We start from the raw sequence: 144179 nt of genomic DNA, 5'->3' as shown, positions 1-144179 counted from the left end.
TTTCAATTACTCCCTGATATTCCAATTGTTCAAGGATAGTCGCGATGTGAGATCTAGCCTCGCGACGCATGGGATATTGGGGTTGAGGCTGGGGATCGGACCGCAACGGAATCGTATGATCGGGAGAAATTTTGTCCCAGCCCACTTGATTGCGATACAACGCAGGCGCATGCGCCTGCGCCCACTCTCCGGCCAACCTGTTAGCATGTTCCAAAGGCACTGTGTGCCCAAAGGCGGGGAGGATCACTACCTCCCCTCTGGGAACATTTAAAATGAAAGCCGGAGGTCAATCTTCCTCCGCTAACAGAATGTCATAAGTGGAGGACAAATTATCCCAAAAGACTACTCTAATTCTACGATGCATGTCACCCTCTATCTTAAGGATTATGTCAAACATCTGTTCAGGGGCAGCTACGCGAGTATCAGCAGTTTCAACACTCACATATGTATCAGTTGCTGTCACCTCCGGATACGGACGCAGTGCTTGCCGCACTACTGTAACTTCCGCTGCGCTGTCTAATACCGTTAGAGCCCATGTCCGGTTCTGAAGCAGTGTCCGTACCATCTGAGGCATATCTCGCAGTTAGAGCAGCAACCTTCTTTTTCTGAAACGGAGGTCTTTGACGTGCAGCGTCGTTCTGCTTGCCTTTTACGTCAGTCTGGCGGGGTTCTTCACGACCTTGAGCACCCCTTCCTTTTCCACGGTCTCCTCCAACGGATTGTGAAGCCGATGTTTCCTGTGAAGAACGAGGAGAGCGTTCAGAAACCTGAAATCTATCAGGTGACTTAATATTAGCACGATCGCGCAAATCATATTTACGTTCAGTAGACGACTGAACTGGCGAAGCAGAACGCGACCTACGTTTCTGTTGCTGTTTTCCCTGTTTTTTGGTTTGCCAACTTTCCTTCGGAAACTTGGGCTTTTCATCTTTTGTAGACGAACTCACCTTAGTCTGCTGTACTACATCAGGAATCCTAACGGTGGGTTTCACGCCTAAGGCGCTACGTCCCACCATTCTGTAGGCCTTAGCAATAATTTTTGCAAATTCCCTGGGTTTGTCGGCAGGAGCCACAAGTTCCAGCATATTGCCTACTTGGAACTGCAGAGCATCTCCTTTTAGGTTCCTCATCACCATGGAAAAAACCACATCGAAGCTGTCGACAAGCCTCATTCCCAATTCAATGGCCGCCTCTGCACCATGATTTTCCTGAACCTTCTTGATGACAGAGGGTAGTACAGACATAGACGGAGTGCCGTAGCACTTTGAATAGGTCGCAGCAAAGACCGTGCCCCAATTGTTACAATCCACAATATCAGGTACCAGATCTTTCGGCAAAGTAATGGTGAGTATCCTGTGTTTATCCACAGGAGAAGTGTTTGGAAACACGGCTTCTAGTTGATCAAACTTTTCAGCAAGCCAGTAAGGAAATTCATCCTTACTTTGGGGGCGCTTGCCAACAACCGCATTAACCATCACTGGACTAATGACCACAGCTCGGTGTTCATTCGTCTGACCCGCAACAGCAGGTACCCCCACCTGCACGTTGCGCGACACGTACTGCACCAAAGCCCTATGGACCGTAATCAGGGCAGTGAGCAGTACCTGTAAGTCTGCCACCCCAACTGTCATGTAGTTGGGATGGGGTGTAAAACCGGCTAGCACCGGCCAATCAGCCCCTGCAATTGACAAAGGACCAAGCCTTGGCGGTGCCACCATAAGGGGAAGGGCTCCATTAAACCAAATGGTATGCTGCCAGGCATATATAGGTATTTCTAGTGTCCTATACGGAGCATAAGCTGCAGGTACTTGTGTGGCAGTGTAGGTGTGGAACGTATCATCGTCCGCATTCACCTCTGGAAAAGTTACCCAAGAGTAAAACAACTCATATGGGTGTGCTGCGTCAGCAGCTACCACAAAGACCACAGCCAGCCCGTCATCAGGCACCCCATACGTCCGCAAATGCTGACGTAGAGGAGCCCGACTATGTGCGGCTATATCGACCAACATTAGGACACACTAAAGAATCACGACAAGTTCTACAGTAGCACTTGGGTTCAGTAAAAACGAATCTTTTTAATTGTCAAGCTTGAACGAACCTTTAGTCGAAACTCAGGTAGATTAAGCCGTCACTCTTGTTATCCAGAAACCAGAGTGAGGGCGTTGTGGACTAATAAAAGTACTAGTAAGGCGTATCAGAACTTAACCATGTTGGGCGCCATGTTGCAGGGATTCTGCGTATGCACAGAACTATGCACAGGAAACCAGGACCTCAGAGAATTGTGGTGTACCAGAAACTCCCCTCAGAACCAAGAACCCCATATCCGGCTAGCTTAGTGTCCCATTCGTTAGCCTAGATCTAGCTAGGCGGTCCCAATGTATAGACAACCCAGAACATGCGACTTAGATATTTCTCAGGAGTGGTGGGAATCCGAAATACCTGTTTGTACTTATTTAGCAGTCCACAACAGAATAATACAGACACGGTAAAGTTTAAAGAGTTTATTTTATAAACCTCGTGTCCTAAGATGCAGTACTTTGGCTAACACTAGCAGACAAATGGTTAAGATCAGAACCATCAGCATTGTTACAATACCATACACAATGAAAGGAGCAATCATAATAATAATGACAGTGGTAAACAGCCACACTCCTTTCTCTAGTAACTAATAGGTTTATTATACTAATAGAAGGTCTCTTAGGCTAACAGGGGGAACCCCATACCGTATAGATCAGCTTAGTAGAATCACATCACACGATCAGCTAGGCTCTCTCATGCATCAGCTCTTCGTTTCGAATGAATCTAAAACATTCTGTCTTGTAATATTAAAGGCACTTGTCCTTCAGATATTGGCAGCTGCATGTATGATATGTCTAAAAAGTGGTACGATCAATCTGAACACAACACTCTGCACCGTCTAGTGTCCTAGACTTGTTCTTTACATGATGTACAGACGAAGGTCGCAGCACACTGTTAAGAATGTTAAACAATAAACTGTTATCCTGTAAGGCTAAGTCGAGTAAGCATTTCTAAAATGAATAACATATAACAACAGTGTCGCGTGCAAAGCAGCAGAAACGGCAAGCTGGCTTTCCTAACAGTTGTCCCGGTTATGCTAACTTAGTGTTGTAAATAGGGAGTGGCCAACCCACACTACAGTTTTTGTACAGGAATTCTGGTTCACGCTCATGTCACTCACTGCACAGCACACTCTAATGCTGGTTTTCCAAATAGCGGGGCAGGATTTCCTACACAAATCCTGGTGCGCGCTTGTGTCGCATGCTGCACAGCACACTCTAATGCTACTTTTCCACATGTCTGGTTTTTATGCACAGATGGTGCATGCTCATGTCTCATGCTGCACAGGACACACTAATGCTGGTTTTCCACAGGGGTATTTTTCATGCACTTATCCTGGTGCACGCTTGTGTCTCACGTAGCACTGCACACGGTTTGATGCTGGTTTTCATACACGGATCCTGGTGCACGCTTGTGTCTCATGCATCACAGCACATTCTAATGCTGGTTTCCCACATGGCTGGCTTTCGCGCACAGATCCTGGTGCAAGATCGTGTCTCAAGTTGCACAGCACACACTAAGACTGGTTTTTCACAGGGTTGGTTTTAATGCATGGGTCCTGGTGCACGCTCATGTCTCGTGCAGCACAGCAAACTCTAATGATAGTTACCCACATGGCTGGTTTTTCACACACGGACACTGTTGCACGCTCATGCCTCACGCTGCACAGCACACTCTAATGCTGATTTCCCACACGACTGTTTTTCGCACACGGATCCTGGCGCACTCTCATGCCTTACGCTGCAAAGCACACACTAATGATAGTTTTCCTTCATGGACCCTGGTGCACGCTTGTGTCTCATGCAGCACAGCACACTCTAATGCTGGTTTTCCATAATGCTGTTTTTAAGGCATGGGTCCTTGTGCACACTTGTGTCTCACGCCGCACAACACACTTTAATGATGGTTTCCCACATGGCTGGTTTACACGCACAGAACCTGGTGCACGCATTTGCCTCATGCTGCACATCACAATCTAATGCTGGTTTTCAAATGGGTTTCTCCTACTAAAGGCAGAACAGGCTTTCCTGCAACATTCAGCACACCATGGGTGCTTTCACTTTCCAAGCAGCCCGGGACAATGGTGGCTGCTTATTTGCAAGGAAATAGGTCTCGTATTCACAAGAGTTTGAGCTATTAGCATTGTAAATTACAATGTTTTTATTTATGTGTTAATTACAAAACAGATAAATAAAAGGCATTGTCATTTACAATGCCGATATATTAAACTCTCACAAATGCGAGATCTATTACATTGCAAATGCTTGTTTTTGTTTGCAGTGGAGTGATCAGTTAGAAAACGAGAGTTAGAGCTATTGGTGTTGTACATGTAAATATTTATGTGTTATAGAGTAGAGTCTGTGTATGTGGTATGTAGTGGAATTATGTGGCTACCAGATAATGTGTGCATTTAAGAAGCAGAGGTGCAGTTAGGATGGATGGGTTGGTGGAATGATAGCTATTTGTATGAATGCTTGAATGGATGGATAGCTGTATAAGTACATGCATGGATGTCTGGGCGATCAGTTGAATGAGAAGATGGTAGGTGATGCATGGGTAGGAAAGTTAAAGATGGTTGGTATGGAAAGAAAAATATGGATACATAGAGAAAATATTTATAAAAAGGAAAGTTTTGTACTTTATTGGACCTTTGGTCAAGACTGGATGATATATCAGGCTACATTGTGGCTCAGATCTCAATAAAAATAACATCCCATTTACAATTCAGAAGTTGGTGGTGGTTTTGTGCCCTTACCCCGAAACTATGCTTCGTTGTCAGCTGCTTGGATATCTGCCTAATCTGCAGTCTTCCAACACAGTATTACACTTGGACGCTGTTTTAACCCATTCAAACATTTTTTTTTAAACTCAATTTATCATTTTGTCACAAAGGTAGCATCATATGCAGTACAGTCATCATCAGTAGTTAATAAAAAGGCCAGTAAGGTCATATAGATGCATGTTTTGGATACAAACTACAGAAAGGTCCAGCCCAGCGTCAATACAGTGGTTATTACATTGCAGTTCATACAATCAGTGGAGTGCAACACCTCATCATAATGTGGAATTGTCACAGCCAAGAACATAGTACACAAAAGCTATAACCTTGGTATAGGATACGCTCTGGGAGGGCTGGGAATCAAACATTACAGTGGTTAGATTGTGAGCTAGAACCCAGCTACCCAACCCTGGGGAGAACTATGCCTTGCTCCAGCTGTGAAGCAGAGCCTCGCTGTCGAGATGTGAGGTATGTTCTGAAAGTACCCCATATGTCTCTGGGAAATGATGAAGAGGGCACTGTGGTGGAATATACCTCGCTCTTCGTGTTGTAAGAAGCCAAGCTACTCTGAACTGTAGGCACTGTCTTGTGGCCCCACTGTATAGCCACTTCTCGCTTGGCCAACAAAAAAACGAAGGGCCACAAATTTCTGAATATTTTTGGGAAAGTTCGCCACGTAGCCAGTAGCACAATTTTGGGTAGAGGGTTGAGTGGCAAGTTAATCATGTCGCCCAATGTCTTGTGTACAGTCTCCCAGTATGGTTGCAAGTGAGGGCATGTCCACGCTAGGTGTGCAAAGTCAGCCTGGGGGGGCGCGCATTTGGAGCGCGAGTGGGGTCTGGACAGGTCTAGTTTGAGGGCTCTGGCCGGTGTGATGTAAATTCTGTGTAGAATCTTGAAGTGTAGTAATTTGTGTCGGCTGTGGAGGGAGACATATTTCGTGACTGTGCAGTAGGTAGCCAAATGGTCATCTGTTATCGGGTGACCCAAATTCCCCTCCCAGTCCCCACGGGTCTTGTCATCGTCGACGGTGATGAGCCTTGTACATACTTTGTACAGTTTGGAGATAAGGTGGACAACCAGCTCACTTTCAATGACCAGCGATAAGGGGGCAAACAATTCTGGTTCAAGGGAAAAGCCAGGCAGCGTGGCGCGCATAGCAGATTGAATCCAACCCAGCACAAACCTGTCCATAAATGTGGCGTTAGGGAAGCGGGTGTCGTCACTCACCATAAATGCATGGCCGTCCGGGAAGAAGTCCCCAGTTTTTGTAATAGCAAATTTGGTTAAGGTGCGTTGCACTACCAGCTCACCCGTAATTGGATGCCAGCGGGCGTTGAGGAGTGGTAAGGCTGTTGAGTACAGAGTGGCCATGTTGGTGACTCGCCAAAGCTCTCCCAGGCCCAACTAGTTGTGGAGACTGTCTGAATGTTTGGGTCTCTGGGGAGGCCTTTGGGTAGGACCATGGATAATTGTTCGGGGAGGACTAGGTCAGACTCTGGGAGAAGGAAAAGGATCCTGGAACCAAGCATATGCATAGCTGCACTGAGCTACTAAATAATACAAATGGAGGTCCGGCACTCCGTATCTGCCTCTGTTGTACAGGGGAGTGAGCACTTGCCAGCGGACAGTGGCCCGTTTGTCACCCCATACCAATCATATCAAGTGTGATCTGAGCGTCGACAAAACGCTGTTTGGAAGGGGTATAGGAATATTGTTGAAAAGGTATACAAATTTGGGGATGACAACCATCTTGATGATGGCTACCCTGCCAGCAATAGACAGAGGTAACCTGAGCCATCTGTCAATTTGTTAACCCATTAAAATCTTAAATGCTGTGTTCCATTAAACCTGACAAGAGACAGTTACTAATTATAACTGATGAAGGAAAAATCTGCTGACTGGTCCCATTTATAGCACTTGCATGTGGTGGTCTACACGTTGCAAGTACAAGTTGACAATGCCCTGTTGATGAACACACTTATGCCACTTTGTGGCATTGAGACTGCCAAATATAGGCCTATTTGTAAACTCTCTGCTGCATGTCATGCACACAAAAGGCATGCTACATGTTTCCTGAGCCTTACAACGTGTAACCATGTGAGGGCAAGGAAGGGATGGCATGACTGGCACAGCAGGGGCAGGATTACCGTATTTTTGTTCTGAGGACTTCAACATTTTTGAGTGAGCCTTCACAGCAGCACCTTCCCAGTATCTCTGTTGCTTACTCGATTGGAAGACCAAACAAAATAAATCATATTCTTGGGCCGTATTACAGATGACTGCGCCAGCGCTAATTGTCACTGTGCGCCAGATTATGCGCCCAATGACATTACAGAGGATCAGTATGTAATGCGCCGTGATGTTAGTGAAGACTTCGAACTCTGTGTAAATAAGCGTTTGCGTCTGTGCGCATATTGTATTAGCGTACAGACGCAAATGCACATAAGCACAGACATACTCTGGCGCACAGCGACAATTAATACTGGCGCACTCATCTGTAGTACGGCCCCAGAATATTTAATGTACTGCATTAGTTGATGGGGTAGGTGAAAGTCCTTATTCTCTCACCAAACACCTGACCTATACATTCACTGAAGCACTAGGAAGAAGAATTAAGGCTACACTGCGCTCTGAAATAACAATAGTCTAGCCTCACAAATCAGGAGTATAACTATACCCAAAGCACGCACCAGAAACATTTTGTATGCCTTGCAAAGATGCAGATAACAGTTTCAGGTGTTCAGCATGTATTGTATTAAAAAGCACTCCTGCCGAACTTGTGATGCTGTACCTGCCCGGACAGGAAACCACCTCTGCCCTACCTGAACAAATGGAGCTCCAAGGCCATGCGCGTTGCCTGCTCCAGATTCACCAGGCCCAGTTTCACCTGCTGCTGCTGCAGCAGCGTGGACCCCACGGGCTTGTTGCTGCCTTCCAGGGCCTCCAGCAGCTCAGCCAGCACCAGAGGCAGAAGGAAGGCAAAAACTGGATTATTTTGACCAGCGCAGCACCCGTACATTGTCACCCTAAGGGCGCCATATTAGTTAAGATATTATCAACGCTGAAGGTAATCAGCTTTGGATGTGCCATCTTGGTTAAGGGATCGCAAACTGCATAATAATGGTTGAGGGCTCGCTAACCTAATACAGCGGCAGCGACACAAAACAAGTACTAGCGAAATAAGCGAGACGGCTCTTAGCAGAGGCACTGTCGCACGGACGGCAGACTTCATGCATTTAAGTTCACAGCATCCAGGTGAGCCTCCACTATTTTATTCTCACCACTGGCTGATGATAGAAATGGGGGGTTGTGGGCTGGGAATGAGAGAAATGCAGGGGTGGGCGGCTGTTCATACGAGCTGGGATTTACATTTGTTGCAGTGATAAAGCATGGTGTGCCACACTGCAACAATAAGAAAAAATAGTTCTCCCCAACAACAGATGAAGAATGCAAGCAGAAAGAAACTGTATTTAGGTGGTGCTCCTCTGCGAAAAACTGAACTGAGGTTTAGCTGCATGAACCACTTAGGAAGCAACAAAGAAGAGCGACACACGACTGAACCAATGGTAAGCAGCATTTTATTTAGCCTGGATTTTGAACCGTTTTTTCTCCCACGTGCTATTCTAGAAATGATGTCTAGTTGAAATCAATAATGTAATATAATTGTGATTGATTTGTGGCCGGGCTACCTAAGGACGGTGAATCAAACCAGTCCCACTTTTTTGCTCTGACATAATTAACTGTTATAAGTCATTTCCTTGAATTTCCTTCTTTTTCACTTCACACTTGAGCACCTTCTTTCATGCACGTTCCCCTTGGAGCAACTCTTAATTTACAAACGTATAGAATATTGTCTGGTTTTTCACCAATTGCTCTAAATAAAATATATGGTGATCCAGTTTTTGGTCATTTGCACTTTTATGTTGTATAAAAATGTAACTTAGGCATATGAGTCAACAGCTCATATAATCATTGGTTGATTTATAAATGAAGGTCTAGGACCATTGTTTTTTGTATCCAATGGTAAGCAGCAGGCATGAGCAAACTCCTTTATCAATATAATAGGTCATCCAGACAGCACATGTACGTTCCCTAGGTTCAACCTAAAAAGCAATACAACTATGTTTTTTTTCTCCTTTTGAGATTTACACCTAAAACAAGAAGCACACAAAGCAGTCCTTTAAAAATATGCATTTCTTCTATGATTGCAAGAAATTGGATTCATATTTGGAGTGGACAACTATACATCTCAAGAAATAATCACAACTCGAGACAGCGTGGTCCTTCAAAGTCACTAATTAACTTAAGCTCCACCCGCTGATAGGAATGGTGTAGATAAGACAGGCTTAATTTAGGGCAAAGTCTGACTTATTTACCCACTGTCAGAACAGTAATAAAGTTAAAAAACACCAAGCAATAAAAATACCAAACCGAATTATAAAATTAGAGTAAAATGTATTAAGCAAAATGACACCAAAACAAGATTAAAGTGATAAAAGCACTGAAAAGGATTACACACCATTGATAGTCAATGGCCACAGTAGAGTGTTTCCTTGAGACTCAGTCTCTGAAATTGAAGTCAAAATCCTACAGTGGGTCAAGATGCCAGGCTGTATCCAACAGTGAGCTCCATGAGGCTGGGTACCTTATCGACCAGGGCCCACTGATTTGCTACTGCGGAGAAGCTCCAAGTGGGAGAAACCACTTTCTTCAAACCAGCGTGGCTATACCTTGGGTGGATAGAATGGGTTTGTGTGTTCTGGTCCTCCTGAGAACTGGAAATCTAAAACCTTGTAGGTCACAACTTTTCAGAGGTTGTATGACAAGTGCAGTTAGACACAGCTCAGGTTTCCAGGACCTGAGAAACAACAGTTGGGAGTCAAGACTCACTCCAGGAATGTTGGATGGCTTAGCACAGTATTCATTTGCCAATAAGCACCCTTCCTTTTGCTTAACAACATCATTTACTATGGGGATCCCAAATATTTGGGCTCACGCATTGCTGTAACATCTCGTATCTCCTACGTTCCATGGGTTACCCTTTAGCCATTGACCACTTGAAGTTGCCTTTTATTTGATAGCAGATTACAGTATCTTTTCACATTTTGTACATCATTCCATAGGAATTTACATCCAGTACGCTTAGGGGATACCAAATATAATAATAATATGGCCCATAATATTTGGTATCCCCTTTGTTTTTCGAGTTGGAAATTACAAGGGTTTAATTAGATATAGTCTTATGTTGGATGGGTGAGCACAGTGTTGCTATGCCAAGTAGCACTCTTTTTTTTGCTTTAAAACATTGTTTACTATAGGGATACCAAATATTATGACCCACGTATTGCTGTAATATCTTGTATCCCCTATGTTTCATGGGTTACCCTTTACCCATTGACGAGTTGAAGTTGCCTTTTGTTTGATAACAGACTACAATACCTTCTCCCATTTTTACATCATTCCACAAGATTTTACATCTGGTTCCCTTAGGGGATACCAAATATAATGGCATTTACAGGCTACAATATTTGGTATCCCCAGTGTATCTCGGGTTACAAGTTACCAGGATTCAATATGACATCACCTTATGTTGCAGAGGGGAGCACTGTATTTCTATACCAAATATCACCCTTCCTTTTGCTTTCCAACATCATTTAATATGAGGATACCAAATATTATGGCTCACTCATTGCTATAATATCTCGTATCCCCTATATTTCATGGGTTACTCTTGAACCATTGAAAAGTTGAAATTGCCTTTTGTTTGATTGCAGACTACAGTATCTTTTCACATTTTGTACATCATTCCACAAGATTTTGCCTCCGTATCTTTAGGGGATACCACTTATAATAGCCTATATGGTCTATAATATTTGGTATCCCCAGTGTTTCTCTGGTTAGAAGTTACCAGGATTCAATTTGACTTCGCCTTATGTTGGATGGGGGAGAACAGTATTCCTATACCAAAGAGCACCCTTCCTTTTACTTTCCAACATCATTTACTATGGGGATACCAAATCTTATGGCTCAACCATTGCTGTAATATCTTGTATCCCCTATGGTTCGTGGGTTACCCTTGAGACATTGAATACTTGAAATTGCCTTTTGTTTGACTACAGTACCTTATACATCATTCCACAAGATTTTGCATCCGTACCCCTAGGGGATAACAACTATAATAGCCTATACGGCCTATAATATTTGGTATCCCCAGTGTTTCCCGGGTTAGAAGTTAACAGTATTCAATTTGAATTTTCCTTATGTTGGATACGGGAGCAAGGTATTCCTATAGCAAATAGCACCCTTCTTTTTGCTTTCCAACATCATTTACTAAGGGGATACCAAATATTATGGCTCACACATTGCTATATATCTTGTATCCCCTGTGTTTCATGGGTTACCCTTGAGACATTGAATAGTTGAAATTGCCTTTTGTTTGATAGCAGACTACAGTATCTTGTACATCATTCCACAAAATTTTGCATCCGTACCCCTAGGGGATATCAACTATAATAGCCTATACGGCCTATAATATTTGGTATCCCCAGTGTTTCTCGGGTTAGAAGTTACCAGGATTCCACTTTGCATTGCCTTATGTTGGATGGAAGAGGACAGTATTTCTATACCAAATAGCACCCTTCCTTTTGCTTTCCAACATCATTTACTAAGGGCATACGAAGTATTATGGCTCACGCATTGTCATAATATCTTGTATCCCCTATGTTTCATGGGTTACCCTTTAGCCATTGACTAATTGAATTTGCCTTTTCTTTGATAGCAGACTACAGTATATTTTCACCTTTTGTACATCATTCCACAAGATTTTGCATCCGTACCCTTAGGGGAAACCAAATTTAATAGCCTATGTGGCCTATAGTATTTGGTATCCCCAGTATTTCTCGGGTTAGAAGTTACCAGGATTAAATTTGACTTCACCTTATGTTGGATTGGAGAGCACAGTATTTCTATAGCAAATAGTTCCCTTCCTTTTGCTTTCCGACATCATTTACTAAGGGCATACGAAGTATTATGGCTCACGCATTGTCATAATATCTCGTATCCCCTATGTTTCATGGGTTACCCTTTAGCCATTGACTAATTGAATTTGACTTTTATTCGATTGCAGACTACAGTATATTTTCACCTTTTGTACATCATTCCACAAGATTTTGCATCCGTACCCTTGGGGGATACCAAATTTAATACCCTATACGGCCTATAGTATTTGGTATCCCCAATGTTTCTCAGGTTAGAAGTTACCAGGATTCAAATTGACTTTGCCTTATGTTGGATGGAAGAGCACAGTATTTCTACACCAAATAGCCCCCTATCTTTTGCATTCCAACATCATTTACTGCGGGGATACCAAATATTATGGCTCACGAATTGCTGTAATATCTCGTATCTCCTATGTTTCATGGGTTACCCTTTACCATTGACTAGTTGAGTTTAAATTTTGTTTAATAGCAGACTACAGTATCTTTTCACATTTTGTACATAATTCCACAAGATTTTGCAACCGTACCCTTAAGGGAATACCAACTATAATAGTTTATACGGCCTAAAATAGTTGGTATCCCCAGTGTTTCTCTGATTAGAAGTTACCGGGATTCAATTTGACTTCGCCTTATGTTGGATGCGGGAGAACAGTATTCCTATATCAAGAGCACCCTTCCTTTTGCTTTCCAACATCATTTACCATGGGGATACCAAATATAATGGCTCACACATTGCTGTATATATCGTATCCCCTATGGTTCGTGGGTTACCCTTGAGACATTGAATACTTGAAATTGCCTTTTGTTTGACTACAGTACCTTATACATCATTCCTCAAGATTTTGCATCCGTACCCCTAGGGGATAACAACTATAATAGCCTATACGGCCTATAATATTTGCTATCCCCAGTGTTTCTCGGGTTAGAAGTTACCAGGATTCAATCTCACATTGCCTTATGTTGGAGGGAAGAGCACTGTATTTCTATACCAAATAGTACCCTTCCTTTTGCTTTCCAACATAATTTACTGTAGGGATACCAAATAGTATGTCTCACGTATTGCCGTAATATCTCGTATCCCCTATGTTTGATGGGTTACCCTTTAGCCATTGACTAATTGAATTTGCCTTTTCTTTGATAGCAGACTACAGTATATTTTCACCTTTTGTACATCATTCCACAAGATTTTGCATCTGTACCCTTAGGGGATACCAAATTTAATAGCCTATACGGCCTATAATATTTGCTATCCCCATTGTTTCTCGGGTTAGAAGTTACCAGGATTCAATTTGACTTCGCCTTATGTTGGATTGGGGAGCACAGTATTTCTATAACAAATAGCTCCCTTCTTTTTGCTTTCCGACTTCATTTACTAAGGGCATATGAAATATTATGGCTCACGCATTGTCATAATATCTCGTATCCCCTACGTGTCATGGGTTACACTTTAGCCATTGACTAATTGAATTTGCCTTTTTTTGTTATAGCAGACTACAGTATATTTTTACCTTTTGTACAGCATTCCACAAGATTTTGCATCCGTACCCTTAGGGGATACCAAATTTAATAGCCTATACGGCCTAATCAATCTATCAATCAGAGAACTTGTAAAGCGCGCTATTTACCCGTGAGGGTCTCAAGGCGCTGGGGAGGGGGCGCTACTGCTCGAATAGCCAGGTCATGAGGATTCTTCTTAAGGCGAGTAGGTCTTGGGTCTGCCGTAGGTGGGTAGGAAGGGTGTTCCAGATCTTGGTGGCGAGGTAGGAGAAGGATCTGCCGCCAGAGGTTGTTCGTTGGATGTGGGGGACAGCGGCGAGGGCGAGGTTGGCGGAGCGGAGCTGGCGGGTGGGCGTGTAGAAGTTGAGTCTGCTGTTCAGGTAGGCTGGTCCGGCATTGTGGAGTGCTTTGTGTGCGTGGGTGAGGATCTTGAAGGTGATCCTCTTGTCGACTGGGAGCCAGTGCAGGTTTCTCAAGTGGGGAGTGATGTGGCTGCGGCGGGGCACGTTCACGGTCAGACGTGCGGAGGCATTTTGGATGCGTTGTAGTCGTCGCAGGAGTTTGGCTGGGATTCCTGCATAGAGTGCGTTGCCATAGTCCAGTCTGCTGCTGACGAGGGCCTGTGTCACCGTTCTTCTTGTTTCGGTCTGGATCCACTTGTAGATCCTGCGGAGCATGCAGAGGGTGTTTTAGCAGGAGGAGTAGACGGTGTTGACCTGTTTGGAGATGGAGAGGGATGATTCGAGGATGAATCCTAGGTTGCGTGCGAGGTCAGTGGGTGTCGGTGCTGTTCCCAGTGTGGTCAGCCACCAGGAGTAGTCCCAGGCTGAGGGGGTGGGTCCGAGGATGAGGGCCTCTGTCTTGGCCGAGTTCAGCTTCAGACGGCTGCTCCTCATCCAGTCGGCGACGGCCTTCATTCCCTCGTGGAGGTTGGTTTTGGCAGTGTGTGTGTCCTTGGTGAGGGAGAGGATGAGCTGGGTATCGTCGGCATAGGAGATGATGTTGAGGTCGTGGTGGCGGGCCACTCGTGCGAGGGGAGCCATGTAGACATTGACCACCATCGGGCTGAGCCCTGGGGGACGCCGCAGATGATGTCGGTGGCTTCGGATCGGAAGGGTGGGAGGCGGACGCTCTGGGTTCTGCCGGAGAGGAAGGACGTGGTCCAGTCAAGGGCCTTCTCTTTGATTCCGGCTTCTTGGAGGCGTGTCTTTAGAGCGCGGTGGCAGACCGTGTTGAAGGCAGCTAACAGGTCCAGGAGGATGAGGGCTGATGTTTCGCCTTTGTCTAGTTGGCGCCTGATGTCGTCTGTGGCGGCGATGAGGGCTGTCTCGGTGCTGTGGTTTCGTCTGAATCCGGACTGGGACGGTTCCAAGATGTTGTTGTCTTCGAGGTGGCGGGCCAGTTGCATGTTGCTGATTTTATCGATGACCTTTGCTGGAAACGGGAGCAGGGAGATGGGCTGGAGGTTCTTGAGGTCGGTGGGGTCCGCCTTGGGCTTCTTGAGGAGGGTGTTGATTTCGGCGTGCTTCCAGTCCTCCGGGAATGTTGCTGTATCGAAGGAGATGTTGATGTCCTTCCGTAGTTGGGGTGCGATGGCTGCGTCTGCTTTGTTGAATATGTGGTGTGGGCACGGGTCTGACGGGGATCCTGAGTAGATGGAGTTCATGACCTTGCGTGTCTCGTCGCCATTGACGTTGATCCAGGAGGTCAGGCGGTTGGTGCTGGAGGCGTTTGTAGGGGGGGTGGAGTCTGGCGTAGTCAGGGCGGTCGTGGTGTTGAAGCTGTCGTGGATGTCAGTGATCTTGCGGTGGAAGTAGATTGCCAGTGAGTTGCACAGTTCTTGTGAAGGCGGGATGTCATTGACGCTGGCGCTGGAGAGTTCCTTTACGATGCTGAAGAGTTCTTTGCTGTTGTGTGCGTTGTTATCCAGGCGGTCTTTGAAGGAGGATCTCTTGGCTAGTCTGATGAGGTGGTGATGTCTGTGGATGGCGTCCTTGTGGGCTGCGTGGTTGTCTGGTGTGCGCTGGCGGAGCCATATCTTCTCTAGTTTCTGGCATGTGCGTTTGGAGGTCTGGAGTTCGTCGGTGAACCAGGTGGCTCTCTTGATGGCGTGGTTGTTGGAGGGTTTCTTGAGTGGGGTGAGGGTGTTGGCGCAGTCATCGATCCACTCTCTGAGGATGCGAGCTACGGCGTCTGGGCTGGTTGGGTCAGTGGGTGGGTTCTGGGCGAGAGTGGTGATCAGCCGGTCTTTGGTGACTTTGCTCCAGCTGCGGCGAGGCAGCTGTTGGGTGCGGTGGTGCGTGGTTGGTTTCTTGAAGGTGAAATGGATGCAGCAGTGGTCGGTCCAGTGGAGTTTGGTGGTGTGGTCGAAGGCGACGTGGGTGCCCACGGAGAAGACGGGGTCCAGTGTGTGGCCTGCGGCATGGGTGGGCGCGGTGACGAGTTGTCTGAGGCCGAGGTTGCTGATCAGGGTGGCAGAGTTGGCGTTGTTGTTGTTCTCGAGGTGGAGGTTCAGGTCCCCGAGGAGGATATAGTCCGTGGATGCGAGTGCGTGGGTGCTGGCGAGGTCTGCGATGGAGTCGCAGAACTGAGCCCGAGGTCCGGGGGGTCTGTAGATGAGTGTTCCTCTGAGGGTGGTGTTGGGGTCAGTGTGGATCCGGAAGTTCAGGTGTTCGGCAGTGTTGAGGGTGTCGTCTGCGTGGGTGGCGACCTTGCGGGTGAACTTGTTGATGATGGCTATTCCTCCTCCAATTCCGTCGGCGCGATCCCTGCGTGTGATCTTGTAGCCTTCCGGGATGGCTATGGCGATGTTGGGTGCCGAGGAGTCGTTCCACCAGGTCTCGGTCAGGAAGGCTACGTCTGGGGCGGAGGTGTCGAGCAGATCCCAGAGCTCGATGGCGTGTTTGCGTGCGGAGCGGGTGTTGAGTAGTATGCAGCGGAGGTAGTTGGGTCCAGTCCTTGTAGGTTTGGTGGCTCTGTCGCAGGTGAAGCTGCAGGTGCAGCAAGAGAAGGGTCCATGGGTCCGTTTCGGGGTGGCCTGGAAGCAGGTGTGGTTTCAGCCAGCATTGAGTGCGTGGAGGGTGCTGGTGTCGGTGCGGAGTCTGGTGTTGTGGCGTTTGCGGGGTCCAGGGGTTCTGGCGCTGGGCGCGGTCCAGGCCGGACGGCGCAGACGGTCTTGCGCAGCAGCCTCCATGATAAGGCGGGGAGGGAGGGAGGAGCAGCTGGGAGGCGGGAGCGGGGCGGCGAATGGGCGACGAGGGGGGCGGGGCTGCCGGGGAGCAGCGGCAGGAAACAGGCAGGGGTGACAGAAGCAAAAAGGGGGGGAGGGGGTGGAGAGGCAGCGGGAGAAGGGGGAAAAAGGCAAAGGGAAAAAAAGAGAAAAAAACAGGGCTCAAAGGCACAAAACAGTGGTTATACAAAACCAAACAGTAAGTTATGCAAAACGGGGAAAACACTGGGCAGCAAGGAGCAACACAAAGGTGGGTGGCAGTCAGGCACTGAGGGATCTAACCCGCGCCTCACAGCGTCACGTTCCTGCAGCGGGAGCACTGGCGCAGGTGGAGGAGCTGTGCGACAGAGGGGGAGCGACCTGGCCTGCGAGCAGGATCAGGGTCACTCTTCCTGTCGAGCAGCGGCCTCCATGATAAGGCGGGGAGGGAGAGAGGAGCAGCTGGGAGGCGGGAGCGGGGCAGCGAATGGGCGACGAGGGGGGCGGGGCCGCCGGGGAGCAGCGGCGAGAAACGGGCAGGGGGTACAGAAGCAAAAAGGGGGGGAGAGGCAGCGGGAGAAGGGGGAAAAAGGCAAAGGGAAAAAAAGAGAAAAAAACAGGGCACAAAGGCACAAAACAGTGGTTATACAAAACCAAACAGTAAGTTAAGCAAAACGGGGCAAACACTGGGCAGCAAGGAGCAACAGAAAGGCGGGCGGCAGTCAGGCACCGAGGGATCCAACCTGCGCCTCACAGCGCCACAGAACAGCAGCGGGAGCACTGGCGCAGCAGGAGGAGCTGTGCGACAGAGGGGGAGCGACCTTTCCTGCGAGCATTTGGTATCCCCAGTCGTTCTCGGGTTAGAAGTTACCAGGATTCAATTCGACACCGCCTTACGTTGTATGGAAGAGCACAGTATTTCTGTACCAAGTAGCCCCCTATCTTTTGCATTCCAACATCATTTACTGTGGGGATACCAAATATTATGGCTCACACATTGCTGTAATATCTTGTATCCCCCATGTTTCATGGGTTACCCTTTAGCCATTGACCAATTGAGTTTGCCTTTTATTTGATAGCAGGCTACAGTATCTTTTCACATTTTGTATATCATTTCACAAGATTTTGCATCTGTACCCTTAGGGGATACCAACTATAATAGCCTATACGACCTATAATATTTGGTATCCCCAGTGTTTCTCGGGTTAGAAGTTACCGGGATTCAATTTGACTTCGCCTTATGTTGGATGTGGGAGCACAGTATTTCTATAGCAAATAGCTCCCTTTGTTTTGCTTTCCAACATAATTTACTAAGGGGATACCAAATATTATGGCTCACGCATTGTCATATCTCGTATCCCCTATGTTTCATGGGTTACCCTCTACCATTGACCAATTGAGTTTGCCTTTTATTTGATAGCAGGCTACAGTACCTTTTCACATTTTTTACATCATGCTACATGATTATATGTCCTGTTCCCTTAGGGATACCATATATAATGGCCTATACCGGCTTTAATATTTGGTATCCCCTCTGTTTCTTGGGTTAGAACTTACCAGGATTCAACTTGACATCGTCTTCTGTTGGATGGGTGAGCACAGTATTTCTATGGCAAATAGCACACTTCCTTTTGCTTTCGAACATCGTTTACAATGGGGATACCAAATATTATAGCTCACGCCTTGCTGCAATATCTCGAATCCCCTACGTTTCATGGGTTACCCTCTAGCCATTACCGACTGGAAGTTGTCTTTTATTTGATAACAGACTACAGAAACTTTTCAAATTGTTTACGTCATTACACAAGATTTTACATCCGGTTCCCTTAAGGGATACCAAATATATTGGAATACATCGGCTATAATATCAGGTATCCCCTGTGTTTCTGGGATTAGAAGTTACCAGTATTCAATTAGACATGGTCTTATGTTGGATGGGTGAGCACATGTCTCTATGCCAAATAGCACCCTTCCTTTTGCTTTCCAAAGTCGTTTCCTATGGGGATACCAAATAATATGGCTCACGGATTGCTGTAATATCTCGTGTCCCCTATGTTTGTTGGTTACCCTTTTGCCATTCGCCACTAGAAGTTGCCTTGTACTTGATAGCAGGCTACAGTACCTTTTCACATTTTTTACATCATGCTACATGATTATATGTCCTGTTCCCTTAGGGATACCATATATAATGGCCTATACCGGCTATAATATTTGGTATCCCCTCTGTTTCTTGGGTTAGAACTTACCAGGATTCAACTTGACATCGTCTTATGTTGGATGGGTGAGCACAGTATTTCTATGGCAAATAGGACACTTCCTTTTGCTTTCGAACATTGTTTACAATGGGGATACCAAATATTATAGCTCACGCCTTGCTGCAATATCTCGAATCCCCTACGTTTCATGGGTTACCCTCTAGCCATTACCGACTGGAAGTTGTCTTTTATTTGATAACAGACTACAGATACTTTTCAAATTTTTTACGTCATTACACAAGATTTTACATCCGGTTCCCTTAAGGGATACCAAATATATTGGAATACATCGGCTATAATATCAGGTATCCCCTGTGGTTCTGGGATTAGAAGTTACCAGTATTCAATTAGACATGGTCTTATGTTGGATGGGTGAGCACATGTCTCTATGCCAAATAGCACCCTTCCTTTTGCTTTCCAAAGTCGTTTCCTATGGGGATACCAAATAATATGGCTCACGGATTGCTGTAATATCTCTTGTCCCCTATGTTTGTTGGTTACCCTTTTGCCATCCGCCACTAGAAGTTGCCTTGTACTTGATAGCAGGCTACAGTATCTTTTCACATTTTTTATGTCATGCTAAAAGATTATACACCCTGTTCCCTTAGAGATACCATATATAATGGCCTATACCGGCTATCATATTTGGTATCCCCTCTGTTTCTTGGGTTAGAACTTACCAGGATTCAACGTGACATCGTCTTATGTTGGATGTGTGAGCACCCTATTTCTATGCCAAATAGCGACCTTCCTTTTGCTCTTCAACATCTTTTACTATAGGGATACCAAATATTATGGCTCATGCATTGCTGTAATATCTTGTATCCCCTACGTTTCATAGGTTACCCTTTAGCCATTCACCAGTTGAAGTTGCCTTTTACTTGATAGCAGACTTCAGTAACTTTTCACATTTTTTACTTCATTCCTCAAGATTTTACATCTGATTCCCTTAGGGGATATCATATATAATGGCCTGTACCGGATATAATATCTGGTATCCCCTGTGTTTCTCGGGTTAGAACTTACCAGAGTTTAACTTGACGTGGTCTTATGTTGGCTGGATGAGCACAGTATTTCTATGGCACATAGCGACCTTCCTTTTACTTTCCAACATACTTTACTATGGGGATACCATATATTATGGCTCACACATTGCAGTAATATCTTGTATCCCTTACATTTCATGGGTTACTCTTTAATCATTAATCCACTTGAAATTGCCTTTCATTTGATAGCAGACTAAGGTATCTTTCCACAAGATTGTATGTCCGGTTCCCTTGGGGGATACCATATATAATGGCCTATACCGGCTAAAATATTTGATATCCCCTGTAAATCTTGGGTTAAAACTTTCCAGGATTTAATTTGACATTGTTTTATGTTGAATGGCTGAGCACAGTATTTCTATGCTGATTATAACCCTTCCTTTTGCTTTCCAACATCATTTACTGTGGGGATACCAAATATTCTGGCTCTTGCATTGCTGTAATATCTCGTATGCCCTATGTTTCATAGGTTACCCTTTAGCCATTCACCAGTTAAAGTTGTCTTTTACTTGATAGCAGACTACAGTAACTTTTCACATTTTTTACATGATTCCTCAAGATTTTACATCTGGTTCCCTTACGGGATACCATATATAATGGCCTACACTGAATATAATATCTGGTGCCCCCTGTGTTTCTGGGGTTAGAATTTACCAGCTTTCAATTTGACATGGTCTTATGTTGGATGGATGAGCACAGTATTCCTATGGCAAATACCACTCTTCCTTTTGCTTTCCAACCAAATATTATGGCTTGAGCCTTACTGTAATATCTTTTATCCCCTACATTTCATGGGTTACCCTTTAATCATTGACCACTTGAAATTGCCTTTTATTTGAAAGTAGACTACAGTAAATTTTCAAATTTTTACATCATTCCACAACATTTTACTTTCAAGGGGATACCACATATATTGGCCGATATGGCCTATAATATTTGGTATCCCCTGTGTTTCTCGGGTTGGAACTTATCAGGATTCAATTTGACATGGTATTATGTTGAATGGGTGAGCACAGTATTTCTATGCCAAACAGCATCATTCCCTTAGCTTTCCAACATCATTTACTATGGGATACCAAACATTATGGCTAACGCATTGCTGTAATATCTCGTATCGCCTACGTTTTATGGGTTACCCTTTATCCATTGACCAGTTGAAGTTACATTTTATTTGATAGCAGACTACAGTATCGTTTTACATTTTTCTATCATTCCTAAAGGTTTTACATCCGATTCCTTTAGGGGGATAACAAATATAATATCCTATATGGCCTATAATATTTGGTATCCCCTGTGTTGCTCAGTTTGGAACTTACTAGGATTCAATTTGACATGGTCTTATGTTGGATGGGTGAGCACAGTATTTCTATACCAAATGGCACCCTTTCTTATGCTTTCCAACATCATTTACTATGGGGATACCAAATATTATGGCTCACACATTGCTGTAATATCTCTTATCCCCTACGTTTCATGGGTTACCCTTTAGCCATTGACCACTTGAAGCAGCCCTTTATTTGATAGCAGACTGCAGTATCTTTTCACATTTTTCATATCATTCCTCAAGATTTTACATCCGGTTCCATTCGGGGATACCAAATATAATGGCTTATGCGGCCTATATTATTTAGTATCCCTTGTGTTTCTCAGTTTAGAACTTACCAGAATTCAATTTGACATGGTCCTATCGTAGATTTGTGAGAACAGTATTTCTATGCCAAATAGCACCCTGCCTTTTTCCAACATTGTTTTCTATGGGGGCCAATTATAATGGTGTAATCGGACTATAATATTTGGTATCTCCCATGAGCTCCCATGTGTGTCTTGGTTTGGAACTTAACAAGATTGAATTTAACATGGTATTTTCTTGTGTGGGTAAGCACCATATTTAGATGCTAAAAAGCAACATTCCTTTTGCTTTCCAACACCATTTACTACGGGGATAACAAATATTATCACTCATGCATTGATGGAATATCTCATATCCCCTACATTTCATGGGTTATCCTTTTGCCATTGACCAACTGAAGTTGCCATATATTTGACAACAAACTTCAGTATCTTTTCACAGTTTTAAATCATTCCACAAGATTTTACATCCAATTTCTTTTGGGTTAAATCAATTAGAGAGGCCCATTGGGCTATAATGTTTAGCATCCCCTATGTTTCTCCAGTTAGAACTTACCAGGAATGCATTTGATATGGTCTTATGTTGATTGGGTAAGCACAGTATTATTCTGCCACCTGTCATCCTTTCTTGAGTTTTCCAATACCGTTTACTATGGGGATAATATTACGTCTCATGCGTTGCTGTAATATCACGTATCCCCTATGTTTCTTGGGTTACCCTTTACCCATTGACCAGTTAAAATTGCCATTTATTTGATAGCAGGCTACAGTATCTTTTCATATTTTTTACATCATTCCACAAGATTTCACAGGGGATACCATATATAAATGGTCTTCACCGCCTATAATATTTGGTATCCTCTGTGTTTCTCGAGTTAGAAGTTACCAGGATTCAATTTGACATACTCTGATGTTGGATGGGTGAGCACAGTATTGTTCTGCCATCTGGCATCCTTTTGTTGAGTTTTCCAACACCTTTTACTATGGGAATACCACATATTACAGCTCATGCGTTACTGTAATATCTTGTATCCTCTACTTTTCAAGGGATAGCTTTTAGCGATTAAGCAACTGGAGTTGCCTTCTATTTGATACCAGATTGCAGTCTCTTTTTGCAATTTTGATTTCATTCCACAATCTTTCACATCCACTTCCTTTGGAGGATACCAAATATAGTGGCCCATAGGGACTATAATATTTGGTTTCCCCTATGTTTCTCTTGTCTGAGCTTATCAGGATTCTATTTGACACGGTCTTCTGTTGGCTGGGTGAGCACAGTATTTTTCTGCCAACTGTCACCCTTCCCTTACTATGGGGACACCAAATATTAAGGCTTATACAAGGCTATAATATCTTGTTTCCCCTACTTTTCCTGGCTTACCCTTTAACTATTGAGCAACAGAAATTGCCTTGTAATTGATAGCCAATTACAATATCCTTTCGTATTTTTGTTTCTTTCCACAAATTTTCACATAAGGTTCTTTGGGGGATAGCAAATATAATGGCCCATATAGGCTATAATATTTAGTATCCCCTATGTTTCACGGGTGCAAACTTACCGGGATTCAATTTTACATGGACTTATGTTGACTGGGGGAGCACAGTATTGTTCTGACAACTGGCACCCTTTCTTGAGTTTTCCAATACCTTTTAATATCGAGATACCACATATTATGGCTCATGCATTGCTGTGATATCTCGTATCTCCTACTTTTCATGGGTTACTCTTTAGCCATTGACCAACTAAAGTTGTCTTTTATTTGTTAGCAGGATATAGTATTTTTTGCAAATTTTTGATAACATTCCACAAGCGTTCACATTCAGGCGCATATTCTCAAGGATCTATCGCCGAGTTATTGGCACTTTAGCATAGCCAAAGTCGCAATAAATGTATCGCCCCATTTACAAGCTGGTGCTAACAGCCCATATCACCAGTTTACCTGCGATAGCAGCCGCAAAAAACATCACCACAGATGACCCCGGCAACTAACGCTTATGAGATGCAGAACAGGCGTTCCCGAGCAAAAACCTGCGACAACACCACTTTGCAACATTCTCAACGACCAGCCAGATCAGCGATAAGATCACAAAACATGCGTTAAGGCACGTTAGCAGCAGGAAACTAACACCTGCTCCTACCTGATGTAAAGTCCGACGACAATCGGCACCAGACAAGAGAGCACAGCCCAGAGCCACACCTGAAGAACAACAGATGCCCAGGAGCAACTGAACATGCAGCCCGGAGCCCCAACAGGGCAACAACACCCCCCCTCCCCTCCCAGACCCTACCACCCACCCCACCCCCTCCCATTGGACAAAGAGAATGCACATCAACTCCACGAAACCATGAACCAAACAAATTGCCTGAAGTCGCACAATCACAACAACTTACATACAGGTGTGGCCAGAAAAAAGGAAACCATACATTCATATCACATAATCCAAATAAAACGTTTATTACAGAAAAAATAAAACAACAATCTTGAAGAGGCACGGCGGGTTTTCTCTGGGCATTCTGTAAGTCACAGCCTGCAAGACAGAAATACAGATAAGAAGGTGTGTCATGCGCCCATCAAAGTACAGAGAGAGAGAGAGGGAGGGGAGAGAGAAGGAGAGGGAGAGAGAAAGAGAGAGAGAGAGAAAGAGGGAGAGAGAAAGAGAGGGAGAGAGAGAGAAAGAGAGGGAGAGAGAACGAGGGAGAGAGAAAGAGAGGGAGAGAAAAAGGGAGAGAGAAAAAGAGGGAGAGAGAGAAAGAGGGAGAGAGAAAGAGGGATCGAGAAAGAGGGAAAGAGAAAGAGGGAGAGATCAAGAAAGGGAGAGAGGGAGAGAGAGAGGGAGAGAGAGAGAAAGAGGGAAAGAGAAAGAGGGAGAAAGAGGGAGAGAGAAAGAGAGGGAGAAAGAGGGAGAGAGAAAGAGAGGGAGAGAGAGACAAAGAGGGAGAGAGAGTGCGACACTGCAGACCCAGGCCACACTGCTCACCTGCAGACACCGGTGTGTCTCCAACCAAGTGCCGGTACACACTGCAGTCCCCAGGTCCCTCATCTGAAACAGTTGCCAGAGACATGAAAGGCAGAGTCCATACAGTAGCAGACGCCATCAGCGTTTGCCCGCCCCTGTGCACACAGGCCGATGCACCCCAGCCCCTCCCGCCGCCCAGCGGAGATTGCCCGCTCCTGCGCAACCAGGCCTCACTGCTCACCTTCCGCCACCGGTGTGTCTCCAAGAGAGCCCACCACGTGCCGGTGGGAACCCCAAGCCCAGGGCCCGAGACCATGGCACACTCCACATCATGGAGCCCCGCACCGCAGGCCACCAGGTCTCACATTTGATTCTGGGTCTTGATTTCGCTATGCCAGAGAACATATCAGTGCACCTGGCCTCATCGCAGGCTGCATACCCGCTCAGCCCTCGAGGTGCCACTAACTCTGTGAACCGCGAGGCGACACCACGTGGCGGTAGTGATGGAGCAGGGTTTTTTACTTTAAACCCAAATACCTGTTTCATTTTCGTATGTTATAATTAAAAGTACTACTGATTAATTATTAATTATTAAAGGTTTGTCGAGTCTTGTCTAATCAACCTTATTAACAGAAGAATTACACGTGGGAATGCTATTGCATGGCTAAAATAATAAGTGAACTAAGTTGGTGAGCAATCTGACCGAATAGATGTTGCTTATGTGATGATATGTTGTTTTGCGCTTATAATTAATACGCATTAATGGCTTTTGATGTCGCAAATGGCTAGATAAATGCATACACATAGGGGTATTAGCAGGGGAATAACACTGTATAATCATTTCTATGCAGTAATTATGTTTTGTGTTTCTTTTTACTTAAGTTAACCATTGTGGCCTGTTAGAAAATGGCTACCACCCACAGCCTGCACTTGAGTAGATGAATAATTGAAAGGAGACTTCGCACTGACTGCGACCTTGCCCTCCTGATGAACTGAAAAGCCATGAACATGATGACAAATCTGGGAGAGATGCCAAATGCCCCTGAACGTGGAGATTTGTTACAAATCCAAATACCGACATGATGAACTTATAGTGGTCCCAAGGATGGGATACAATTTACCCTAAAGAGACATCTGTAGAAGTAACGAATTAGTTATGGACTCCTAATTTCTATTCATTATTTGAGACTATCAATGCGTGAGAGAAACTACTGTTGTATCCCAATGTACCAAGACGACATAATTTCCACCATTCGACTGTTTTGTAAGATATGATTGCAACATTTGGAATGTAAATTTAGTATAAATATTTGTAGACTAGAGAGGTCTAGCGCCACTTCTTCCCGAACTGATGATCAGAGGTCCCGATGCTGACGGAGAGGACGGTGACTCTACATGACGGCTAGAAACTCTAACTATTTTGCTGAGGACCGGTTCTGACTTAGGATCTGACTTTTAGCCAGAATAGGTAAATATGAGAGAAATGAACTTGCATTTAATTGGCTTTTCTTACAATTTTAGATAAACAAAATTCTGTTTGAATTACTGTGTCGGGTGGTTATTTTATTGTCATGTTATTTGAATATTGAGTGTAATATGATGTTTTTCACCAAATCTATAGCAACTAGTTGATGCCATTGACCTCAAGGTATATGCAGATTGGTACTAATAGAGAAAAGGTGTTTCTCCTTATACATGGCACGGATAGAGTGGTAGGATGAATGTTGGTGTTATGGGCCCCACCAGCGTGTGATGTGTGTGTGCGTGTGTGACTGTGAGATCACTCCGTCCGTGGAAGTAGAGGGGATTCGGAAGCTCTGATCTGCACCAGTTTCTTGGTAGCAGAGGATGGTTTCGATTCATCGACCGCTGGGTTATGGGCCCAGCACGCTTCCGCTATGCCACTCTGCCACTGCGCAAAGCCAATTAATTTCTGTGAATGTACTACATTTTCTGGTGTGAAAGTGCGTGAATAAGAAGGCATTCTGGTTAATTGTGAAACTCTTAGGAGCCTTCCGGAGAAAACAGTTAATTGGTGCTTGTTAGAAGGGTAGAGTAGAGGCATGTGCTACTTTATCAACGGAAGTAATGATTCTGTAGTAGGGCAGAGGTAAGCGCTGCTCTCGGGAAAGGCAGAATTCTCGTGGGAAAGGTCTTTTGCTGTTCTGTGGTTAGCGAAGCAGACAATGGAGATGTTTATATGTTGTAACTAACAGACTCGTAGAAGTTGAAACAAAGTCTACCGAGTAGTTTTGTAAAGGAGGGGTAGACGAGAGAGACAGGAGACAGGAGCAGAAGCTGCTCCAGCGACTACTGACGTCAGGAAGACCGCGCTGTGATTGGACGGAGGCTTAGAACGGGGGAAGCACTGTGATTGGTGTGCTAGTGTACGCCGCGCAAGGATTGGGAGACATACAGGGTGACGTAGACGCTCCAGGATTGGTGCGTTGGTGTAAGTCGCGCTGCAATTGGACAGGAGATTGTACAGTTGTAGAAAGACAAAAGGTTTGTGGAAAATAACAAAATGTATTACCACGCTGAGGAAAAGAAAAATAAATCCTTGTTTAGTAAGGTTAAGAACTGGTTTGACAAGGATAAGGATATTGTGACTAGGGAAGGACAGTTACTTCCTCCGATAAGAACCCCCGCATCCTTCATGGATGCGAAATATGGGTATCATACCTGTATTTGGTTAGACAACTGGGTAAAGTATACTAAAGATGATGGGGTTTTAGCGTTCCCAGAGCATGGCTCATTTAATCTGGCCATAATGAGGAACTTACGGGAGAGGATGATGGGCCTAGAGCCTCGGCCTAGGCCAACGCAGTTCGAGGCATTGACTGAATGGGAAGATGAAGTGCATGAGCGAGAAAAGCAGAGGAGTGGAGGAAATTACAGGTACATGTTTGGGCGGAAGTATGATCGTGAAACTCATCATGATCGGATGAGAAGATGGCGAGATGCCAGCATGACTGAGGGATTATATCCTGTGAGAACTGCAGAGGAGACAGAAGGGAGAAAGTGTACAGAAAAAGAACATCTTGTAGAGACAAGGAGGTATGGGGCGAATGAGTCTGATGATGATGTCTTGGATGACATGTTCTACAAAAGGCCACCCCCGTATAGACGAGAACCAGAGGTAGGAACAGCAGTTACCCCAATGAGAGACACCCTGCGGATTATAAAAACAGAGGTTATGACCCCTGAGTTGAAAAGCAGTAATTCCCTTGTAGAGAGAGAGAGAGAGAGAGAGAGAGAGAGAAAGAGAGAGAAAGAGAAAGGGAGAATGAAATTGAGGATGAGAAGACCAGAGAACTAGCAAGGACCACATTTGAATTGACAGAGAAAATCAGAGAACTGACGAAAAATCTTGAAGCAGTTACGGTGCCTGTGACAATAGGTCCGGTTATGCCGATTTTCGACAAGCAGAGGGTTGGCGAAAGTGGTTTGACGGTTCCATATGTAGCCAACAGATTGATTGTTCCTCCAGAGCAGGCAGAAATGAGAACGGGAGAAAATCAGTGGAGAACAGGAGAAAATCAGTGGAGACATACCATATGTGGAGGAGAGTTGAATGTGCAGACTAACCCAGGTTTGAATTCCGGTTGTGTGGAAGGGAACAGAATGATTGGAGGATAGATCTTAGAACCACAAAGAGTGACAGAACTAGGGGGTGCAGAAAAATCCGCAGGGATAACTGCGGAAGATTTGAATGATTGGCTGAAAGCTTTGCAGAGGAAAGAAAAGGAATCTCAGGGAATTGATGTAGCTAGAATACGTATGGAAATGGAGGAGCTGATTGTAGGAACAATTTCTACAGAAACGCTGAAAAATTATCAGGAAGGGGAGATTTTATTCCTATGTAAGAGTATCACATGGAGAGCAAAGAACATACATGACAGGTTGAAAGGAATAGCCAGTGAAATGGGAATCGACATGGACAAGGTAAAAGCTTTACAAAAGCCTTACCGAGTGGATTTTACAGATAAAGACATTGAGAATCTGAACAATGCAGGCCGAACAGGACAAATTAAGGAGATGATTGCTTTGCTGAGAAAATGGGGAGATGTGGAAAGATGGAAAGATAGATGGTATAGAAAATGAGAGGATGCAGCAGACAGAACTTACTCAACATTCCCCCTAAAAGAAAAGGAGAAAGCAGTGACAGCTTATCCCATGAGGGAGATTCCAGGAGGAGGGTACGTACATGTCCCATGGACCAGACAAGATATTTTGTCATTTACAAATGATTTCCCTCGACTAAGAGAGAAGCCCGTCGAGTGGTATAGACAGGTAGACAGATTTGTGAAGTTGTCCAAAGTGCTGTGGATCGACCTGAATAGTCTGTTTGATATAATTGTACCAGCAGACCTGTGGGCTGAATGTAAAATAGTCATAGACTGGCCCACTAAAGAATATCCGAGAGATCCAAAAACAGGAGCTCCAGACCCGGAGGTTATGAAAAAGTATGAGCAGGTTATGGCTTTCCTGAAAAATAAGATACCCCCCAAGGAAACAGACTGTGTTAAAATAGATCGAACACATCAGGAAGTGAAAGAATCAGTCCATGCTTACTATGAAAGGCTAATACTGGCTTTCAAACAGTTCAGTGGAGAAGAACATCTGGGTGACAAGGATCTGAGCCATTTTGTATATAGATTTGTGTATGGCTTGCGACCTGAAATCAGTGAAATGATAAGGCAGCATACCGTAGACTGGCAGAGCAATAAGATTGATGAGATCCTGAGACATGCAAAATACTTCAGTGATGAGATTGAGGCAAAGCAAAGGAAACTGAAGGAAAAGGCAATGTGGGCACAGGTGAAAGTTGCAGAAAGACAGGAAGCTCAGTTGGCGGAACAAGCAAATAATCCAGGAAATAAACCTAGATTTGGCCCAGGAAAAGGGAAAGGTAATATTGAGGAAGCAAAGAAAAGGTTTCCCTGCCACAACTGTGGAAAATTAGGGCACTGGAAATCCGAGTGTAAGAATCCACCGTCTACTAATGATGACAATCCATCATTGAATTCACAGGTGCAGAGTGAGGGGTGTGGTCAGCATCAGCAACAGCAGAAGGCTGTTAAGCAGCAGAATCAGGTGCCAAAACCACCCTTGCCACAAAGAAGAGGATCCCAGAAGTACAGCCAAGATTCGGGGTTCTACGATGAAGAGCAGGTAAACAAGCCAAAACGCGCAAGCGCTGTGTCACAATATTGGCTAAGGAATGAGGGAAGTGATTCTGAGGGAGAATTCTGACGGTGCCGAAGAGAGGAGGAGGAGTGTGTACTTGGCGCAACTCTAGAAATAGACCAGGCAGGACCATTTGTAGATGGAAAAATCAATGGTGAAAGTGTTACTTTTCTAGTTGACACAGGAGCTACAAGATCAACTGTCAGGTCAGCTGATATAAAGAATCTTCCTCTCTCGGATGAAGGAATCCAAGTAGTTGGTGTGTCCAACACACAGATAAAAACTCATCTTACTGAACCAGTAAGAGTTAGAATAGGGAAATTTTCAGAAATGCACCGATTTGTGGTGTGTGACACTAGTCCTGTGAACTTGCTAGGCAGGGACCTGCTGTGCAAGATGAATTGCACTATTTTCTGTACTCCAGATGGAATAACCTTTGAAACACCAGACGAGGATGTCCTATACAGAATGACCATGGATAACAGGGAATGTGAGGCTTTGGGAACATATGCTGTGTTTAATCCAGATGCATTACCCCCAGAACTAAAACAGACAGTAAAAGCAGCAGTTTGGGATTTTACTGGAGAAGATGTGGGCTTGATGAGAAATGTAGATCCAGTAAAAATTACCGTAAAAGAGGGAGTGGTTTACCCAAACATTCCACAATACAGACTGACACCTGAAATAATTGAAGGAATAACACCCATAATTGAGAAAATGGTCCAGCAGGGGGTGTTAAGAGAAATATTGAGCAGCCCATGTAATTCACCAATAATGGGACTGAAGAAACCTAATGGAAAGTTAAGAATAGTACAGGATTTGAGAAAAATTAACAAGATGGTTGTGTCATGCTGTCCCATTGTGCCAAATCCATCAGTGATTTTGTATCAGATTCCCCATGATGCAGAATGGTATATAATAATAATAATAATAGGGGAATTTTGTAAAGCGCTTGGTTACGCTCGGAAGCGTGTCCCCGCGCTGAAACTGAAAAACTCAGAAACAGAAGTGAGGAGTGGGCCCGGTTATCTAGAGAAAAGATGTGTTTTTAGTTTCTTCCGGAAGCTAGATTCAGATGGATCCAGGCGAAGGTTAAGAGGTAGAGCATTCCAGCTCTTCGCCACCAAGTAGCGAAAGGATCTTCCTCCCATGCGGGCCCTTCTCACCCTAGGGACCTTTAATAGGCCTCCATGTGAGGAGCGCAAAGCGCGTGATGGTACATACCTGGTGACTAGGTTATGGAGTGGTGCTGGCGCCTTCCCAGTAAGGATGCGATAACAAGTACAGAGGGCTTTAAATTCAACTCTGCTCCTTACTGGCAGCCAATGGATGGTCTGAAGGGCAGCTTTGGAGGCCGAACTTTTGGGGAATTTTAAAATGAGGCGGGCTGCCGCATTCTGTAACACCTGAAGGCGATTTATTGCCTTACAGGTTGCTCCCAAGTACAATAGGTTGTCATAGTCTAGACGCAATGTGACGAGGGTGTGCACCAGCGTTCTACGGGCGGACGTAGGGAGGAGAACTAGGACCTTCCGTAGGCTTTTTAAAACGCTAAAACAGACACCCGCCACCCGGTCTATCTGGGGTCCAAAAGAGAGGTCAGCATCAAGCCAGACCCCAAGGTTTCTGACTTCCTGACGAGGTGTTGGGACCTCACCTAAGCATGGGGGCCACCACGCCGACGACCAAACAGATGGGTTCCTCCCCACCATGAGCACCTCGGTCTTGTTGCCATTTAATTTAAGGCAATTAGTGGACATCCAGGTTGTGAGATCTTACATGCAAGCCCTGAAACTGTCCATGGCAAGGCCGGGCGCGCGTGAAAGGGAGATAACCAGCTGTGTGTCATCTGCGTAGGACACTATTTGCAGCCCATGGCCCACAGCAATTGGTGCCACTGGGGAGACATAAAGATTAAAAAGGGTGGGGCTCAGGGACGAACCCTGGGGAACGCCCTGGCCCAATCCTATGTCCCTGGAGTAGTGATCACCCTGGCGGACCTGGAAGCTTCTCCCAGTCAGGAACGATTGGATCCATTGGAGTGCAGCTCCAGATTTTCCTCCACTGTTCAGACACTGTATCAAGGTGGTATGAGCTACAGTGTCGAATGCTGCACTCAGATCCAATAGGATGAGGGCCATAGTATGACCCTCATCCACCCCCTGACGTAGGGTCTCCACAGCCATCAGGAGCGCAGATTCCGTTGAATGGCGGAGACGGAAGCCAAATTGGGTATCGTGTAGTAAGGCAGCCTTTTCCACGAAATCCATCAATTGCAGATTGACCGTTTTTTCAGCCACTTTGGCCAGGTAGGGTAGAAGGGAAATTGGCCGGAGGTTCTCTAGTTTATCAAAACTGATATTAGGTTTCTTCCTAAGGGGTAGAACCACCGCCTTTTTCCAGTCTTTGGGCACGGTCTTGGTGCTGAAGGACACATCTAATAGATGTCTATTGTAAGGTTCCAATACCACTAGGCTATCCGCTAGACGTTTTGGTGTAGTAGGGTCCCGCGGAGATCCCGACTTCACAGATCTGCAGATTTTTAAGAGATCTTCTGGAGGCGGGGTGACAAAGTTGGTCAATCTATGTCTATCCCCCCATTCCCTAGGGCTTTCCACAAATTCTGTCCCATTAATGGGTTGAAGCGGAAATGCCGAATAAATTTTGGATATTTTTTCAGCAAAAAAATCTACGATCCTATCGCAGGATTCAGGCGAGCAGTCATCTGGGGCAGTAGCTGGTTTTCCACTCGAGAGAGTTTTATAGAACGAAAAAAGCTCTTTCATCGAGTTACCAGCTTCGCTAATTCTAGTTGTGTAATATGCTGTTTTAGACTTCCTAATTAGCCCATGGTAAAGTCGCCTCTCAATCAAGTAGGCATCTATAGTTTCTTTGGAAAGAGCCCCGCGCCATTGTCTTTCAACTCTCTTCAGTGCGGCTTTCATGACTCGTAGTTCATCGTTGAACCATGGGGCAGTTTTTTTAACCCGGCCACCTAATTTGGCTTTTGAGAGAGGAGCTGTGCAATCTAGCGCCTCGTTGATGTGCTCACAAAGATTAGTGTTAGCCGTGTGTACATCATCCCCCCCAGGGCTCCCCCCTTTAGTCAACGCCTCGCAAAATTTAAACTGGGAGAAGGTGGCCCAGTACAATGGTACAATGCCATTGGCTGCGGAGATCTTCCTCCAGGAATTCGTATAGAGAAAGGTACTATGTGATGATCCGACCAGGGGATAGGGATAGGGGTCATGGCTTCTACTTCCCCCCAATTAACAAATATAGGATCGAGCAAGTGTCCTAACTGATGAGTGGGACCATTTACAATTTGATTCAATTGGAGGGCTCCTAATGCCTGACAGAAATTCTTGCTAACATTGTCTAAGGGGTTGTTAAGGTGTAAATTAAGATCTCCAAGCACCAGAAATTTGTCTTTACATAGCGCAGTCTCCATAATGCCCTCAACCAGGCTCTCCTCAAACCTGGCTATAGGGCCTGGGGGTCTATAGATTAACATGCCCTTCAGCGTGTAGCCGTTATTCACTTTAATAGTGAAACTCCCTGCCTCGCTGTCCAGGATGGGGGAATAGTCTAGTTGGCATCGTAGACTTTCCTGGACTACAATTGCAATACCCCCTCCTCTACCTGTGGGTCTATCCAGTCTATGTATTGTATATCCCTCTGGGAGCGCCTCCAGGGCGTAAGGTGTAGATCCTTCATCTAGCCATGTCTCAGTTAGAAACACAAGATCCCACTGTTTCTCAGTGAGTAGATCATATAAGTCCAACTTGTGTTTCCGTAGCGAGCGTACATTAAGCAGTCCACAATGCATGATGTAGTCTGTAGTGGCCATATTCCTACCAGGATCATAGGAGAAGTGACAATATTCGCAGCCTATGTTATCCTCCACTCGCAAGTTATGCTTACAAGACTTAGCAATGTTGCAGCGGAAGGTTAGTAGTTCCTGCTTGCTCCATCGTATGGGGTCCTCCCAAGGGGCGTAGGGTATGGCCCTGGACCGCGTATGATCGCGGACGGGTGCAGACGGGCTTGCCTTAGGCGCTCCTTCGGCGCGCTGACGGCGCGCCCGCTGCGCTTACGTGAGAAGCACATTTGTAGGTGGTAGTGAATGGGCGTGGCCTCAAGAGTGGCGTGTCCCAGCGTTCGAGCCGCGATGGCGGCAGTGGAATCCTTCCCTGTAACAGCGCTCAAATCCGCTGTAACAGGGTTAATAACTGGCGTTTTTTCAGGGAAAAGTGCTCAGGGTAAGTGGACAAAAGGATTTAAAAGCACAGAAATACACTTCAATTTTTTAAAAGTTCGAGCAGTCTCTCCCGGCATCCGCCTCAGGAGTCGATCAGTTACGTGTTTGGCCTGCTAGCAGATCAGCGCTTTTGAAGGGAGTTGAGGAGAGTGGGCGTGGGCGTGGCCTCAAGAGTGGGCGTGTCCCAGCGTTCGAGCCGCGATGGCAGCAGTGGAATCCTTCCCTGTAACAGCGCTCAAATCCGCTGTAACAGGGTTAATAACTGGCGTTTTTTCAGGGAAAAGTGCTCAGGGTAAGTGGACAAAAGGATTTAAAAGCACAGAAATACACTTCAATTTTTAAAAAGTTCGAGCAGTCTCTCCCGGCATCCGCCTCAGGAGTCGATCAGTTACAGTAATTGATTTGTGCCATGCTTTCTTTTCAATCCCGTTGCATCATGACAGCCAGCCGATTTTTTCGTTTAGATTTGGAGAGCGAATTTTGGCATGGTGCCGAATTCCACAAGGGTATACAGAGAGCCCTTCGATATTTAATCAATTGCTGAAGAAATCTCTGGAGAGTCTAACAATGCCTGAAAATTCAGATTTGGTCCAATACATTGATGACCTGCTTGTGGCATCAAAAACACGTGAAGCTTGTGAAGTAGACACCATTGCTTTACTGAATCATTTGGCAGATGGATGATTAAAGGTATCTCCAGCCAAATTGCAATTCTGCAAGAAAGAAGTCCAGTATTTGGGACATAATATTGAGAAAGGCCTGAGGAAAGTGACCATTGACAGGATTAAAATCATCAGGGGAATGAGAGCCCCAATGACAGAGAAGTAAGAATGTTCCTGGGAATGGTAGGTTACTGTCGTCAGTGGATAAGTAATTTTTCCCTGATTGCCAAGCCATTGATTAAATCGACAAAAATCGAGGTGAAAGACCCATTGGAATTAAACCCAGAAGAAATGGCAGCATTTAAAGAGTTAAAGAACAGGCTATGTGAAGCTCCTGCCCTAGGAATGCCAGATTATGAAAAAGAATTTGAGCTGTACTGTAGTGAGAGAAATGGATGTGCACTTTCAGTGTTAATCCAGAAACATGGACGTCTGAGGAGGCCAATTGCATACTTCTCATCAACACTTGACCCAGTAGCTGTGGGTTTACCAGGTTGCCTGAAAGCAGTAGCTGCTACATGCAGAAGTCTGGAACAAAGTGTGGGAATCATAATGGGATATCCTGTACGGGTATTCGTACCTCATGATGTGGCAATCCTTTTAACAAGGAGCCGGACACAGTTCATGTCTCATAGTCGGCTGACTAAATATGAGAAAGTCATTCTTGGTGCAACAAATGTGAGCCTTGAGAGATGTGTGAATGTGAATCCAGTGACACTGTTGCCTGATGTTGAATGTGTGGGAGTGAGGAATGAAGTTGATCATGACTGCTTGGATGTGCTTGATTACTGTACAAAACCAAGACCAGACATAAGAGATCTGCCACTGCCTGAGAGTGATCATGTGTTGTTTGTGGATGGATCTTGCTTGAGAACGGATGAAGGAACACTGAGTGCTGCATATGCTGTGTGTACAGTTTCAGGAGTTGTGGAAGCATCACCTTTGAAAGGAGTTAAATCCGCTCAGGTGGCAGAATTGGTAGCCCTAACGAAAGCTTGCAAAATTGGAAGAAATGTGAGAGTGACTGTGATGACTGACAGCCAGTATGGCTTCGGAGTTGTCCATGATTTTGGCCAGCTATGGCTACAAAGAGGTTTCCTGACCTCAAGTGGAACTCCCATAAAGAATGCTGAAGTGGTTGGAAAATTGCTAGAGGCGATACAGCTGCCTAAAGAACTAGCAGTTGTAAAATGTGCTGCTCATGGTCAAGGTGATGAGTTTTTTTACCGTTGGGAACAAATTTGCCAATGACATAGCGCAATACTGTGCAAGGAATAATCATTCCATTAATCGGAGTAAAGAAATTGGACAGGTTCCACCTGAGATAATTCTTGAAGAAGAAGGGACAGAAAAAGAAAGAGAGGGACAGATTGCGGAAAAACCCCGAGGAGGTGTGGGAACATCAACAACAAGCTAGGTGAAGGGACAAGTAGACAGCAAGAAGATTGCGTGTCGGAGACCCGAGGAGGGACAGAAGTAGGGAAATCTCAAGTGGTGGAAAAAGAGACTGTTGGAGAAAAAGAAGCTGTTGGAGAAAAGAAAACTGTTGATGAACAAGAGGCAACTGTGACAGAATCTGATGAAAGTGACAATGAGATACATGGAGGACGAGTTCTGAGAAAGAGAACTTGGATTGGAGAAAGAAACAATAAAGAAGGAAGACAAAAGAGAAATGCTAAAGGAGATCTTTGGCCTAACAAGATAAAGAGACTGAGGTATCGACTGACACGAGTTAACTCTTCGAAAGCTGAACAAGTAAACGAAGTGTCAAGTCAAAACCCAACAAAAGAAGAGGAAACAAAGATATCTGAAGGAACTAAAAGAATCAGAAAACACAACCAGAAGTATAAGTCACCAGAATGGACGTGTGTGGCACTGCCTGAACAAGGAGAAGAGGCAGACAGTCAAGGAAGTCCAGAGGAGGCTTTACTGAAAGTGGTTGATGAAGAAGAAGCAGTGGGAATCCTGAGAGTTATCTTGTCCGACATTGGAGAAGAGACGGATGTTCAGGACCTAATACAGTTTGATGATGATGAAGAAACAGTGAAAAGTGATGTAAATCCAAATTGAATAAATCCAAAAGAAAACCTTTGGAGAAGAAAGGAAAAGAAGTAAAATTTAAAATAGTAGATTGTAATAATCTGTTGGGTACTTGCTGCCCTCAAGTTCGGTAGTGGAGTAGAAGAGGCTAAGTCAAAAGACACGGTCAAATTAACAAGATGGCTAACACTGAGAATAATCAAAGTAGATGTACCTTCTTGAAAAGATGGTGCAAGATGTGCTGCTGCTGTACAGGATTATTAATGCTGCTTTGGAGCGTGCTTGCTCTACTGATCTCTTTTAGAGTAACAATAGACACTTTAGAAGGACATACAGAGAACAGGACTAACATAGGGAAGAGTTCACAGAAGATAGTTCCAACTAGAACTAGCAATGTATATATACATAAGGATAGGTCAATTAATGATTTTTCTAGCAATGTATTTTCAAAATTGCTGAATACGTAAAGACAATGGATGTAAGGGATTGCTACGTCTGTATGCAATTACCTGCTTCTGTTTCGGAAGGAGTGACTTATCATCATCTTCCGGCTACGTATGGAATTTCATGTAGTGTGTTGATTAGTATATTTTATCAATTAGGGAAATTAGATTATAATATGTCTAACATAGATAATATTCTTGGGCAACTGCCTATGAATAAAGAACTGAATCCTGCCAAAGAAGCTAACACTTTAGGTGAGATTTTTTTAGAAACAAGAGAATTAACATTAGAATATGTTTTTAGAAATAATTTAACTTGCAGTTTGAAAGAAGAAGAGAAAACTTTTCTAGACATGGTTGAGAGAAGAAGGTTAAACATGCACAAAAAAGCAGAAGGGCATAAAATGAGTGAAACAATGTGGGATATTGAGAAAGAAAAAGAGTTGAAAAATGGAGCCAGTCCAACTATGGCTATAGATGCACCACAGAAAGGCAAATTATGCATTACCAGGAAGAGATCCCAGTATGATTATTATTTCATAGGGACTAGTGAGTGCCATGATACATACTTTATTGCAACCGGATGGGGATTTAGAGGAGGAGAAGATCCAGTTTTTCCGGGAGTGTATTATATTTGAGGGAATGAGGCTTATTACCGTTTGCCTGACCATTGGTTTGGCACATGTTATGTTGGCCTGGTCTTTCCAAAGATTTTTCACATGGATAGAGTAGACAATGCTGAACATACTAATCCCTTAACCCGCTATAGAAGAGAAACATGGACAGAAATTGTAGGAGATATTTTTGGAGCTTTAATTCCAGCAGTGGGAATTTCATTGAATGCATTTGGCATTCGGAAGCTGTCAACAGTGGTAGATCGCTTGTCAACAAGCACCGCTGGAGGCTTTCTTTTGGTAAATACTGAAATGGTTGCTTTACGTGCTATGGCGATGCAAAATCGACTTGCCCTCGACATTCTTTTGGCAAAAGAGGGTGGAGTCTGTGGAATGCTGAAAGTTCAACATTGTTGCACTTACATTCCTGACGAAAGCAAAGATCTAAAGGTCTATATCAAAAATATTACTGATTTGCATGAAGAATTAGTACCACTGGAAGCTGAAAGTATCTGGACTAAAATGGCTAATAAGATGATTGCTATTAAGAATTTTGTAGCTAAAATAGGTAGTACCATTTTTGGTAAGATATTATTTCCATTAACGTGTGTAATTGTTGCTTTATTGATTCTTAGATGTGTTGTAGATATAGAAGAAATAAAAAGAAAATAACAAGAGAAAATATTAAAAAGAGACAAAAGAAACCAGAAAGAGATCCACAAGAAATAGATTTAGAAGAATTGAGGGAAAGCATGTATATAGAAACTAAGAGAGAAGATGATATGGAAACAAGGGTTTAAAATTAAACAAGAAGACATTTTTAATTTCTTCAAAAGGGGAAATTAAATAGATTTTTGGGGTTTTTGATTTTTGTGGTGATAAGATATCACCAAAGGGGGGATTGATGGAGCAGGGTTTTTACTTTAAACCCAAATACCTGTTTCATTTTCGTATGTTATAATTAAAAGTACTACTGATTAATTATTAATTATTAAAGGTTTGTCGAGTCTTGTCTAATCAACAGAAGAATTACATGTGGGAATGCTATTGCATGGCTAAAATAATAAGTGAACTAAGTTGGTGAGCAATCTGACCGAATAGATGTTGCTTATGTGATGATATGTTGTTTTGCGCTTATGATTAATACGCATTAATGGCTTTTGATGTCGCAAATGGCTAGATAAATGCATACACATAAGGGTATTAGCAGGGGAATAACACTGTATAATCATTTCTATGCAATAATTATGTTTTGTGTTTCTTTTTACTTAAGTTAACCATTGTGGCCTGTTAGAAAATGGCTACCACCCACAGCCTGCACTTGAGTAGATGAATAATTGAAAGGAGACTTCGCACTGACTGCGACCTTGCCCTCCTGATGAACTGAAAAGCCATGAACATGATGACAAATCTGGGAGAGATGCCAAATGCCCCTGAACGTGGAGATTTGTTACAAATCCAAATACCGACATGATGAACTTATAGTGGTCCCAAGGATGGGATACAATTTACCCTAAAGAGACATCTGTAGAAGTAACGAATTAGTTATGGACTCCTAATTTCTATTCATTATTTGAGACTATCAATGCGTGAGAGAAACTACTGTTGTATCCCAATGTACCAAGACAACATAATTTCCACCATTCGACTGTTTTGTAAGATATGATTGCAACATTTGGAATGTAAATTTAGTATAAATATTTGTAGACTAGAGAGGTCTAGCGCCACTTCTTCCCGAACTGATGATCAGAGGTCCCGATGCTGACGGAGAGGACGGTGACTCTACATGACGGCTAGAAACTCTAACTATTTTGCTGAGGACCGGTTCTGACTTAGGATCTGACTTTTAGCCAGAATAGGTAAATATGAGAGAAATGAACTTGCATTTAATTGGCTTTTCTTACAATTTTAGATAAACAAAATTCTGTTTGAATTACTGTGTCGGGTGGTTATTTTATTGTCATGTTATTTGAATATTGAGTGTAATATGATGTTTTCCACCAAATCTATAGCAACTAGTTGATGCCATTGACCTCAAGGTATATGCAGATTGGTACTAATAGAGAAAAGGTGTTTCTCCTTATACATGGCACGGATAGAGTGGTAGGATGAATGTTGGTGTTATGGGCCCCACCAGCGTGTGATGTGTGTGTGCGTGTGTGACTGTGAGATCACTCCGTCCGTGGAAGTAGAGGGGATTCGGAAGCTCTGATCTGCACCAGTAGGCCCGCACTGCCTGCTGGTTCAGGCCTACACTGCGGTCCAGCAGGGCTCACCAATAATGCCACCATTCCGGACCCCCTGGATGGCATATCATAGCAGGCTGCATACCCGCTCAGCACTTAAGGTGCCCCTACCTCAGTGCACCAAAAGACACCGTGCCGTGGCGGTGTGCCTGTGCCTGCCACAGTGTATCCGGTGCCACCAAGTCTGTGCCCTGCATGACATGGACCCTTTATGGTTGATTCCCATGGTGTGGACGCCATCATGTCACCCCCGGCACCGGGCAATGTGCTGTGCCTGGGCCCTCAGGCAGAAATGATAACCACAGGAAGACACCCAGTTGCAGACTGGAAATGGAAGTAACTAGTGCATGTGTCTTCGTTCTAGTGTTGGCACCACCCAACACGCATTCGGCAATGTGTCACCTTGTGACCCAAGTCCCATAACATGAGCAACATGGACATAAGGGGAAGTCATTGATCCTACATGCATCCATACCTCCACACTTAAGTATTAGATTGCTCTCTAACTAATGATCTTTTGGTTATTGTGCATAATGTATTACTTATTTGTTTTTTGATGATCAAATGAAAATTGGTAATTTATGTTTGGAATATATGTACAGGTAAACACTGCTGCTCTTACACAGCTTTCTTTATACAAAAAAAAGATAGTGAGCTTGGGTAAATCTAGGTGAGGGAAAGAGTTCAAATAGAGTGAAAACTGTGATAGGTACATAATGTAGAGTTTGGTAGAGAGGTAAAGAGAGAGTGATAAGATAGAAGAGGTGATGTGATGATGGCAAGAGAGACATAAGACAGAAAGTTTATTCTTTAACTCGATTACCACAAAATCCCTGAGAGCTTGAGGGTTAAGGTGGGGTAGGTGGTTATGCGGTTTAAGATTCTCTGAAGTGTGCATGCCCATCAGACAAACAAAATCTGTTCTTCTGGCTATCTTGATCACTTTACCAAGGGACCCTTTGGATACTGGAAGTCTTGAGCAATCGCCCAATTTGCCCATGCCTTACAACAGCACTGCAACAAGCACCAGAAATCCAAGAAAGATCAGAACTGGTGCAATTTCTCACATAAAGATATGGAAGAGCATGAGTGAACCCAAGAGCAAGGGGCAAAGGCTATGTGTCTCAGGGAAGCATAGTGTAGTGTGCAACAACGGCTCAAAGATTATGTGTAGCAAGGGACTACCTTGTATTCTGCAAGATGGAAGGGCAGGATAACTTGCTTCAGTTCTGGGAAGTGCAAGCTGATGTACTTTGGGAGCAATGAATGTCGTGCATCTGGAAGGACAGGGTGATTGGCAGTAAGGGGCACAGACGGGTATACATTGGAGGACATAGTGTGATGTGGAGCAGTGAGCACATGCTGATGTGCACATGCTTAACGTCCACTGGCAGATGAGTACGTGGTGATATCAGAGGCTTCTGCCGAACAAAATAGCATGCATAGGTTTTGGTCTGTGCACATGGAGCCTGTGTGCACGCTTGTGTGCATGAGTATCTATATATTTGTTGATCAGCAGCATGCATAATAACTTTCTCTCATTGACAGGAAAGACTCCCCCCCCCATCCATGACATTTATTAGATTTGAACAGAGAAGAGATTGCAGCTCTAGGTGTTTGTAAGATCTAAATTCATAGATGGACAGAGGGACCTCTAACTTTAAACCAACTCTCCCCTTTACCAGTATTTCATTCTTTCAAAACAACAGCTCTATCCTTTAGAAAAAATGACTATTGAAGGTTCTTAAATACCAGTTCCAGCTTCAGAAGAAACTGCTACCAGAGGGAGTCTACATACAGTCACATGGGCACACATTGATTAGACTGTTGGCAGGTGTGCATAGGGCCTGTATCTGTTAGTCTGTAAGGGGGTATACATGACTATACATACTGCATGTTGGTCTGGGTGCATGGATACATTTATGTTTGTGGTTCTGCCAATACAGGGGTCTTTATATCTGTGTGCATGGTTGTCTATTTTTTATGTGTGTAAGTGTCTATATCTGGAGTCTGTAGAGATAGTTGTACAGAGGTTTCTGCCGAGAGAGGAAAGTAAAATTAAAAGATGTCAGGCGTGGCTCTTGCTCAAGCTGGCATAACATATTGAGCTAAGGCCCAGACCCCAACCCACCAGCCTGACTGGGATCCTACCGCTGTTTAAGATGCCTGCCTGACTGTTTTATGGCAGAGCTGGTTGAAGTATACTATTTACATGAGATCAGTGGAGTGAGTGAGGGTTTCATAGGGCCTGTGTACATATACGCTGTCCTTCCATCATTGTCTTGTAGTTCTGGCTCTTTAATGAGCCTGTCTACAGGCTGAAATGCGATGTGCACATGTCTTGCACCTTTAATAGAAACAATGTGCACATACACAGCCCAACTTAAACATGCCAACACTTTCAATGGTTTCACAACAGAAGATCAGTGACAGCATTTTCTTTTATTTGTTTTGTTTCAGATGTGCTACTTAAAAGCAAAAAACACAGCTGTTACATAGAAAACTGATGCAGTGGGACTGTCCTGACCACATATCAGGTGGCCCCCCTGTGTGGGCTCTTGTCAATTGCCCATTTTGACTATGCTTTAAAACATGATTGACACCTCTACTATCCCAGTCTTTGCTGGACAGATAAGAGAGGCCCTGCATGCATTGCCCTCACCAATGGTAGTGAGGCTCCAAGAGAGGTCGTTTTTATGATTCATAAGTCATATTACTATTGTTCAGTGCACACGGGTGTGCACGACAGCCTCAGCCCAGCCCCCCCCTTGGTTCTGTCTGTCCCTCTGCCTCAGTGTCTTACTCTGGAGACAGATATGGTTCTTTCAGTTTCAGTATTGGTAATGCAGGCAGAGTTGATGCCGAATATCACGTGCACTGTCTCAAATGTCAAGCTTATCAATATATTTATTAAATACCAGAAACTGAAAGGTCGGAGCTTTCATTTGGAGGGCCAGAGCACATTATGGCCCTGGCAGGGCCCCACTCACCCCTCCACCCCCCATGGCCACGGCCCTGCCTGAGTCCCTCTGCAGTGGGCTTGCTCTGCCAAGTGGTGCCAAATCCAGTCCTGGGACCTTAGAAGTGAGATTTGTGCCGCAACCAGGAAACCGACGTGACGACTCCAAAGTGTCATTATGGAACCGGTGCACCCCTGCAAAACTGACTCATCACCACTGCCTGCACCAAAGCGAAGGACACAGTTCACCAAGTGCACGACGTCACAACCTCAACTTTCAACTAAACCCCGACTATGCCGCAGCACCTCTGAAGAACCGCTGCTGCATGAGCCTCGGACACCACATAACGACATCCGCAGTGTACCATCCTGACTCCAACCCATTCCAAGCTCTGCAAGTCTTTCGACCAATGCATCACCTTCACTTCAGCCCAGAGGATCGACTACGACACTATGAAATCGACGCACCGCCCTCTTGACATTGACATAACCAAAGCCTCCACATCTAACCGACGCATCACCTTCTTTGCGCAACACATCGTTCCCGGATGCCAATGCCTCAACGACCTTGCACTGCCTCCAGGCTCCGACATATCACAAACCGTAGTAAAATAACACCAAAACAAATTAAATCCTATCACTAAACCCAGATTCGTTTTAAGTGTTTAGTGAAATCTAGCACCTAAAAAACCCAAAATGCCAACTGTGTGTATCTGGTTGCGTGAGACCGTGAATGAGTCACAAGTTAAGGTTGACCTCGATGGAGCACAAGTCAGATACACAAGGTGGTTTGGGCCTGGTCTTGGCTGAACTTCGTACTGAGATACATTTTTGAGGAAAAAGTCCAGGAGAAGGTAGAGTGCAGCGAGGCAAGGCATTAGGCTGAATCCAAAGAGTAGTCATCACCACCGGGGAGCACTGGATGAAGTCTCAATGAAGACATTGACAACAGCATGAAAAAGCTCTGAGCAGAAGAAGCAGGATTTCCAGACTGAGGAGTTTGTCGTTATCAATGGGGAGCTGGTCACCATCGAGCCCGGTAAAGTTTTTTACCTTCAAACTTAAGCAACTTTTTGAAAGCCAAAAACCTCCAGCGGGACAGAGCTCCAAGCTGTAGCAGAAGAGGGCTCCATGAAGCCAGACACTGTCACTGAGAGATCTTGGTGAACAGGATTTGCTGCTGCGTAGAATAATGTAGCAGGAGCTACTGCAATGGCACACCAACTGGCAATGCACCTTGGGTGGATCAACTGTCAGGCAGCTCTTTGTCTTCTTCAGTTCTTCTAGTAAATTCTGTGAAACTTGTTTGAAGTCCCATGATGTTGGGCTAGGCAGGAGCTGGATCTCTAACCACTTCCAAGAGTGCAGGACATGGAAGGCACCACTTGGTGAGGGGGGGGGGGGTTAAAACTCACGCCAGCAAAGAAGAGGTGCTGAGTTCAAGGTCTCTGCAGCTTGTTATGCCCCTGTAGTTCACACAGAAGGCCAGCCAACTATCCCTTGGACTCACATCTGGTGGTCCTGTGTTCATGAAGATGGTCCAGTTCTCCTTCAAGCATCAAGGCAGGCCTCTAGAAGCAGGGAAGTCCTCTAGTGAGCAAGGCATTCCTCAAGCAGCAGGGCTGTCCTCTGGTAGCAGCAGAACAGACCTCTAGGAGCCGGAGAGAGGATGTGGCCTAATGGCTAGATCGGTTGACCTCAGAGCAGGGGAACCGGGTTCGAGTCTCGGCAGGGATGCTCAACATCCTGTGATTCTGGGCAAATCATTTAATCTCCCTGTGCCTAACAAAAATGAATGTGTCCTGTAAGGCAACTGGTGCTCATGTAAGTCACTCTGATACCTGTTCATGCGATATAAAACAAAAAAAATTAAAAAGGCAGGCCTCGCAGCAGGGCGGTCTTCTAGGGGTCCAGGAAGTCATTCTGAAGTCTTCCACAAGTTCAGAAGTATACAGAAGAGGTGTTCTGGAGGTGCAATATGTATACCTAGTGCCAGCCTTTGAAGCTGGGGAATTTCCCATGCTACCCTCACATTTGCTTCTGGAAAGTTCTTCCCTTAACCTACCAAGGTTCCAAGAAGTCTGGGGTGGAAAAACCTCAGTGCCAGGTTCCCTAGTTTGTGTGCTGGAGGCAGCCCTTTAAACTGTAGGTGGGCAGGAAACAGCCAAGTCTGCCAACATCTAATCCCTTTTTGTCTCACTGGGAGGAATATACAAAGCCCAACAGCTAAGCTAATCGCAGTCACATGACCAGCCCATCGAAGTACCATGCTTCAGGCGTTAGACTAACGCATTTCAGAGTGGTGGCCCGCATCACCACACTGAAATGCATTGTCACACATTTATAGCGCCTCCATAGCAAGCTGGAGCCGAGCGCTGCTAATTACACCACACTGACAAAGTAAAGCCTGTTAGCTGGCACCAGCACATCTGCACTGCTTGCAGCAGGCTTGTAGGCTGATTCAACTCGCTCAGCTGCCTACAAAGTATAACATGATATTTACCCGACACTCTGGCGCAGCACCTCTGATTAACTCAGGACGTCACAAGTACAGTTGCCCAATCTCTGCTGCCGAGACAGCCTGCTGAGACAGCTTTGCAGGGAACACTGTGTGAGAAGCACACCTATAGGCTGCAGGCGAGCTATAGTTAATCTTTGGAAGCCTGCCTCACAGCTGGGAGCCTACCGCCACTGCTGAAACTTTCACCGCATTGTGCCTCTCAAGCCAGATGGGACCTAGAAGCGTAATGATCACCCGGACCGACTCCCAGCAGACTTGTGGCTGCCACCGGAGAGGTGGCCTGGTGCCTTAGCACTGCAGCCTGGCCCCCAGGTAAGTGACTTTCACAGCTTCAAAGCCTGGCAGCTTTCTGTAATGTAATTCCTTTTGGAATTCACATCTCTTTCTCTGATATCAAGGTATGAGGTCCTGTGTCTTTAATAAAGCTACCTTTTCTTTTGGGCAAGGCTCCCTGATGTGATGGGCTCTGCCTCCCAGCACGCAGCTCGCCTCAGCTCTACCTGCTAGTGCCCCTGCCTCTCATGCAGCAAAGCACGGTTCGAGCCCCCAGGACTCTAGTTTCTACCTTTGCCTTTGTCGTCCGGCATCTCACCTTGCTCTTGCCTACTTTCTTTTTACTTCTTATTGTACTTTTATCGTGCCTTTGCCTTCTTTCTTTGTTATTTCTTTTCACTGTGCCTATTTTTGCTGCTCCTGCAGCTTTCCTTTCCATTTTTTTCCCACTTCCTGTGGCCCCTCCCCCTCCTGCCTCCCAGCTGTTCCTGCCCTTCCCCTATCCCTACTTAATGGCGGCCACCGTGCGGCTGTGCAGCGGCCACACTGCTAGCGCACCGAAGGCATGCCAAAGGCAAGCCCGTCTGAGCCTGTCCACGACCAGCGTCAGGAACCCTGGTCCTCCGGCCCGCCAGTGCTATGACTCAGGAACACTCCGCGCACTCAACTGCCAGCTGTCAACATCGAACACCGCCCAAGACTAGTTCTCCTGCCAACACTGCCGCTGCTCGTTCACCCACCTCCAGATGCCCACCGCTACCACCAACCCACAGGATGCCAGCACACCCAAACCCCTGAGCTGCATTCTCCTCAATGTTTGCTGCCTGCACAGACACGCAGTAGAAATTTGGGACCCTCCTCAGCACCCTCTCGACCGTCGTCGCCTTCCTCACAGAAGCCTGGACCAATGCCAGCTCCACACCCGACATCACAACAGCAGTCCCCAACGGATACAAGATCCAGAGAAAGGACCGCCCCAACCACCCTGGAGGCATATACAAAAACTTCCTCGGACTCACCACATCCAGCAAAAATTACTCCACGTCCCCCATGGAACACATGCATTTCCAGATTCAGATCAACCCCAGAATGACTCTATACGGCACCCTCACCTACAGACCTCCCGGACCACGCTCCATGTTCACCACTACCATCGCAGATCTCATCGCACCCCACGCCATCGCATCCACGGACTACGTATTCCCAACCTCAGTGGCCCCAACTCCACCACCCTCCTGGACAACCTCGCCAACATCAGACTGAGACAGCTTGTCACCACCCACACCCACAAGGCAAGACATACCCTTTGACCCCATTTTCGCTGGAGGACACAACTCTCACTTCAGCCACACCACGAAACCCATCTGGAGGGACCACCATTGCATATACTTCTCCTTCTCCAAGCCCACCACACACAGGTCTACACCTCGCTCCCCGTCTAGGAACTGGAGCAAGATCACCGAGGAGCAACTCAACTCTGCCCTTCAACCACGCTCCTCCCCCACCACAACCAATGCCAGCTCTGCAGCCAATGCACTCCACAGCTGAATCACAGAACTGCGCAGAATCTCTCGCCTCCATCCAGAAACTCACGCAGACAATGCACCACGAAAGCCACCTGGTTCACCACTGACCTCCGAGAATCCAAGCGCATGTGCCGACGACTTGAGAAAGCTTGGAGGAGCAGCAAAACCCCCAAAGCACACTCCGCCTATGAAACCGCTATGACAGAACACCACCAACTCATCAGAACCACGAAGAGGAACTTCATCCAGAACAGAATACTCACCAACTACCCCAACACTAATAAACTCTTCAGCATCAACCAAGAATTCAAACCCCACAGCAAATCCTCTGACGTACCTCTCTCCCTGGACCTTTGCAACAAACGCCGCTCCTACTTTCATCTGATGATCAGAACTCTCCACAGCAACTTCGAAAGCAGAACCTAGACCCTGACCCTACTCCTCCAACCGACACCGCAACCCAGCCCACCATCACCGCCTGGACCCCGGTCACCACAGAAGACACAGCAAAGACCATGAGAGGTATACACTCTGGAGCACCCACCAACCCCTGCCCGCCCCACATCTTCCACAGAGCTGCCTCCACCATTGCACCAGAACTATGACGTACCATCAACTGCTCTCTCGAAACAGGCACTTTCCCTGATGACAGGAAACATGCAGAGGTCATGTGCCCATCGCAGACCCGACAGACCTCAAGAATCTCTCTCTTCCCCATTACAGCCAAAGTTACCGAGAAAATCGTCAACAACCACTTCACTAACTTCATAGAAGCCAACTCGATCCTTGATTCTTCCTAATCCAGAGTCCACAGCAACAACAGCAAAGAGACCGCCCTCCTAGCCACCACAGACGACATCTGCACCCTTCTCGACCAGGGCCACACAGCAGCCCACATCCTATTAGACCTCTCAGCAGCCTTCAACACAGTCTCCCACTGCACACTAACCGCCAGACTCCATGACACCGGCATCCGAGGATCTGCCCTCAACTGGATTTGCTCCTTCCTCACTGGCCGAACCCAAAGAATCAGACCCCCACCCTTTCACTCCGAACCCACAGAGATCAGCTGTGGAGTAAACCAAGGACTCTCACTCAGCCCCACACTCTTCAATATCTACATGGCCCCCCTCTTCACCATCATCAGAAAACACAGACTCAGCAAAGTCTCCTACCCTGACACCCAGCTCATCTTCTCCCTCACAAACGAACCCAACATCACCAGACACAGATTCCAGGACTGCATAAAAGACCTCGCTTCCTGAATGAGAAACAGCTGACTAAAGCTCAACTCAGAGAAAACAGAAGTCCTCATCCTCGGTTCCACCCCCTCAGCATGAGACAACACCTTGTGGCCCACTACTCTTGGCGAACCCCCCACACCCACAGACCACACTCGCAACCTCAGCATCATACTCGACTCCTTCCTCACCATGCACTGACAGATCAACGCCGTATCCTCCACATGTTTCAACACCCTCTGCATCCTCCGCAAGACCTTCAAATGGATCCCACCTGAATCCAGAAGGATCGTCACCCACGCACTCATAACCAGCAGACCTGACTATGGGAATGCCCTCTATGCCGGAATAAACAAATCTCTACTCCTCGAACTCCAGACAATCCAGAACGCCACAGCTAGACTTGTCCTCTGCATCCAACGACAATATGACACCACCCAAAACCTATGAGAACTTCACTGGCTCCATATCCAAAAAGAGAGTGACCTTCAAGCTTCTCACTCATGCCTACAAATCCCTCCTCAACATTGGACTCCAATACCTCAATGAAAGAATCTCCTTCTACGCACCCAAGAGAAGCCTCCGATCCGCCGATCTTGCCTTAGCTGAAATACCACGCATTCGCAGAGCCAGAGTGGGGGAGGGCAATCCTTCTCCTACATCGCAGCCAAGACCTGGAACAAACTTCCACTCAGCATCAGACAAGCCCCCACACTGCAAGCTTTCAGGAAGAGCCTCAAGACCTGTATCTTTGGATGAGACAAAGCTGCGTGAATACCCACCCCCCAGCGCCTTGAGACCCTTGCGGGTGAGTAGTGTGCTTCACAAACCCCTGATTGGTTGATTGATTGATTTTGATCACTGTGGTGTCACAATAAACTGAGGAGGCCTTGTGGGTGATTCAAATAGAAGAAGAAGGGGTAGTCAGTGACAAGAGATCCTTGGGAGGGGGCACAGTGTGTGCAACCTCTGCTTCCAAATCTCTGGTGTAATATAGCACCTCTTCATTCCGTCAGAGTAGGTGCTGTGAGGGTAGAGTGCATGATCTTGAACCTAGTCTGGTGCCCATTGGTGGTCTAGAGGAACCATTGCTCACCTCCGAGTGGCGAGAATCGCCACTTTGGAAGACTGGATTCCCCGCGGCCTGGCACCCCCTTACTGAAGCTGTCAGCAGAACTCGGGGCCGGTCCATGCGTATCTTTATGCCCCCAACACCAGAATCCCTGTGCAACCCCTAGAAAGGTGAGAGATGCCACAGCTGTAGCAAGGGTTGCAAGCAGTAGCACCCACATGAAAAATCTGTGATGTTATATGTGCAGAAGGGAGAACGGCGTACTCCAATTAATAACATGGAGACCTAGCAGGAGATAAGTGGGTAATAAGGGTCCATGCACGAGCAACAACAACATGCTGAGTGTTAAGGAATCAAAGATTTAGCTCGATTCCATGTCTTCTTGTCTTTAAAGCAACTTTTATTTATCACTGCTCAATCTGTAGTATCAAACATCTTCAGTAAGGTCTGGCTTTTTAGTCAAAAGTGAACAGAAAAGTTACACTACGTGTCCCTGAATGCAACTTTATATTGGATAAGAAAATTGGATAAGAAATGTCATAAATGGCTGAAAATGTAACACATTATAAGGCCACTTTTGGAAAGCAGTTCACCTGTCTTGGTATAACTGAATGTTGCTCTACAGCCATCAGCTCAGGCCACACTCCCTGACCTTCACATGCGTGCACCCGGCTCCCGAACCCGCAATTGAAACCATCTAGTTAATCGAATTCAGCAATGCGGCTTTTGTTTATACTTTTTTTGCAGCAGTGTCAAGTGACAGTATTTCTTTTCAAAGTATTTTTACCATATCTTTAGTGCATTTATTTGGAGCTGGAGTCTGTCCACAATTCAAAGTGAAATGGTCAGTGGATGTAGTGGGAGAGGGCAAGGAATCCCACTTCTTGTCTATAATTGTGCCTCCTACATGTGCGGGACCTGGCTGCCCCTCGTTTCCGGGTGTGGCTGAGGGTGATTGGGCTGTGTCGTCTGTGAGTCGTCTGAGTTGGGCTCTGTGGGGATGTTAGGTCTTTGCAACCCCTCCAGCATGTACCCCCAGTCTTCAATAGCTTGTTCTGCATTCTCGTCTGTGTGCACTGTTTTTAAACGGTGTTCTTCCGCTACACCCTGCTCTCGCATGTCCGATAACCGTTTGTCCAATCTTGGGGGGAGAGTTTGAGTCCAATGTATTGCAATATGCTGCTTTGCTAAAACTAGGCCTAGCAGTCATCCCACTCACTGCTGCCGCTCCTGCCTGCCTTTGCCGCCTCCTGCCTGCAGATTCCTTCGCTCGCTGCCCGCTGCTCCTGGGAATTTCCCGCTGCTCCTGGGAATTTCCCGCTGCCCGCTGCTTCTTGGAATTTCCCGCCACTGCCTCCCTGCGGCCCCGCCCCCCTGTGATTCCATTCGCTGCCAGGCTCCCGCCACCCAGCTACTCCTCCCTCCCGGCTCCTTACTTAAGGGGACCACAGAGTGTGACCGCTCAGCCCTCCACAGGGCTTGGTCGCCCCACTCACTGCTGCCGCTCCTGCCTGCCTTTGCCGCCTCCTGCCTGCAGATTCCTTCGCTCGCTGCCCGCTGCTCCTGGGAATTTCCCACTGCCTGCTGCGTCTTGGAATTTCCCGCCGCTGCCTCCCTGCGGCCCCGCCCCCCTGTGATTCCATTCGCCGCCCCGCTCCCGCCACCCAGCTGCTCCTCCCTCCCGGCTCCTTACTTATGACGCCCCCAGAGCGGCCGCGCAGCGGACGCGTGCAGCGGGAGCGCCGATTGAATGCCGAAGGTGCGCCAAAGGTAAGCCCGTCTGCGCCCTTCCGTGCCTGGACCGCGCCCAGCGCCAGACCCCCTGGTCCTCGCCCTCGCCAGCACACCCTGCACATCTACGACGCCAAAACCCTCCACGCACTCAATGTCGGCCGAAACACCGCCTGCTACGGAGCCACCCCGAGACGCACCCACGGACCCTTCACCTGCCTGACCTGCCGCTTCACCGGCCTCCGACCCAACACCGCACCTGCTAAACTGAGCCCCAGCAACAAACACCTGATGTGCATCCTGCTCAACACCCGCTCCGTTCACAGGCATGCCGTCGAACTCTGGAACCTCCTCGACTCGACAGCACCAGACATCGCCTTCCTGACGGAAACCTGGATGAACGCCTCCTCAGAGCCCGACGTCGCCATCGCCGTCCCAGAAGGCTACAAAATCACCAGGAAGGACCGCGTCAACCAGACAGGAGGAGGCATCGCCATCATCCACAAGAACACCATCCGCATCACGACCAACTCCGATGACACCTTCACCTCTGCCGAACACCTCCACTTCCAGATACACACCGACCCCAAGACCACGCTCAGAGGCACCCTCGTCTACAGACCACCGGGACCACGCACACAGTTCAGGGAAGACATCACAGACTTCGTCAGCCCGCACGCCATCAATTCTACCGACTACATCCTCCTGGGGCACCTCAACTTCCACCTGGAGGACAACAAGGACTGCAACACCACTGTTCTGCTGGACAACCTGGCCAACCTCGGACTCAAGCAACTGGTAACCACCCCCACCCACTACGCCGGCCACACGCTTGACCCAGTCTTCTCATCCAGCAAATACGTCACCTTCAGCCACTCCACCAATCTCCAGTGGACTGACCACAGCTGCGTCCACTTCAGCTTCAGTAAAATGACGACCCACCACCACCCTCAACAAGCCCCCCGCAGGAGCTGGAACAAGATCAGCGGCGACCAGCTCACCACCTTCCTCAGCCAGAACCCCCCCACCAGCTCAACGGACCCCAACGAAGCCACCAACAACCTCACACAGTGGATCACCAACTGCGCAGACGCCCTCGCACCACTGAAGAAGACCCCCCCAGCAGACGCGGCAGCAAGAAAGCCTCCTGGTTCACCGACGAGCTCATCACCTCCAAGAAGAACTGCCGCTCCCTGGAGAACACCTGGCCCACCAACCAGACCACAGACAACATGACGGTCCTCAAACACGCCACCCGCCAACACCACCAACTGATCCGCGCCACAAAGAAGACAGCCTTCAAGGAACGACTGGACAACAACACCCACAACAGCAAGGAACTCTTCAGCATTGTCAAAGAGCTCTGCAACCCCGACGCCGGAAACAATGACATCACTCCCTCGCAAGACCTCTGCGACTCCCTCGCAGCCTTCTTCCACGACAAGATCGCCAACATTCACAACAGCTTCGGCCCACCAACCACGAACTCCACCACCGAACCGATGCCCCCCACCGCCACCCTCCGCACCTGGACCCCAGTCAGCACCGAAGACACAACACGCACAATGAACACCATCCACTCCGGATCCCCTACGGACCCCTGCCCACACCACATCTTCAACACGGCCGACCACATCATCGCACCCCACCTCCGCGACATCATCAACGCCTCCTTCAACTCTGCCACCTTCCCGGAGTGCTGGAAACACGCCGAAATCAGTGCCCTAAACCAACTGCAGACTCCTCCGACCTCAAGAACTACCGCCCCATCTCGCTCCTCCCGTTTCCTGCCAAAGTCATCGAGAAGACCGTCAACAGACAGCTAGCCGCCTTCCTCGAGACCAACGGATCCCTCGACCACTCGCAATCCGGCTTCCGAGCCAACCACAGCACGGAGACCGCCCTCATCGCAGCCACAGACGACATCAGATCCCTAATGGACAACGGGGAAACTGCGGCCCTCATCCTCCTGGACCTCTCCGCAGCGTTCGACTCTGTCTGCCACCGCACCCTGGCACAGCGCCTGAACAACACCGGCATCCAGGAGAAGGCCCTGGAGTGGATCACCTCATTCATCGCCGGAAGAACCCAGAGAGTCCGCCTCCCCCCGTTCCGGTCAGCGGCCACCGAAGTCATCTGCGGCGTTCCACAAGGGTCATCGCTCAGCCCCACCCTCTTCAACGTCTACATGAGCCCCCTCGCAACCATCGCACGTCAACACAACCTCAAGGTCATCACCTACGCCGACGACACCCAGCTGATCCTCTCCCTCACCAGCAACCCGGACGCCGCCAGAGCCAGCCTACACAAAGGGATGAAAGACGTCGCCGAATGGATGAAGAACAGCCGCCTGAAACTGAACTCAGACAAGACGGAGGTCCTCATCCTGGGATCATCACCCTCTGCCTGGGACGACTCCTGGTGGCCCCCGCCCTGGGAGCCACCCCCAAGCCAACGGACCACGCACACAACCTAGGCTTCATCCTGGACTCCTCCCTCTCGATGACCAGACAAGTCAACGCCGTCTCGTCTTCATGCTTCAACACCCTGCGCATGCTTCGAAAGATCTTCCGGTGGATCCCCACCGAGACCAGGAAGACGGTCACCCAGGCCCTCGTCACCAGTCGGCTGGACTACGGGAACGCCCTCTACGCCGGCACCGCCGCCAAACTCCAGAAGAAACTCCAACGGATCCAGAACGCCTCAGCACGACTCATCCTGGACATCCCCCGACACAGCCACATCTCCGGACACCTGAGAGACCTGCACTGGCTCCCCGTCAACAAAAGAATCACGTTCCGACTCCTCACCCACGCACACAAGGCCCTCCACGACCTGGGCCCCAAGTTCCTCAACAGCCGTCTGACCTTCCACAAGCCCACCCGCCAGCTCCGCTCCGCCAGCCTCGCTCTCGCCACCGTCCCCCGCATCCGCAGAGCCACTGCCGGAGGAAGATCCTTCTCCTACCTGGCAGCCAAGACATGGAACTCCCTCCCCATCCACCTCCGGACAACGCAAGACCATCTCGCCTTCAGGAAGCAACTCAAGACCTGGCTGTTCGAGCAGTAGCGTTCCCCCCCCCCAGCGCCTTGAGACCCTCCGGGTGAGCAGTGCGCTATACAAATGCCTATGATTGATTGATTGAGCAGTGCGAATTTATATCTTGTACGCGTTCTTTTCTTTGGGGTCAGGCGTACCCCCAACAGGCAATGCTTAATGGATTCTTCTATATTAATGGCTGTGAAAGTGCGTAATATCTGGATTACCTAATGCCAATACCCCTGCAGACGAATACACAACCAGGTCAAATGTAGGACAGTTGCTGGGTCTATACTACATATGGGGCGGTGGGAGTGGCGTTCCAGATTAAAACTGGCAAGTCTCTGAGGAGTCAAGTAAGTGCGATGTATATAGTGAAATTGAATACGTTTAAATTTGGTATTACTGGATATCTCCCGCACATGGGCAAATACTCTTTACCATTCTCCTTCCATAAAGGGGACTGGAAGGTCTTCTCACCATCTGCCTTTTATTAATGTGTCAACCATGCGGTCTTCTTTGAGGGCCTTGTAGCAACGGGAGATTAGGCCTTTAGTGGATCCTGGGTTGAGCATCAATGCCAGTGTATGTGACTCTATTGGCTCCTTTGGGAAAAAAGGCCATATTTTGTGAACTGTGCGAGATATTTTGGTATATTGAAGAAACTGACACTCAGGGATTTGATACCATTATCTTGCTTCATCAAATGTCAGAAATGTCCCATTTGCAGATAAGTCTCCAGCCGAGGTGCATCCCCCTCGTACCGTTTGGATATATTCATGACAGATTGGATTTGAGAGAATCCCTGCAACCATTGTAGAGGGTGCGAGTTTGGGTATGGTGCTCTGCGAATAACCCGAGTGACCACGCGCTCCCAGACCGCCGCCACCCGCCTGATTATAAATGGACATTTATTAGGAACCTTCATGCCCATCATTATTAGGTACCACGGGAGGTCTGAGCCTCTATGTTGGTCTGCTTGGAGCGCTTTTTCTATATTGTGCGGCGTACTGTAATAGTCCACCGAAATAGTAGAGCCTAAGATCAGGGTGTCCCAAAGCCCCCAACTGCATGTCCAGTTTAAGCACATCTAATTTCACACTGCTCCATCCGTCAGCCCATACTAGCGATACCAGTAATTTTTTTAATGTAGCAAATGTAGAGGTCGGGATATGGCAGAATGTATTTTGTAGTGCATTTAGACACTGAGGTAGCATGACCATTCTGGCAAGTGCAACTCGTACCATAATTGAAATGGGGAGTCTGTTCCAAAAGCAGATTGACTCTTTCAGATTTGCAATAACTGCACCAATATTTAGTGCATATTGGTCTCGGGGACTATGTGCCACCTGCATGCCAAGGTATCGGAAATGGTTTGTTTCCCAGCTGAACTCTACCTTAGGGAGGCCTTGCATTTCTTCCCGTACTAAGGCGGCTAATGGAAAGATGACGGTCTTATAGTAGGGCCGGTATAGCTTCTTCTTGATTACAGATATACAGAAGCGCATCGTCCGCGTACAGTGAGATCATATCTGTTCACCCGTCAACAGTGATACCCCACCCCTCCATATCTCGCCGCAATCTAATGGCCAGAGGTTCCATAGCCAAAGTAAATAGCAACAGGGAGAGAGGACACCCCTGCCGTGTGCCTCTCTCTATTGTCACGCTCTCTGATATTTGGTTACCTGTACACACATGGGCACTCGGGCTCCGATAGAGTAGCTGGACCCATGCAATAATATCACAGCCAAGACCCATATTTTTAGAACCTCCCACATGTATTCCCATCGTATCTAATGCTTTTTCGATATCTACGGCGACCACTGCCGCTCTATCATCGCTAGCAGTTGTCGATTGCAACACATGCGAGAGGCAGCGAATATTCATGTGCGTTCCCCTTCCCGGTATAAACCCACACTGATCTTCATTAAGCAGTTGGGATACCACTCTGCTAAAACGGGTCACGAGGATCTTGGCAAGTATCTTTATATCAACTCTAAGCATTGAGAGAGGCCTGTGCGAACCCGGATCCCATGTGTCTCTACCTGGTACGGGAGCATAACAATCTGAGCCTCCCTCATGGAATGAGGAAGGACATCCTTGTCTTTAGCCTCACTAAGGGTCTCTAGCAGCCTAGGGAGCAGTATGTCACTGTACATTTGATACATTTCCACTGGTAGGCCATCTAGGCCAGGGGTTTTGCATCTGGCTATGCTCTGCACAGCCTCGTGTAGTTCATCTAGTTGGATTTCTGTGCCTAAGGCCTGTGCTTGTTCAGCTGTGATGTGAGGAATAGGTATATCTTGTAGAAAGTTGAGGTTAGAGGGCTGTGGAATCCCTGGGGCTTAGTGATATGTTGCAGCTAGGTGGTCATAGAGACATTTGTTGATTCCTGCCTGCGTATTTATTAAAGTCCCATCTACGTGTGTTAGCATTAGGATTAGTGGGGCGGTCGCTCTCTTTTTAGTAACCATGCTATGAGTCCTCCTGCTTTGTCACCTTCTCTATGCAGGAGTTAACGGTAATCCCGCCTTGTAAGCCAGTCAAGTCTTTCCCATATTTCGCTAACTTGTCTATGGACTCGTAGTAGCGAATCATTGTGTATTGCCGTGGGTTGCGGTTCGTGTTGCGGTGCGGAAAGTTTGGCTTCCGCTTCTGTAAGCTTGCGTTCTCGTTTGCGTCTCGTCCCTCCAACCCTGGACAGACATTCACCCCAGATCACCACCTTAAGCTAGTCCCATTCTATTGCCCTGGATGTGGCAGTTGATCAGCTTGAGTCAAAATAGCCCGTAATTGTTTCTTTGTGCTCTGTGCAGAACATGTTATCTTTAAGGACGTCCTGGCTTAAACGCTAGATGGGTAGTCTCAGCCTGGTACAAGGAGGGCCCCACTTGAGTAGGACAGGGGCGTGGTCTGATAGGAATCGTGTGAGTATGCGAGTCTGCACAGCGGCTGTTATGGCCTCTCCTGAGAGAAGGAATCGATCTAGTCTACTAGAAACGTCCCGAGCTGGCATGTAGCACATGTATCCCGGCAAGCTCGGGTGGGTCTCCCGCCAGATATCTACACATAGCCAGCGGCACATCACTTCTTGAAGAGCTGAGGTAATGTTAGGTTTGGTGTGCATTTATGAGGGGTGCCTGTCAAGATTGTCGTCAATTGCAAAATTAAAGACCCCCACCCATATAAGAGGAATTCCAGCATGTGGAATTAGCAGTTTTTCCAGTTCCAAGAAATACACTCCATCATCTGTGTTTGGGACATATGTGTTTACCAGACAAACCTGAATCCCATCTAGTGTGCCATGAATTACTATATATCTACCCTCTATATCAGCTGTATAATTGTGCATCTGGAAAGGAACTTGTGGTGCCACCCATACCAATACCCCCTTTGCATATGTGGAATATGTAGAGGCATATAGCTGTTCTCTCCATTTCTTGTGCAGCTTTTGAATTTCAGAGTGTAGTAGGTGGGCTTCCTGCAGCATCCACAATTGTGTCCCTTGTCTGTGCAGGTAGGAGTGCACTTTGTACCGCTTTGTAAAGGAAAAGAGCCCCCTCATATTCCAAGTTATAATCTAAAATTGTACCATATGTCTGTGCATCTACACCTGGCTCTTCCCTATTATTTCTTTGTTCCGTCACTTGCACTGCTTTCATATAACTAGTACATTTCCCACAACATTCAACTTTTCCCACCCCCCTGCGTAAACACTATATCAACAATTCATGCATTTCCAATCCTATTAACCCCTTCCATCCCTCCCCATTTCCCAGTCCCAAACATCCTTCAAATCCATTAAAACTAACATAACATCAGTGTCATTATGCGTGTAGGTCATGCTCTTAACCAAATCTGTTGTGGACCGATCAAATCTCATCTACAACTATAACGCTGATTCACACTCAATCCACGTTACTTATACTCTATACACAAAGTCATCTAAAACTATATACTGAGCAAGAGTGTAATGAAACGTGCCAATCCACACCAATGAATCAACCAGCTATCTCACCCCAACTCTTGACCTCCATGCATTCAACAACTTGCTCACTTTTCTCCCATCCCTCCATTCTTTCCACACACTCACTCGCAACACGTTACTGAGGGCTCAATGATTAAAAAAAGAAATATAAACTAAGACTGAATTATAGTGCAGCTGAGTGAGAAAAATAATAGAGTGATAGATTAGATAGGAGGAGAAGAGGAGATAAGATAAAGTAAGATGGGGGGGTGCAACTCCACCCGTTTATCAATTTCGTCCAGCCAATAACTCACATCCACTGACATATATCTCATATCACCGCTAATGCTCGTCTTTCACATTTGGACTAAGCGCATGGCTCATATTCAGTTATCCCACACATACTAGCTTCCCACTCGGGGGGTACTTATGTTTGTCCCGCTTTGTGTCAGTTCAATGTTCATCTAGCTGTGGCATATCCTCTATCACGTCTCCCATGCTGCTGTCTGAGTTGGACGCTGTAGCCACCTCCACCAAGACTCTCACAGCCTCCCGTTCAGTTTGTTGTAGGTGAGGATTCACACTGGTTTCACTCTGGCCCTTTCTGCCTGTGTCTTCATGCTCTAAGTCCAGGGATCCATCTTGGTGAACCACCACTTGATGGGTCGAGCGCGATGACTTTCTGGACCTCCTCCCTCTACCATTGAAACTCCTCACTGTATTAGCTCCAGGCACATTCAATCTCTCCTTCCCCTTGTAGACTGATCTGGTCTCACCCCGTACCTCCTACCAGTCCCAGGCAGCCTCAGGTGAAGTGAAAAAATTCACCCGCTCATTATGTATCACTTTTAGTTTAGAGGGGATACAGGAGCCCGTACTGTAGGCCCATTGCCCTGAGCTTTTGCGTTACCCCACCAAAGGATACTCTTTGCTGCTGAACTAGGCATGTTTAGTCCGGGAAAATACTAATTACATTGTTCTCATAAGTAGGGTTACCCTCCTGTCGCACTGCTCTTAGTATAAAGTCCCTGTCTCTGTAATTGAGCACTTTGGCAATAAGGGTCTTTTGAGGTGTGCCTGCAGGCGGTTTTTGTATAAGAGCTCGATGCGCTCTTTCGATCACAAAAATAGTAGACAGTTGTGCTGTGGGAAACGTGTCTTTGATCCATCGTTCTAGAAATTGTTCAGGGGCTTTACCTTCGGAGCCTTCTGGAAATCCCACAAAGCTAAGGTGTCACTCAGTCGTTGAATGTCACTCATAATTACACTGAAAATATGAAAATATCACACATAAGCAATCTGAAATTTTGGCAGCTATGTTTGACCATTTACACTGGCAGCGGGCACCAAATGCTCTACCATTCTGCTCTACCGCTCTGTACTGACATTTACGGCCAGAGCTGTTCAAGTCTCAACATCTACTCAACATTTCACAATTCTGGGCAATTCACTTAACCTCCCCATGCCAAAATAAATTATGACCTTGTTTAATGTAATTAACAATGTAAATATTGCTGATATGAAGCGCTTCAATGTCTTATGGTTGAGTTTTTCTCTATATAAAAATTGCAGAAAAATTCATAAAGAGGTAAAAACAAAGCCTTAACATAATAAGGAGACAAAATCATACCCATTTAGTCACTGATGTTTACAAACTGAAACCAGAAAGCCTGGATAAATTGCAGCTTCCCTGTTTAATTTTGTTATTTTAGGCATACATTTTATTTCACAAGCACTTTCAAAAGCACTTTCAAATACATAATTTCAAAATACCAGCTGCACAAAAACCTACTGTGTTGGATTGAATAGACCATAATGTTGCTTGATATTGTTCTGGGACGCAGAAAGTATTCACATAACAACTTTCCTGCCTCTTATTTTACTAATGGCACTGTCACCAGTGTAGTTGTGGTGGAAGAAATGGTTCTAAATTCATATTTAAAAAACTATCACTTTTTAATAAGTACTACTCAGTGCAGCCTTATCATGTGACCTATTGATGTCAAAAGTTTCAAATGCTAATACAAACATTTTGAAGGTCCAGCTAGTGCACAGGCTCTAAGAGCGAAGGCAGACCCTTGGCTCGGCTCTCCGTGTTAATTTGCTGTATAATCACCTCTGGGTTGAATAGGGAGCCAGAGGTGTCATGGGAGATATCACCACCTGGCAAATGTCTATATGCAAATAAGGAAGGCTTTTGCTGTTTCTGTCCATGTAATATCTCCAAGGCTTTGAATATATGTTTTTTTAAATTAAAAAGCTAAAATGTTTTCTTTCTCCCTTTTCCTCCCATGCATTCTCTCTTGTTTTTTTCCAACCCTGAAATTATTCCTTGTTACCGCTTTACTCTTTGCATTATTTCCATGCTTTTCCCATTACGGTGATGCTTTGCTCTCCCTTTTAATTCTGTTTAACTCGTGTTCTTTTCGTTATATTTCCCTAAAGTAATATTTTGTTTCATTATAGCATTAGTTCATATCTTGAGGCTGTCTGTTCAAATAATCTGAGGTCACGGCAGAATACACAAACGAAACAACTGAGTTCTTTATTGAGAACCTTCCAGCGTGCCCCTGGTAAGCTCTAAGCAGAGAGATGTGTGCTTTACTGACAACTGCTCAGTTCGGTGTGCAGCTGCTTATGCCTGCTAGAGCCAAGGCACGCCTCTCCTGAGGATGCCAGGGCTGCTCGTAGGCCCTTCCGAGCTGTCCAATAGGCAAGACCTCCAGAGTCTGCCGAAGCCAAGGGATACGCGATCCTGTGGGATACCAAATATTACACAACACCTGTTCCTTAGAGTGTGGGCGCTCTGCAGCGGCTAGCAGTGATGGCACCGCTCTGCTAGGCAAAGTGTAGTAATTTCTATTTTTGTTGCAATTTTATACAGCGCAAACTCGACCCGAAGGTATCAGAGCGCTTTACATGAGCACTAGTTGCATTACAGAGGGTCACATCCATTTTTTATTTTTTTTGCAGTGGGAGATTATGTGATTTGCCCCGAATCACAGGATATTTGAACCTCCCGCCACACTCGATCCTGGTTCCCCAAGTACAACCTAGTGGGTAACATTAGGGGGTCTCTTTCAGTAAGGCCCAACTCAAGTACTGTGTCCCATATCAAGCATTGTGTTCTGTTTTAGAGGCCTCTTCTGGAACTTCGTGTCTGGTTCTGTAGGCCTCATATGGCAAAAGCTGTGTCCAGTTCTAGAAGCCACTCCTTGACTAGTGTGTTCATTTCTGAAGTTTCATTTGCAGTTTTTTACGTGGTTTTGTTAGCCTCATCCAGTGGCGTAGCTTTGTCTGTATGTTTGAGGGGCTGTGAGCTTCAGATTTTCCGACAATTGGGCTGGCATATTTCAATACATTATACGACAAGCAGGGTGCATGAGAGGGGCCTACGTACTAGTGGTAAGGGAGAAAAATGCAGATTGGTACTGAAAGAGAAAAAACAATATTTTGTAAACAAAAACAATATTTTGAGGACTGATAGGGAGAAAGTGTGTGCACGCGTTTTTGTCTGTGTATGTAAACATCCCTGGTGAAATCCGACTGACATCTCACAATACCTGACTGAAAGCACCTGTACCCAACTATTTACCAGAAAATACATTTATTAGGGGAATGTAACACCCCAAACACCCACCCCCCTGAAGCTAAGCCCCTGGCCTCATCGTGAGTACTGATTCCAGTTACAGAGACCACATCTTAAGCATTGTGCTGCTTTCTGGAGGTCGCATTTGTAGGTTTGTGTCTGGTCCTGGAAGGCTCATCTCGAGTGGTGTTTTTCTAGAGACCTAATTTTTTATGAGATCTAGTGGCCTTATCATGAGTATTATGCTAATTTCTCAAAGTTACTTCTAGATCACAGTGTCCTGATCTAGAAATCTCATTGGGAGCCTAGTGTGCTTTTTTGCAGTCCTCGTCTGTGGTATTGTGAACAGTTCTGGAGCACTTACCTAAAATCTTATATTGATCTCTGAACACCATATTAACAGGCAAATAAATGCAGAACTGAGAGATGCTAAGAATGTGAGCGTTGAGACGCAAGCTTAGGCATGCTGTACTAAAATAATTTAACAAAGGAGCAGTGAAGGCCTGCAGCAGCATCTTAGCACAGGTGGTGAGAACAAAACGTGCAAATGAACAAATGAGGTGAAAGATGAACATAGAGGGCCAATACAAGCCACAGTAGATCTGGAAAACCATGTATTGTCTATGAGCAAGAAGGCGGTAGGGTGAGTCAGAAACTTTACGTACTGTTGGATTCCTTGGCTCTATGTTTCAGTGGTGCACAACAGAGTAGCCCCACTGAGTCAAATATCCTGGCACTAGAGTGCGCACATGTACTTAGGATCAGGGAACTCTTACACAACCTGCTCATGGCATGGTTAAGGTTCTTGTGGGACCTTCAGTAGTTTCTGGGTCTAGAAACTAGCCATGGCCAACCTTTTCACAGCAGGGTATCTCGCACAGCATAAAGCGCATGCTCTCTCGATCCCAAGCTCAGAATTTCATAGAAGTGTTTTGCGTTCAACAAAAAAAGGGGGGCAGATTTACAAGCCCCTTGCATAATTTTTGCGCCACCGTTGCGTCACTTTATGTGACGCAGCGGCAACGTAAAAATGTGGCCCATTTACAACGCGACGCATCTAGGGAGATGCGTCATGTTGTAAAGCCCTGTGTCACATTATACCTGCGTCAGGTATAATGTATGCAGGGTGGGCGTTCCCATGCAAAAAAGCCTCGTAGAAGTAACGCAGTGAAATCTCCAAGATTTCACTGCGCCACTTCTAGGACGCCACTGCGTCAAAACCATACGCCTGCTTGGAGCAGGCGTAAGGAGTGATGCAGCACAATGAGGATAGGCCTCCCCATGCATTGATGGAGTTGCATTGTGCTTGCGACACGACTGCAGCAATGCGTGACTTTTGCGCCAACAGATGTGTCAGAATTTCTGACACATCTGTCAATCCTTGCGCCATGGTGCGCTGTATTGTAAATACGGCGCATCCATGGTGGCGCAAGAGTTTCTAAGGGTGGTGCAGGGAAAGTGACGCATCTCTACAGATGCGCAACGTTTTTGTAAATCTCCCCCAGGGTGTTCTCTCAACCCCAAGTTCAATCCCTACATTTCCACCTATGTCATTCCACCATGAAGACCTTTTCAACCTGAGGTTCAACCTCTTGCGTATGTCGCACAACATAAAGTGGATGACCTCTGAACCGCAAGCTCAACCATTACATTTACCCCAGTGTGTCAGAATAATATGAAGAGTCCATCTCCTCAAGCCGAAGCTGAACCTCTTCACAGCGCGGTGTGTTCCACAACTTGAAGCAGGCGTCCTCTCAACCCCCAGCTCAACCCTTTCATTTACACCAATGTGTCGGCTCAACATAAAAGGTGCACCCTCTCAAGCTCTTCACAGCAGGGTATCTCACACCAGGTAAAGCGGGTGTCTTCTCGACAGCACCCTCAGCCCCTTCAGTCACAGCAGTCTATCAGCACAGCACGAGTATCCGGTCACCCCGAACCCAGACCCTCTCCAGCCGGAGAAATAGTACAGCATCAGGAGGCCCCATCATCCAACCATTGCAGGCCCCCTTCACTCGCACCAGGCAGCTTTGTACCATTCTCCATAATACCTACCTGAGGGAGAAGAAAAGAAACACACATAAGGGAAAGTCACAGCACACGCTGTAAAGTGTGAAGAGTGTTACCTACTGGTGCGACGTGTGGAATAGCAGAGCGTCCACTGACCCAGAATAACTCACCTCTATACAATTGAATCGTTCCTTTAAAGTATTTTCAGGCTCTGCTGGGGTGTGGATGCTAATAAGTTACTACATACCTTACTTATTTTTCCCTTTGTGGGTGATTCAGAACTAGTTACACTTAAGTACAAAACGCTTGCAAAAGTACTGTTTTCACATGAAAGTCACTCTCGTGCTCAATTTCGTGACCTGCGTGCCCCTGTAAGCTCGGCTGCGCTGCCGCCTCTGGTGCAGGAAACCAGGGTTCGAGCCTCGGGGTCGCGTCCACATCCTGTTATTCTGGGCAAATCACTTAATCTCCCCGTGCCTGAATGTGTAATGTAAATACGGTGCTATGTAATGCGCTCCAATACCTTCGGGTCGAGTTCGCGCTATATAAATATGCAAAAAATAATTAAAAAACGAGAGATGTGTACTTTACTGACAGCTGCTTGGCTCGGTGCGCTGCTGCTTCTGCTTACTAGAGCCGAGGCTGCCTCTCCTGGGGTGGGAGGGGCTGCTTGTGGGCTCGTCTGACCTGTCCAATAGGCGAGAGCTCCGGAGTCTGCGGAAGCCAGGGGATACATGATACCAAGGGGATACCAGATATTACACAACACCTGTTCCATCTTCCGTAATACTATCGATGCCGTATGTTTAAATGTACGATGTATGACCTCCCACGTGCCACAGTCAGAGCTCCGACACTCGAGTGTACACCAAATCCTCTTTCCGTCAGTAATATTCATGCCATTCTCCACCGTCTATTTCAATGCTGCCGCTATGTCCCAAATCCCTGTAGTACACTGCGTCACCAGTGGTAGGCCGCGCGGCGCTCCAGGCTCTCATAGCCAAGACGCCCAGGCACCTCGTCGACAACGGGAGCCACTCTCTGGCGTGGCCGGTCCAGGGTCTGCAACTCAGCTTGTGCTCCGGGCCTCCACTCGTTAGAGCTTCCCCGCAGCAGGTGTGTTGATCCGTCGGGTTGGTGCCACTGCTACCAGCGGGGTAATCACGGGTTCCGCGGCCTCTCCCTCAACCGTGTAATTAACTGAGTCAGCACAGCCGAGATCGCGGTCACTGCATTTCCGCCTGTGCAGATTCTGTTTGTCTCCTGCTGGGCTCCGATTAGTGAAGGGAAATATGGTGTTGTTAAGTTCAGACACGTATTAATTGGGAATTAAATAATTTATTCACGACAGCACAGCAATACATTTTCATGGCAGGCAGCTCCAGGCAAAACTGCCAATACACTAGAACATCTAACTAACTTCTCAAACAAAACTTGGAACTATACACAAAGATAACTCAGTGCATGCAGCAGCATGTCTACACATGTAAATGAGCATTTAAAATGACAGTACAATAAATAATAAGAATAGGAAATTGTCTAAGGCGAGTAGACTTCCTAGAACTGGAAGAAAAGGAGTCATCTTTGCCTGTCTTGTTAGATGCAAACAAAGATTTTGTATTTGACATGTTAATGTCTCCATTTGCAGCAGAAGGAAAATTAGGAAACATGGCCTGGCGACACTTGGCAACTCTTCTAACATTCCACAGTTTGCCATCTTGAGTAACTACAGAATTTCTAAACACTCTCTTTATTTGCATGGTTGTTCCAAATTTGCTTGAGCCTTTGCTAATGATACCAGGTTGCAAAATCCTGACCCAGTCACCAACCTTAAAGTTAGGAACCCTAGTTTTCCATTTTTTGTTAAAACCAGGATTGAATTTTGTTTTGCTTTCTACCAACTTTGACAGCAGTACTTTCTATACATTTGTTTTCCAAAACATCTTGTTTGCATTTACTTCTAAACCACCAAGGACAAATTTTTGAAGCAGGCTCCCTTCCTTTTAACAATTTGAAAGGACTGACCTCTGTAGTGGAATGAGGTGTAATACGATACATCCAAAGTTTTTCCCTTACCAAATTCAACCAATTTCCCCCATCATGTGGCCCATACACAGATGTAAAAACATGCTTAATACCGCATTCATTTACAAAAGATTTCATCTCAGATGAAGTAAATTGTACACCATTGTCAGTGACAATGCAAGAAGGACATCCTTCACGTGTGAAAATTTCTCTTAGAAAATTTATAACAGCACTGCTAGTAACTTTAGGATCAAATTTTACCTCGGGCCATTTCGAATGGTAATCAACTAACACCAAAGCAAAACAAAAAGATTCTGGTACAATATTGAATGGGCCAGAAATATCAAAAGCTAATTTCCTGCACGGTTCTTTAGGCCATTCTACCATCCTCAGTGGGGGAATGTGCACACTCAAAATTTTATCACTGGATACACAAAATTCACATTCCCTAACAATGTGATCAATAAATCTGTCCATACCAGGCCACCAAAAAAAATTCCTTATAAGATGTTTCATTGAGGATATTCCTGGATGTGTTTTGTGGGCTATTTTAAGAATTACATTCTGCACTCCTTTTGGAGGTATGCACTTGCTATTTTTGAATAAAATTTCCCCCTCCAATTTCAGTTCTTCAGATACTTTAAAAAACGGTAAAAGTTCAGATCTGATCTGCTGTTTCTTAGGCCAACCTACCATAACATACTTTTTGACTTCAATCAAATCATGGTCGCTGCTCACAGCCTCATCCCACATAGACTCAGTGATTTCATCAAACTGTGAGGGTATAATGTCACTGACATTAAGTATAAAATCAGATTCTTTAACATCACATACTATATTGTCTGCACATGGTAACCTTGACAAACAGTCTGCTGTGACATTTTTCTTTCCTGGGACATACACCGTTTGAAAATTATATTCTTGAAGTCTAGATGCTAATCTAGCAATCCTAGGAGTGGAATTCCACCCCCCACCAGGAGACAGAATATTGACTAATGGTTTATGGTCAGTTCTCAAGGTGAATTTGCTACCCCACACATAAAGCTTGTAATGCTCTATAGCCCACACACAAGCAAGTAGTTCTCTTTCAATAACGGCATATTTCCGCTCCGTCTCATTCAATGTCCTAGAAGCAAATGCCACGTTCCATTCATCCTTGCCACTTTTTTGAGATAGCAGTCCCCCAATGCCATACAGGCTAGCGTGAATGGTAATTATGCATTCTTTTTTTAAACAGAAAGGCTTCCAAGTAGGTGTATTAACTATCTCTTGTTTGATTGCTTCAAAAGCCTTCTCTAGACTATTTGACCAAACAAAATTTAAATTTTTCCTTAGGAGTTGCCTAAGAGGTTCCATTTTACATGCAAAATTTTCTACACATTTGCTGTAGTATTCGCACATTCCTGCAAAACTGAGTAATTGTTCTTTGTTGACTGGAGCAGGTGCATTCAAAATTGCTTCTACATTAGTTTTTTTTGGCACAACTCCATCACCTGATAAAGTGTGCCCTAAATATTCTACAGATTTCTTAAATAGTTTACATTTGTGTCCTTTCAAAGTAAGACCATGTTTTTCAAGACGCTCACACACTTCATTCAAATGTTGCTCATGTTCAACCTCATTCTTAGAAAATATAAGGATATCATCTTGGAAACATTTGACGAACTGGTCAATGTCTCTGAAAATGTGAAACATGACCCTTTGGAAAACAGAAGCGGCCGAAGCCAAACCAAAAGGCATTCTGGTGTACCGAAACAATCCTTGTGGTTTAATAAAAGCTGTTAAATTTTTTGAATCATCAGTTAAACAAATCTGATGATAGGCAGATCTTAAATCCAATGTAGAGAAAACCTTTGCCCCTTCTAACATAGACACAACTTCATTAATGTTAGGAAGCGGATGACAATCTATAACAATATTTTCATTCAAAACTCTCAAATCTATACACACTCTCAAATTTGTATCCGTCTTCCGTACTAAAACAATGGGTGAAACCCATTCTGAAGACTCAATCTCCTCAATTATCCCTTCACTAGTAAGATCTTTTAACACATTCCTCAATTCCTCCCTCACATTAATGGGTACACCTCTGAGTTTTTGTTTAACAGGCCAGGCATTTTCTTTCAAAATTATTTTGTGTTCAAAATTTCGAAGTCTACCTAATTTATCACGGAACACATTTTTAAATGTATCCATTAACTGCAAGATTTTCCCTTCACAGTCTATCACAGCTATTCTCCCAGTTGACCAATTTTCATCTAATGTGACAGGTTCTGAAGCTTGTGGGTTTAATATTATGCCTAACTTCCATTGGTCGCGCCAACCCAAAACATTCACACCTTTGACTGCAATGTATAACTTTATGTCTGCACATCTGCTTTTGAAAGTTACGGTAACATTAAAGTAACCTTCCATGTCGATTCTTGCCCCATCATAACTTTCAGCAATAATGTCACTACTATGTAATTCTTTTCCTTCACATAATGCGCTCAACTTTTCAAACCAGTATTGTTTTGATATTATTGTCCAAGGTGAACCAGAGTCAGCCATGAGATGTAATTCTTCTCCTAATATTATAACTTTGCATTTGGGAGGATCAATTGAAACTTTTCCTCCATTAATGATGGACACTACAAAACCTCTTTCATATTCAGTATTCTCTTCATGACCAATCACACTGCGGACATCTTTGTTTTCTGAAGCAGTTGATATTGACCCCCGTAGAGATGGAACAAACTTTCTGTAGTCTTTACACACATTGCTGAAATGTCCAACTCTTCCGCACTTCCCGCATTCATTGTTTCTAGCAGGACATCCATAAAAAGAAGCAATGTGCGATTTACTGCCACACTTATAACATAAATGTTGACTACCAAAATTATCATTGTGTCTGTTCATATTGTTTCCGTAAAATCTGTTTACCACTGCTTTCTGTTGAACACCCTCCTGCTTATGTTCTTCTTTGTTTTTAACTGCGCAGACTTCTTCCACACTTTCTTTTTTAATTTCACCTTGTCTTACCGTTTTCATCCATTTTTCAGATTGTTCCAAAGCTTTAGCAGTGGCTATAGTTTCAGACAGTTTTGGGTCACCCATAACCCACAAACATTCTTGTATTTTCTTATTCCTTACATGTACTATGATCTGATCTCTAATCATCTCATCTGCCATAGTACCAAAATTACACTTCATGCATAGAGATCTTAAAGCTGTAAGAAAGTCATCAAAAGACTCTTCTTCCTTTTGTGCTCTAGTGTAGAATTTAAACCTGTTGAGAGCAATACTAGTGGTAGGTTTAAATCTCTTTTCCATCCTTTGTAACGCTTCTGTGTATACATTTATGTTTTCAGATCCTTCTTGGAGTGTAATCTGTGGTAAAGCCCTGAACACATCTTGTCCCTCAGAACCTAAACAGTGTAATAGTATGTTTTTCTTTCTCTCTGCACCCATTCGTTCACCATCAATAGCCTTCATGTACGTCAAAAATTCCTCTTTCCATCTTATCCATGGTAAAGGTGGATCTCCTTTATTCTGTAAAAATTTTGTGGGTGGATCAAATTGCATGTTTAATTTTGAACTGTGCCTTTATATCCTGACAGTTCCCTTTCTTTATTTTTTATAATAAATTACCAGCTGCAATATTTGAAAATAAAAGTTCTTCCCTTTTTTTTTTTAAACTTCTTTTACTTCTCTCTTTATGTTACATAAAGTGTAAAGCATTTTCTACTTGCACCAACTTATCTCTGTGCTCCTCAGCAATCCTTATTGTCACAACACTTTTTAATGGTCTTGTTAAATGTTGCTTCCTGATTTCTGCTTTGCTATACAGATTAATTCACCCCTTTTTTTTTATTTTTGTCATTCAGATCGTTAAAATACACTGTGAATGAGCTGTCCTGTTAATTTGCTCGTATCTTGTATACTTTGGTCGTTATAGTAACCATAACACGCAGTACACGGCAAGACTCGCCCGTAGTTTGTTTATTTAAGTTGCCATGACGCCCTCTATTCTCTTTGCGTCGTGCGTATGACTCAGCGCTCATACGTAGATCAGTTTGTTTATTTTAGTTGCTATGACGCCCTCTATTCTCCTTGCGTCGTGCGTATGACTCACTGCTCAAACGTAGATTCTTCCAGCGCGCATCTCTGATGCTCTGCTTCCTTCGCACTTGCCTCGCGCTGAAACATTTAGGCTGAACACCTCTTCTGCTTTGAATCAACGCTCACGGGGCAAAATGCAGTAAGCTCTCACAAATTTTAACTGGCTCACCGTTTGTTAACTTCTTTAAGTCATGAGCTCTTTTTTCTTCTTATAAATCCGATTTTGATCCGATTTTCCTTTTTGGGTTCACGTAACTCTCCTTCTCCCGTGCTGTCCACGAAGGAGGTTCCACTCGTCGCCAATGTTAAGTTCAGACACGTATTAATTGGGAATTAAATAATTTATTCACGACAGCACGGCAATACATCTTCATGGCAGGCAGCTCCTGGCAAAACTGCCAATACACTAGAACTTCTAACTAACTTCTCAAACAGAACTTGGAACTATATACAAAAGATAACTCAGCGCATGCAGCAGCATGGCTACACATGTAAATGAGCATTTAAAATGACAGTACAATAAATAATAATAATATAACAGGTGTTTAGGCAGGATTATGCAGCCCGGCCCCGGAGCTCGCCTAGAAGACGTCCGCCATGCTCGGCGGTTGGCCACGCGCCCCGTCTAGCCCTAACATGGTAATGGTAAAATATATTTCACCCAATGGCTCAATTTACTTTTCCTGTAAGCTAGAGTGCATGGTACAACAATTTCACCAATTACTTGAATTAAATGTTGTATGTGGGCTGTAGTGTATATTTACACCAACCACATATATGACAACAATATGTGGCTGCTAGGAGCACCACTGTACTCTGGATGTGATGCAGTTAAATCCACTACAGTAACACATTAAGTAATAATGTTACTGGCATGTAACCTATTTTCATATATTAACAAGTCACCCTTAAATGCTGCCTTATAAGACAACTAGGAAGGGTGCTTGATATATGAAAATGTGACACACTCTATATTTTAAAAGTGTGCCCCCACAATGAATGAAGACCTAAAAGCAATTTCACTTTATAGTTTCAACAGCAATTTCCATAAGACAGGCCTATATGTGATTAAAATATTCAATTCTATATCTATGCATAGAAAAACGAAATACAAGACCTCCAAAGTTATTTCTGACTTCATTTTAAAAATATGACTAAACGGTGTGATTAGACTTTTGGTAACTTGAGTGGAGAAATAACTTATGAAAAATGCAAATTAGGCTGCATGAACCAGAGTGCCTTAAAACTAGTTCTTTAGGCTCCCTGACCATGGCCTCCCTCTGAGATCAGGAAAAATAAGATGGAATTAACTTCTGACCAGTTAGCAGGGATTGCCTATCTGGCAGAAAAATGTGCAATTAGCAGTGCAGTGCAGAGCGAGGGTGTGAGCCCAAATTACTTAAGGGCACAATTTATAGTTACGTTGGTCGACAAATGCTGAAAACAATTTACCCTATGTTTCCTGGGGTATATCTAATATGACCGCCAGGGTGGCATATAAGGAGCAGGTCTCCGCTGAAATAGGGCGTTGGAAACATTTTGTTCTACAGCTTGTTTGGTCCCTGCCTTCACCTAAAGGGTCAACTGATCAAACGTAGGTCAGATTTTAGAAATCATGAGGTTGGGATTTAGATATCACCGGGTATACTTCACTGTGAGAATTTGGTTGTATGATTGCTGTACCTTTTTCTAATGCTATATACATTTTACCCCACAACAAGTAGATTAGGTTTCATTTTTAGATCCTGCAGAATTGCCCAGATCAATAGCAACACTTGAGGCAAGAAACATGTTGACCTACACACACACTATTTTATGAGCTGGATAGGACCATTACTTCCACATTGAGCCACACATTGCATTTTAAACATACCAGGACAATACACCTATTGCATTTGCTTGGGCATCTCTTAGCTATTTTTCAAACCTTTAATTCACATTACTCCAATGTACACCCAGAGCACTTCCAACCGACACCTCGCATTGGCATGTCTTGCTCATAAGACCTCCAGCAAAGAGCCTCCTCAAAGAGCCTGTTGGGCATTCCAGTGCCGGACACCCACACAGGTGTGTGAGGGCTCATGCTTCTGAGCAATCAGATCCCCTGCACGGACCCCTTTTGGCAGGCTTCCAGGCAGCGTAATGTGACTCACATTTGTTTAATATTGTTTAAATTACAAATGCTCTTTTCCGATGCTTTTTGACAGAAATTTCAATGACTGCATTACAAAACCAACAGGCTTACATTTTATATATTGACCGTGAGTTACATTTAAAAAGAAAACGTCCCCTCCCAGAAAAGAAATTTCAAGTGACAGTTATTGTTCGGTATTGAAAAACCCTTATAAATTGACTGCAAAAACAAATGTTAAAGTGACGTTGCAGTTAGGCAACAATGTCAGTTGCAACATTATATTTTAAACTACAAAAAACACTGAAATTCACCAGTTGTAGGTAACTGCAGTAACTCTAACTTGAGCCCTGAAGTAGCTATAACTCACCTCCTCACCATGCACTGCTTATACTCTCACACAGTACTCATGACACTCATGACATGTTCTATGGCATCACTGTCCACATCTAAAATTACATCATTAATGACAACAGTGTGTGTGGCAGACATTGTCCATTTTTCTAATGTACAAGGGTGCCCCGGTGTCTACCAGAAGCACTCACCCTAGCAGCATTGTGAGGTGCTGGCGGAAGCTGGCCCCTTTCCTTTGCTCCAGCCAGGTTGGGAGCAAAGTTCTGTTCCCTGCCAGAAGAATGCGGGCAGAATATGCCCACACTTTCCCTTGCAGGGAAAAATAATGTCCTCCCCAGGACACTACAATGTATAAGGCCTAGGGGGATGGGATCCAAGTGGCTAATACCAGCTTGGAAAGGGGAGCCCACGGGCCCCCTCACCTTTTTCAAATACATTTTTCCCTGTGGATGGAGTCCCAGGGTACTTTCTAGGTTGGGATGGGGGACCACTACAAACTTCCCTTTCACTATTATTCTGATCCCAGGGGAATGGGGTCCCCTGGCCCAAAATTGACTCTGTAGAGGGGCCATGTGCCCCCTCCTCATTGCAAAATTTGGCAGGCTGCAGGGGATGGGATCTCCTGGACCATTATTGGCTTGGGGAGAGGGTCCCTACACCCCCCTCCCCAACATTTCTTTTCATTGACCCCACAGGCCCAATCTAACCCCAGGAGTCATTTTTTATTAATATCGTGGCTTGTATTTTTTTACCACAATCCTGCAAGAGTACCACAGGATTGCTGCAAAGAAAACTTTTATTTTAAATTTGGCTGTGGGATCGTGATTTTTGAAAGAATTATTCTGACCCCTGGTGGTTCCTCCGGGTCCCCCCACAAGGTCTAGGGGGACAAGGTATCCCTACCCTGCCCCCTTATACTTTTTAAAAAAAGAATTTGGGACGGGGACTAAGTCCCCGAATCCTGCAACGGCCGCTGCAACATTTATGTTCAGGTTGTGGCTGCCCAGTTGGAGCGCTTGCTCCTGCAGGTCCCTCATTACTGCAGGAAAGAGGTGGCCCAAGTGAAAGAGCCCCATAGGCCAATCAGATAACTCTATTTATTAAAGTTGTGCTCGTGGGACTCTCTCAAGAGTCCTGTGAACATAACTTTCCAGATATACAAATACATTTTAAACTTAATGTCACAAAAACTACTGACTCGATTTACTGCAATTCACAAAAAGTACACTTCCTGGACCAAGATCTAGCTTCCTGTCAAATGTGGTATAATTCCGTTCTGCAGAATTTGTGCTATTGCGTTATAAAAAAGTACACTATTTTAAACTAACAAAACCATTGAAATTCACCAGTTATAGTTATCTCAAGTGCCCTAAACTAACTATAGCTCACGCCCATGCCATGCACTGCTAATTACCTCACACATTAAATTACTCATGACATGTTCTATGACATCATTGAAAACATCAGTGTAATATCTGAAATTACATCATTGATGACAACACTCTCCATGGTGGAGGTTCGAGTTATATTAACTTTAGAGCACAAGTTATAGTTACTTGAGATAACTATAATTGTAAATTGAGGCGGTTTTGCTTGATTTAAATAGCATGATTTAAATCTGCAGATCCTCCACAGAATGAAATATATATTAATTTTTTTACCTTAATTTAAAAAAATCGACTCCCCAAATTTACACAAAATCCCAAAAAGCAAGCTTTCTTGACCAAGACCCAGCCTTTTGCTATAATTTGGTGTAATTCCGTTCAGATAGTTAGACTGTAGTTGTGTCTAATTTTCCATTTGGAAAATTGCACAAGGAAAACACATTTTGTGACTCCCACTTTTTTTCTGCCCCCACTTGCCAGATTACCCCACATTTTCCAGGAAAGAGCTGAGATGGATGAGATTTTTTTGAGGAAGTTTTGTGCAGATTTGCAAACTGGGCCAAAGTTATTAGCAAACCAAAAAATCTATTTATATAAATATATAAGGATATATCCATGAAAAAGCCAAGGGTTAGGGAGAAGTTAAAGTTAGCAGGTCATATTTTATTCCAACCCCAACTTAAACTACAGAAACATTAGACATTCTGAAGTTATAGTTATAATTTAAAATTACACACCACTTTCAAATTACTATAACTCATAGTTATACTTATCTTCATAATGTACGCACCACCTTCAAATAACTATAAATAATGCATCTCTGTACTCATTCTGCTGACTCTACACTACAGACTACATTAGCTATAACTCAAGGCATCTCCATGCACTGGGTATAGCCTTCTATATTACATGTAATAGGTGAAATTATAGCATTCATACAACATTTATAGCATCTTCAATGACATGATTTTTGAGAACACAGTGCATGGTAGAATGCCGGGTTATAGCTAACGTACTTAAGTTGGAATTTTTAGATGTACTAGTGAGTGTAGAGAGTCACAGTTTAGTGACCTCAAGTTTTGAAAATAAACAGTGGGGAGTAGCATTCTGCATGCCTGGAACTTTCAACCTGCACCGCCGATAAAAAGTATACCCTTTGGAGAGCTTTATAGAGTCAGAGAATATGCACAACTGATGAAGAGCACCATGAAAAAGAAACATGTACCAAAACAATGTTTGAGGCAAGAGGTTATAATGCATTTGCATTATAACCTCTTGCCTCAAACATTGTTTTGGTACATGTAGATTCATTACACACTATAATCATAATAACTTGAAAGTAAGGGTTTCGAACCTCATTAGGTATGAGCCCATAATTGGGCAGGAGATCTCCAGGAGATCCCTTATTACTTACAGATGTGCTAAGTATATGCAAGACCATTTGGTGAAGAGTGAATTAAATACGATAAGAAGCAAGACACATGGATTTCACCTGCAGAGGGGTTTGCAAAATGTAATAAATGCAAGGTATGTAGGCAAGGAGTAAATATAACCCCTGTAAAAACACCATTTAATAGGAATATTAAGGTTAGATGAAGATTGACATTCAGAAATACACGTGGTATATCAGTTGATGTGCCCTTGCCCAAAATCATATTTTGATACAACCATGCTACCAGTGCATAAGGGAATTTTGCAAATTCTTATTCCGATCAAGAATAGGGATTTTAGTTACCCAGTTGCTTTAAACAATTTAGTAGATTTCATGGATGTGCAGAGTAACCATTGAAATATAGAATCTAAGCACAAGTATCAAAGAATATGAGGGGAGGTGCTAGGGAGCGCAAAGTAGGTGATTAGAGGCAGGTTTATCCTAGATATGGACAGCATCAAACGTCATGGTCTAAATACTGATGAAGAATTTCATACATAGTTGTGACATACTTGCTGCCAGCTGTTCCGCTGGGCAGGAGATGCCTTTATGTAGGTGCTCTTAGTAGGAACACATGGATTAGTGAGGTTAGAAGTAGATATATGAAACACTTGTTATTGTCCTTTTAAAACTGATGTTTTTGTTCATTTCAGACAATAAAGCAGCTAAGGGCATAACCTGGATTTCCGGCTTGAATGCTTACTGGGGCTATATTTTTGAAACTTCAGCTGATTTGAGAAGTGGATAAATAAAATGAAATTTGACTCTATACTGCTTGAGTTGAATCAGCTTAATATAATAATCATTTGTTTGACATTTTGGTTCTGCTATTATACATCATGCAATGGATTGAAATTTGAGATTTTAAGTTTGATATAGGGAAATGCAATAGTGCATGATTTTCACTAAATTAAATGTCCACTGGGGCTACACATGAGCAATTGATCTACGAAATGTAGTGCAACATAAAGGTCTCCCCCCTTATACATCACAGACACTTAGGAGACACACTATGTGAAAGTACAGTTAGTACATGATTCATGTATGGTTTAACAAATTAATGTAAGTGCTGCACTTGATAATATTAAAGAGCACCTTCACTGTAGGATTAGAGAACTAAGTCACATAAATGTTTTGCCATAACTAAGTGTGATAAATAAAGGACCATCCTCATTTAGTAGATAATGTACTCATCACTGAGATGAAATGTGACTTTTCTAATGTGTGTGCTATACTGCGTAAATAACACATAATGATTTAAAACTGTGCTTAATACCATCCTCATGTATGTAGAATATGATCCTACTAGAAACAATATTACATTTATGTAACATGTATATTAATACTCCACATATTTGATTTAAATGTAGTTCTCATCCATGCTTACAGCTGACTATTTTAACAGCTTACTGAACATTACATGTAACGTGTAGCCTAATGCATCATAAACTTATATTCATTTGTGTGTAAATGTGCACACTTAAATTAAATGTGCACCATTGAAATTAATGTTTAAACTGTCACATGTAGGCCTGTATTTCACCAGTCTGCATAAAGCTGATTTCATTTCCAGCTAACTCAATGTTTCTTGTAGGTATTCACATGCATTGTTAGTTTAGAACAGATACATTACTGTACTAGAGATAGGGGAAAGAGCTTGATAAGAAGACCTTATCGAAGGTACACAGAGAAGCAGAGCGCTAACTGAATGGACTGTTTAATAAATGTTACAATCCACGTGTGTCGGAAGGAGAGATGTCATTACCATGTCCAGTGTGGGATAAACCATCAGTTTGCAGTCTGCAACTTGGGGATTTGCGAGGACAATGGACCCCTGATGGTGTGATCAAAAGGGGTGTTGCCTAGTGGACTTTGCACGTTATAATATAATGTTACTCCTAAATTTGTACACAGATCCCTTGTCGATTCTTCTCAGATTCCTTGCAGACACCTTCCCTGATTCCCTACTGTCTGAATGGACTTTGAGAGATTTTATACCTCAATGCTTCCTTTTGATTATTGCTTAAGTGAGGCGCAGGCTAACACTTATACCTGACCGATAGAAGACTCCTTACTGAGCTTCTGAGATGCTAACATTTCCCTACTTGATTTATTTCGTTCTGACTTTTGAAATTCCCTGATTTGCAACACTTTTATTTCTTAACCGTCCTGAGGACTTTGAAATCCTAAATCACTAGTTTATAGGAGAGAGAGTTTTAGATTATAATTGGAGCACCAGATTTTGATGCTCCTATTCTGTATTGCGGTCACAGAATTGTCTGTTTGTTTAATACTAGTACAACTTTTTCAGGTGTCTAGGAATCCAAGTTGTTATTCTATATATTTATAGCATGGTGCTGCAAGTAGTGTATTTGAACTTGATACTGAACTTCTAATAAATCTTCTTAACCCAAGCTACTGATTCCCAATCCTCTTTCTGTAACCAGATGGGTTGCACTGTAATTACATTTTGAATCATATTAACGGTAACTCCTATCACCTCTCAGTCGGAGAAAAAGGTCCCTCGGAGGACCAATGGTGAGCAACTGGGCCCAGAAAATGCAGCATCAAATCCAATGAAATTGGACTTCTCATTATTAGAGTACATTTTGCAGAATAGAATAATGATTGAGTTGATATTATTCACAGGACATGAATTAGTATTAGAAGAACACTTTTTCATATTTTGGCAATATGAAGAAAACTATGATCAATCATAAGTGATTTGGAGGTGACATCAGTGATGCATTATTAATTTGATTGAATTTTCACTTTTCCGCTTTAATTATGATGTATTAGAATTTATAATAAATTTCATCTAAGGAAATGCAACTAATTTATATATTACAGGATGGACCCCCATTTTCATTGATTCAATTGTCCTTTGTCTGTATTAATGGATTATGACTGATTTAAATGTAGATATTAAAAATGCCATCTCAATCATGACCAAGGCTGAACAGTACAGCTGAAATGCATTGATGATACATCTGCAGCAAGTAAAATAGGAATTGCAGCCCTGTAGTGCTGGTCTCATCTGCATGGAGTGTGAGAAGGGAGAATTATTGAGATTATATATATATATATATATATATATTATATATATATATATATCACTGAAAAAACCATAGGTTTTAGGGGCGTTATAGTTAGCTGGACATTTCCCTCGTACAAAACCCTAGAAATTCCCCCGTTATAGTTAGTTCAGCTAACTATAACTCGCGCCCCCGCAATGCACTGCTGATGACGTCACATATTACATCACTCATGACATGGTCAGTGACATCACTGATGACATCACTGATATCTCAAATGACATCACTGATGACATCACTGATGATGTCATCCATATGATAAATTTGTGCATCTTCTCACACCCTTTGATATACTCAATCAAAATTTCAGACGTCCATTCTCAAAACCATAGATACTCCAATACCAATAACTACATACCCACTCAATGACTCTTAGATCTACACACACATCCACTCACTCACCTGTACAGTCACTCATACTTACAGTCACTCAGTACAGGACTATCATATGCATTTATACACCTACATAGATACTCACACACCACCAATCATTCATAGAGGTACTCTCACACCTAGTCAGTCATGCAAATAATTAATCACACTCCCATTTACTCACCTATGCAGTAATACACACACAAGTTCACTTACTCATAAAAATAGTACCACATTCTTATGCTCTTATACAATCATCCCCCGACACAACCACATCTCCGGTCACCTGAGAGACCTGCACTGGCTCCCCGTCAGCAAGAGAATCACGTTCCGACTCCTCACCCACGAACACAAGGCCCTCCACGACCTGGGCCCCAGATACCTCAACAACCCCCTGACCTTCTACACTCCCACACGCCAGCTCCGATCGACCAGCCACGCCCTCGCCACCGTTCCACGCATCCGAAGAGCCACCATGGGAGGAAGATCCTTCTCCTACCTGGCAGCCAAGACTTGGAACTCCCTCCCCATCCACCTCCGCCTGACCCAAGACCACCTCTCCTCCAGGAAACAACTCAAGACCTGGCTGTTCGAGCAGTAGCGGACCCCCCTCCCCTAGCGCCTTGAGACCCTCCGGGTGAGTAGCGCGCTTTACAAATGTCTTGATTGATTGATTGAATCACTGATACAAGCACACACTCATCCATACAGCCACTCTCACAATCACACACTCTCACATATACCCACTTATATACTCTTACACACATATATACTGCCTTTCACATATGTAGTTTAGTCACACATGTACCACTGAGATATACATTCAATCACTAACACACCCATACATACACTCACCCAACCATACAGTCCATCACAGATGCACTCTTAAAACCATGCACCCATAGAATCACCCACTCACACATGTATGCACAGAGTCACACACACCCCACCCACACAAACACTCAGGCACCCATACAGATACTCAGACAACCAATCAATAACCCATAGAGACACTCATATAGCTATTCTCAAAACCATGCAGCCGCTTATACACCAACAGACAGACAGATACAGACATTCACACAGTTTACTCACTAGTCTGCAGTTAGATATATGTTTAATGACTCACTTATAGACGCACCTACTAAATCATCCATTCACACACTTATACACCCACTCAGTTCAGTTCAGTTCACTTCAGTAGTTCTTTATTCGGTTGTTAAAAACACCATAAAAGGATATTTATATACAATACATTCTTTAAAAAGACAATGAAATCAACATCATAAGAACTCTGATAAAAAGAGGAATACATATTCACATGAGTGGTACATAAATTCATAACAATCACAGTTTACACCTGTCCTCTAGTTGCTCTTAATCTCTGTGCAACTTTGATAAAATTCAGTATACAACACAGAGTCAGTGAATCAGCCGCCCTTTGTAAAAAAAAGTAGCGAAGGTTTCGTTTGAGTCAGTTTGGCCCTTTTCATGATAGCAATTAAGAATCTCCGCCTCGGCATTGAATAAAAAGAACAAAAAAATACAAAATGTAGGGTGTCCTGCGGAGACATATTGTCGCAGCCGCAGGCACCCTTCTGCTCAATCGAAGCAGTATAACCTAATGGGTCAGCTAATAAATGTGGTAAAAGATTGAGCCTAAAACGAGATATTAAAAATCTGTCCTGTGCATTATGCATGAGGTAGAGATAGGGTTCCATTCCCTCAGTAGTCTTAACGGAACTATGCGCATTCACTGTTCCCTTGGCCCCTTCTTCTATCATTCTCCTTGTATTTCTTTGGGCCAGGAACAGTCTTTTTAGCTTGGGTTTATCCTGAACTCTAATTACTGATGGGTTAACAAAAAAAACTATGTGGCCCAGATTCTCCAGATTGGTCTTAACATACTTAAGCCAAGGTATGTTCATGCATCTTTCTCTTCCTAAGCAGTCACTCAATATTTGCCTACTTATTACTGCTTCTGGGTTTGTCCAGATATTAAGCCATGATAAAATGGGTCTGTACTTGACCATATCTTCAATGTATGGCCTCCCCAGCTCTCTATGGGCAATAACAGCTGGAATACTCTGGGGCATACACCCACTCATTCTTCCATAGGTTTTTCCCTATATATATATTAAACATATTTAAAATTTACATAAACACACACTCACTGGGTGACGTCATCAGTGATGTCATCAGTGATGTCATTTGAGATGTCATCAGTGATGTCACTGACCATGTCATGAGTGATGTAATATGTGATGTCATCAGCAGTGCATTGCGGGGGCGCGAGTTATAGTTAGCTGAACTAACTATAACGGTGGAATTTCTAGGGTTTTGTACGAGGGAAAGGTCAAGCTAACTATAACGCTCCTGAAACCTATGTTTTTTTCAGTGAATTTCAAAGGTTTTTTAAATGCCAATTCCTAACTATAACGTGCATGAAAGCTATCGTTTTTTCAGTCAATTTCAAAGGTTTTGTAAATGCTAATTCCTATCTATAACTTATCTCTAAAGATATCATGTTTAATGATTTTCATTGGATTTCTATATTTTTCAATTTCAGTGTGTCAATTTCATTAATTATGGTTTTTTGAAATACTATTTTATCACCATTTTTTTAACTTATTTTTTCAATTAATTCTTTTAAAAATTAAAAAATATTATTTGTTTTTATTGGGATTTTTTTTAAATATATTTTTAAAACTATTTTTAAACTATATTGTCAAAACTTTATGTTTTATGTTTTTTTCCATTTTTTTGGGATTCGCGCACCCTATGCGCCCCGTTCTCGATCCCTACGCGGAAGCATCCGCACACGGTATGCTTTGGGTACGTGTTTGCAATGTGACCGGTACGCGACTCCAAGCCTATACACGACACGTACGATGTACATAACGCGACACGTGCGTGCTTCTGAGATGCGTCATATGCGTGTATGACGCGATGGGTGCACGGATCCGGCGAAATATTTAACATTTAAAAAAACATATTTATGTATTTCATGTGAATATTAATTGAAGACAAACTCTAAATTAGCCTTAAAAGTAATATATTTTTACATCTAATCCTATATTTCTTTTTAATTGAATTTTGCGGATGCGCGCTGGGTGCGTGATGCATAAGCGCAGGGTGCGTGGATCCCATATGACCTGCAAAAAAAGACATTTGCTTGGTTCATTACACTTCCTATTCTAACTATTGAAAGACCCCACCCATTTCATTCATTATTCTTTGAGCTTCTTTGGAGGAACATCTCACACCTTAGAACTGAAAGAAACGTTTTGGGGAAGATTTCCACAGCTGCAATTCTTCTGAAGACAATGGCTTCTGCACAGCAGCCACCATCAGAATCAGACCATTCGTCCGATGAGGAATTTGTTGTGGAACCTCCATGCACAGAAAGATACACCTCTGTGGTGTGGAAATGTTTTACCTTCCCAGAAGGACAAAATACAACTAATTCAACTAAAGTGACATGTAAAATATGTCAAAGAGTGCTTTCCAGAAGAGGTCCATCAAAAAAATACTCTTGTGGGACTGCGAGTATGTTAAAACACCTGAAGACTCTACATCCCGTGAACCTGGCCAAGCAAGAATGCAGAAGACTCCGACAGCACCCTCAGCCAGCAGTGGCAAGCACTTCTGCAGCATCACCATTGAGCACTCACCCGGACATACGTCCAGAATTTGGAAAACTAAAAATTAGTTGCATTAAATGCAACAAACTACTATGTTACGGCGAGCAGTCAATTGAACTAATCTGCCGAGCGCAGCAAAACCACAAGTGCTAAACTTGTGTTTATTTTTTGTTGTTGCAGAAGATGACTGTTTTGTTCCTCCTGTTGTCTTTTTTTCCTTTTGAAAAAAACAAAAAAATAACAAAATTGTTCCAAAAAGTACAAAAAAATTAAAAAACAAAAAAGAAGAAAAAAAAAAGTTCTTCTAAGAACTAACTTTCCTGGTTTAAAACAATAGCTATATTTGTTTGTTTGTCTGTGAAAGTTTAGATGAATGTATGTGTAGTACGTAATTGACTGAACAAATGCATTAGTAGCGTATGGTGAATGTATGAGTGCAGAACTATGAGGAAGTGCTGCAGCATCACACAGTAACCTCATTAACTACAGTGAGCTGTAGTAGTTCCGAAGCACAGGGATGCAACATATGTACATAAATATGTTGCAAATGTATGCTTCTCTCTGCAGCCATGTGGTGACACAGGCACCCTTGCACCATAGTGCAATGATATCTGTGTCATGAACTGTTTGTTTTTGTGCAGGAAGACACACCTTCCTGCATAAAAACAATCAGTAAAGGCATTTTTCTCCTTCAATGTATGCTGAGCATTTTAGCATGCATGAAGATGTAAAAATGTGGAGAAATGAAAACAATTCTCCTTGTTGTGCTTTCCTACACCAATTTTAGAATGGTGCAGCATTCACACACAAATCAAGATTTATGATTTCTGACAAATTTAGACATGTGTCTTCTATGAGTATTCAGTGCAATCATGCACAACAACACTTATAGAACACCCTTTCAACGCAACTGGTGTGCATAATGAGGTTGTATTTACATGGAGTATAAAAAGTGCACAGAGTGCCTTTTCCTCTCTTTGTAAATATGAAACAGTATCTTGCGCAATAAAAAGTGACATATTTCCAGTTTAAAATGTCCTTGCAAACGATAGAAGGTAAGCACAGAGTTTTGTCTGCAAAGATGTTCAAAGAAGAATGATTGAAATAATTGCAGTCCTTCAATAGCTACAATGGGAAATATTATGAACCCCTCAAATCTCTTTTTTTGCAGGTCACATGATATCTGATTATGGTCAGATTTCAAAACTACATAGGTATAAACAGTGTTTTTAGAAACGTGTTTCAACTTTGTAGCTTCTTGCAGACCTCCTCATTCTGCATATTGAGACTTAGTTAAACTTACCTTCACAGTAATAGCAATAAAAAATTGTATACATTTTTTTCAGATTTTCATTGCAATCTAAATTCATATAAATTGCTTATTTTTAAATTTGGATCTGTGAAAGAAAAGGAAAAAAAAAATTATAACGTGTAATAATACATTTTTTACAACACAGCATAATTTCCACAAAGTAATTTGTTTGCCTTTTTTGCTGTTCTCAGAATATATTAAATTTCACTAAAAATAGTGATTTCAATCGTACTCATCACTTAACAGCGGGCAAAAAAAAAACAATCAAAAAGATTGTTAAAAAAAAAACAACATGCTATTCTCAACAAAATACCACAAGATACAAATCACAGATATATAAAATGCTTACAGCTAACAAAATTTTATAAGTTTAACTTACAAAAATTGTAAATGTTGTCGCTTTAAAATATTCACCGAATCTAAGGATGAATTTTAGGAGGACGCACCACCCCCACAACGTTTTCCTTCAGTGGTGTGGAAATCTTTTACTTTTCCCGAGGGGCAAACAAAGATCAATGCCACCTTGGTCACGTGCAAGATTTGCAAAAGAGTTCTGTTGCAAGGGGATCCTAACAAGAAACACTTGTACGGCACGGCAAGTATGATGAAACACCGAAGGACCCTTCATCCAAACAATCTTGCACGAGAAGAGTGCAAACAGATGAGAAACACTCCTGTTCTGTATCTGTAAAAAAGAATCACAAATAAATGTATATTAATAACTTTCAAATTTATACTATTCCATTACTGTACCAACACATTTTATATAAAAACTGACTAAGAAACTATAGCCCTGAACCACAAGTGTGACGATGGTTAAAACACTACATGCATAGTGCATACTACTTTGAAGCAGTTCATGCCCTAAAGCCTACCTCACTAAAAGACTACATACTAACTGACTGAATGATTACAGTACTATAAGGAGACACACTGGGTGAGTGACAGGGTGTTTGCTAGAAGTGTATGAATACTGACTGGGGAATTGAAGGTTTGAAAGACAACTGTGTAGGTGGTTAGAGGCCTGCATGCATAGTGAATAGGCATTTGAAGCAGTCTATGTGCTAAGGCCTGGCTCACTGCATGAGTACTTGGGAACTGACAGAATGATTTGAGTACAGCAAAGAGAGTACCTGGGTGAATTTATAAGTGGTTGGCTTTTGACACAGTGAATGGATTAGTACTTGGTGATGAATGGGTCACTAGAGGAGTGCAAAGGGAGTGACAGGATGTTTGCTAGACTGTATGGATACTAACTAGGGAATTGAAGACGTGAAAGACAAGTGTATAGTATATTAGAAGGCTGCATGCATACTGCATAGACATTTGAAGCAGTCTATGTGGTAATATATGGTTAACAACATGAGTACTTGGAAACTGACTAAATCATCAGACTACTGCTAGGACAGTGCCTCGGTAAAACCTTTACATTTTCAGTTCTGGCACAGTGAAGAGAACAGTATATGGTTCTGCACTTTAGTGTCAAACCCTGACTCATTTTATCAATGCATAAGCAAAGAATATCTTCTAAAGCTACTAAAACTTGACAACATGACTGATTTTAAAACAGTTATCTGTCAGCAAATACACCATGTTACCAAATGCTTCTATCACAATCCTTACCCAAATGTACACAGACTCACAGTGTGATTTTAGACAAGCAACACTATTCCTAGCAGTTTACCAAAACTCATTCACTAGTCTAGAAGAGGTAAGGGTACTGCACACAATCTACATATTTAAGTACAGCACATTAGTGTCAAAGCATGACTCATTTAATCAACGCCTAAGCAAAGACTGGCTTCTAATGCTACTAAAACTTGACAACATGACAGGTTTAAAAAAAGTTATCTTTCAGATAATACACAATGTTACCAAATGCTTCTCTCACAGTGGTTTCCAAATGCACACAGACTCACAGTGTGATTCTAGACAACAACCACTATACCTAGGAGTTTACCAAAAATAATTCACTACTGTGGAAGTCGTAAGGGCACTGCACACAATCCACATATTTCAGGACTGCACTTTTGTGTCAAAGCCTGACTCATTTAGTCAACGCATAAGCAAAGACTGGCTTCTAATGCTACTAAAACTTGACAACATGACAGGTTTTAAAACAGTTATCTGTCAGCAAATACATGATGTTACCACATACTTCTCTCACAGTGGTTCCCAAATGCACACAGACTCACAGTGTGATTCTAGGCAATCAACACTATCCCTAGCAGCTTACCAAAAGTCATTCACTACTGTGCAAGGGGAAAGGAGACTGTGGCAATGTCTAGAATGTCATGATGCAAGTATGATGTAAAAGAACTGCATCATGACTGAGAGTTCTAAATGAGACCAGTATTAGTCTGTATGCTGGAGGTTGTTGCAGCTGTATATGTAACTTCAATAAAGTTACTTCAAACCTATCTGGATTCATTTTGTGGATTACTACAAATTTTGGCGACGAGTTAGAAGAGGTGCGCAGAGGGCATCTAACAAGCACAACCTTCATCTCTGGAACGCCGCTAAATTGAAAATTAGCGCTATTGAAGAAGGGAAAGAAAACATTTCTGGATTCCTTTCATCTACTCAACTGTAAGTTTTTACCTTTGCTCTTTAAAGGAAGAGAAAAAGGACCATTTCAGCTTTATTTTGACAATTCAACAAGAAGAGTGTGAAAAATTATTAAGCTACTTTGAATTGGAAGTTCTAACATCCTGATGTGTGTATGAAGATTTGCGCAGTGTGAAAACTAACTCGCAAAAGCTACATTAAATGAATTTTATTTAAAGTGTGAAAGTACAATACGACGAAGAAATGTTGCCGTCTGGAAAGTATTGAATTTGTGTGTTCAAGCTGTGAATACACACTTAAACTTATAATTATTTGCAAGGAGAGTGAAGACGATTGGTGCACTCGAGAAAAAAGGAACATAATGCAGTAATGTGCACTTAAGGAACAATTATCTTGTCAACAGAGTGATTTAAATACTCAACCAGTGCAAGCGTTATGTGTTGCACTTAAGGACAATTATCTTGTCAACCAAGTGATTGAGTGCTCAACCGGTGGTTTAAGTGCAAGCATTATTTATTTTCCTTGAAACACAGAGAAAAGTAAACTGACACGTGTAATTGTTGAAGGCTGGGGACGTTCGATTTCAAAGTAAACATCGTGTTGAAAGTAAACAATGCGCGCATACCATTGAATGCTTCAAAATATTTGGCACGTGTGAAAGCTTGCACATTAGGTTCTGACGCGAGGGCTGCTGTAAATGGAAGCCTTTTAATTGAAGATAAACAATGCGCGCGTGAAGCCTAACGCAAGTACATCAGCTGTCTCACAATACACGTGAAGCTTTTTCTTTAATTGGAAATAAACAACGTGGGAGTGAAGCCTAGCGCGAGGGTATTGAAACGAGCCCAGTGAATAAATAACCTCGGCAGTTCGTTTTTTTTTTCTTGTCAACAAAACTGGAGTGAAGTGAAATATAAGGAAGCACTAATCTGAAACACTAAAGGTTTACAAGCATGAACCATCGATATAGCGGTTATTAAAGGAAGCACAAGAGTTATTTACCGTGTTCTCTGTGTTTACTTCAAGGGGATTCACTGGATGAATTCTGAGTTTAACTGAAGGAAAGAAATTGAGGAAGGACTATTAAAGCATCAAGATATTTTAGGGAAAATAGAAGAAGGACAAGTAACACATCTCCTAGCTCATTCCTGAGAGACAAAAAAGGGACCATATGAAGAAAATTGTAGATTTAATTATTTTAACTAATTATTTTAGTCTATTACATTAGTTAATTATTTTAAATCTTTATTTTAGTTTCTTGTTTATATTTTTATTGCAGGTATGTCTGACGAGTCTATGTCTGCACCTCCCAAATTTTTACCTATTCCAGGGGAACCTTCTATTCCGTGGAAACGTTGGAAGAATATATTCTTCACGTATTTACTGGCAATTGGGGGAGACAAGTATGGTCCGGTTAGGAGACAGGCCATACTTTTGCACCATTTGGGAGTGGAAGGAAGGAGGATATACGATGACTTGCCTGAAATATCCCTGGGAATGGGGGATGGTCAACCGGTGAACATATATGAGATGTCCTTACAAATGTTAGAGAAACATTTTACTCCAAAAGTAAATATAGTCTTTGAAAGGCATAAGTTTTTTTGCAGAGTACAGAAAAATGATGAAAATATTATGACATATGTAGCGTCCTTACGTGGTTTAGCTGTCACTTGTGAATTTCAGGGGTTGTGTGATTCCCTAATAAGGGATCAAATTGTAAGATGTACGAATAACAAGAGTATTAAGCAAAAATTGTTGTCCAAGGATCCAACGTTAGAGCAAGCCATTCAAATTGCCAGGAGTATGGAAAACACTGATCAGTGGATCAAAGAGATTGACAAAGGGAAAAGTACTAATGACAACTCAATGGTAGTTAATAAGAGGGAAGTCCCTACGGAAATAAAAGAGGTTAAAAGAGAAGCATTCAAGAAAGTAACAAACAAAAATTATGGGAGTACAGCCATTAAATTTGGAGAGAAAAGACCCATTATTTGTTATAGGTGTGGGTGTCCTGGTCATGTCAGTTCGAGCTTTGCGTGTGGTGCAAGGAATGCAACATGCAGGGCTTGTGGGAAAAAGGGTCATCTGGCAAAAGCATGTAGATCAAGAGGTACGAGTCAGATGACTAGTGTCAAGGAAGTAGAGAATAAAGACGAAGAGGGAGACGAATTGTTTCTATCCATTGATGGAGTAGAATTAGAGATGTCTCCAGGAAATGAAATCAGAAACAAAGTTGATTCTGATTTTGTGGGGAATGTGGATAGTAATTATATAAATCTAAAAAGAGAAAGTACAGAAAAATTGGAGAAACCTCATTGTGAGGTAAGGTTGGGAAAGAAAGCTGTAAAATTGTTAGCTGATTCTGGAAGTTTATTTACTTTGGTTTCAAAAGAGACTTTTCAAGAGAAAATGGAAGGGAAAATGAAAGAACTACTCCAAGCTGATGTAAGAGCGGTTGGGTATGGTGGATCAAAAATTAATATTTTAGGAATGCAATGGGTAAACATTATATTCAAGAATAATGGAGTTTATGGTAGGGTGTATATAACGCAAGAAGGATCAGATTTGTTAGGCTGGCGACACCAAAAGGATCTGAACATCATACTAAATCCAAATGCTGTAGAACCAGTTATGGTTGTTGAACCAAATGTAGTAAATGTATCTGAAAATGTTGAATGTGATAAAGAGTGGGGGAAGTCACTGATGGAAAAGTACTGTAATGTTTTCACTGATGATTTAGGGATGTTAAAAGGGTTTGCTCATCGCATCATCTTAAAGAAAAATGCAAAAGCTATTGTACATAAGGTCAGAGCAATACCACACATGATGAAGGAACCACTTCAAAAGGAGTTGGAGAAACTGCTAGAAGCAAAAGTCATAGAGCCAATAGAATCATCGGAGTGGTTATCTCCGGTGGTCGTTGCTCCAAAGGATGATAACAAAATCCGTTTATGCATTGATTTGAGGGACCTTAATAGAAATATTTGGGTGGATAGGCAACCTTTGCCAAACATTGGAGAAATGTTGAGTATGATGGGCGGGGGATGTGTCTTCAGTGTATTAGACATGTCTTCGGCTTATCATCAGATAGACCTGCATCCGGAATCACGCCATTTGACTTCGTTTGTAACTCCACTAGGCGCATTTAGGTATCGCAGGATGCCTTTTGGTTTGGCATCGGCGTCTGCTGTATTTCAGCGAGTCATGCAAAATTTATTTAAAGGGATGGATAGAGTATTGTGTTTTCAAGATGACATAATGATTGTTGGAAGATCTTTGGATGAGCATGATAAATTGATGGAAGAAGTTTTGAGAAGAATTGGTGATTGTGGGTTGACCATAAAGAAAGAGAAATGTCAGTTAAGGCTGAGTGAAGTCAATTATTTGGGTCATCGAGTGTCAGGAAAAGGAATTAAACCGAAAGGTAGCATAGAGAAAGCAGTGAAGGATGCACCTTGTCCAAGCAATAAGGAACAATTGAAGTCCTTTTTGGGTTTGGCAGAGTACTGTTCCAAATTTGTTCCTAGATTTGCAGATTTAGTTGAACCAATGAGAATTCTATTAAAGAAAGGGGCTGTATTTGAGTGGAATTCTGAATGTGATGAGGCATTCAATAAGGTGAAAATGTGTCTGTCTAGTGCCCCGTCGTTGGGTCATTTTGACAGCAAAAGGAAAACCATACTGATCACGGATGCTAGCAATGTTGGTTTAGGAGGAGTTTTATTGCAAGTCTATGAAGGTGAAGAGACAATAATTGGATTTGCCTCGCGAAGATTGCAGGGGGCGGAGAAATCATATTCTACGATAGAGAAAGAAGCCCTAGCGTGTTGTTGGGGAATAACACATTTTAGGTACTATCTATGGGGGATTCCTTTTGTGGTCAAGACTGATCATAAACCCTTGGTCCATATATTCAAAGGGGGACGTGGACTAGATGGGAGTGTGACCCCTCGTATCTCCAGGTGGCTACTGTCCGTGTTGGATTATAATTTTGTAGTTGAGTATGTGCGTGGGAAGAAGAATGTGATTGCAGATTGCCTTTCTAGGATGCCAATTGAGGACAATTCTTGTGTGGAAATTTTGGAGGATTTAGTGGTAAATATTGATCATGAATTTGCTATTACTCAAGAGGAATGGATAAAAGTTATAAGAACAGATGAGGAATATAAGAAACTGAAAGAGCTCATTGTGAATTGCTGGGCATGTTCTAGTGAGGTGGAATCACATAAGAACTATTTATCTGTAAAAGATGAGCTCAGTGTACAGGGAGATAAGGTGTTGAGAAGGAACAGGATAATTCCTCCGGTGCAGTTGAGGGAAAGGTTATTGAGGATTGTGCATGAAGGACATTTAGGCAGGAGTTTGACGAAGAGAAGATTGAGAGAATCCTTCTGGTGGCCTGAAATGGATAGGGATGTTGAGGATTTGGTGAAGGACTGTTATGCATGTGGCAATAGCGATAAGGTGAAAGTTACGAGGGAACCTCCTTTGAAATGTGTTGAATTGCCTAGGAGACCGTGGGAGAGACTGGCACTAGATGTGCTAGGTCCAATTGAAAAGTTAGGTTCATGTAGCCGATTTTTGTTAGTACTAGTGGACTATCATAGCAAATGGTTTACATGTAAGTCTATGGGTCAGGTAACAACTGCTAATGTAATAAAATTCCTTAAAGAGGTGTTTGTGGAAGAAGGGGTACCAAAGGTACTAGTGACGGATAATGGTGTTCAACTAACTTCTTCTGAAATGGGCAGTTTTTTGGAAAGTTTCGGAATTTCTCATGAGAAGGTTGCTTTATTCCGACCACAAGCAAATGGTCTTGTGGAGAGAGTAAATCGTATTATTATGGAGTGCATTCAACTTTCATTATCAAACGGCTTAGTGTGGAAAGATGAATTACGGAGGATGATGTGGGCACATAGAATTACACCACATTCAGTGACTGGTATTTCTCCTTTTGTTGCTTTAAAGGGAAGAGAGCCAGGAACCAAAGAATCTCCTATGTGGTTAAAAGAAAAGAACCAGGTTTGGGTAGACAGAGATAATATGAGGCTTAGGGCTGCTGAGTGTCAAAAATGTAATAAGATTGCTTTTGACAATAGGAAAGGCGTTAAAGAACAAGTGTTTATGGAAGATGATTGGGTTGTGGTAAAGAAATTTGGATTTGTGAAGAAGGGTGAGAGCAAGTTTTCCCAGCCTCATAAAATAATATCTGTCAAGGGTTCGGTGGCCAAATTGGATGATGGAAGAACCTGGAGTTTTGGAAATTTATGTAAGGTTTCCCATTTATAAATAGATGGAAATCTTATGTATATTGTGTACCATTGTAGAAATTCATGTTTGATTATATTAAATACAACTGTTAATAGATGTAGTAGGAATACCTATAGCTTACGGTTTATACTTATATATGTTGTTCTTTATTGTGTTTTTTTGTGTTATGTAAGGGGGGAGATATGTGGCAATGTCTAGAATGTCATGATGCAAGTACGATGTAAAAGAACTGCATCATGACTGAGAGTTCTAAATGAGACCAGTATTAGTCTGTATGCTGGAGGTTGTTGCAGCTGTATATGTAACTTCAATAAAGTTACTTCAAACCTATCTGGATTCATTTTGTGGATTACTACAGAGACTACACACAATCTACACATTAGTGTAAAAGTCTGACTTATTTTATCAATGCATAAGCAAAGACTGGCTTCTAATGCTACTAAAACTTGACAACATAACAGCTTTTAAAACAGTTATCTGTCAGCAAATACACGATGTTACCAAATGCTTCTCTCACAGTGGTTCCCAAATGCACACATACTCACTGTTTGATTCTAGACAAACAACACTATCCCTTGCACTATACCAAAACACATTTCTTCATCTAGAAGGAGTACTACATTTTAATATAGAAACATAACTCATTTCACAAATTCATAAACAATGACTGGTTTCTAATTCTACCAAAATATAAAAACAGTACAGTTATCTGTCTGCAAACAGATGAAAAACACAAATGCTTATCACAGAATGGTTTCTACATGCACACACACTGTCAATAAGATTGTAGAGAAAAAAAGTACTCCCTACACTTTAGCAGGAGAAATACATTAGTCTGATTAAAATCAAAATAGTCTACATACATCCCCTCACAATTAAATAACTCACCTTTCAAGTTGTTTTGTAGATTAAGAAGTATATCAGTCACACACCAGATTTTCTTTTACAGAATCTCACCTCTCAGCAAAATCAAAGAATGGAAAAGTTTCCCTTTCATTTTCCATACATATACATGTAAACATCAAATCACAATCCTTCACACATAAATTCAAAAGCAAACACACATTTCTATTGGTTAAACATTTCAACCCTTTCCAAATTAAATACATTTCAACCCTTCCCCCAATCTGCCTTCTGCCTGTTACCATAGAAACAGGTCATGGAACACTGCACTGAGCACACAGGTCACAAGTTTAGCACACTAAGGGCCATATGTAGGTAGCATCACATTTACCGAATTTTACCGATTCGGTATTTATGAATCGGTAAATGTGATGTAGGCCCATAGGAATCAATGGGAAGGTATGCCTCATTACCGATTCGGTAAATACCGATTCGGTAATGGGGGAAGCATATTCAAGGGTGACACCCTGTTGCACCCCTGAATCTTGCATGTGTGCACATGTGGCGCACATACATGCCCTAGGGCATGAATGTCTGCCACATGGCACTCTTAAATCTGCAAAATATTACTTTTTGCAAGGTATTCGTTATTTATCACCAACCTGTATTTGGTGGTAAATAACGAATTCTTAATACTAATTTTCACTCTTTAGAGTGCTCCCTACATATGATTTCAGGATTCGGTATTTACCGAATCGGTATTTTACCGATTCGGTAATTTACCGAATCCTGAAATTATGCCTCCTACATCTCAAATAGCTAAATACCGGTCGGTAACGGGCTATTTACCGAATTTCATCCGTTACCGACCGGTATTTAGCTACCTACATGAGGCCCCATGTTGCCAAACAAGACAGCAAGTGTGCTTGACTTTTCAACATATTAGCTTATCATATATAATGTTCCTTACAATCAGTTTTTGTTAACCAATAAGAATCATGCCTTTAAAAAACAGAAATATACACCCTACCTTTCAGTGTAGAAAGTTGTCATAAAACCAATGATTTCTTGTCTTTTTTCAATTTTATTTTCCTTGTATCCGCGCACCCAACGCGAGAGGATCCGTGCACCAAACGCGATAGGATGCGCGCACCGTGCTTTGCCGTTTAAAAAAAAGGGGGCCCCAGAGGGTCCTTCTGGTACCCCCTAAGCACCTCTACAGGGTCAGAGTATTTCCACTCTGCCCCCTTTATATGTTTTACACACTTATTCCCCTTGCTTCTTCTGCCTCGCTTCTACCGAGGCAGAAAATGGCCGCCAACAGTTTCTGGTTTCGAATGTAGACAGACACTCGACAGCCAATTTGCATTCAGTGCGCGATCGGGAGGGTGCGCGCTCGGTTCGGGGAGGGTGGCATTAGGTGCGGGCAGGGTCTGCGGATCCTTCCCGGCCATAGATATATATGTACTTTTAACTCTAATTTTCTCAGGAACTACTGAACGGATTCACACCATTTATGCAAAAGGCACGAGTCTGAACTGAGGACTACCTCTTTGCCAAATTTGGTGTAATTCCGTTCAGCGGTTCGGGCTGTAGCTGCGACAACAGATCCTATGGGAAATTGCATGGGGAAAATGCGCTTTGGGACCCCCCTTTTTTCTCGTCCCCCGCATGATGAATCACCGCAAAACCTTCAGGGTAGGAGCGGAGTGGAGCTGGCCAAAAGTTTGGAAAATTTCGGGAAGATTCGTCAACCGGCGACAGACTTATTGGGAATATAATGTTGCGGATTTCCTATGGAAAATAGGTCCTAACTATAAGTATCTACCGGCGACTGCCAGTAGATAATATATATATATATATATTCACTGAAAAAACCATAGGTTTCAGGGGCGTTATAGTTAGTTGGACTTTTCACTCGTACAAAACCATTGAAATTCCCCCGTTATAGTTAGTTCAGCCTGCAATGCACTGCTGATGACATCACATATTACATCACTCATGACATGGTCAGTGACATCACTCATGACATCACTGATGACATCTCAAATGACATCACTGATGACATCATCCAGTGAATGTGTGTTTTTCTGAAAATTACATATGTTTTATATATGTATATCTCAAGGTCGATGGAAGAATAAATGGGTATATAAGTGTCTAAATGGATGATTTGTTTTTGAAAAATTGATTGTATTACTGACTGATTAAGTGTATCTTAGTGAATACATGGCTTAGTGTGTAATGTTTAAATGTGTAAATATCTGTATCAGTCTCTCACTTTGTGTATAAGTGGCTGCATGGGTTGGTGAGTAGCTACATGTGTGTCTATATAGGTTATTAGTTGGTTTTTTGAGTATCAGTATGAATGAGTGACTCATTGTTTGTATGTGTTGAAGACAGCATGTGTGCAGGACTGTATGGGTGGATGTGTGTGCATGGGTGTGTTAGTGAGTGATAGACTGTCTCAATAGTGTCTTTATGAGTAACTACATATGCTTTAAACTAGTATATGTGACTATTGGTGTATATAAGTGAGTATATGTGAGAGTGAGAGATTGAAAGAGTTCCTGTATGAATAAGTATGTGTTTCTATAAGTGATTGTTTAAAAGACTAAGTATGTGTAAGTTTCTGTAGAAGTAAGTGTGGTGGTGTGTGTATAACTGTATATGCAAGTAAATGGATGTTTGATTCTTTATTAGCATGAGTGACTATGTGTGTGAGTAACTCTATGGATGAGTGGTGTTGTGTAACAGGATGCATAGGTGTGTGAGTACATATGATGAGTGAGTACATGTATGAGTGACTGTATAGGACTGTTGGTGAATGAGTGGATGTGTATGTGGATCTTAGAATTACTGAATAGGTTGTTGTAACTGGTATTGGTATGTCCATTGTTTTGAACATTGTAGTTCCTATTTTTTAATGTGTGTATCAAAGGTTATATTAGGGGAAGAGGAGGTCTGCCACTCTATCACAAGGATGATGTCATCAGTGATGTCATTAGTGATGTCATTTGAGATGTCATCAGTGATGTCATGAGTGATATCACTGACCATGTCATGAGTGATGTAATATGTGACGTCATCAGCAGTGCATTGCGGGCGCGCGAGTTATAGTTAGCTGAACTAACTATAACAGGGGAATTTCAATGGTTTTGTACGAGTGAAAAGTCCAGCTAACTATAACGCCTCTGAAACCTATGGTTTTTTCAGTGAATTTCTAAGGTTTTTTAAATGCTAATTCCTAAATATAACGTGCCTGAAACCTATGGTTTTTTCAGTGAATTTAAAAGGTTTTTTAAATGCTAATTTCTAACTATGTCTACAGAGATAGGACATGTGAAGAAAGAAGAAAAAACGCACAGAAAGAAAAAAGAAATGCAGAAAGAAGCAAAAGAAGTCCTCAAAGACGAAGAAAAGTGCAGGAAGAAGGATAACGTGCAGAAAGAACAAACAGAAGAGCAGAAAGAAGCCTTGTTGCAAAATCATCCTGTACCCTCAACTTATTCAGACGGATACTGGTGGTAACTGAGTCTGACTAACCAGTCCTAGAGCCAGTGCTATGTAAAAAGACACTCAGAATACAGTGAAAACACCTACATACACTAGGGAACACTATGCGTTGGGGTCCCCCTGTGATCAGCATGACCTCCTCTGTAAGCCCCTAGTATATAATAGGGCAGGGGATTAAAACTACCTCTTAAAACGCGCCACAGGGCAAGTTTGCACACGTCACCTCAGGCCCCGTCCCCTCACTTCCCCACTGTGTAAACACGCCCTGTGACCGTTTTAAGTTGGGAGATTAAGTCCCCTTGAATCCTGAGGGTCCCTAGGGTCCAGCTAGACCACTAGGTACCTCCAGTAAGCGCCACAGAGCTGCGTTGCATAGAGGTGTAAAAAGGGGCGTGGCCTCAGAACACCTGTCTGCAATGCAGCTCCCTGGCGCACACTGGAGATACCTGTTGGGCTAGTTGGCCCTCAGGGACCCTCAGTATTGAAGGGGAATTAATTCCCCAACTTACAACTGTCCAGGGGGCGCGTTTGCAGAGTGCTGCAAGGAGGGGGCGTGGTCTCCAGCGCGATGCCAGTGTTTTATTTATTTAATTTTTTTAAGAAGGAGGGCTGTGTGGCCCCCCCTTCTTTTTCTAATTTACTGGCCCTGGGGACCCCATCCCCCAGGGCCTGCACCCTAATTTGTTTTGTTAAAAAAAATTAATTTGGCTCTCCCAAGGCCTTAATCGGCTCCGGGGACCCCAACCCCCGGGTCATGGCCTTTTTTTAATTTAAATTCTTTAGGAGGGGGCTACGTTGCCCCCCTCCTCAGGCCACTTATGGCTCCGGGGACCCCATCCCCCGGGGCCGGCCTTTGTTTTTTATTAGTTTAAAAATATATATATTTATAGAAACACCTAGGACATGCTGGACAAACCGTATGTACCTATCACCATGACGATTTGCGTGATATTCATTAAAAGGCGACTATGCATAGAATGAATCCACATGGAATGTATTTACACCGCTAGTGAAGCTCTGACGTGTCTGACGCCCTACCGTGCCTATTCCCGGCACCCCCGCCGGTGAAAACTCTCCAAGTAGACACCCTTGTCGTTTATTTATACAAACATGTGTAGCTATTGACAGGCACATTTAATATACACGCACACCAAGCCATTCAAAGGGGATTCGACAAAAATTTGACCAAACTATGCAAGAAACCCCCCTCACCGCCGGATGTGTAATACTTTTTATTTTACTCTCTGGAAAGGAGACGAACCTCACTTGAGAGTCACAGCATGCTCCTGGCTGAGCCCAATGCTGTGTTACACCCACCAGTGCCCGCCGATTGCCTCACACCTCTGTGTTGTATTCCACCAGCTAGTGCGTATGCTATGACACTCTCTAGCCCATGTGCACTGTAACACCACCCTGTGAATATGTCATGCCACACTTGCCTTCGCACGGGTTATATTGCCCCATCTAACGTGCCTTCCTCGATGTGTATGTTATAACGCACAGCGCTATGCCATACATATTACAATCTGGGATCCATATCTTTGTCACAGTGCATATGCAACGTTACACTCCCCAGCACATATTTTACATTACAACTTTAGAGACTAGTTATGTTACACAACACTGCCATGTGCATATTACACTCCAAGGCGCATATCGCATAGCACGTGCTAGTGCCTGTGCTATCTCGCGCTCTCCAGTGAATCTGTCATTGCGCACAATGTATTGCATATTATATTTCACGCCCCGGTTCATCTTATATCACACTTTTTGGTGCATAGTTTATACCATATACTACATCTAGTTTTCATTTTCAATCGTGCTCTCAGGACTATGTTCTATATAACACTGCGTCCACCTACCCTTTTCACGGGCATTACATTTTGCGATGGGGTGGAGGGTCAGGGGGTGTTTCTGCCAAGTGAGCCCGGAGTCACAGTCACAAACGTCCTCTTCTTCCTGAATAAAAGTGAGATTATGCTGCATACTTGTTCATATTTTAAGTAGTTCGCACAGACACACATTTTAAAAACAATAAAGTTCCTAATACCCACCTTCTCTGAACAGTTAGCTTGCTGCCCCATCCACCTCCTCCCTATCCTCTGTTGTCTGAATCCATGGACTAGCCTCCTCCCTCCTGCCATGCATGGTCTGATGTGCTGCCACTGCCCTCCATTTAGCATGATGTACCAGTCCACTCCTCCTGCCCTCCATTGCCCAATTCTATGGCCCATCATTGACCTCCTGCTTAGCCTCTGTGCTTAGCTTGCTGCCCCTATTCTCCTTCCCCCTGCCCTCCGATGTCTTTGTGCATGCACCTGCTCCATCCTTTTTGCCCACTATGTTCCATGGACCTGCCACTCCTATCTACTCTGAGTGTTCTGTTGAGCTGCCACTCCCCTCCCACCTGCCTAGCATTGTCAGATGACTGTAACCTGTTCCTGCCACCTCCACCCTGCCTGTCCACCTGCCATGCCCCTATCCCATTCCTCCTGTCCTCCATGGTCCATTTTACTGCCACACCCTTCTGCCCTCCCTGATCTGTTGTGCTGCAACTGCTCCTCCTGCCTGCCCCGCGTGGTCTGTTTTGAGGCCCCTTCCCCTGAACTCTCTTGTCTGTGCCCAGGTCCTGACCCTCCCTTCTATCCTCCATGGTCCTTTGTGCATGCCCCTGCACCCTCCTTCTTGCCCATCATAGCCATTGTGCTACCACTAAACCTCCCGCTTGCCATGCATGGTCTTCTATGTTGCTATGCCCCCTCCCACCTTCCCTGTGTGGTCAGCTAGCTGCCCCTGACCCCCTCCCACCTTCCCTCCATGGTCTGTGTGTATGCCACCATAGTCTCATTGTTGCTCTCCATGGTGTGTCTTGTTTCTAGTGCCCATCCTGCCTGACCTCCATGGTCATCTTGCTGCTCCTGCCCTGCCACCTTGCCCCCAGCCCTCTGTTTCCACGTGCAGACCCCCTATTCCCTCCGTCCTGGCTTGTCTGTTCCATTGTAATGCCCCTGATCCGTCCCTCCTGTCCTTTATGGTCTGTTATGCTGCAGCTTTCTCTCCTGTCTGTCCATTATGGTCAGCTAGCTACCATTGCCTCTTTCCCATCTGTTCTCTGTTGTCCATGTGCATGGTCCTGTCCCCTCCCTATTGCTTTCTATGGATTGTTGTGCTGCACTCCCGTCCCGCATGCGCTGTGTGGTGTATTGTGCTGCTACAAACCCTGATGCCTGCCCTGTAGGGTCAGTTTGGTGCACCTCTCCATGTCCCTCCTGTCCTCTGTTATCCGAGTCCATGTCCCTACCCCAATTCCTCCTGCCTACTATGATTCAATATACCATACTTGCGAACATTTTGAACTTGGTAAGAGGGAGATTTTGAAAAAAAACTGGGGTATTGATTTTCCCCTTTGAGTTACATTGAAAAAGAGGAGATTGTAGACAGGAGACAGATCAAATAAAGCCCATTTGAGCTTAAAATCATTGGACGTTTCCTGGCTGAAACGTGTCTGTTGGCATATATGGTTGTACTACCACTGCCTCTTCCTTCTGCCCACAATGGTCTATTACATTGCCACAGCCTCTCTTGCCAGTCCTGTATTGTTGGTTTGTTGCCCCTGCCCCCCATTCCACTGCCCTCCATAGTCTGTTGTGCTGCCACTGCCCTTCCTGGCTGCCCAGTGTGGTCAAATTGTTACCTCTGCACTCTCCTACCTGCCTTCAATTTTCAGAGTCCGTGCCCCTGGCCTCTGCCTCTCAACAGTATCCCAATGAACAACTAGATTGCTAACATTCTATATTTATTACAAAAGTGTGGAACACCTGACGTCATCTTAATGTAATCAAAACTGTAATACCTAGAGTATTTCCTTTAGAAATTACATATATGAGAGGGTCTTATTTGCATCAAAATTATGGTTAGTGCTCTAAAAAACTAAAATGAGGACATATTTTCTGAGTTTTCAAATAGCGACAAAGAACTTTTAAATTATTTGTAATCTTTATGTTTTTTTATCCAGTTGATCACTTGATTAAATGTTGCACCTTGGCGAGAGGATGTGGTGTTACTTCCAGAGCTGCAGACTTTGCAACTGGGGAACCAGGTTGGAGTTTCTGCTTCAGCTCAACATTCTGTGATTGTGGTCAAATCACTTAATCTCCCCATGTCTACACCCAAAATGAATTTGATCTTGTGTGATGTAACCAATGCTCATGTAAAGCATTCCAATACCTGACAAGTCTGCACTATATAAAACTGCAAATACACAGAAAGTAAGTGTTTTGCACACTTCTGTCATTGGGCTACATGTGGGCTACATCTGGGTGATATTTGTGCTGCGTTTAGGCTCTTTTGTGTCTGGTGGCCATCTTGGGAGATTTATTAGTTATGAAGTTTCCTAATTTCCTCATTTACTGCAGTCTCCTCAGTAGGAAATGCTTTCAGTTTTTTACTTTGATTCCATCAAGAAGGTATTCAGATATGTCACACATTTGCCATAAATTCTGAATGTTAGCACTCTAGTTGCTCATTAGATCACTGTAGTAAAGCTACTGCTCACCAGGGAAGTCTGCTGCTTATTTGTTATGAAGTTTCCTAATTTCCTCATTTACTGCAGTCTCCTCAGTGGGAATACTTTCAGTTTTTTATTTTGGTTCCATCAAGAAGGCATTCAGATGTGTCACACATTTGCGATAAATTCTGAATGTTAGCACTCTAGTTGCTCATTAGATCACTGTAGTAAAACTACTGCTCACCAGGGAAGTCTGCTGCTGGTATTCAAAGTGCATGTTTCAGTCTGCATGTCAAAATTTGTTTATGAAATAGAAGAGGATTTGAGAAGTCAAAATGTGCCCTAATTTTTCTTTCTGCAGAACTAATCATAATTTCTATGGCAAAATGAACCCCCTCATTTTGTTCATTTGTAAATTAAATGTTTTAAGTGTTACCACTTTATTCCAATCAAGATGGCTTCAGGTGTGCCATACTTTTGTCATAAGTAAGACTGTTAGCGCTCTAGTTGTTCGTTAGAACACTCTGGGACATTCTGTCATTGGGCTATACTTGGGCTACATCTGGGTGATATTTGGGTTACATTTGGGCTCTTTTGTCTCTGGTGGCCATCTTGGGAGATTTATTTGTTATGAAGTTTCCTAATTTCCTCATTTACTGCAGTCTCCTCAGTAGGAAATACTTTCAGTTTTTTACTTGGTTCCATCAAGAAGGCATTCAGATGTGTCACACATTTGCCATAAATTCTGAATGTTAGCACTCTAGTTGCTCATTAGATCACTGTAGTAAAGCTACTGCTCACCAGGGAAGTCTGCTGCTGGTATTCAAAGTGCATGTTTCAGTCTGCATGTCAAAATTTGTTTATGACATAGAAGAGGATTTGAGAAGTCAAAATGTGCCCTAATTTTTCTTTCTGCAGCACTAATCATAATTTCTATGGCAAAATGAATACCCTTATTGTGTTCCTTTGTAAATTAAATGTTTTAAGTGTTACCACTTCATTCCATTCAAGATGGCTTCAGGTGTGCCATACTTTTGTCATAAGTAAGACTGTTAGCGCTCTAGTTGTTCATTAGAACACTCTGGGACATTCTGTCATTGGGCTATACTTGGGCTACATCTGGGTGATATTTGGGCTCTTTTGTCTCTGGTGGCCATTTTGGGAGACTTATTTGTTATGATGTTTCCTAATTCCGTCATTTACTACAGTCTCCTCAGTAGGAAATACTTTCAGTTTTTTACTTTGATTCCATCAAGAAGGCATTCAGATGTGTCACAAATTTGCCATAAATTCAGAATGTTAGCACTCTAGTTGCTTACTGTAGTAAAGCTACTGCTCACCAGGGAAGTCTGCTGCTGGTATTGAAAGTTCATGTTTCAGTCTGCATGTCAGAATTTTTTAATGAAATAGAAGAGGATTTGAGAAGTCACTCAAAATGTGCCCTAATTTTTCTTTCTGCAGCACTAATCATACTTTCTATGGCAAAATGAACCCCCTCATTTTGTTCCTTTTTAAATTAAATGTTTTAAGAATTACCACTTTATTCCAACCAAGATGGCTTCAGGTGTGCCATACGTTTGTCATAAGTAGGACTGTTAGCGCTCTAGTTGTTCTTTAGAACACTCTGGGAAGCTGCCGTAGAACACAAAGGAATCAACTGACAGTCTCTGCCCTTGTTGGATGTACATGTTTTACTGAGAATGTCAGACTTCATTCTCACATGACTGAGAAAGATAATGTGAATTTACAGAAAATATGCTCTCAGTTAGCTTATAGATCACCTTCCAAACCTCTGTGGGAAAAGCATGAGAAAATAGTTTTCTCTCAAACATGATTCATGATATCACAGCAGAAGGCGTTTTCACATGGTAAAATCACCTTAGAACACACCACAATTCCTAAAATGAGTATGGTACCATCAACAAATGATTTAAAATGTAACTAAAGTCTTAAAACCTTCTATTAACTGCAATGCTTTTTAATGAGGTGCTATCATGTATATTGGTCCCAAGATGGCTGCCAACACTTCTTGGATGAAGTGCTGACAGCCAATCAGATCTCACGATGAGATGTGTGGTTAGGCTCCGCCCAGATATGTATATGATTTTACTTTTGATTTTCTCAGGAACTACTGAACGGATTTACACCATTTAAGCAAAAGGCACATGCCTGTCCTGAGGACTACCTCTTTGCCAAATTTCAAGTAATTCTGTTCAGCCGTTCAGGCTGTACCTTCGACTAAAGGTCCTATGGGAAAATGCATGGGGAAAATGCGTTTTGGGACCCCCTTTTTTCTCAGCCCCCGCTTGACTAATCACCCCAAGACTTTCAGGGTAGGAGCTGGGCGGAGCGCCCTATTAGTTTTGAAAATTTCACGAAGATAAGTCAGCCGGCGCCAAAGTTATTCAAAATAGAATTTTCAGATTTCCTATGGGAACTCGGTCCTAACTATAACTATCTACTGGCGACTGCCAGTAGATAATATATATATATATATGTTGCCAGTAGGTAGTTACAGCTAGAACATAGTTTCCATAGGAAAACATTTTTTTGACTTGGCTATAACTTTGGCGTCATCTGACCAATCTTCATGAAAGTGTCAAGGTAGGTTCTGTGTGTCATGGAAAGTTTGGGAGTGATCTGTGCAGTGGGGACTGAGAAATTGGGGCACAAAATAATATTGCAATTGTAAGGTTAATTCCCATAGGAACTTTTTGCCAAAGCTACAGCTCGAACCGCTGTACGGACTTACACCACATTTGGCAGGGATGTAGATGTCGATTCAAGGAAGTGCCTTTTGCTTATTTGGTGTAAATCCGTTTAGCAGTTGTTGAGAAATTTAAGTTTAAACGTATAGATATATCTCCAGCCGCGAAGTCTCTGCAAACAAAGAGGAGCTTGTGCAGGGAAATTCAGTGCTCTGATTGGCTGCCAACACTTCAACCAGGAAGTGTTGGCAGCCGTCCTGGGACTCAGCTTCACTGAGTCCCAAAAAAAATAAAGAAAAGGGTGCATGGTAGGAATTCCCTGATCCTCAACCATCGTCTTGTTGTCCTCCTGGGACCCCACCATAGCATAAAAGAATTTTTATTTAAAAAAAGAAAATTGCAGGCAACATTTTAAAAAAAGCAGGTGCAGGTTCTGTGCTTGCTTTTAAATAACTCCTGGGTGGGCCAGTTCCCTGTGGCATGTATTAAATATAGGAGGAGGCACACGGAGTCCTCCTACTAGGGCTTATCAATGTCCGAGGGACCACCACTTCCACGGGGAACTTTTCATTACTAATGTGACCAGGCCCATTTGGACCACCATCTCCCTGGGGCTATTTCCAATTATGGTGGGGTGGCCTAAGGGACCTCCCTCGCCTTGGGGACTGCCACCTCCCCAGGGTTTATTAATACAATATGGGGGGCCTTGTGGACCCCACACTATAGGTTTGACATAGGAATGAGGTCAGTATGTCTCCATCGAGTACATTAAACTTAATGACTTGTGTGTGCCAGCTAACTCAGAGGTCACTAGAAACTTCTTGAATAAACAAGAAGGGATTTGTTTCTGACAACCTCATAAACATGACAACTTTGTTTCCCTTAGAGTTGAAACAATCTCAGAACCGTGGAAACAACAGATAACAGTTTCACTCAGTCAATCGTGCATGCTTTGTTTCTAAAGAGTTGCACAGAAATAGAGAGACAGGCGTTTCCATAAAAATGGGTTTATTGAACAGTCTTATTTCTCATGCAAGAGATATGAACTGCTACAATCTTAAGACAGGATGCGAAGTACAATACGTACAGGGTTAGCAGTAAGATAAAATAATACTGCAATAGCATGGTTTATAGCTATGACATATATTCATAAAATATATACATAAATAACACAGGCTAAAATGTGAATACTCATCTGATGATTCTAAATAGTTCTACCCCAGTGTACCTAACCTAAGTGTAGTATGAGGTAGGGAGTAGGTGCTGTTTTCTAAAGTACAGCTAGCTATAGTTTTATTTTTGCCAAGAGTTGCCAAAAGTTTCTCTAAGTTCTAGTCTGCTCCAAACCTTAGAATGTCTGAGGTTGGAATCTCTTTCCGGGACTCGATATCTAACACCCCGCAAGGGAGTCAGAAACACTGGTGCTGGATTCTCTGCGAGGAGGATGACAGCGTCTGGTCAGTGCATCAGGCAGGAACTCGATCTCCTTCCGAACTCGCCGTGGTGAACCGCAAGTAGGCAGTCGAACTGGACCATACCGGAAGCGTGGTTTGCCAGGGCAAGTGCAGGTATATTTATACCTTGAAGGTGTTTAGGAATGCCTGTATTGACTTAAAAGTCGGGCTTCGGAACGTCATGAATGAACCCCTAAGGAATACATGTCACAAAAACTACTGAGTCGATTTACTGCAATTCACAAAAAGTACACTTCCTGGACCAAGATCTAGCTACCTGTCAAATGTGGTGTAATTCTGTTCTGCAGGTTTTGTTCTATTGCGTTATAAAAAAGTACACTATTTTAAACTAACAAAACCATTGAAATTCACCAGTTATAGTTATCTCAAGTGCCCTAAACTAACTATAACTCATGCCCATGCCATGCACTGCTAATTACCTCACACATTAAATTACTCATAACATGTTCTATGATATCAATGATAATATCAGTGTAATATCTGAAATTACATCATTGATGACAACACTCTCCATGGTGGGGGTTCGAGTTATATTAACTTTAGAGCACAAGTTATATTTACTTGAGATAACTATAATTGTAAATTGAGGCGGTTTTGCTTGATTTAAATAGCATGATTTAAATATGCAGATCCTCCACAGAATAAAATATATATTAATTTTTTAACCTTAATTAAAAAAAATCGACTCCCCAAATTTACACAAAATCCCAAAAAGCAAGCATTCTTGACCAAGAGCCAGCCTTTTGCTATAATTTGGTGTAATTCCGTTCAGGTAGTTAGACTGTAGTTGATGTCTAATTTTCCATTTGGAAAATTGCACATGGAAAACACATTTTGTGACTCCCACTTTTTTTCTGCCCCCACTTGCCAGATTACCCCACATTTTCCAGGAAAGAGCTGAGATGGATGAGATTTTTTTGAGGACGTTTTGTGCAGATTTGCAAACTGGGCCAAAGATATTAGCAAACCAAAAAATCTATTTATATAAATATATAAGTATATATCCATGAAAAATGATCAAGAAAGAAGAGGGGCCCCTTCAGAACCAAAGGAGTAGGGCACTATTCAGTGAGAAGAAAGAAAGAATCCTTTGGACAAAGCTACGTCTGTCTACGTGCTAAACAAACTACTACACTTAAAATCTACCGAAAACGTCACCCTTGTCACTCATTCACTCATATTGGAGACGATTGGACCAAATATAATCAACAGGTGAGTAAACAAACACAATAAAGTTATCTAAATGCCAAAATATACAAAAATAAAATAAAATTATTCACAAAATCTCAAATAAAGAAAACAATACAATCATTGACATTGTGTCTAGCAATAATCACTTAAACAATACATAATTACAGTAGACTGACAAAAGACATGAACAATAAATGCTAAAATAAAGAGAGTATAAAACAGACAAACAAAATATGTCTTTTAAAATTTACATATCCGTGATATAACAATACATTTGGCGTGGAACTTATTGTTTTTAAAATTTTCTACTCGTTCTACCGCCTGTGTTCACGGATTATGTGGTTAAAAAGGCATTGACGCGTTTCGATGGGTGTAAAATATTTCCATCTTTATCAAGACAAAATGATGGACTCTCTTGGGCTGATTAAAAGGCTTTTTAAACAGAACCAATAAACACCTCTATGTTTAGATTCCAGGTCAGGAAAAAATTCCACGCATTTTCAACATAGGGCCTCTATGTCAATTGTTGATGGCCACGCTCTATTTCTTAATCAGTTTTTAGAAGTAAATGCCTTTTGTCTGATTCATGGGGCCCATATATATATCTATATTGATGATTCCGTCCAGAATTGTAACTATTAATTCTTAGAAAGAGGACAGCCATGGCTCAAGTGTAATCTCCAAATTGTTAACAAGGCCTTGGCATGGTTGCTAAAAAACGGCTATTCCAGTATTTTTAGCCTTAGGGTGCTCCCTTGTAAATTGGGATCGATTTGAGTAGATGCACGCTCTCGCGTGTGTTTGGTCGGAATTATTTTTGTATATTTTAGTATTTAGATAACTTTATTGTGTTTGTTTACTCACCTGTTGATTATATATGCTCCAATCGTCTCCAATATGAGTGAATGAGTGACAAGGGTGACGTGTTGGGTAGATTTTAAGTGTAGTAGTTTGTTTAGCACTTAGACAGACGTAGCTTTGTCCAGAGGATTCTTTCTTTCTTCTCACTATATCCACGAAAAATCCAAAGGTTAGGGAGAAGTTAAAGTTAGCAGGTCATATTTTATTCCAACCCCAACTTAATCTACAGACACATTAGAAATTCTGAAGTTATAGTTATAATTTAAAATTACACACCACTTTCAAATTACTATAACTCATAGTTATACTTATCTTCATAATGTATGCACCACATTCAAATAACTATAAATAATGCATCTCTGTACTAATTCTGCTGACTCTACACTACAGACTAAATTAGATATAACTCAAGGCATCTCCATGCACTGGGTATAGCCTTCTATATTACATGTAATAGGTGAAATTATAGCATTCATACAACATTTATAACATCTTCAATGACATGATTTTTGAGAACACAGTGCATGGTAGAATGCTGGGTTATAGCTAACATACTTAAGTTGGAATTTTTAGATGTACTAGTGTGTGTAGAGAGTCACAGTTTAGTGACCACACTATATAGAAAATAAACAGTGGGGAGTAACATTCTGCATGCCTGGAACTTTCACCCTGCACCGCCGATAAAAAGTATACCCTTTGGAGAGCTTTATAGAGTCAGAGAATATGCAGAACTGATGAAGAGCACCATGAAATAGAAATATGTACCAAAACAATGTTTGAGGCAAGAGGTTATAATGCAAACATCTTGAAAGCAGCCTCGAATAGAGCAAAACAGTGTAAGAGAGAAACAGCTAAGAGATGGCTAAGAGAAGAAAGTAATGAATGAATATAGATTCATTACACACTATAATCATAAGAACTTGAAAGTAAGGGTTTCGCACCTCATTAGGTGTGAGCCCATAATTGGGCAGGAGATCTCCTGGAGACCCCTTATTACTTACAGATGTGCTAAGTATATGCAAGACCATTTGGTGAAGAGTGATATTAAATACGATAAGAAGCAAGACACATGGATTTCACCTGCAGAGGGGTTTGCGAAATGTAATAAATGCAAGGCATAGCTTGGATTTCCGGCTTGAATGCTTACTGGGGCTATATTTTTGAAACTTCCACTGATTTGAGAAGTGGAGAAATAAAATGAAATTGGACTCTATATTGCTTGAGTTGAATCGGCTTAATATAATAATCATTTGTTTGACATTTTGGTTCTGCTATTATAAATCATGCAATGGATTGAAGTTTGAGATTTTAAGTTCGATATAGGGAAATGCAATAGTGCATGATTTTCACTAAATAAAATGCCCACTGGGACTACACGTGAGCAATTGATCTACAAAACGTAGTGCAACATCAAGGTTCCCCCCCTTATACATCACAAACACTTAGGAGACACACTATATGAAAGTACAGTTAGCACATGATTCATGTATGGTTTAACAAATGAATGTAAGTGCTGCACTTGATATTATTAAAGAGCACCTTCACTGTAGGATTAGAGAACTAAGTCACATACATGTTTTGCCATAACTTAGTGTGATAAATAAAGGACCATCCTCATTTAGTAGATAATGTACTCATCATTGAGATGAAATGTGACTTTTCTAATGTGTGTGCTATACTGCGTAAATAACACATAATGATTTAAAACTGTGCTTAATACCATCCTCATGTATGTAGAATGTGATCCTACTAGAAACAATATTACATTTATGTAACGTGTATATTAATACTCCACATAATTTATTTAAATGTAGATCTCATCCATGCTTACACCTTACTATTTTAACAGCTTACTGATCATTACATGTAACATGAAGCCTAATGCATCATAAACTTATATTCATTTGTGTGTAAATGTGCACACTCATATTAAATGTGCACCATTGAAATTAATGTTTAAGCTTTCATATATAGGCCCGTATTTCACCATGCTGCGTAAAGCTGATTTCATTTCCTGCTAACTCGATGTTTCTTGTAGGTATTCACATACATTGTTAGTTTAGAACAGATACATTACTGTACTAGGGATGGGGAAAGAGCTTGAGAAGAAGACCTTAACGAAGGTACACAGAGAAGCAGAGTGCTAACTGAATGGACTGTTTAACAAATGTTACAATCCACGTGTGTCCGAAGGAGAGATGTCATCACCATGTCCAGTGTGGGATAAACCATCAATTTTGCAGTCTGCAACTTGGGTATTTGACGAGGACAATGGACCCCTGATGGTGTGATCAAAAGGGGTGTTGTCTAGTGGACTTTGCACGTTATAATATAATGTTACCCCTAAATTTGTCCACAGATCCCTTGTCGATTCTTCTCAGATTCCGTGCAGAAACCTTCCCTGATTCCCTACTATCTGAATGGACTTTGAGAGGTTTTATACCTCAATGCTTCCTTTTGATTCTTGCTTAAGTGAGGCGCAGGCTAACACTTATACCTGACCGACAGAAGACTCCTTACTGAGCTTCTGAGATGCTAACATTTCCCTACATGATTTATTTCATTCTGACATTTGAAATTCCCTGATTTATAACACTTTTATTCCTCAACCATCCTGACGACTTTGAAATCCTAGATCACTAGTGTATAGGAGAGAGAGTTTTAGATTATAATTGGAGCACCGGATTTTGATGCTCCTATTCTGTATTGCGGTCACAGAATTGTCTGTTTGTTTAATACTAGTTCATCTTTTTCAGGTGTCTAGGAATCCAAGTTGTTATTCTACATATTTATAGCATGGTGCTGCAAGTAGTGTAATTGAACTTGATACTGAATTTCTAATAAATCTTCTTAACCCAAGCTACTGATTCCCAATCCTCTTTGTGTAACTAGATGGCTTGCACTGTAGTTAAATTTTGAATGATATTTACGCTAACTCCTATCACCTCTCAGTCGGATAAAAAGGTCCCTCGGAGGACCAATGGTGAGCAACTGGGCCCAGAAAATGCAGCATCAAATCCAATGAAATTAGACTTCTCATTATTAGAGTACATTTTGCAGAATTGAATAATGATTGAGTTGATATTATTCACAGGTCATGAATTAGTATTAGAAGAACACTTTTTCATATTTTGGCAATATGAAGAAAACTATGATCAATCATAAGTGATTTGGAGGTGACATCAGTGATGTATTATTAATTTGATTGAATTTTCACTTTTCTGCTTTAATTATGATGTATTAGAATTTATAATAAATTTCATATAAGGAAATGCAACAGATTTATATATTACAGGATGGACCCCCATTTTCATCGACTCACTTGTCCTTTGTCTGTATTAATGGATTATGACTGATTTAAATGTAGATATTAAAAATGTCATCTCAATCATGACCAGGGCTGAACAGTACAGCTGAAATGCATTGATGATACATCTACAGCAAGTAAAATAGGAATTGCAGCCCTGTCGTCCTGGTCTCATCTGTATGGAGTGTGAGAAGGGAGAATTATTGAGATTATATATATATATCACATGGATGATGTCATCAGTGATGTCATCAGTGATGTCATTTGAGATGTCATCAGTGATGTCACTGACCATGTCATGAGTGATGTAATATGTGACGTCATCAGCAGTGCATTGCGGGGGGCACGAGTTATAGTTAGCTGAACTAACTATAACAGGGGAATTTCTATGGTTTTGTATGAGGGAAATGTCCAGCTAACTATAACACCCCTGAAACCTATGGTTTTTTCATTGAATTTCTAAGGTTTTTTAAATGCCAATTCCTAACGATAACGCCCCTGAAACCTTTGGTTTTTTCAGTTAATTTCAAAGGTATTTTAAATGCCAATTCCTAACTATAACGTGCATGAAACCTATGTTTTTTTCAGGGAATTTCAAAGGTTTTTTAAATGCTAATTCCTATCTATAACTTATCTCTGAAGATATCATGCTTAATGATTTTGATTGGATTTGTATATTTTTCAAATTCAGTGTGTCCATTTCATTAATTTCCTTTTTTTTTAAATACTTTTTTATCACCATTTTTTAAACTTATTTTTTCAATTAATTCTTTTAAAAATAAAAAAATATTATTTGAACTTAATGGGTTTTTCAAACATATTTTTTGATATTTTTCAAACTTTTTTTTAACTATATGTTCAAAACTTTATTGTATATATTTTTTTCAATATTTTTGGATCCGCGCACCCTATGCGCACCGTTCTCGATCCCTAGCATCCGCGCATGGTATGGGTCGGGTACGTGGTTAGTGCGCGATTCCAATGCGACCGGTACGCGACTCCAAGCCTTTACGCGACACGTTCGATGTACGTAACGCGACGTTTACACGCTTCCGCGATGCGTCATCTGCGTCTATGACGCGGTAGATGCGTGGATCCCGCGAAGTATTTAACATTTAAAAAAACATATTTATGTATTTCATGTGAATATTAATTGAAGACAAACTCTAAACTAGTCTTAAAAGTAATATATTTTTACATCTAATCCTATAATTTTTTTTATTTCAATTTCGCGGATGCGTGCTTGGTGCGTGCTGCGTAAGCGCAGGGTGCGCGGATCCCATGTGACCTGCAAAAAAAGAGATTTGATTGGTTCATTACACTTCCTCTTCTAACTATTGAAAGACCCCACCCATTTTAATCATTCTTCTTTGACCTTCTTTAGAGGAGCATCTCATTGGATAGAAGAAGATTTTTTAGACTAAGTGTTACACTTAGCTCTAACATTTTTCAACCAAAAATGGCTTCAGGGCAGCAGGCATCACCTGCATCTCCTCATATTTCTGAGGCTGAATTTTTGGAGGAGGCACCACAACAAAGAACGTTTTTCTTCAGTGGTGTGGAAATTTTTTACTTTTCCCGAGGGGCAGAATAAGACCAATGCCACCTTGGTCACGTGCAAGATTTGCAAAAGAGTCCTGTCGCGAGGGGATCCTAACAAGAAATACTTGTGCGGCACGGCAAGTATGATGAAACACCTAATGACCCTTCATCCAAACAATCTTGCACGAGAAGAGTGCAAACAGATGAGAAACACTCCTGTTCTGTATCTGTAAAAAAGAATCACAAATAAATGTATATTAATAACTTTCAAATTTATGCTATTTCATTACTGTACAAACACATTTTATATAAAAACTGACTAAGAAACTATAGCCCTGAACCACAAGTGTGACGATGGTTAAAGCACTACATGCATAGTGCATACTACTTTGAAGCAGTTCATTCCCTAAAGCCTACCTCACTAAAAGACTACATGCTTACTGACTGAATGATTACAATACTATAAGGAGACACACTGGGTGAGTGACAGGGTGATTGCTAGAAGTGTATGAATACTAACTAGGGAATTTAAGGTGTGAAAGACAACTGTGTAGGTGATTAGAGGACTGCATCCATAATGGATAGGCATTTAAAGCAGTCCATGTGCTAAGGCCTGGCTCACTGCATGGGATGTATGACATTACAACGCGTGTCATTACAACGCGTGCAGTTACATCGCGTGTCATTACAACGCGTGCAGTTACATCGCATGCGTTACAACGCATGCGATGTTACAACGCTATGCCATTACAACGCAAGTTACATGGCGTGCTAACATTAGAAAAGTGTAATTTATTATTCCAACTCCAGTCCACGTAACAGTAGGGAAGGTGTTGGGATAGTAAACTACACTATTTGTAATGTTAGCACGCCATCTAGCGCAAGTCGATGTAAAGACATGCGTTGTAATGGCATTGCATTGTAACATCGCATGCGTTGTAAGGCATGCGATGTAAAAGCTGCGCGTGGTAAAAACCGCGTTGTAATGGCTGTTCCCCACTGCATGAGTACTTGGGTTTCGACTGAATGATTAGAGTACAGCAAGGAGAGTGCCTAGGTGAATTTATAAGTGGTAGACTTTTCGCACAGGGAGTGTCTAGGTGGCTAGGAGACTGCATACATAGTGGATAGGGGTTTGAACCAGTCCATGTGCTAAGGCCTGGCTCAGTGCATGAATACTCAGGCACTGACTGAATGATTAGAGTACTGCAAAGATAGTATCTTGGTGAATTTATAAGTGTTTGGGTTTTGGCACAGTGAATGGATTAGTACATGGTGCTGAATGGGTCACCAGAGGACTACAAAGGGAGTTACAGGGTGTTTCCTGGCAGTGTATGGATACTGACTAGCGAATTGAAAATGTGAAAGACAAGTGTATAGTATGTTAGAAGACTGCATGCATACTGCATAGACATTTGAAGCAATCTATGTGGTAATGTATGGTTCACAACATGAGTACTTGGAGACTGACTAAATCATCAGACTACTGCTAGGTTAGTGCCTGGGTAAAACTTTTAAATTTTCAGTTCTGGCACAGTGAAGAGAATAGTACATGGTACTGCACTTTAGTGTCAAACCTTGACTCATTTTATCAATGCATAAGCAAAGATTAGCTTCTAAAGCTTAAAACTTGACAACATGACCGATTTTAAAACAGTTATCTGTCAGCAAATACACCATGTTACCAAATGCTTCTATCACAATCCTTACCCAAATGTACACAGACTCACAGTGTGACTTTAGACAAGCAACACTATCCCTAGCAGTTTACCAAAACTCATTCACTAGTCTAGAAGAGGTAATGGTACTGCACACAATCTACATATTTAAGTACAGCACATTAGTGTCAAAGCATGACTCATTTAATCAACGCATAAGCAAAGACTGGCTTCTAATGCTACTAAAACTTGACAACATGACAGGTTTTAAAAGAGTTATCTGCTAAAAAATACACAATGTTACCAAATGCTTCTCTCACAGTGGTTCCCAAATGCACACAGACTCACAGTGTGATTCTAGACAACAACCACTATACCTAGGAGTTTACCAAAAATCATTCACTACCGTGGAACTGATAAGGGAACTGCACACAATCTACATATTTCAGGACTGCACTTTTGTGTCAAAGCCTGACTCATTTAATAAAAGCATAACCAAAAACTGTCTTCTAATTCTACTAAAACTTGACAACATGACAGGTTTTAAAACAATTATCTGTCAGCAAATACACAACGTTACCAAATGCTTCTCTCACAGTGGTTCCCAAATGCACACAGACTCAAAGTGTGATTCTAGACAAGCAACACTATCCCTAGCAGCTTACCAAAACTCATTCACTACTGTGGAAGGGGTAAGGGGACTGCACACAAACTACATATTTCAGTACTGCACTTTAGTGTCAAAGCATGAATCATTTTATCAATGCATAACCAAAGACTGGCTTCTAATGCTACTAAAACTTGACAACATGACAGGTTTTAAAAGAGTTATCTGCTAAAAAATACACAATGTTACCAAATGCTTCTCTCACAGTGGTTCCCAAATACACACTAACTCACAGTGTGATTCTAGACAAGCACCACTATCCCTAGGAGTTTACCAAAACTCATTCACTACAGTGCAAGTGGTAAGAGAACCGTACACAATCTACAAATTTCAGGACTGCACTTTTGTGTCAAAGCCTGACTCATTTAATCAAAGCATAAGCAAAAACTGCCTTCTAATGCTACTAAACCTTGACAACAAGACAGGTTTTAAAACAGTTATCTGTCAGCAAATACACGATATTACCACATACTTCTCTCACAGTGGTTCCCAAATGCACACAGACTCACAGTGTGATTCTAGACAAGCAACACTATCCCTAGCAGCTTAGCAAAATTCATTCACTACTGTGCAAGGGGTAAGGAGACTACACACAATCTACATATTGAAGTACAGCACGTTAGTGTCAAAGCATGACTTATTTCATCAATGCATAAGCAAAGGCTGGCTTCTAATGCTACTAAAACTTGACAACATGACAGGTTTTAAAACAGTTATCTGTCAGCAAATACACGATGTTGCCAAATGCTTCGCTCACAGTGGTTCCCAAATGCACACATACTCACTGTATGATTCTAGACAAACAGCACTAATCATTGCACTATACCAAAACACATTTCTTCATCTAGAAGAAGTACTACATTTTAGTATAGAAACATAACATAACTCATTTCACAAATTCATAAACAATGACTGGTTTCTAATTCTACCAAAATGATTCTAGACAACAACCACTATTCCTAGGAGTTTACCAAAACTCATTCAATACTGTGGAAGTGGTAAGGGAACTACACACAATGTACATATTTCAGGACTGCACTTTTGTGTCAAATCCTAACTCATTTAATCAACGCATAAGTAGAGACTGGCTTCTAATGCTACTAAAACTTGACAACATGACAGGTTTTAAAAGAGTTATCTGTCAGAAAATACATGATGTTACCAAATGCTTCTCTCACAGTGGTTCCCAAAAGCACACACACTCACAGTGTAATTCTAGACAAGCACCACTATCCCTAGGAGTTTACCAAAACTCATTCACTACAGTGGAAGAGGTAAGGGGAATGCACACAAACTACATATTTCAGAACTGCACTTTAGAGTCAAAGCCTGACTCATTTAATCAAAGCATAAGCAAAAACTGCCTTCTAATACTACTAAAACTTGACAACCAGACAGGTTTTAAAACAGTTATCTGTCAGCAAATACACGATGTTACCAAATGCTTCTCTCAGAGTGGTTCCCAAATTCACACAGACTCACTGTGTGATTCTAGACAAGCAACACTATCCCTTGCACTATACCAAAACACATTCCTTCATCTAGAAGGAGTACTACATTTTAGTGTAGAAACATAACTCATTTCACAAATTCATAAACAATGACTGGTTTCTAATTCTACCAAAATATAAAAACAGCACAGTTATCTGTCTGCAAACACATGAAAAACACAAATGCTTATCACAGAATGGTTTCTACATGCACACACACTGTCAATAAGATTGCAGAGAAAAAAGTACTCCCTACAGGAGAAATACATTAGTCTGATTAAAATCAAAATACTCTACATACATCCCCTCACAATCAAATAACACACCTTTCAAGTTGTTTTGTAGATTAAGAAGTTTATCAGTCACACACCAGATTTTCTTTTACAGAATCTCTGCACTGTGCACCTCTCAGCAAAAACAAAGAATGGAAAATTTTCCCTTTCATTTTCCACACATATACATGTAAACATCAAATCACAATCCTTCACACATGCACTCAAAAGCAAACACACAATTCTATTGGTTAAACATTTCAACCCTTTCCAACTGAAATACATTTCAACCCTACCCCCAATCTGCCTTCTGCCTCTTACCATAGAAACACTGCACTCAGGACACGGGTCACAAGTTCAGCACACAATGCTGCTAAACAAGACAGGAAGTGTGCTTGACTTTTCAACATATCAGCTTATCATATATAATGTTCGTTACAATCTGTATTTTGTTAACCAATATGAATCATACCTTTAACAAACAGAAATATACACCCTACCTTTCAGTGTAGAAAGTAGTCATACAACCAATGATTTCTTGTCTTTTTTCCTCAAAAAATTCCTTGGATCCGTGCACCCAACGCGAGAGAATCTGTGCACCCAACGCGATAGGATTTTGCCGTTTAAAAAAAAAAAAAAAGGGGGCCCCAGGGGGTCCTTCTTGCACCTCTAGAGGGTCAGAGTATTTCCATTCTGCCCCCTTTATATGTTTTACACACTTATTCCCCTTGCTTCTTCAGCCTCGCTTCTACCGAGGCAGAAAATGGCTGCCAACAGTTCCTGGTTTTGAATGTAGACAGACACCCGACAGCCAATTAGCAGTCAGCACGTGATCGGGAGGGTGCGCGCTTGGTTCGGGGAGGATGCGCTTACGGTGCGGGTAGGATCCGCGGATCCTCCCCGGCCATAGATATTTATGTACTTTTAACTCTCATTTTCTCAGGAACTACTGAACGGATTCACACCATTTATGCAAAAGGCATGAGTCTGAACTAAGGACTATCTCTTTGCCAAATTTGGTGTCATTCCGTTCAGCGGTTCGGGCTGTAGCTGCGACAACAGATCCTATGGTAAATTGCATGGGGAAAATGCGTTTTGGGACCCCCCTTTTTTCTCACCCCCGCTTGACGAACCACCACAAAACTTTCAGGGTAGGCAGATTGGGGGAAGGGTTCAAATTTATGTCATTTGGAAAGGGTTGAAATGTTTAACCAATAGAAATGTGTGTTTGCTTTTGAATTTATGTGGGAAGGAATGTGATTTGATGTTTACATGTATATGTGTGGAAAATGAGAGGGAAACTTTGCCATTCTTTGGTTCTGCTGACAGGTGCACAGTGCAAAGATGCTGTATAAGAAAATCTGGTGTGTGACTGATATCTGGTGTGTGACTGATATACTTCTTAATCTACAAAACAACTTGAAAGGTGAGTTATTTAATTGTGAGGGGATGTATGTAGACTATTTTGATTTTAATCAGACTAATGTATTTCTCCTGCTAAAGTGTAGGGAGTACTTTTTTTTCTACAATCTTATTGACAGTGTGTGTGCATGTAGAAACCATTCTGTGATAAGCATTTGTGTTTTTCATGTGTTTGTAGACAGATAACTGTGCTGTTTTTATATTTTGGTAGAATTAGAAACCAGTCATTGTTTATGAATTTGTGAAATGAGTTATGTTTCTACACTAAAATATAGTACTCCTTCTAGATGAAGAAATGTGTTTTGGTATAGTGCAAGGGATAGTGTTGCTTGTCTAGAATCACACAGTGAGTCTGTGTGCATTTGGGAACCACTGTGAGAGAAGCATTTGGTAACATCGTGAATTTGCTGACAGGTAACTGTTTTAAAACCTGTCTTGTTGTCAAGTTTTAGTAGCATTAGAAGGCAGTTTTGCTTATGCTTTGATTAAATGAGTCAGGCTTTGACTCTAAAGTGCAGTTTTGAAATATGTAGTTTGTGTGCATTCCCCTTACCTCTTCCACTGTAGTGAATGAGTTTTGGTAAACTCCTAAGGATAGTGGTGCTTGTCTAAAATTACACTGTGAGTGTATGTGCTTTTGGGAACCACTGTGAGAGACGCATTTGGTAACATCATGTATTTTCTGACAGATAACTCTTTTAAAACCTGTCAGGTTGTCAAGTTTTAGTAGCATTAGAAGCCAATCTTTGCTTATGCATTGATAAAATGAGTCATGCTTTCACACTAATGTGTTGTACTTTAATATGTAGATTATGTGTAGTCTCCTTATCACTTGCACAGTAGTGAATGAGTTTTGGTAAGCTGCTAGGGATAGTGTTTGTTTGTCTAGAATCACACTGTGAGTGGGTGTGCATTCGGGAACCACTGTGAGAGAAGCATTTGGTAACATTGTGCATTTGCTGACAGGTAACTGTTTTAAAACCTGTCTTGTTGTCAAGTTTTAGTAGCATTAGAAGCCAGTCTTTGCTTATGCATGGTTAAAATGAGTCATGCTTTGACACTAATGTGCTGTACTTTAATTTGTAAATTGTGTGTAGTCTCCTTACCCCTTGCACAGTAGTGAATGAGTTTTGGTAAGCTGCTAGGGATAGTGTTGCTTGTCTAGAATCACACTGTGAGTCTGTGTGCATTTGGGAACCACTGTGAGAGAAGTATTTGGTAACATTGTGTATTTGCTGACATAACTGTTTTATAACCTGTCTTGTTGTCAAGTTTTAGTAGCATTAGAAGGCAGTTTTTGTTTATGCTTTGATTAAATAAGTCAGGGTTTGACACAAAAGTGCAGTCCTGAAATATGTAGATTGTGTGTAGTCTCCTTACCCCTTGCACAGTAGTGAATGAGTTTTTGTAAGCTGCTAGGGATAGTGTTGCTTGTCTAGAATCACACTGTGAGTGGGTGTGCATTCGGGAACCACTGTGAGAGAAGCATTTGGTAACATCGTGCATTTGCTGACAGGTAACTGTTTTAAAACCTGTCTTGTTGTCAAGTTTTAGTAGCATTAGAAGGCAGTTTTTGCTTATGCTTTGAGTAAATGAGTCAGGCTTTGGCACAAAAGTGCAGTCCTGAAATGTGTAGATTGTGTGCAGTTTCCTTACCACTTCTACTGTAGTGAATGAGTTTTCTTAAACTCCTAGGGATAGTGGTGCTTGTCTAGAATCGGATGTATGACATTACAACGCTATGCCATTACAACGCAATTCTTTACATCGACTTGCACTAGATGGCGTGCTAACATTAGAAAAGTGTAATTTACTATTCCAACTCCAGTCCACGTAACAGTAGGGAAGGTGTTGGGATAGTAAACTACACTATTTGTAATGTTAGCACGCCATCTAGCGCAAGTCGATGTAAAGACTTGCGTTGTAATGGCATTGCGTTGTAACATCGCATGCGTTGTAACGCATGCGATGTAAAAGCTGCGCGTGGTAAAAACCGCGTTGTAATGGCTGTTGCCCTCTAGAATCACACTGTTAGTCTTTGTGCATCTGGGAACCACTGTGAGAGAAGCATTTGGTAACATCGTGTATTTTCTGACATATAACTGTTTTAAAACCTGTCATGTTGCCAAGTTTTAGTAGCATTAGAAGCCAGTCTTTGCTTATGCATTGATAAAATGAGTCATGCTTTGACACTAAAGTGCAGTACTTAAATATGTAGATTCTGTGTAGTCTCCTTATCCCTTGCACAGTAGTGAATGAGTTTTGGTAAGCTGCTAGGGATAGTGTTGTTTGTCTAGAATCACACTGTGAGTCTGTGTGCATTTGGGAACCACTGTGAGAGAAGCATTTGGTAACATTGTGTATTTGCTGACAGGTAACTGTTTTAACCCCTTGTGTGCCACGTCCTTTCCCCGCCGGCCGTTGCATTAGCGGGCGGGGCTCATGACGAGCTGGACTCGTCATGGGCTCAGCGCAACCGCGGCCCATGACGAGTCCAGCTCGTCATGGGCACACAAGGGGTTAAAACCTCTCTTGTTGTCAAGTTTTAGTAGCATTAGAAGGCAGTTTTTGCTTATGCTTTGAGTAAATGAGTCAGGCTTTGGCACAAAAGTGCAGTCCTGAAATGTGTAGATTGTATGCAGTTCCCTTACCACTTCTACTGTAGTGAATGAGTTTTGGTAAACTCCTAGGGATAGTCGTGCTTGTCTAGAATCACACTGTGAGTCTGTGTGCATCTGGGAACCACTGTGAGAGAAGCATTTGGTAACATCGTGTATTTTCTGACAGATAACTGTTTTAAAACCTGTCATGTTGTCAAGTTTTAGTAGCATTAGAAGCCAGTCTTTGCTTATGCATTGATAAAATGAGTCATGCGTTGACACTAAAGTGCAGTACTTAAATATGTAGATTCTGTGTAGTGTCCTTATCCCTTGCACAGTAGTGAATGAGTTTTGGTAAGCTGCTAGGGATAGTGTTGTTTGTCTAGAATCACACTGTGAGTCTGTGTGCATTTGGGAACCACTGTGAGAGAAGCATTTGGTAACATTGTGTATTTGCTGACAGATAACTGTTTTAAAACCTGTCATGTTGTCATGTTTTAGTAGCATTAGAAGACAGTTATGGCTTATACTTTGATTAAATGAGTCAGGCATTGACACTAAAGTACAGTCCTGAAATATGTAGATTGTGTGCAGTTCCCTTACCACTTCCACTGTTGTGAATGAGTTTTGGTAAACTCCTAGGGATAGTGGTGCTTGTCTTGAATCACACTGTGAGTGTGTGTGCATTTGGGAACCACAGTGAGAGAAGCATTTGGTAACATCGTGTATTTTCTGACAGATAACTCTTTTAAAACCGGTCATGTTGTCAAGTTTTCGTAGCATTAGAAGCTAGTCTTTGCTTATGCATTTATAAAATGAATCAGGGTCTGACACTAAGGTGCAGTACCATTTACTATTCTCTTCACTGTGCCAGAACTGAAAATTTAAAAGTTTTACCCAGGCACTGTCCTAGCAGTAGTCTGATGATTTAGTCAGTTTCTAAGTACTTATGTTGTGAACCATACATTACCACATAGACTGCTTCAAATGTCTATGCAGTATGCATGCAGTTTTCTAACATACTATACACTTGTCTATCACACCTTCAATTCCCTAGTAAGTATCGATACACTTCCAGGAAACACCCTTTCACTCCTGTTGCACTCCTCTAGTGACCCATTCAGTACCAAGTACTAATCCATTCACTGTGCCAAAAGCCAACCACTTATAAATTCACCCAGGCACTCTCCTTGCTGTACTCTAATCATTCAGTCAGTACCCAAGTACTCATGCAGTGAGCCAGGCCTTATCACATAGACCGCTTCAAACGCCTATTCACTCTGCATGCAGACCTCTAACCACCTACACAGTTGTTTTTCACACCTTCAATTCCCTAGTCAGTATCCATACACTTCCAGGAAACACCCTGTCACTCCCTTTGCAGTCCTCTAGTGACCCATTCAGCACCATGTACTAATCCATTCACTGTGCCAAAACCCAAACACTTATAAATTCACCAAGACACTCTCCTTGCAGTACTCTAATCATTCAGTCAGTGCCTAAGTATTCATGCACTGAGCCAGGCCTTAGCACATGGACTGCTTCAAACCCCTATCCACTATGCATGCAGTCTTCTAACCACCTAGACACTTGTCTTTCACACCTTCAATTCCCTAGTCAGTATCCATACAGTCCAGCAAACATCCTGTCACTCCCTTTGCTCTCCTCTAGTGACCCATTCAGTGCCAAGTACCAATCCATTCCCAGCGCCAAAAGCCTACCACTTATATAAATTCACCCAGGCACTCTCATTGCTGTACTCTAATCATTCAGTCAGTACCCAAGTACTCATGCAGTGAGCCAGGCCTTAGCACATGGTCTGCTTTAAATGCCTATCCAGTATGGATGCAGTCCTCTAATCACCTACACAGTTGTCTTTCACACTTTCCATTCCCTTGTTAGTATTCATACACTTCTAGCAAACACCCTGTTACTCACCCAGTGTGTCTCCTTATAGTACTGTAATCATTTAGTCAGTTAGCATGTAGTCTTTTAGTGAGGTAGGCTTTAGGGCATGAACTGCTTCAAAGTAGTATGCACTATGCATGTAGTGTTTTAACGATCGTCACACTTGTGGTTCAGGGCTATAGTTTCTTAGTCAGTTTTTATATAATATGTGTTTGTACAGTAATGGAATAGGATACATTTGAAAGTTATTAATATACATTTATTTGTGATTCTTTTTTACAGATACTGTTTTTGAACGTTAAAATAGAGAAATCATGCCAGAAAAAAAAGAAAAAGAGAAGAACAGAGACAGGAGGATTATTTGAAGAAACATCAACCACAAGTATTGAATGTACAAGATAATGTGGCTAAAAGGAAAAAATCTTCTGGTAAGATCACAAAGCAATTTATTAAAAATGTTTGTAGGAGCAAACAGAATGTAGAAAATGCTGGAACTACTGAGAATTCTTCAAGTAAGAAAAAAATTCAAAATAAGAGGAAAAGTAAAAAAGCAAATGGTCAGTCAAAGGAGATAAAGTATGGTAAAAGAAGGCAAAATCAGTATAAGGAATTACGCAAAAAAATATTTTACAAGAGAGTAGTGCATAATTCGCTTTAAGATGTGAAGAAATATATAAAGAGTGCTTTATTTTATAAAAAGAAGAAGCATATTGAAAACATTGTGGAAAAGGCATTTGAAGTAAAAAGGAAACTTTATTTTAGTGTTAAACAGAATTCGATCACTAGATAAACCAATACATGTAATGAAGGCCAAAAGTAGGAGGAAAAGAGTTAATAATAAAAAAAAAAATTGTGATGTTTTTTTGGGAGAATGGAAACACAGTTCCAGTTCAGAGCCTTTTTTAATGAAGAGAGTTATTCACTGAGCGAAAAATTATTGTATGCAGTTGACACCAGTAGTAGAGGTTATGACGTTAGCGACGGTTGTCCAATTGAGAAAGAGAAAATGGTTGAAAGAAATGCAGAAGAAGTGATAGCTGATGAAGTTTTAGGGAGACGTGCTAAAAACCCTGTGTACACTTGGGATTGCAGTAGTGTTTGCAGTGTACGACAGGAATCTATTGAAAAATTATGTCGTTTTTTACGAGCTTATACTAAAAAAAGTGTAAAACAAAAGATTAAGCTGTTGCAAGGACTAGACCCTTGCAGAGTGAGAAAACATATTGGTTTGCAAGGTCATTCTCTGGCTTGTCTTTCTAGGAAAATTTGTCAAAGTGTTTTTCACTATTTCAGAATGCTGGCAGTACATCATACTCAAATGCGGAAGTTAGTGAGAAGGTTGTATTATGTAAAAGTCCAGCACTAAAGTTAAGTGAGTTGAACAGTGCTCTTTTGCGTGGGTCAGTATCAGATGGGAAGCAGGTCTGTGTTGATATTGAGTTTTGTTACTTTGGTCCTCAGCAAGAGAGTGAAGAAACTGACACATTGGTAGAACAAAATGTTGAAGACAATGTACAACCTGTAATTACAGAAAAATTTGAGGATGAAATCACAAAGTTTAAGGTAATTTCAGGTGAAAGACCAAATGTTCCTGGTGTCGGCGAAGTCACTATAAAAATCAGACTAGGGGTGTCAATCTGTATTTAAAAAGTGAAATAGAAGATAATGATAAGTGGATGGAATTTGCAACTTATTTGCTGGTAGAGGATTGTTTTGATTTGGGATGTGAGCAGCGTATTTGCAAATATTGTTATAACAAATTAGATGAGAATAAAATGCCTGCTAGAGCTGTTCATAATAATCTAGAGTTGGTTGCTATTCCTCCAGAGCTTGATAGATTTAAATACGTATGAGTCTATTCTCATACAATGTGTCCACCCATTTCAGGCTATTGTTCGTATGGAGCCCAAAACAGGTAAATTACCTCCATCAGAGTTGCAAAGAGGATTGAAAGGAAGAGTTGTGTATTTACCGTTAGATTTAAGGAAAAATATTGAAACTATTGGTGTAGACCATACAGAAAATGAGAAACTAGTCATTCTAGTTAATGGTGTTCCTACTAAGAATAAGAAAATTTGGCTAGAGTTAGTGGATGTTAGAAAAGTGCAAAAAGCATCATTGTATCTGTTAAAAAATAATGAGTACTATAGAAATGTGTTTGTAGGAGAAGAAGAAATAGATTTAGCAGAAGATACTGAAACATTAAGGTGCCGATTCCGATCCGGTAAAAATAATTTGCGTACGACCCGTATCCGTATTTTTTTACGTACGAGTCGCACAAGTACCGTACAAACTGAAAAGTACGATTGGGACGTGAAAAAGAACTACGAATAGTGTTGGGAAAAGTCTACGAGAGTGCGTCGGAAAGTGTCCACGTCCGAATATCGTCGGGAAAAGTGTACGAAAGTGAGCCGGACAGTTTCACTTACAAATCGTAAAACACAAGTCCGAGCGCGCAAGTACGATCCCGACCGCCCGTCCGAATACACAATCGCACGTAAAAAGGCCCGTACGGAGCCAACGCAGTAGCACACGTGTACACGGGTAAACTCATGCCCGTGTATGAGCCGTACAGCCCCCCCACACCCAAATATGTCAGCACCGTACAACACCCTGTCCGCGCTGCACCCCAGGCCCGCAACTGTACGTGCCGTACCCCCCCATGTACGCGCAGCACCCCCTCATGTACACGCCGTACCACCGCATGTACGCACTGTACCCCCAGCCCCCACCACATGTACGCACCGTACCCCCAGCCCCCCCGCATGTACGCACCGTACCCCTGCACCGCATGTACGCACTGTACCCCCAGCCCCCACCACATGTACGCACCGTAACCCTGCACCGCATGTACGCACTGTACCCCCAGCCCCCCCACCGCATGTACGTACCGTACCCCTGTACCGCATGTACGCACTGTACCCCCAGCCCCCCCACCGCAAGTACGCACCGAACCCCTGCACCGCTTGTACGCACTGTACCCCCAGCCCCCCCACCGCATGTACGCTCCGTGCCCCTGCACCGCATGTACACACTGTACCCCCAGCCCCCCACCGCATGTACGAACCGTACCCCTGCACCGCATGTACGCACTGCACCCCCAGCCCCCCCACCGCATGTACGCACCATACCCCTGCACCGCATGTACGCACTGTACCCCCAGCCCCCCACCGCATGTACGCACCGAACCCTTGCACCGCATGTATGCACTGTACCCCCAGCCCCCCCACCGCATGTACGCACCGTACCCCTGCACCACATGTACGCGCCGCACACCAACACCGTACCCCAGCCCCCTCACCCAGCATCGTGTATGTACGGATCGTACCTACGCGAAAAATACTCTTACAGAACCAGGACACTGTAAAACAGCAGAAGGAGGGTCAATCCGACTCGCACAACAACACAAAACACGTCGACATGACAAAATACATCTCAAAGACTGACCTGGCACATCCAAACAGGCAAACAGAGGCCCACAATCACAACCACCACTTATAACACACCCACCAAAATTCAAACACAGCCACACCCAAAAATGGACCAATAAAAAGTGCCCACACACACAACCTATGAGCCTTTGTAACAGACCCACTGCTGCCAGACCCCACTGACAAACAACCCCACACAACTCATACCTTCGCTACACCTTCACTCACACACCTTCACACAACCACCTCCACAAACATCCCCCTCTTGACATTCACACACACACACCCACAACCATCCACACCCACACCCACACCCCACACCATGCCCACAGACAAGAATCCAAAGTTCACCACGGCGGAGCTGGAGCTCCTTGTCAACGAAGTCATCAGAGTCGAGCCACAGCTGTTTGGAACATTGGTCAGACAGACCAGCATAGCTGCAAAATCAGCCATGTGGCAGAGGATTGTCGACAAGGTGAATGCTGTTGCGCCCGTCCGAAGGACCAGGCATGAATGCCAAGCCAGGTGGTACGATCTGCGCAGGGCGGTCAAGAGGAAAATGAATGAAGAACATGCCCAGACCAACATCACTGGAGGTGGGCCGATCCGCAGACCCGTACACTACCATCTCTGGGATGAGAAGGTGATGGCCATGCTACCGCCGGTGGGACTACACAGAGTCGAAGGAGTCGCAGAGCCTGGTGAGTACACAAACAACTCACGTAACTTGGGGGGAATGGCATCCACACCCCAACCACCAGAGGCGCAACTAGAGCCAAATTTCGGGGGAGGCTAAGAAAAAATTTCGGGGGGGGGATGAATCTTTTAAGCCATAGGCAGAGTGGAGCTGCAGGAGCTCTTAAAGGGGTAAAACAACAGCGAGGCCTCATTAACATGCAAATGGCCTGTTAAAGGCCTGTGAAGTGCTCGGGTGCGGCTGTGAGTGCGCCGGGAAGCTGTCTCATCCCGGGCTGCCACACACGACGGGGGGGGCTGAAGCCCTGTGAGTCCAATGGGTGTTGCGCGCCTGCCAACCACAACAAATGCACGCACCTACCCCCAAGCACTCACCGCACACAACCACACCCAAAAACCACGCCCATGCCACTAACATCACCATTCACCCATCACAAATCAAGGCAAGGCCATGTCCAAGGCTACAACAACCACAAACACAAGACTGGATGTCCGGGAGGCTGGGAGGGTGGGCCCCACACAACACATTGTCAAAATGAGACGCAGACAACAATGTCCTCAGCCCATATGGCATAGGTACATATCCATGCACGATGCACAGGGACTGGCAAAGTACTGACAAGGTAGCTGACACTGGGCCCTGCTGTATGCAGCACAAGGCCCTCCTGGGACCACTGTACACCCAAACACCAACTCCACAAGCACAGGTATCTAGCACAGGAACTCACACACACTGTCATGCCAGCATGCACCATGAGGGGTCACACACATCACCTGGGAGACCCAATGACAACTCACACTACACACAACAGCACGCCTGGTCACAACCCCCTAACACAAGCACACACCCCCGGGGCAGACAATGGATTCACACACTCCCACAATGGACATGTGACACAACAAGACCAATCCAGAGCCAAGTATGCATCAGAGCCAACTATCTACAGGTCACACACTCAGGAGAACATCCCAATCTGTCCCCCGCAACATGCCCATCCCCAAGTGGACAGTGAGAGGAATGCTAGGGACATCCAACTACCTGGGTGAACTGTGTCAACTAGAATATGTATGAAACATGGATGTGGCATGAAACAGCATTAACATTGTCTCTCTCTCACACACAGGGCAACGTCGACGATCTCCCCCCAACACTGGGGGGGAAGAATCACAGTCCCAGGCACCACGTGAAGACGATCCCACCGGCAACGATGACTCTCACCACTCTGTGGATGACCCCGACCAACCTGGCCCCTCTGGTGTACAAGCCCCTGCAGCCCCTGCGTCAGGTACATCTGTGCCAACCACCACCCCCATTCCTGCCACATCCCAGGAGACACCCAGGAGCCCTGCTCGCACTGAACAACACAGCCAGTCTGACCAGGAGGGACAAGGTTCTCAGGGCACCCAGGAGGAGGCAGGCAACCCTGCAAATGCCATCCCTCAGGGGTCCAGGAGACCCGATGTGCCCACAGCGGCAGGCCAGGCTCGTGTGGGCAGGGGTGGTGGGAGTGGAGGCAGGCGGAGGCGCAAACCTGACCAGCCAGCTCAGGACCCCGGTATGACACACATACGCAACATCCTGGACTCATACCGGCTTGACACCAGAGGCATGGACCAGGTCGTGTCCAGACTTTCCGGTATCCAGGGGACCCTCGATGAGATAAAGAACCTGCAGGTCGAGCATCATGCCAGTCATCAACAACACCAAGGACGGATGGAGGCAAGACTGGCTGAGCTCCTGGCGGTGCACAGGGACGTGGGACAATCACTCCGTCAGATCGCCCAAAGCCTGGCAAACCCTCCCTGTACCACCAGGCGTAGACCAGCACCAGACACAGGGAGGGACGAGGAGGAGGAGGATTCATCTGACGGAGCGTCCCTGACATCGTCAAGGCCTGCATCTGAGGGTCCCCGGAGGAAGGTGGGTCCTCCACGTAAAAGACCGTGAGAGTTAGCGGACCATCCCCGTCTCCCAGGTCACTGGCCTGGCACCTGGCCCTCTGGCGCAACAGCAGCACCTCACCCAATGACATTCTCTGCCACATGGACTTGTTGGTCACAGTCTGACCAATGATGACCAACACTGTGGTCTGGACTCTGATGACTTCAACTGACAAGGATGCCATCTCCCCCTGTGAACTTTGGATTCTATTCCCCCGGTAGAGCACCTTGGCACATCTACCAAAAGACTCACCCCGCCAAAAATAAATTCACATTGTTCTGCACATGAGATGTTGCTGTCATTTTGCATTATTCAACGACATATGTGTGTGGAAATGTCTAACTATGCCTGAGTGTTGAACTAACTCCAGCCATCCATACCCAGGACACACATGGGTCACAAGGTATCATTCAATGTAGGCATGGAGCACAACACTGTGATGGCCTCTGGCTACTGAGGGGGGGTTTGCTTAACTGTGTGGACACACCTATTTGGGAGATCATCATCAAGGCATAGAGGTCATGGCCCATGTGGAGGTACCCAGGGAGGGAGTCCCAGGTATGTGTGGCCAGGTGGGAGAACAATGTCCTGTATGCTGGAGTCCGGTGGATGTGAAGAACGGTGGCCAGGGCAAGGTTGGATGCACGGAGATGGCCCAACGGGATCTAGGATGACAGACGTACAAGGTTGGTTTGGGGTCGGGGTTGTGGACTGCCTCCTGAGTGTGGGTGGGGAGTGTGGAGGTCATCCTGCAGCAGACAGTGATCCATTGCAGCTATCTATGGAGGACGGTGAGGTGGCTGGGGCGCAGGGTGTATAAGCTGAGGTGTGCAGATGCCCCCTGGAAGTGGACCAGGTTCCTGGGAGTGCGGATGTACTTGCACCGTAGAAGGCAGGGCAGTATATGAGACGGATGTTGTCATGGACCTGGGGGATGGTCTGTCGTAACTTGGAGTGGATCTATCTGTGGATCATGTGCATAATGCAGAGGTCGTTGCAGCATGAGGTACAGATGCTGTGGACTAGCATGGCATATGTGAGCGAGCCAAACATGATGCACACCATCTTGTGTGTGTGGCCACTGGGTGCTTGTGCAGGGCCCGCAGCAGCAGGCACCATCTCCCTGAAAAATGACCCATTTTGCACACAAAGACTAGGATGTCAGATGGACAACTGCAACAGGCGCGTGTGTAAAGTAAGGAGTGTCCAGTGTCACATGGCACACCCAGAGACAATGCATGCACAATCACCAAAGAGTCATTACACCGGATCAGGAAACTGAAGGGCGACCTGCGCACAGGAGACACACCCTCAGCAGCTGGTGATGGCCCATTGTGTGGTCGACCTTGCTAAAAAACATACACGACCATGTACTTCATGCCCAATAGAGAGCCTAATCCATGAACAACTGCATGCATGTCGCTAGACTACACATAGACTCCTATGCATTATCGACAGCAAGTATGCCAGAGATGCTGCATGCCAAGTGGCAAGAAACCTGCATTGACAGAGACCAGGCACCTTGGAGTGTGACGAACACCTTTATTACTCAGCCTCACACCAAAGGAATTGCATCCATTGGAACAGAATCACAGGTCATTCGGCTGACCATGTGTGACCTACACTGGACACCCCCTGCAACACACAGATGTGGTAAATCCTACTGAGCTGGCACACAAGTGAAGGGGTTGAGCCTCACACCCCTTGCTGCACACGGAGAGTGTACAATTCCCCATTGAGCCTCATATGGGGATGTCCCACACCATGTCCACCATTGGCATCCCGTATGTTCCCGAGGGACGTTATACACACATTGATACCTTCATCAGAATCCACAATCCATGACAGATGACTGTCAGGAAGGGTGACTATCAATTCATGGGAGCCATGCAACACGTCAGGTGGCCCATGGTGAGTCGACATGTATGCACGGTAACACAACATGCACAGGAGCAGTCCCCACATATCACAAACACGTACCACCCACAAAACGCCTTGCTGCACTCCTTACCCAAAATGACTTTTCACCATGTCTGTGCATGTAACTCTGATCCAGCACACACTGCAATACTCATGAGGAATAGCAGGAGTGCAATGATGACATGAGCAGACGACAGCCGCAGGAACATGGGGAGGACAGACACACAACAAGTCAGAGAAGAGCTAGTAATCCGCAGACATGTACATGCACTCTACAGGATTTATGTTGTCACCATGCTAATAATGAAATTTGTGTACCCGCTGAAATTTGGGGAATGACATCATCACTTGAATGACACATCAGAACACACCTCCAAGTCACTTAGCACACAGTCAGCTCGACACACACATTGCAACACATGCCACACAAGGCTCTAAGCATGCACTCTCAGACACAGGGACTCACCATCATGAGAAGAAGTTGCGGATAAGCTGACTCCGGATGTCCTCATCCTCATCGTCATCCTCACTTGCCCGTGCCCGAGCCCTTCATCCTCCATGGGTGGATTATCCTGCTCATCCGGATCCAGGATGAGTGGCACGGCCTTCTCCACTGCCATGTTGTGCACACGATCACGCGCCTCGTCTGCCCATGGGTGTCGTTGTACCGGTGTTCTGCGGCTGTTCTGGGGTTGCGGAGCGGCGTTGTTAGATCTGGGGGTCTCTAGTTGGCAGAGGTAAGCACATTAGACCAAATAGGGACCCTTGCTTCTAGTCAGGGTACAGGGACACATACGGTAGATAACCCCTGCTCACCCTCTAGGTAGCTTGGCTCGAGCAGACAGGCTTATTCCCAAGGCAATGTGTAAAGTATTCGCACTTAACATCTACAATGACCCCCCCTAGTACACCACAAACGTAGACCACACAGGTAAGTATATCAAAAATATAACTTTATCTAGTTTCAGCAGTGGAAATCAATTATCATAGCGTTGCACATTAATCGTTTTCTTAGGTTGTTAGGAGCATAAAAAGGTAGTCTCTAGTCTCTCGTGTGACTTCGTATTCAAAGAAAAAGAATAAGTTTGTAGGCTTTCAGTATTTAAATACCCACGTTCCTCCAGCGGTGCCTCTTGCGCTTATAACTAAAGCGCTCCTCTCGGGCTGCTCGGTGCAGGGCTTTCACAGCTCCCGAGCGATGGACCAATCCGGTCGCGGCTCCCTCGACGAGCCCCCAGTGACGATGTCGACGTTACCGGAGTCAGCCACTCGCAGCGCGGCTCTTCTGACCAAGCCTCCTACCAGCAGCCAATCAGGTCGCGGCCTCCCCGTTCTCTGCTCCTCGTCTTCACAGAGCGGGGAAGTGCAGCTTTCGATCAGTTTCAAGCCCCCGGGCCGCGGCGGTGTATAGCGGGCAGGGTATTCCTCGGCGCCCCGTGTCGGCGGGTCGATCGTGACGCCGCCAAGCCTCGCAGTGGCTTAGTTAGCACGGGGGTCGCCCTCAATCCTGCAGCCACAGCAATACACGTGCCGATGAGCACGTCGGTCTTCTCAGGGCGGCAGCCGGTGTCAGGCCAGAATCAGCGCGGCATTCTCCAGCAAAACAGAGAGCAGCCAGCGCACTTCCCGGGGCAGATGGTTAGACGCTTGGTAGAACAGTCCACGGTCCTTGCAGCACACAGCAGCACAGAGGGGACACAGCAGAAACTTAATATTCTTGGCAACCTTTCTCTCCCTGGGTTGCAAAAAAGGAGGCCAGCTCTTCTCAGGCCCTTGGAGATTCAGAGTTGAAGACACAGCACACAGCAAAGTCTTGTTAGGTCAAGTAGGCAGGGGCAGAGCACACAGCAAGGCCCCTTCTCCTCCTCAGCTTCAGTTGCACAGCAGAACAGCCCTTAGAGCACACAGCAAGGCAATCTTCCTTCAGTCCTTCCGCAGTCCGTCTTTCAGCAGAGGTTCCTCTTGATTGTAGAATCTAAAAATCTGTTGTCAGGGGTTCTTTACTTATACCTCTAAAAGTCTTTGAAGTCTTTGTGCAAGTGGGTCCTGAGCCCGCTCTGATCCAGTTCTGGGTGTTGCTGGAGCACTTTGTTTTCCTGGCTTCGTCTTTCCTTTCAGAGTGAGGGGCAGAGTCGTCAGCTGCCCAGCAGGAGGTGGAGCCAGCACTGTGGCAGGCAGGCACATCCCTATTCACTCCCAGGTGCTACCTCCTCCCTCCACTCTACTTGCAAATGTCGTCATTCAGCAAAGGGCTGACTCAGCCAACCTCCTGGGGGATCCCCAGCCCCTGTCACTCTCAAACCAGACAGTCAATCCACAAGCATGCCCAGGCACACAGAAGGCTCAGACAAGAGAACAGCTACTCTCTAAAAAGTACTATTCTCCAACTCAGGATTTAAAAACAACCTCTCCTAAAAGATGTGTTATTAAATGCTGAGCTCAGGGATATCAAACACTCATGTCTTATCTTGTTCCTATGAGAAGATAGGCTGATAGCCATTGGCACCAGCCTCCCCCATGTTAGCCTATGGAACAAGATAACCTTGCAGCAGTGAACACACAAAATGGCCGCTGTTCACCACCAGAGCATGGTACCTGCACTAGTACATGCTCTTGGGCCTTCCATAGGGATGACTGATGTGCACAAAAAGGGAAGGGTTAGGCCCGGCCAGTGGGGACACTGGCCAGGAGGACATGGCAGTCCGGGGACTGCAGGCAGGCCTGCGGCGGCAGGCCTGGGACACCATTTTAGGGCTGCACAGGTGGGTGGCGCAATCAGCGCTGCAGACCCACTAGTAGCATCTTTCATCACCAGCCCTGGCACACACCGTGCACTTTACTAGGGACTTCATGGTGATACAGATATGCCAATCAGGTATATCCAATCAATATGATATTATACACAGGGAGCACTGACACTCTGGCACTGATTAGCAGTGGCAGAGTGTCCAAAGCATCTAAACCAGCAAAAACGAAATTCAGCACAGCATCAAAAATCCAGGTAGCAGAGGCAAAAGATAGGGGAAAAACCCACGCCAAGGATGTCAGGTCTAACACGCGTCATCAGCCATGGCATGTTGGGATAGCCAGTGTCCCCTACATGGAAACATCATGGACAGAAGTGGGTCAGGCGAAGCAGTAAGATATCAAGATACCGCTAAATACAGGACTAACAGAGTATACCCACCAACAAGACATGCACGTTCGTTGCGCAGCTGCAGCATCATTTCAGGCACCCTGCTACGCCTCATGATGTAGGCATCATGTGCTGATCCTGGAAAACAGGCACAGACATGGGATATCATGTTAGCAAGACATACCACAAGGGTATTGATGGAGTGGTAATGTTTGCGGTTATGGAAGGCTACCTCCTGTGCGTGTGGTGGTACCAAAGCCACATGTTTCCATCAATGGCCCCAATGACATGGGGCATCCCTCCCAGGGTATAGAACTCACCCTTGACACCTGTCAACTGCTCACGATTTGGGAAATGTATTAATTCATCCAGGTGTAACAACACGGCCTCTAACACATCATGCAGGACATGGCTGAACATGGTCTGGGACATGCCACCTACATCAGCTATGGTCAATTGAAACGTACCCGTGGCAAAGAAATGTAGGGCTGCCATCACCTTCATCTTGGCTATCAGTGCAGTAGGATACCTGTGTAGCGGTTGGAGGTGTGGTTCCAGCCTTGTGGTCAAGTTGTCAATCAACGGTTGGGAGATACGGTAGCGGTGTATACAGTCACGTTCCCTCATGGCAGCCAAGTCTGGCATTGGTCGGGGGTGAGGCGGTGCCCTGCAGAATTTTGGAAGGAATAACGAAGATTGAGTACAGCACTACACCACTGTCAATGAACTGAGCACATGTTCAACAGCTAATACACATATGCTACATACAGAGTCTGTACTGTGCAATGCATCCAGGACACGTATGCCAGCCAGGTGACACCCCTACCAATAGTCAGCTACACACGTGGGTGCTCAAGGTCAACATGACATGCCATGGAACTAGCTGTGGGCCAGTGTAAGTGAACAGGCAGACGCATTACAGGAGTGACAGACAACCACATATGTGCATGAGAAGGATGTTTCATCATACAGACCGGTTGCGGAACACTAGACGCACAGGTCACAGGTCCTTGAAATAGGACACTCCACACACCTTGCCATGAAGGGGTACATGTCAGGAATGATCACACATACATTGAGACTACGCAGATATGTCCTTGTCTCGCAAGGCCATGTGCAATGCATACATACACCCGTTACGTCTGATTCCACATGTGGCCTGGTGTGCGTAATAGTGTGCCATGCCCATCGACACGCACACACATGTTGGATGCAGCAACTGCAGATGCATGTCACAGAACAACTACAGCAAGCTCATGGCAACACATGACACACACATGACATAGTCAAATCGTGCAACGCCGGTAGTTACAAGTCAGGTGTCATTATCCGTGTCCCTGGCATCAGGGGACAGTTGCGAGTGTAGGTGACTGTGCCATGCCAGTGATGCAGTGCTCGACTGTCCCCAGAGAGTAGCTCCTCTGTATCAATTGATATCAAATAAATTTGCTGTTGTGTCATGCTCTCATTGTTTCCCAGTGGCATGGTGGGTAGACCAACTGTGTGGTGCAGGGCCTACATATGTTTGTGGTATTGTAGATGTTCATGCTATGCGCTGTGTCCTATGTAGTTTGGACTCATGTGTCATATGTATACAGGTGTCTGATCATTTCCTGTCTCTTCACCTTGCCCACAGCATCGTCGGGGGAAACCAAGGGAGACACTGGCACGGACGTGGGGGAGGGATCCAGCACCGGGGCCACCAGTGCTGGGGAGTCTGGTGCAGCAAGTGGCACGGAGGCCGAGGGGAGTCAGGCGGAGGACCTGTCCAGTCCCATCACTGCCCTCCCACTTGCTCGGGTCTCTTGTGTCCGTGCTAGGTGACAACAGGTGTGTGAGAGACGGCAAGAAGGTGTATTTAAAAGGTGAAGGGTGCACTTCCACTCCGGATCATTCTGTGGTGTGTAGGCAGATTCAATTGCATGGTGCTTGTCATATGCATGCTCATGATTTAGCTTGTATTCTGAGGTGGATTTGTGTGCCAGTTATGACCCCGTCTTGTACGCTGCTTGATAACGGTAATTATGTGCTGTTCAATGATGAAGCTTGCTGTGGGATGCTTCCGGGAATTCCTCACATCGTGACTGTATCACTACGAGTGGTTTTCTGTCATTAGGTCCTTTTCCCACCCCCGCATGGCCGGCTCGATGTATCCATCTGGCCTTCCATTCCAACCTTGAAAGCAGAGTTCAACAAGATGAGCAGAATAAGGGCTCTATTGTCTCAAAAACAAGTCGTGTTGACTTCATCCCGAGAAACATTTGTCCTTCACGTAGCTCACACTGATCTCCCACTACATATTTGGGACTCGGATTCAGACTATCTTTCATGCCTCGTCAACAAGTGGCCTGGATGTTTTTTTTCTAAATTGTGTGCTCCGGCCTCGTGACCTCCTTCCATACTCTGTTTGGTGTGATCCCCGCATTTCATCATTCGATTTTTTCTAGCGTCTTCGGAGGTCTCCCTTTGCTTCTCGCACTCGTGGCTGGGGTGCTATTATTGATCTGCGTACTACGCTGTGGCTTCACAACTTGCGTTACAAGACAGCATGCACCGGCTGCTCCATCTTCGGAAACAGATGCTTGAATTCTACGGCACTCTGCCGCTGGCGATCTTAAGCAGTGCCTATGGATTGTCCTTCCGGTTTCCCTTCTTTACCTGCGTGCAACCTGTCTTTCATTGCCTAGATTGCCCATTCGAATGGGCTCTGGATTTGTGCCTGTGTAACTCGGTGTCTCCTGACCCGGATTATGATCGACTGATGAGCCCCTTAGTGGCTCATGAGTTGGACTGTTCTGGCGTCAGGATTATGGCCTGTGCTGCAGCACATGGAGTCCTCGGGAATTGGGACATCGGAACGGCTGTAACTGAATTCTTATCCAGAAGTTATCTTGATGTCCCCACCTGTTGTCCACAAATTGTGCTGGATGCCCCGATTGTTGAGGAACACGTGTGTTCTTTCCCCATGCTGAACTGGATGGCAGATAATTTTGCGGAACGTTCTAACGATTTCCTCTTGGAAGCTGTTGCAACTTATTGTGCTTATACCTTGATGGATTGACTTTAGCCCTGCTCATTTCATGGTGCATCCATCGATGTTATGTTTTTTCCCCTTTTACATGGTTCATTTCCCTGCAACATCGTTCATCATTGACATTTCTTTTCTGACTTTTTCGCTTCCCTTCTATGGACTTCCAGTTCATGCCCTTGGTTCCGTTCTATCAAACTTGAACTCTGCGTTCTCGATTTTGCGCCCCTAGTGGTTAGTGGTACGAACAAGGGGGGGTGTAGTCATGATTCCTATCTCCCTATGTACAATGCTAAGTTGGCACCACCGCGTTAGTTGTTAGTGAGCCATCTTGCCAATTTTGCTGCTTTTGCACGCGACACTGTAGTTGCGTGTTATCAATTTTAAAATCGAGTTTGCTTCACATGAGGACTGTCTGTTGTTTGACATCCTTCACAGTGAGCAGCGAGCTTGTACTGTACATTGTGTACACAAACAGTCTGGGTGACTAGACGGTGCATGTTGTTGTGTGCAGGTTGGTCGGCCCACTATTTAGCCATTACATGCACGCAGCTGCAGATACCTGATAGACGAATGCTTGCCATATTGCAGTGCAGCACGTTTGAGTTTCATTGTGATGGGGAACTTTCGCAGGAGAAGAGACTAGATGATCCTGTGATGTGATACCACTGAGCTGATCTGTACGGTGGGGGGTCCCCCGTTCAAGCCTAGAGACCTTCTATTAGTCTAATGATACTACTATTGGTTTACTGGCGACAGGAAGGTTGCTGTTTCCACTGTCATTTTCTCATGATTGCTCCTTTCATTGTCTATGATATTGCAACAATGCTGATGCTTCTGACCTTAACCATTTGTCTGCTTATGTTAGCCACAGTACTGCATCTTAGGACGCGAGGTTCATTGAATGAACTCTTTCAACTTTACCGTGTCTGTGTCTATTCTGTTGTGGACTGATCTGACAATAATGGCGAACAGGTATGTCTGATTCCCACCATTCGTCAGAATATTGTCATGCGCTTGTTCTGGGTTGTCTATACATTGGGACCGCCGAGCTCAACCTCGGCTAATGAATGGGACACTAAGCTAGTCGGATAAGGGGTTCTGTGTTCTGAGGGGAGTTTGTGGTACACCAAACATGTCTCCTTCGTGCCAGGCACCGCACCCCCTGCCCCTGTCTCCCCTGCTGCCGTCAATGCAGAGTCTGTGGACATTCAGCGCCAGTTGCAGGTTGGTCAGACATCGTTCCTGCGTGTCCTCCATGGCCACACCAGACTGCTGACACGGATGGTGTCGTACATGGAGGGCATGTCATCAGCGATGTCTGACCAACGGATGTTGCTGAGGTCCATTGACTCGTCACTGACGGCAGCAGTGGGTCTCCTGCAGCGCTCCGTCCCCCCCCTACCCCGGCACCATCCGCACTTCCCACTCCCATGTCTGTCCCATACACACCCAGACGTCCCCATGCACGCACCCCACCAGACACAGGCAGCACACAACCAGGGAAGGCCAAGCGCACACCTCCTGTCACGCACACACAGGGGGGAGAAGGCACAGGCACTGGGTCGGGGGGAAAACAGCAGCCACGCTGTCACAGTAGGAGTCCGCAGTCCTCACGACCCACTACCTCCAAAACCACTCCCCTTGGCTCTCCTGCCCAACAGTCGGACAGAGAGTCCTTCAAGGCCAGTCCGTCCCCAGCCACCACCCCGCAAGCGTTTGAGGGATTCCCCGGGCAGGGTAGTTGATTCCCCCCCTGTCCACACCCTCCCCCAGTTGCGCTGCGACCCATCCCTCCGACCCCCCCCTCCTTGGGGCCTGTGGTTCCTTCGGGTGCAGGGGAGACACTGGAAGAGCTTGCTGCCATGTGCAGCGCCATACTGACCTCCTCCTTTGGTGCTGCCCCACCCCCTGTGGTGGAGTCGTCCGTCCCTGCACCCACGACACCTACCCATGCCCCTCCTTTCCCTGCGGTGCCTGGTTCTTCCCCCCCAAATGATGACCCCCACTCTGTGGATGATATGGTACAGTGCACTGTGCAGGCAAGCTAGGGGAGACGCGTCCCAACGTGTCCCCCCCAAGGGCTTCGAATCTGGCGTGGCCCATGGGCTTGGTGAATAGTGTACTGTAGCTACTTTTCTTCGAAATGCTGAATGTGGTTTTTTGATTTCCTTTGAACACTATGGCTTTTCTGGTATTGCTGTTGGTGCTGCTGCTCCCTGATTTGGGGTGGTGATGATGTGTTGTGTGTCTGGGAAATGTTGTAGTGTGCTGCTCATGGGGTGGACCATGGTATCTGTATGCCGTCACAAGGTGACTGCATGTATTCTTAGGTGATGTTAGCTCTTACTGCATGGTGACATTGTCCCAAGGTGTGTTCCTTACTCTGTGGCACCTGCCATCTTCCTTGCAGGGTGTTTCCCAATTGTTGTGCTGAGCTGTGTCAACATTTCCTCGGTGTGTGACACATCCCTTCGACTTTGGCCATGCATGCTCTGCTATGTCTCCACCTGCATCGTTTGTGGCATCCTTGCTGGACACTGTACTTGTGTATGGAGTGTATTGACATGACTTCATGTGGACATTTTCCCTTTTCCGCACTATGCATGTGTGTACTCCCTGCCTCACAAACATGTGTTACGTGTTCTGCAGGGTATTTTTGTACCTGAATGACAATTGTGGGCATTGTATCTGTGTGTACTCCACCCTTTTCCTTCCATGGGAGGCTACAACTTGTTGGCTGCCCCGGCACCTGTACATTCCTATCATTCCTGGAATGTGGGTGACAGTGTGTGTTCCCTTAGGCACTCTTAGTTTAGTGGTGTTTGACATGAGGATACTGTCTTGTTGCATGATCTCAGTGTGTGTATTGTGCTGCCTCCGCCAGGGGTGGGTATGCATGTGTAATTTGTCATCACACCCACATGAGGTGTGTCATGCAGTGGGGGAAGGACATCCAACCTCATGGGAGTGGGACACTGCAGTCAGTGATGTGTTGTCATGGCACTCTCAACATTGTCGCACATTGTGTATGCCTTCATGCACCCATACAGTTTTGCTCATTGCAGGGTGATGTACACACCCCCATGGCTCTGTCCACTGCTGGGGGTCCTCTACACCCACCCCTCATATGTCTGGGCACTGCTGGGAGTGATAGGCACACACCCCTCATATGTCTGGGCACTGCTGGGAGTGATAGGCACACACCCCTCATATGTCTGGGCACTGCTGGGAGTGATAGGCACCCACCCCCTCACATGTCTGGCCACTGCTGGGAGTGATAGGCATCCACCCCTCATATGTCTGGGCACTGCTGGGAGTGATAGGCACACACCCCTCATATGTCTGGGCACTGCTGGGAGTGATAGGCACACACCCGTCATATGTCTGGCCACTGCTGGATGTGATAGGCTCATACCCCTATGTATGTGTCCACTGTTGTGGTACGAGCCGTACCCACGCGCTGATGGCCTGGGTAGGGCCCGTACCCCTATGGCACCCCAACTTTGGGGGTGCGGCCCGTACCCATGCCTTTGGGACGTGGGTACCGGCAGTACCGCCATTGTTGGTGTGACGTAGGGGTAGGCATGGTATGTGCCGTACCCACGCGCTGATGACCTGTTTATGGCCCGTACCCCTATGGCACCCCAACTTTGGGGGTGCGGCCCGTACCCATGCCTTTGGGATGTGGGTACCGGCCGTGCCGCCATTGTTGGTGTGACGTAGGGGTAGGCGTGGTATGCACCGTACCCACGCACTGATGGCCTGGGTACGGCCCGTACCCCTACGGCACCCAACTTTGGGGATGCGGCCCGTACCCATGCCTTTGGGACGTGGGTACATGCCGTACCACCATTGTTGGTGTGACGTAGGGTTAGGTGTGGTACGATCCGTACCCACGCTCTGGGGGCCTTGGGTACATCCCGTACCACCATTGTGGTGGTGACGGGTACGCGTCCACGTCCACTTCTGTTGTGGCAGGACGTGGGATTGGTGGACACGCCCCCCGAAGTGACCAGACCATGGAGGTAATTAATGTACATGATGTTTCAGTAATTTGTGGGATGTGGGTTATGTTTCCTGCCCCTTGCACACACACACACACCCTCTTTGCCCCTGGGGGTTGTTCTGACCTTCTGCGGCGTCTGCGGCGGTTTCTGTACACGAGGTGGTAGGCTATGAGGGCCGGGATGACGGGTAGGTTGGGGTCCATCGCTGTCCGTCGCGTACCGGTGCTCCTTGTTCGCGTCGTCCTCAATTTCCGGGCAGTATTTGGCTCCCGTAAAAACTGCTGCGTGCGGAGTGACGTCGGCACGAATCGTACTTGCTGGACCGTAGAACGCTGCCTGACTCTGTCCGGACGTCGCGTATGCGTCCTCCAGATTCAGATTTGTATGTATTTTTTTGCCGGTCGGTGTTTTTTACGGAAATGGTGTTTCTGTGCGAATCGTACTTGCGAGTTTGTAAGGTGTTTTTCCCGGGTACGAGTCGGATGGAAAAAACGCTCCGTACGACCATTCGTACCCGGGTTTTTACAGGATCGGAATCGACTCCTAAGTGGACAAATAGAAAAAGTGGACATGTCCAGATGTGAAGAAATCTATGAACATTACAGTGTACATCCACTTCATTCCAAAGAGGTGATGACGAATACAATTGAGTTGTTTCAAATGAAAAAAGCAACAGGAAGTCCCATGAGTGTATGGGAAGAGAGCTTGGAAGCCCGTTGTTTCCCGCAATTGTTTCCAACAGGAAAGGCGGACGATATGATGAACGTCCTGTGCAGATTCCTGCATCTGAATATCGGACAACAAGATTATATGCAGAAGATCCAAGATTTCGACAATGTATCCCTTATATGTTTTTTATCTTCTGTTTGAAAGTGACTTGTCTGGACTTTCGTATGCAGTAAATCACATTTTAAAAACTGGAATGCATCTTCAAAATGTAACTGCAAAGGATTTTATGGATAAAGTGCATAAGAGAGATGATCATTTAGAATCTCAGTTGATTCATCTGATGGCATGTCAGCGTGGGACTAATGAATATTGGTACCGTCGACATGGAGAACTGAAATGTATGCTACGGAACTTGGGAACTCGTACATGGTTTGTTACACTAAGCTGTGCTGAGTATGCTTGGGATGATTTACTTGAATTTCTTCGAGAGGCAAATTCCAATATAAAAAATATTGAATACAAGACACCTGGAGAATTGTGCTCTTTGGATCCTGTCAATGTATGCAGATATTTCAAACATAGATTTAAAGCTATGATGTCTTTCATCTGCAATAAAAAGAATCCTCCTCTTGGAGAAGTTGTGGATTTCTTTTGGAGAAAGGAGTATCAAGCAAGAGGTGCTCCTCACATACATATGTTGTTATGGGTCAAGGACGCCCCCAAATTTGGAACAGATTCAGATGAAACTGTTTTGTCTTTCATTGAAGATTATGCTACATGTGCTCTTCCAAATAGCAGAGAAGACAAAAACGTAAAACAACAAGTCTTATGATTTCAAAGCCACAGGTGTGGAAAATACTGTCGACGAAATTACAAGTCAAAGGATAAGTTCTATACCAAATGTCGTTTTGGATTTCCACGTCCTGTATTATCCAAAGGAAGCGTGAACAGTTTTATGTCAGCTATACGACATACCATCACAAGAAAGTCTCCGAAAAACACCTACAACTTAAGAAGAAGCGAAGAATCAAAATACATAAATGACTACAATCCAGTTATTTTATCCATGTGGAACGCTAACATGGATATTCAGTATGTTGCGGACAATTCCATTGCTGTTGCTCGATATGTAACGTCTTACATTACTAAATCAGAAAAGACTGAATTGAAAGAAATGTGGGAAGAGATTTCTCACGAGAAGACTCTAAGTAAGAAATTATACAGTTTCAGTTTGAAGATGTTATCGCATCGTGAAATTGGAGCATATGAATGTTTAGATCGGTTATCATCTGCAAGTCTATATTCCAAAAGTAGAAGAATCATTTGGGTGAGTCTACTTCTTGCAGGAATGCGAAATCGGGTACTGAAATCTGTTCAAGAAATTGAATATTTAGCAGAAAATGACCCAGAAAGTACAGATATTTTTAAAACGAATATGTTTGACACTAAGGGGCCGATTCCAATCCTGGAAAAATTTCCCCAGTCCGAATTGAATCCGGATTTTTTTTCGTACGAATCGTACAAGTAGCGTACAAACTCCACACGAATCACATCGGGAAAATTTCCCCACACGTCCTCGGGTCGGAAATTGTGTCCGACACATCCCCGGACGATTTACCGTACGAATCGGAAAAATGAAGTTCGACTGCGCAAGTACAATCACTCCCGTCCTTTCGATTTCACAACTGTGTGGAAAAAACACCATACGGACCGAACTCCCATAGCAACCATGGAGACATGTGCCCGCATACGCGCCGAACACCCCACCACAGACCCCGCATGTACGCGCAAAACGCCCCCTGGCCGCGGATGTACGTGCCGAACCCCCACCCGTGTATGCATGGAGCGTACCAACTCCCCACCCGTGTATGTACGGACCCTAAACCCAGCCCCCCCTGTATATACGGTGCGAAACACCACCACCGATGGACGGTGCTGACCAACACCCTGCCCGTGTTCGTACGCACCCTACCCCAGGCCCACACACCAGCACTCTCACACAACATCGTGCATGTACGAGTCGTACTAAAGGACAGCACTGTACAACAACATGGCCCATGTACGCACCGTACAGACGCAAAAAACACTTGTACTGAACCAGGACAAACCAAAAAAACACAAGGAGAGTCAATTCGAGGCACACAACACCACAAAACATATCCAACAAGGCCAAATACATCCTATACACTGACCTGCAACTGACCTGCAACTGACAAACAGCTAAACAGAGGCCCAAACCACTACCACTCCTTATAACACACCCACCCAAAGTTCAAACACAGCCACACCCACAAATAGACCAATAAAAAGGCCCAGCACACACAAACCATGATCCTTTGCAACAGATCCCCTACTGCCAGACCACACAGACAACACACTGCACCATACTACATACATCAATACACCTTACACTTGCACTCCTTCACACAACCACCATCACAAACACACCCACATCACATTCACACACACACACCTGCACAACCACACTCACACCCCCACAACCATCCACCCCCACACCCCCACAACCATCCACACCCACACCCCACACCATGCCCACTAACAAGAATCCAAAGTTCACAAAGGAGGAGCTGGAGGTCCTTGTCGACGAAATCGTCAGAGTCGAGCCACAGCTCTTTGGAACATTGGTCAGACGGACGAGCATAGCCGAAAAATCTGCCATGTGGGAGAGGATAGTCAATTCCGTGAATGCTGTTGGGGCCACCAGAAGGACCAGGCATGAGTGCCAAGCCAGGTGGTACGATCTGCGGAGGACGGTCCGCCGCAAAATGACGGACGACCACAACCAGGCCAACATCACTGGAGGAGGTCCGTCCCGCAGACCGGTACACTACTGTCCCTGGGAGGAGAAGGTGATGGCCACGCTGCCGCCGGTGGGAGTAGACGGACTAGAAGGAGTCCGAGAGCCTGGTGAGTACACAAACAACTCACCTCACATGGGGGGAACGCCATATACAACCCAAATACCAATCATGCACGCAACCCCCCCAAAGCCAGCACCATACACAACCACACTCCAAAAACACACACATGCCACTAGCGCCTCCATGCCCCATGCCCCAAGCAAGGCCATGCCAAGTCACAGGCCACACAAAACACAAACACAAGACAGGATGTCCCCGATGCCGGGAGGGTGGGCCTCAAAACTAACATAGAGCAACTCTGAAGCACGCAACAATGCCCTCAGCCCATATGGCTTAGGGCACAGCCATACAAACAGTGTGTCCCCACACAGTACTGTTTTGCCTGCTAATGGTGGCCGCGTTGCAGGACAACATGGGTATGAAGGCACAATTTGCACATAACAGCAGCTAATGAAGACGCATCACAATGAAAGAGTGTCAGCACACACCGTCACAGCAGCAGCGCAGACTCAGACACTCCGCCCAATGGGTGCCGGCAGAGAAGAAACAAACCCACATGAACATTCCAATGGCCTTTGAACGACCTGCAAACTGTGTGTGCCCAGGAAGCTGGGCTGAGGTGACAGAGGGTGACACACAGAGGAAGGGAGAGGGGCAGAGAGAGGGACAGAGACAGAGGTGGACACAGGGAGACAGACAGAGGGAGGGAGGAGGCTGACAGAGGGAGGGAGAAGGGGATACGGACAGAGGGAGGAGGCTGACAGAGGGAGGAAGAAAGGGAGACGGACAGAGGGAGGAGGCTGACAGAGGGAGGGAGAAAGGGAGACGGACAGAGGAAGGAGGCTGACAGAGGGAGGGAGAAAGGGAGACAGAGGGAGACCAAATCACCCTTGGGTGGTGTGGCCATGTCCGCTCGTCAGCAGGTGGACTGTGTGCATGTAGACAAGGTTTGGCACTGCGTGAACCCCCCCT

Source organism: Triturus cristatus, chromosome 1_1 (genome assembly GCF_964204655.1).
Source record: "Triturus cristatus chromosome 1_1, aTriCri1.1, whole genome shotgun sequence".
Lineage (NCBI taxonomy): Eukaryota > Metazoa > Chordata > Amphibia > Caudata > Salamandridae > Triturus > Triturus cristatus.
This window is presented reverse-complemented; position numbering follows the sequence as displayed.